The sequence below is a fragment of the Bacillus rossius genome, chromosome 1 (genome assembly GCF_032445375.1).
Source record: "Bacillus rossius redtenbacheri isolate Brsri chromosome 1, Brsri_v3, whole genome shotgun sequence".
Lineage (NCBI taxonomy): Eukaryota > Metazoa > Arthropoda > Insecta > Phasmatodea > Bacillidae > Bacillus > Bacillus rossius.
Window position 1 is genome coordinate 286513454 of NC_086330.1, and position 144179 is coordinate 286657632.

Consider the following 144179-nt stretch of genomic DNA (forward strand, 5'->3'; position numbering starts at 1 on the left):
AATACGGAGCGACTTACTCCTGCATTAAGCTGTCTTCCGGTCTGAAGTCCGACGATGATGTATCTTGGTTTTTCCGTAGCGAAGCTGGACTTTACTATCCAATTGATACGCTGACTATGAGGCAAGCCAGGATAAGTTTCCAGGCTCCAGGATCGGAATGGCACATCGAAGTTCTTGCCATTTTCTATGTTCTTCAACATCTTGACCCGCTCAACGGTGCTCACTTGGATGTGGGGCAGCATCCACTCGATAGACTGAAGTGTTAGCGAAACATCTTGAGGGTTTTCAGCAGCGGCGACAATTGCATTAATGTGCGTGTTGGCTAGAAGCAGTACGAGCTCTTGTTTCGAATTAATAATTATATGCTTGTAGTCCTCAGCGAATCCGAGAAGCATGGACAGAGGAACACAAACTTCGAACTTCCCTTCGGCATAAACCGGAAGCTTATATTCATCCTCGAGAGCCCAACCGGCCATCTTTGCAGCAGACAGTTCATTTGGCGTGAGCGAAAGGTAATTTTTCATAGCAGATGTTATGCCTACATCTCTCGTCTGGTCTACCTCGACACCATTGAGTACATAAGTAATGCGCTCGATTAGGTGAAGAATACCATTGCAGGATATTGATGTCGTTGTCGGGTGCGTACCATCCGCTTTTGTAAGCGTGCCTCTTATACGTAGAAATGACTGCGAAGGTAAAGTACAAATATCTTGGTGCTGTACAGCAATGCGGTACTCGTGCAATTCCATTTTCGTAATGCTGTCATCAAAAATGACCGGATCTTCCACGTTGAGGATTTCGTCTTCCATATTTATTCGGCTCTTGTCCAATACTGAGAAGATACTTTATGTTGTCAGGTGTTAATGCACCGATGTCTGGTAGAGAACTGTTCTTATTCACGACAATACGATTTCTTTTATAACTGTTCGGTGTTACGAACTTTATGCCCATCGCTTCAAGTGCAGACGTAATGTAATTTCTTCGTCTTGAAAATTCAGCAATAGTCCTCGCTGGTCAACGATTCGGACGACGACTTCGTGTGCGCACTTCACGACGACTGGAACGTAAATGATACTTTGCGGTACTTCTACCAGTTTATATCCTGGCGGGACCATCGGCGAAAACTCGTGCAGCATGTTGCTTAGTCTTCCGTTGAGATACGTTCCACTTGCCAAATTACAGTTTATTCTTATGACATTCACAGGCAAAATGTTTACTGCGCGCGTAGATTCGTACGTTCTTCCTGTACCATACACCTTTGATTCGAATCCGAGCATCGTACCTATGGTCCCAGGTTTCGTAAAGTCGACATTTTCACTGCATGTTAGAATGCTTTTTTGAGTGTTTGGATTTCCACGCAGTTGAAAGTCTACATCCTGTGGTAACATATCCCTGATGTAATTTGCAATGTCATCTATTTCGTAAGAGCCAACAGGTAACCGTATTTCATGAGCGGTCCCATCGCTTTTCAGGAAGCATATCTTGCAGTTTTCCTCGTCGATGTTCGGTATGGCATTATACGTTTGAAAATCTACGAGTCCAATACACCATTCTCCGTCTAAATCCAGAGGCGGGAAATGAACCGCCCGCAGCTCAGATGCGTGACCTGTCAAGGTAAGTGTTATCGACATGACTAATAAATTATCGTCACTGCACAACCTTTAAGTAGCAATTTTTATTGGTCAGCTAATTTTTGTTTGTTAAAAAGCGAAGACACAAGTGTCCGCAGTTTGTTTGATTTGGCCTCTGTTCCGTTTCGTAATTGTAAAACAACGTAGTGGTCCGACCCAGGTACTGTCGCAGTTCGGGCGGAGGCCGTAAATTTCCAAAACTATCGTAGTACTCGACCATGTTTCCAGTCTTTTCATAGGCCACCCAGTGCGTGCCGCGACCCGCCGACGTGTCTAAATTAATAATGGCACGTTCGTGCGTTTTTGGCTTGCTGGGCAAAGTGTCTCGCATAAACACGCCGCGGAAGTTTGGTATTTTAAGTTTGCGTGCGTACTTTATTAAATCTACGTTGGTGAGCGGTCGTTTTGGTAGGGAACTTAGGATTTTTTCATTCGTTTTTTTTTCATGCCTCGGCCGCACAAATCAAACGAATGAAAAAATCCTAAGTTCCCTACCGAAACGACCGCTCACCAACGTAGATTTAATAAAGTACGCACGCAAACTTAAAATACCAAACTTCCGCGGCGTGTTTATGCGAGACACTTTGCCCAGCAAGCCAAAAACGCACGAACGTGCCATCATTAATTTAGACACGTCGGCGGGTCGCGGCACGCACTGGGTGGCCTATGTAAAGACTGGAAACATGGTCGAGTACTACGATAGTTTTGGAAATTTACGGCCTCCGCCCGAACTGCGACAGTACCTGGGTCGGACCACTACGTTGTTTTACAATTACGAAACGGAACAGAGGCCAAATCAAACAAACTGCGGACACTTGTGTCTTCGCTTTTTAACAAACAAAAATTAGCTGACCAATAAAAATTGCTACTTAAAGGTTGTGCAGTGACGATAATTTATTAGTCATGTCGATAACACTTACCTTGACAGGTCACGCATCTGAGCTGCGGGCGGTTCATTTCCCGCCTCTGGATTTAGACGGAGAATGGTGTATCGGACTCGTAAATTTTCAAACGTATAATGCCATACCGAACATCGACGAGGAAAACTGCAAGATATGCTTCCTAAAAAGCGATGGGACCGCTCATGAAATACGGTTACCTGTTGGCTCTTACGAAATAGATGACATTGCAAATTACATCAGGGATATGTTACCACAGGATGTAGACTTTCAACTGCGTGGAAATCCAAACACTCAAAAAAGCATTCTAACATGCAGTGAAAATGTCGACTTTACGAAACCTGGGACCATAGGTACGATGCTCGGATTCGAATCAAAGGTGTATGGTACAGGAAGAACGTACGAATCTACGCGCGCAGTAAACATTTTGCCTGTGAATGTCATAAGAATAAACTGTAATTTGGCAAGTGGAACGTATCTCAACGGAAGACTAAGCAACATGCTGCACGAGTTTTCGCCGATGGTCCCGCCAGGATATAAACTGGTAGAAGTACCGCAAAGTATCATTTACGTTCCAGTCGTCGTGAAGTGCGCACACGAAGTCGTCGTCCGAATCGTTGACCAGCGAGGACGATTGGTGAATTTTCAAGACGAAGAAATTACATTACGTCTGCACTTGAAGCGATGGGCATAAAGTTCGTAACACCGAACAGTTATAAAAGAAATCGTATTGTCGTGAATAAGAACAGTTCTCTACCAGACATCGGTGCATTAACACCTGACAACATAAAGTATCTTTTCAGTATTGGACAAGTGCCGAATAAATATGGAAGACGAAATCCTCAACGTGGAAGATCCGGTCATTTTTGATGACAGCATTACGAAAATGGAATTGCACGAGTACCGCATTGCTGTACAGCACCAAGATATTTGTACTTTACCTTCGCAGTCATTTCTACGTATAAGAGGCACGCTTACAAAAGCGGATGGTACGCACCCGACAACGACATCAATATCCTGCAATGGTATTCTTCACCTAATCGAGCGCATTACTTATGTACTCAATGGTGTCGAGGTAGACCAGACGAGAGATGTAGGCATAACATCTGCTATGAAAAATTACCTTTCGCTCACGCCAAATGAACTGTCTGCTGCAAAGATGGTCGGTTGGGCTCTCGAGGATGAATATAAGCTTCCTGTTTATGCCGAAGGGAAGTTCGAAGTTTGTGTTCCTCTGTCCATGCTTCTCGGATTCGCTGAGGACTACAAGCATATAATCATTAATTCGAAACAAGAGCTCGTACTGCTTCTAGCCAACACGCACATTAATGCAATTGTCGCCGCTGCTGAAAACCCTCAAGATGTTTCGCTAACACTTCAGTCTATCGAGTGGATGCTGCCCCACATCCAAGTGAGCACCATTGAGCGGGTCAAGATGTTGAAGAACATAGAAAATGGCAAGAACTTCGATGTGCCATTCCGATCCTGGAGCCTGGAAACTTATCCTGGCTTGCCTCATAGTCAGCGTATCAATTGGATAGTAAAGTCCAGCTTCGCTACGGAAAAACCAAGATACATCATCGTCGGACTTCAGACCGGAAGACAGCTTAATGCAGGAGTAAGTCGCTCCGTATTCGATAACTGTCAAATACGTAATGTAAAAATATTTTTAAACAGCGAAAGTTATCCGTACGTTGACATGAACATGGATTTTGAAAGTGGAAGATTTCTTCTAGCATATCAAATGTATGCCAAGTTTCAGCAAGCTTACTACGGGCGGATACAGTCACCGATACTGAGTCCCGACAGTTTTAAGAACAAGGCACCGTTAATGGTGTTTGACGTTTCCAAACAGGATGATCGTATAAATTCAAACATAATCGACTGTAGGATCGAAATAACGAATAGCGGAAATATTCCGCCAAACACCTATGCTTTTTGTCTGATACTTCACGATCGGCTTGCATCGTTCAATTGTCGAGACAAACTTGTGAAAATTCTGACATAAATACCGTTTCGTTTTCTATGATAATTTAGTTACGACCGAGCATTGCTAGCGACAAGATGTACTGCAACCTGCAAGGTTTCCAGAGCCAAAACGGATTCGTGCTCAAGGAAATTGACGTCACTCACGACGGCCGGACTCGAACACGCACTTTCCGACCTCCGTATCCGTGGAAACTACTAGACGAAAAAAGTAAACGGTCGAATGAATGGCTATGTAAATATTATCATGGACTAGAGTGGGACGAAGGAAAAATTCCGTACCACCAAGTGAAAAACACTATTGAAGATTTACTACTGCAAAACGAAATAATCTACGTCGTCGGACCTGAACAGAAGAAATGGCTACGAGAACTGTGTGACGTCGGAGCAGCTGAAATTGTGGATATACAGACCGACTACGGTTGTCCTTCCCTGCGCAAGCTTAGTGCAATATACGTCGTGCAGCTACGTGACAAGTTTGAACGTGTCTGTGCCTGTACAAACTCGCAGTTAATGCAGAAATGGCACACACAGTGTTAGTAGGAGCCTGCATATATATATAAATGGCGCACCTACGTACGTGCCTTCAGTTGTCGTTCGACCTGCAAGAAGATGTTTACGTTTCATCCTGCTAACGTGTACGTGAGCGCAAGACCTAGCTTCAGCAGTGTCGAGTACAGCTACTGGGATTCTGGGTATCTACGTACATATACAGAAACCTGTGATGGAGGCGCTCAGCATTGGCGGTTTGCGCACTTTCCTGTGTCCTACGAACCGACCCAGCAGCTGGTAGATTGTTGCGAACCTGGAAACTGTGCCGTCTATCACATGAGACCACACACAATCCTTCCTGCCAGCATCGCTGAGGTAGTCGCCTCGTCTGCACGTGCAACACCAAACATGGCCGTGTTGCAACCTGTTGCGGCCTGCGATGCTTCTACGCAGACGTCCAAACGGTGTGCGTCTCGTCGTCGCAGTTCAGGCAGTGAATCTGTCCCAACTAGCACTGAGCCAAAGCCCAGGCGTAGACGTGGTCACAGACGTCACCGACCATGTCTTGTCGGAGTTGTCGACATCGCAGAAGATGACCAGCTGGAAACCTGTGTTCCTGATCCCGTGGCCTGCGAACCAGTTGGAACCGGAGTCGACGAGTCAGTTCGTGCGGCATTAAAGACTTTGCTTGTGAAAATGCTTGATTCCTTAACCTAATGTGTATTTGTGTATGTTTTATAAATAAATGTGTAAAACTTGAACTCGTGTGTTTTTTATTTCTATAATTTTTAGATACCTAATAAAAAAATTATTTTAAATACAGACATTATTTTGACTCATGTAGCATACCAGTAGACCGTGGGTATATAAGCCAGGTTCGGACGACTGGACCCGCAGTTCACCTCTGGCCGCGGTGCTGTACGGACGTGCTCTCTCCATTAAGTTTCGTGAGATTTAGTTATGTCGACCGGAATAGAAAGTTTACCGTTAGCAGCGGGGACCTCGATGGCAGCAACGATGATGGAGACGGAGATCCCGATACCATTAGCAGAGGAGACCATGGCAGCGGAGGGCTCAATGGCTGAGGTGACGACAGCTGTGAAGATCCCGATACCTGCTGCAGAGGAGACAACGATACGTGCTGTTCCACCATCAGCTGAAGTTTCACCATCTGCATTCCAGACATCAATTAATGAAGAGCATACTTCGCATCAATGCAAATATTGTGGTGCATCATTTACTAGAACTTCAAATGCGCGCAGACATGAAAGAATCAGCTGTCAGAATAATGCTCAAAGAATACTGTTTCAGTGCAATAAGTGCAAAAAACTAATTTCACGTCTTGATAGCTTACATCTACATTATAAAAAATGCTATCGAGAAAGTTAAGTGTGAGTATAATTCCACGGTGCATTCTACCACGAAAATGAAGCCAAAGGACGTAACGGACAATCGCCTGCTTCAAACAGTGTTTTCCAACACGAAGAAGAAAGATCCACGAAAGCGTAAAGCTAACGTCGGTGACATTGTGCGAATCTCCAAGCAGAAAGGTATCTTCGAGAAAGGTTTCACTGCAAACTGGAGTCCCGAACTTTTCCGTGTGACACATGTTCGTGAATCAGAGCCTAGGACCTACTACCTCGAAGATTTGGACCACAAACCTATCCATGGAGGCTTCTATGCCGAAGAGATTCAGCCTACGTTGTATCCCGATACGTACTTGGTGGAGAAGATTATAAAACGAAGAAATGGACGGTCCTACGTCAAGTGGTGGGGCTTTCCACCTCGCTTTAATTCGTGGGTGGCAGATGCAGATGTCGAGAAATCCACAAAACTTTAGTAATTTGTCTGTGTATTTTTTTGTACTTGTAGTAGTGTAGTATGAAATAAATTTTTTTTAAAAGAACTTGTGGTGTTTTTATTTTCTCAAACCTAACACTTTTTTAATATTTTTTAAATTAAAGTTGTTTTGTATCAACCAGGGATCGAACCAAGGACCTAAGTCGATCTAATCAATCAGTATATGGATTACAAATTTATTTAATGATTTCTGAACTATTTCCCGGATCTCTAGCATTAAAATTACACATTTCCAATATGGTGGTCTTGATGTCTGATAGGATGGTGGTCGTAGAGGATTTAGAGTCTCTTTACGAATGTTGAACATGGTTTATTTAAATTATTTTTTTTACATAAGATTAAACATTATTGCAACGATCGGGTATCGAACCGAGGACGGGAATCGATCGAATCAATATGTAAATTAATGAGTGATTTATTTAATGAATTTTGAAAGTTTTCCCGAATTTCTAGCTAAATAATTACGGATTTTCAAGATGGCGGCCAAATGACAAGATGGCGGGTGTCACAGTAATAAATTATAACTGCACTCTAGCGGATACGAATTAAACTAACATGTCATCGGCGCACTCTAGCCGACGATACAATGATGATGGCTTCCAGCATCGAAGACATGATGGCGGCCATGACGTTATACTAGATGATGATAAAAAGTGGTGGGAGTCAGTCTGCCAGCACCCACCACGAGGGAAGGATCGGTCGTCATTTTTATTTTTTTGCATTCGTCGGGTTCGAACCGAGGACTCCGAGCTCCGTGTCGAAAAAGTATGCTTTTTAAATATTTTTATTAAATTTTTATTATTTGAATTTTTTTTAATAAATTTTAATTTTTTTTATTAAAATCGGATAATAAAAAAGTTAAAGATGGCGACCGTAACGAAAATTGCAACGGTGACGACATAATCCAAGATGGCGGTCATGGTATCCTTATTCCTAGAAATGGCTTAACTGAGGCTTGAGTTAAGGATGCTTAAGCCAGTTTTAGGAATTTTCAGCCGCTGGGATTTTTAAGGACTAAAAACGGGAATTTTTCCCTCGAAACGAGAAATTTTTCCCTCGAAATGAGAAATTTTTAATTTGTGTAATTTTTTGAGATTTTTTGGCGGAACTTTTTTCCACAAAAATGGAAATTTTGGCGATTTTTGAGGAATTTTGGGCAAATTTTGCCCAATTTTGGCGGATTTTGGCGATTTTTGAGGATCAAATTCAAGGTCAAGGTCAAAGGTCAAGGTCACAACCATCCAAGATGGCCGCCGTGACGTCACAATCCAATATGGCGGAGCCGGCTCTCGGCTCCACCGCCTGAGGCCTGATCTCGGAACCCCTATTATATACTACTATCGAATCACAGACAAACCAGCTGAGACGACTTACAAGTCAACAACCAATGAACTTGCGTTATTTGCCCAATGTACAGGAGAATGTGCAGTCTATCCTGAAGGCCATCGAAACCGCGAATTTCGCAGGTCTCTACTTATAACTAAACGTACACTCATTGAACATTTGTAAAAAAAAATACTAGGTTAGTTTACCCTCAATTTGATGCATGACTTGTTGTAAATAGATTAAATTAAACTGTTATAATATACCATTGAAACTGGAACATTCTTTTATAAAGACCCTGAAATACAGACTTGCACACATCCGTGATATTGCACTCAATGAATAACATATTTGAGACGGGACAACAAAATACAAGGGAGGAATCGGGTTAAAGTTTTTATAGAAAACTCTTGAAAAATTAATGACGAAAAAAAAAAAAATTCCAGATGGCGGGTGAGAATCTCATTAATCTTTAAAATGGCAAATAACGCGTGGGAGACTAAAGAAATTAAAAATGTGGAATAAAATATATTTCAATGAATGTGTTTCATTTTATTGTGTAACGAGTAAAAATGTGATTTGAAAATAACAGAAGCTTGAAAATTAACCAATAAAGGAATATAATAATACATTAAAATTTGCAATTTTTACTAATGCCATATTTGAATTAATATTAACTTTAAAAGGAAAAAGTTTGATCTAGCTTCAACCAATAATTTACTTTGATAGAGTGACAGGATATGAAACAAGTTTTTTATTTACTGAAGAAATATGGAAGCGATATATGGCCTAATACTACCCATCAAAATTTTTTTTGTCAATTGAATTTGAGACGAAAGTGTAAATGTGTGTCAGGGCCTTAACAGTTGTGCGTCACTCGGCGCGCGCCGGCTATTCTTGGCTCTGAGGTTTAATTGAACCAATCTCTTTCTTCCATTCTCTCTATTCCCCGCTCTCGTAGGTCGGACTTCACCGACATACCAGAGTACTTGGGAATTTGTTGAACAAGTTTGATGAACAAATTATAAATTTAAAAAATAATATGATAAGGTATTATTTTCAAGTAATTGTTTTCTAGAAATTAGGAAATGTTTTTATAAATCAAAAATAAGAATTGAGTATCACAAATATAAACTATAGTTAAAAGAATATAAGATTTTAATCTTTAAAAAATAATGGTTTCTTCACTTTATATGAAATAATGTTCACGGTTTATAAGAATAAAACGACCTTGTTATTGTCACTCGAGATAGCACCAGGGAACACACTAGCGATAAGGGCGACACCGGCTCGTGCAAGGTACGGCTCTTCGCCTCTATGCGCTAGGTACAGAACTGGCAGCGTCTTCGTGTCTTAACGAGCCTCTATGGGACTTTATATCATTTCATGGTGTAATATTAAAAATGAAGGATTCCTGCACGTATTATCCTGCTAAATTTAGTGTACCCAATTTTTCATACGAAGAAACGCGTGTGAAAACACTCGTTTCTACCTCATTTCTTTGGAAAAAAAAAAAATACATGCTGAGTAAAAATATGAGACTACGAAACGAAACTATTATAAGACGCTGCAAAGACTCTTGAATTATATTAGTAATGACTAATAAGTAGAGATCTGTAAAATTCGCGGATTCATTTCGCGATAGGATAGAGTCCAAATACTTTTGACATTATTTTGCTTCAGTGATTGGGCCACAGTTTATCTGAAGGACTCTGGGCCAATGAAAAATCTTTAACAGAAGAATTAGCGAATCACGATCATTCTAGTCAACAGGTGTTACGAGTCGGTAACCAATCAGCAGATGTAATTTGCACGAGTGCGTAGAGGATCATGGAGTCTATCCTTTAGGGATTTTAAATCGCGAATTTTTATAGGTCTCTAGTAATGAGACACAGCTAGGTTGTAAACTGGCCCGTTACTCCCGGAACTCTGCGAGGTGGCAGACCTGAAGGCCACGCGGCCTGGCGGCAGCAGGGCAGCTCGCTGTCAGGAGGCGCGCTGCCGCGTTCGTGTGTTGGTGTGTTGGCGCGCGTGGCCTTGACGCGAGTAGCCTATATGTAGAGACCCGGAAATTTCGCGGATTCTTCTGGCCTCAGGATAGAATTCAAAGTTATAGGTGTGCTCGACCCATGTTTACTTTCCCATTAGTTGATTTCTTAGCGAGAACATTTTTATCCTTGTTATTTGGCACTACCTGATTCGCTTACTTCTCTCCTAGCTGGGCATCATTGGCTCACGGTCGTAGACGGGCGTGTCCAAACAACTGCGTGCCAATCATGAACACAGTGCGAGAGTGTGAAGGTTTGCATTCCAGCTTGCGAGTAAATGAATCCGCGAAATTTCCGGGTCTCTACCTATATGGTACTGGCTTTACACGGTTTAAAGGCTATGCGTCCCTTTTGAGGTTATAATTTTATAATTTAGTTCTTTACTGTTAAACTTTGAAACTTTTTGTGTCGTTTACCTTCAACACACACACAAACACACACACACACACACACACACATATATATATATATATATATATATATATATATATATATATATATATATATAAGTCGTATAAAATTTGCTGTCAATTTAACACTAATAACTAGAGACCTGCAAAATTTGCGGATTCATTCGGTGATAGGCTATAGTTCGAACACATATACATCTTAGATCATTTTGCTATTGGCTTAATGTTCATCTTGGCGAATCTCAACCAATTATAAACCCTCAAGCAAAGAAGGATCGAATCACAGACAAACCAGCTGAGACGACTTACAAGTCAACAACCAATGAACTTGCGTTATTTGCCCAGTGTACAGGGAAATGTGCAGTCTATCATGAAGGCCATCGAAACCGCGAATTTTGCAGGTCTCTACTAATAACGTTTTGCGGCGTATAACAAGAAAACTTAAATTGATATCAGAGCTTGAACTTTATAAGTTTAAAGATATACTTGCTACTTCATTTATTTTTTCTCAAATTTCTTTCATAAAAATTTCATCTTACCTAGCCATAAAAATCTCCACAAAATTGAGAATAAAAATAAAATATACACTGTAATTGCAATTTGACTCAGACAGAAATCTGCATAAAATATGATAAGTACAGACCCGTACAATTGGAGAGAGGCTGAACCGCAAACCATTATATAAAATACTTTCTTATTGGATCGTATGTAGTTTATATACGTCCCTAAGGACAACAAACCATTACTGACATTACAAAATTCCAATCACATGCAATCAGAACGGAACGGAAGGTAAAAGACTGCAGCAGCCAATGGACAGTAGACACCGGATTATTTTTGTACAAGTGCGTGAAACTCATCGTTTTACCAGAAAACAACCCGAATTTAGCAGGCGTCTGTTCATTACATAAATTAATTGTTTTTAATGGGTTCCGTGACTATGAGGCGCATTATTCACGAACAGTTGCCACTGCTTTTTCATTTGCAATGTGTGCTGTAGTGCATTCTACTGTAGTCAACTGTAGTCGCTGAAATCATGAACACAGTGCGACAGTGTGGAGGTTTGCATTCTAGCTTGCGACTAAATGAATGCGCAAAAATTCCGTGGCTCTATCATAATTACTAATTATAATGAATAGAGCCACGGAATTTTCGCGCATTCATTTAGTCGCAAGCTAGAATGCAAACCTCCACACTGTCGCACTGTGTTCATGATTGGACCGCAGTTATCTGGACACGCCCCTCTACGACCGTGAGCCAACGATGCCCAGCAAGGAGAGAAGTAAGCGAATCAGGTAGTGCCAAATAACAAGTATAAAATTGTTCTCGCTAAGAAATCAACCAATGGGAAAGTAAGCATGGGTCGAGCACACCTATACTTTGAATTCTATCCCGAGGCCAGAGAAATCCGCGAAATTTCCGGGACTCTAATAATTAGGAACTGAAAAAATTCGTGCTTTCAATGACCTCCAGGATGGACTCCAAGATCCCCTGTACACTCGGGCAAACATCACCTGTTCATTGGCTGCGGACTAGTGAGGCTTCTCAATTGGGTAACTTAGGATTCGACACTTTTTTGATTGAGAGTTTCTAACTGGCCGATGTTCCTCCATATTAACAGTGAACCAATAGCAGAAGAACCGGAAAGGTATAATTATTTGAATTTTGGCAAATCACGAAATGAAGCTGCTTATCATTCTGGTCTCCACATATGATCCTAAACTTTCAGTTATTAAACTCTCTGTAATATCTTATCACTGAGATAAACAGACACAGGAAGGACATCACAGTGGTCTGTAATATGTTTTAAGGTTACCAGGATGCGTAAATTTAGTACCAGCAACAAGAAGACAACATTCTGTAACCACAGTGTACAACAGTTCCGCGTATGTTGAGTAACTGTTGCATGATACATACATAGGGACCGGAAAAATTCGCGGGTTCAATGACCTCCAGGATGAACTCCATAGTTCTGCGTACACTCGGTCAAATATCACCCACTCATTGGCTGCTGTCTTGTGAGACGTCCCAACGTAGCAGCCTGTGATTCGATAAAGGTTTGGTTGGGTGTTTCTCATTGGCCCAGAGTCCTCCAAGTGAGTTGTGAGCCAATGGCAGAGGCATCACTGAGGTATAACTATTTGTATTTTAGCCTGTCGCGAAATGAATCCGCGAATTTTTCCGGTCTCTATACATACAACTTATCAGGTACCTGTCCCTTCATGTACAGTCTGTAGTTAGAAAATAACACTTTTATTGAACCAATATGATTGCTCACTAGACTGCAATACGGTATGACTGCGCCAGCGATTTATGCCTTGTGATTGGCGGCCGTCTGCAAGAGAAGTTATTTCCGTATTTAGCTTGACCGTTTGCTTCCGCACAAAATTGCTGTAACTAGTGTGCCGATAGTGGGAATGTACCTTAAACAAACCCAACCAATCATGAGACACAGGCGATGCTACGGTGTTTTACCATACAGCTTATCTGGAATTTTGTTATCACAAAAAAAATTGGTAATAATTATGGCTCGAACGCGTGACGTTTTGTCGGAGCGTGTAGAGGACTATGGTGTCTATCCTAAAGTGTGTCCCATGGCAGTCTGGAAATAGTTTGACCAAAAATTAGTGGCACTATCTATATGTATTCTGGGTACCAAAATTTGGCTCTGTCAATTAGAGTTTATTTAGATAACTGTAGCTTCTGAATAATCCCCGGATGAAAGAAGTCATGGAGACGGTGTGTGCAATATTTGTCACGTAAAAAATTGAAGTCAAAATGAGAACCACCCCTTTCCCATCTAAATAGCTCTCTCTCTCTCTCTCTCTCTCTCTCTATATATATATATATATATATATATATATATATATACACATACCTATATATATCCCTGTATATATATAACCTATCAGCGAGGAATTAGCATTAAACTCCATAACGGAATATATATATATATATATATACACCTATATATATCCCTATATATATATATATTCCGTTATGGAGTTTAATGCTAATTCCTCGCTGATAGGTTATTTATATTTATATTCGAACAACTCTCACTATATGATAGAATTTAAGCAATTATTCATACTCAGATTCTTTAAAGCTACAAATACTCTAGTATTATTAGCCTTTACAAGAGCTGAAATTTGTCTTGCTAACTAATAGCTAATAAGAGTATTCTCCTATTTAAAACAGACACCTACTCCATAAACTAATACCGCCATGGGATTATCAGCGTTTTTTCAGGATTTCTCAGTGAACTACAACTACCTTAAGCAGATATTACAAGAAAACTAACAAACCATTTAAAATTTGGTAATTTAAGAAAGAATTTTTTTCAAAACTAGTTTCCAAATTATTTTCATGTAAAAAATACGGCAGTGTAAATTCTACAGTACAAACATGTGTAATTGTAAAATTTAATGGTTTTTCTAAATAAGGAACTGTAGTTTCCAAAGTTATGTAAAACACGTTTGTTGCAACGAGTTTTTGGAAAAATACCATTGTTAACAATGGCATATGTACAAAAAAACTTTTAAATAAATCTTCTCCAATCCAGGAATCATTCAAAGAACGTTAAGTCTACATTTGTTAGTAACACGGAAAAGTGTTTGAATATGTGCATTGTTTTGTCTATAGCTGCAAAAACTATCTTGGCAGCAAAGTTAAAAAAAAGAAACATTCATTGTTAAAAATGTGTAACAATTTTTCTTAACAGTGAATTAAACAATAGCCAATTAAATTTCTGTTTATAATATTTCACTGATTGAAATAATTATTTAAGGTGTATAAAGTTGCTGGAAAACGAGGGCTATAATGAATGAAACAAGTTTCAACAGAAATACAGGATAGGAGAGCATGCAAGGTCCACATCGGTTCTGATAACTAAGATTTCAAGTTTCATCCTTCTCATGAGTGTTTCAAGTACAGAGGGATTTCCGCTAGAACGGAACAGGATTGACTAGGTTACCTGGTGGTTCTGCGTATCAGTAGGAGTTAATTTTTAATCATGCCACTCGTGCTGGCATAACGTCCTCTATAATTCTTACCTCAGAGCTAAGCGAATTATTTTTTAAGAGTTCGTTCTCCATCGAATAATAAAATCGTAGCTCACTAAAATATATGTCTAAAGAATTAAGCGTGTATAAGAGTACAAGGCTTAAGTTAAGCCAGAGAATAGTTAGTCCATTGGCTGTTTGAAAAAAAAAGTTTATTTTAAAGAAATTTTCCGTACACTTTTATTTTATAAGAGAATGAGAAATCATTGTTTCTTTATAACCTAGACAGTCTTTGTTTACAGCAGTTTTAATGGGGGTATGTATATTTATTTCACTCAGGGGCTTGACGGACTTGATGGACGGCGATGTTCACTTGTTGATGAGGACCTCGTAGGTGTCGAAGGGTATTTCTTGCCCTCCGAAGGAAATGTAGCACACTCGGTGGCTCGGCTGGATCTGGGGAAAAATATATAGTAACATTTTAGTTCAATGAATGGTTACTTGTCATATGATCAGTTACAGTTCAATATAACCAGATATGCTCAGTTATAGACTTACATATCCTGGCAAGCAAAGGTCACTACCAACTCATAAAACCACTCATTAAAACTTACCATTGTCATTATATAAAATCATTAAAAATGTTGAGTTAAATCGTTAATTGATAGAAGCATAATAATTTAGAATACTACCTACTTAAGGACTTTTTTTGTAAAACAATGTTTTGGTTTATGTATATTTTTATGATAAATCAAAATAATTTATTCAGATTAAATTACATAACAAAGTATAAAAATTTGAAAACATTAAAAACATTATTGTTATATCGTTTCAAATTAATTAAAACTTTTATTAAGTATTGAAATACATATCATTTTCGGAGAAATATGTAATTAAGTCATAAGTATACTATAAAAAATTTAATTAAAATTTAACACTTCTTATGGTTAGGGGCAGGCATTATTCGCTGAAAAATCTGAATGCCTGTTAGACAGCAACAAGTTATAGTCGTACCAGCGGTTTGTTCCTTGTGATTGGCGGCCGTCTGAGAGAGCAGTCTGCCGCACTGAATTACTATGATTGGTGTTTTAACAATCGGACATGTAGCTAAAGAAAATTACCCAGTCACGAAACACAACGATGTTACAGTGATTTAACTTGCTATTCTCGCGAAATATGTATGCCCCTACTTATGGAGCTATTCAGTCGAGTTAGCCTGTAGTTAATTTTATCATTTAATTTAAATTAATGTTAAAACGAATATGCGGTGGATTAAAAAATAAAAAAACATTATTTTGAGGGACATAAATAATTTTTACCGGTCAACCTTGAAAGCTGATAGCTTTATTATTAATTAATAATACCGTTTAGTTTAGTGTATCTTTTATCAGCTTTTCTATAAATTAGTATTTTTCAAAATGTTCACTATCTTTATATTTTGATTTAATTTTTTTATTTCTTTAAGTAATTAATTATATTTTCCTGTCAATAAGTAATAGATAGTGACCGGAAAAATTCGCGGATTCATTTCACGGTATGATAGAATACAAATAACTGTACCTTTATATTGCTTCTCTGATTGGCTCACAGTTTATTTGAAGGACTTTGAGCCAATGAAAAACCTTCAACCAAATAAGTATCGAATCGCAAGCGTCCCAGTTGACAGGAGTCAGTAGCCAATGAGCATGTGGCATTTGCCTGAGTGTGTAGGGGATTGTGGAGTCTACCCTAGAGGTCATCCAAAGAGCGAATTTTTCCAGTCTCTAGTAATAGAAAATGCTATCAACACCTTGATTTCGGCACATGCAAAATAAGACGATTATATGAAATAATAAATAACCTTGTATACAATGTACAAACCATTTAAAACCCAAATTAATTATAGAAAATGTTAAACATCCCAGTTTTAAATTGAAATAATAGTTTCATGTTATCATATATATATATAGTCTAGAAATACAGCATTACTCTTCTCTAATGAAACTATATACCAGGAAAACTCGCATTATTATTTGGCTCCAGGTTAGGCTCCACCAACGTGTGTATAACCATGTAAAAGTCACATGTTCATTGGCTGCTGCAACATTTCATCTTCTCTTAGGCTCGATGTATCAAGTGATAACCCGCGGGCCAATCAGGAGGTTTATACAATTGTCGACACATATGCGTTATAGACTTTCGTCAAATAAAAACTCAAATTTTAAAGTTACTTACTAAAAACTCATTATAAAGGACAAAAAATTTGCGATTTCAATGACCTGTAGGATAGACTCATGTTCCTCTACACACTCGGTCAAAATACATTTGCTCAATGACTACTGACTAATCATCTGTTAACTGGGATGCCTGTGATTCATTTATGGAAGGTTTTTCATTGGCCTAGAGTCATTCAGATAAACTGTTACCCAATCACTGAAGCAACAAAAAGGTAAACGTATTTGGATTATACCCTGCCGCGAAATGAATCCGCAAATGTTTCAGGCTTTTACTCATTACGAAGGTACAAAACTGGATTTTAATAGAAAAATGTCAACTTAACAGCCTTAATTATTACCCTCAGGCTTGTGTAGATGATTGTGAAGAGGAGAGAAAACACTCTGTCGCTGTTTCAACACGAGTGTCATTTACTCACTTAAGGGGCAGGTATTTTTCGCATATATAAAATACACTTACACTACAAAACCGTTTTTTAAAGCTTTTTAACTGGGGTGGCCAGGCGTACCGAGGGTCTGGAGGGTGGGATATGCCCCACGTGTAAGAGGGTCTGGGGTGTAATATACCCCCACATGTAAGGGGGTCTGTGGGGTATGGTATGCATACACATGTAAGGGGGTCTGGGGGGTATGGCATGCCTTCACATGTAAGGGGGTCTGGGGGGTATGGTATGCCCCCCTAGTGTAAGGTGGTCTGGTTGGTATGATATGCTCCACGTGTAAGGGTGGTCCGGGGATCCTTCTCTGGAATATATATATTAAAATTTAATTAAATTGTTAGGTTTTAAAGCTTTTTTAGACTTTTTTCACCACCAATCACAACATAATTTCTAACTTTCTATATTTACCTTAAATAATTATTATTAACTACTTCAATTAATAAAATATTCAATATACATTTTATTTGTTGTGTTAAATAAGACTTACTTAATAATGAGTAAAGGAAATGCCGCACTTGCAAAATTTTATTTTGCAATTGTTTGTAAATTATTGATATTTTTACTTCGAAATGGGTTGGCTAAATACTGGGCCGGTAACTGCCACCTCTTGCCACCCCCGAATTACGTCTGACCGCTCATTGGACTCTAATAAGTAGAGACCTGTAAAATTCGCGATTTCAAATCCCTAAAGGATAGACTCCATGATCCTCTATGCACTCGTGCAAATTACATCTGCTGATTGGTTCCTGACTCGTAACGCCTGTTGACTGGAATGATCGTGATTCGCTTATTCTTCTGTTAAATATTTTTCATTGGCCCAGAGTCATTCAGATAAACTGTGGCACAATCACTTAAGCAAAATAATGTCAAAAGTATTTGGACTCTATCCTATTGCGAAATGAATGCGCGAATTTTACAGGTCTCTAGCAATAAGGTATGCCCGCGCCAGCTTTTTTTTACCCAAGCTATTTATTGTGATTTTTATTCCGCACAAAATTGTTGTGATTCGTGTGACGACAGTGAACATGTGCCTGAAAGAATTTCAACCAACTACAAAAACACGGACGGTGATACAACTTTTTAAAACAGTCTCTATTCTTTTTAAATGTCCTTACTCATTGCTCGATGTTGGCTACTCATAAATCATTTATATGTTAACTTAAAGTTTCATATATTTTTATCTTTCGCAAATGAAACGTCAAAACTATTTCATACAACCGCTTCACAATAAGTACCAATGCTGTAAGCTCGTGTGGGAGATTATCTGAGTTTGATCGCAGCCATATTAAATGCAATATTGAAATGATTGTTTTATGCCTTAAGTCATGACTTTATAAGCGCAATTTGGTATTTAAACAAGCACATACATTAAACCTAATTACGTTAAAAAAACCTTTGCTTTTATTTCATGTGTAGCTGTGCCAGCAACTTTATTCGCGTGGATAGAATAATAAAAATTTATTTGAATAGAAAATATGGAGAGTATTGTTATTGGTATGTAAACAAATTATGAAATGCGTTTAATAAATCTTCACTGTCAACTACAATTTTGGTGTTACTTGCAAGAGAAAGCACGAAGTATTTAATGGAAACACTAACTCGAAAACATGCTACGTTACTTACGTATAGTTGTCAGTGGCTGAAAAAGCTTTTAATGTCTTCTTTATACACTTTGGAAAACGTCAATTTGTGTAATTAATTGTTACTGAAAAATAAAAAATAATGGAAAATTGTAATATTTTTATCTGAAATTGGTAGTTTTTTGGTATTCAGACTTTTCTCTTTGTTCTAATGCTTCACGCAAAATAATTTTGGGTGCTATTTTATCAACAAATCTTTGAAACCGTTTGAAATATCACAATAACATGAAGACTAAAGTAATCCTGGTGTTACTAGCTAAAACATATTGCAATTCAATTCAATATTATCAGCAGTTTTTGAGTTTAATCATTGCGTTCAGACATACCGACAAAAATTTTTAAACGTGAGATTTCCGGTTTCTAAAAGGAAAAATATCTAACAAGTAATTATTTAAAACTACAGACAGACACTTCAATTTTATCAGTTATGACTGGGCTGATGGAAAATAAGCTATGCTATATAAATGAATATTATAAGGCTGACAAAAAGATTTCCGCGTAACAGTTATATATCTTAAAATACACGGGAAATAATTGTCGATTTAGACATCGCCAATATTTATTTCTTAGTTGTGACATGCCTAACGGTGTTGACTGCACAATCCTTTCCAAAAGATTCTAAACAATTATCTTATCAATAACACAAGAGATTTAAATTACTTCAGGTTTTTATTCCCGAAAAGAAGTTTATAAGCAGAGACAGGAAAGATTTGCGGTTTTATTTCACAATAGGCTGAAATTTCAAATATTTTACTTTTGCTATTCTTCTGTTACTGGCTCATGGTTAATCAGCAGGACTCTGGGCCAATGGTAGACACTCAGCAAAATAAATCTCGAATAACAGGGAAGTTAATCTTGACAACTCTCCAGTTTTCTCAAGTGTGTAGGGCACTGTGGAGTCTATCCTAGAAGTCACTGAAACCGCGATTTATTTTCCGTTCCCTCCTTATTAGATCTAAGCCGACAATATATTTCGTATTCATGCAAAAAATATTTTTCTGTGTACGCTGCCTATACATTATGCCCTTTTCACATTAAGCACAGCAAATCTAGCTATGCGTCACTTTGTTAACTGATAAGATAGCTTGAAGCCAGAGTCATTTCGGGTCTTTGCCCTATCTTATTTGCAGATGATGGGCTCTATCGCTTCTTGGAACCTGTTCCCGTGACTAGCGATGAGAAATTATCGGTTCTTGCCGTCAATTCTTAGATTTATTCTAATCTGCGGCGCATGACTGATCTGTTCATGGTAGGAAGACAGGTTCAAACAACTTGTGGGAATGTTTTTAGAATTTGGAGATACTGTTTCACAAAGAAAATGTATAGCCTACTTTGTCTCTACCAGGCCAAACTACGCACACACTTTAAGTGTAAACGTGAGGTTACGAAATACATTGTGAAATGTGTCCAGTGATTCCACGACTTTCGCTTATATGTATGTGTAATGTTTGTAACCACTTGTAAATCTGCTGTATTTCATGTTTTCTTTTAATTTTTAATGTTATAAACTTTGGAATTTTAATGTTCGTTACTAGTGCAAATTTATGTATTTTATTTTCTAAGCTATTAGTTTAGATTAGTTTTAATATTATAAGTTTATAAAGTATAATTTCTGTGTGATTGTTCAGTACTATGGTTAAGTGTAAGAGAAGGCTAAAGGCCTTAACTTAGCTATTAAATAAATAAATAAGGATAAATTAGTGCATTAGATGACCTTCATTATAGACTAAAACGTTTTCAGAGTACTAAAAAAAAAAAAAAAAAAAAAAAGCCACAGGTTGATTGGCTGCTGACTTTTGAGACGTCTCAACTGAGTAGCCTATGATTCGAAATTTCTGTTCTTAAATATTTGTCATTGGTAGATACCTGTAAAATTCACGATTTCAAATCCCTAAAGGATAGACTCTATGATCCTCTATGCACTCGTGAAAATTACATCTGCTGATTGGTTACCGACTCGTAACGCCTGTTGACTGGAATGATCGTGATTCGCTAATTCTTCTGTTAAATATTTTTCATTGACTTAGAGTCCTTCATAAACTGTGGCCCAATCACTGAAGCAAAATAATGTCAAAAGTATTTGGACTCTATCCTATCGCGAAATGAATCCGCGAATTTTACAGGTCTCTAGTCATTGGCATTTAGTCTGCCAGGTAAACTGAGAGCCAATAGCATAAGCAGCACTGACTATGGTAAAAAATATACGTATTTGGATATTAAGCAATTACAAATTTTATCTGAAAATTTGTCTGTCTACACAGCATAAGCACTTACGGTAAAGCATACTGCCTACAGCGGATACCAGTATTCAAAAAAATATTAAAATTAAAGAGTGGTAAGAACTGGAAAAATACGTGAGCCTGGGTTGACTGTGATTCAATACTTATTTTGATAGGGGTTTCCAATTGGCTCAGAGTGCTTACTATGGGCCAATCATAGAAACAGGTAAAGATAAAACTGTTTGAATTCTTGCCAATCGCGAAACGAATCCACGAATTTTTCCGGTTTCTAGAGGTTGGCAATATCGTGGATTCGGCGACCTACAGCATAGATTCTACTTTTTGTACGTGCTCTGATAAATGTCCTATTGCTTACTGTTTAATAATTCGTGAGATACTTTAGTTGGATATTTATTTTGTTGAGGGTATTTCATTGTATCAAGTAACTTCATGTGAATGTGGATGCAGGGTTTGAATTCTAGCCTACCCTTAAGTAAAACAGCGAATTTTTCCTAAATAAAGCAATACCGGGAATTTGTTGAGGCCGGGAAAATTCGCGGGTTTATTAAGCTGTAGGATGGACTCCAATGACATCTTTATACTTCAGATGATGTAACATGTTCTTTGGCTTCTGAATGTGTGAGAGTCCTCAGTTGATTGCCCGTGGCTCGGTTATTCGTCTGTGGCAGGTTTTCTACTGGCTCAAAGGTCTCACCATGAACTGTGAACTGTTAAAAATGTTCGCCTTCTATTTACGAAAAACACTGGTTGCAAATTATCCAGGGATCTTCGTAAATGTACTGATATCTTCGGGAAGTTACGGACATCAAGTTCAATTACTGGGAACGTGAAGTAAAAAAAAATTCTAACTATATTAAAAAATTATTCAAGTTATGGTTATTTCTATAGTAAGAAAAAATTTATTTTGTCCATGTGTGTGTCCACCTATGTTTAGAACGAAGTATACAACTCGACATACGGCGTAGTTTCTACGAAGATGCAGTTATTTGAAATTACGAAGAGCTCTTCGTTTATTTGATTTAAAATATTCGTTGAAAAGTCCGTTTATTTACTGTAATTTATAACAGTGTAGGCGCAAGATGAAGATATAGTAAAAAGTTACAAATGTTACAATTTAATCTGTGGCAAAAATTAATCAGCGATTTTTTTTCACGGGCTTTTGGAATTTTTACTATAATTTCCAAATTTCCCAAATTATTTGCTTGTATTTTAGGCAGCCAAACAAGCAAATATATAATATATTGTTATTTAGAGATAATTACCTTGTGTAGGTCTAAAATATAGGGCTCCTTTTTGATAATATTAGCCGAATTTCAGAAATTTATACTCAGTTATCTTTTAGCCAGGATAAAGAAAAATTCGTATCAGTAAATAAGCGATTAAACTGTTACTTTCAAATAGGGAAAGTTCACGGAGTTGTGGAATCATTTTGAATTACAAGGGGAAAAACATTTACGAGGTTGTTTTCAAAAGCTAGCGAACATAATGAGAACGAGCGACAAGATTTTCCTGAAATGATACGTATGTACGTCAGGATGTGTACTATCTCGTGAGTTCCTCGGAAGTTTGAAACGAAACATATGCTAAGAGTTTTTTTATAAGTTGAGCGTCTTGCATAGTCTTCACGATCTCGTATGTCTTCTTTATAAGCCTGTATCATCTCATAAACATGCTTTAGTAACTTTAATTTTTCTGTGTACTTTTAATTCCTTCAACATATTTGACTATAATTACTTTGGCCAATATTTGAAATTATTTATGCACAGAAACCATTTTACTGTACTTAACCAAAGGTTCCCTTTGGACACCATTTGGCAATAAATTGTTTGTAATACCACAAGAAAGGTATTTTAAATTTCTACAACACATTGCTATAGTTTTTTTGCATACATGAAATAAGATTTTTTGAGATAATACTGAGTATTTCTTACAAAAATTGGTGCATAATTAAAAATTTCAATTGATGTTACATACAAGCATTATTTTTTTTAAACAATGAAAAAGATAATCAAATATTCAAGAATTTGACTTAATTTTGTAGTATTATATATGCTTTTTTTTAATGCCCAGTTAATACTGGAAAGCTATTCACGGAAGGGTTTAACTATTGGAGGTGCTGGGACCACACAAAGCATAAATACCTGAGTAAGAATCCGAACCCAGTATTACTGCGAAAACCATTTTGTAATGATAAAGTAGTTTTCATGTTAATGTAAAAATTCATAAATATCTGTGATCTTACATGAATATTTCTGTTCCATTTAAGTAGTATAGGAATGGGGCTACTGGGACAGGATTCAGGTTGTGGTGCCTGTGGTGCCGTCCGCCATATTGGATTGTGACGTCACGGCGGCCATTTTTGACTCAAAATTCCTCAAAATTCCTCAAAAATGACTCAAAATGACTCAAAATTTCCCGTTTTAAGAAAAAGTTTCCCGTTTTCGAGGGAAAAATTCCCGTTTCGAGGGAAAATTTCCCGTTTTATTCCTTAAAAATCCCAGCGGCTGAAAATTCCTAAAACTGGCTTAAGCATCCTTAACTCAAGCCAACGTTAAGCCATTTATAGGATTATGACGTCACCGTTGCAATTTCCGTTACGCCCGCCATCTTTAACTTTTTTTATTTATTATCCGATTTTAATGAAAAACAATTTAAAATTTATAAAAAAATTAAATTAACAAAATTTTAATATATTTTTTATAAAAAATATACTTTTTAGACACGGAGTTCGGAGTCCTCGGTTCGAACCCGACGAGGTCAAAAATAAAACTAAAAATGGCGACAGGCTCCTTTCACCACGGAAGTCACCTACAGACTATCCTACCACCACCAATAACAAGATCAACTAGTATGATGTCATGTCCATTATCTTGTCTTCGTCTGCTGGTAGCCATCATCATCTTGTTATCGTCGGCGAGAGTGCGCTGGCTCCATGTTAGTTTAATTCTTATCCGCTAGAGTGCAGTAATCATTTATTATTGCTGTGTCACCCGCCATCTTTTCATTTGGCCGCCATCTTGAAATCATGTAATAATGTAGCTAGAAAAGCGGGAAAAAATCCAAAATTCATTAAATAAATTTGTAATCCATATAATGATTGATTGGATCGACTAAGGTCCTTGGTTCGATCCCTGGCCGATACAAAACAACTTTAATTTAAAAAATACTAAAAAAGTGTTAGGTTTGAGATAATAAAAACACCACAACTTCTTTTAAAAAAAAATTTTATTACATAAAATCAATACACTTCTACAATTACAAAAAAAAAACACTGACAAATTACCAAAGGCTTTTAGATTCCACGATTCATACAGTCTTCTTATTGTACGGACTAAGCCTTTTACATGACTTTAAATGTCTATCCGATCCGTTCATCACCACAGCTAGAGACGGACTGAAGTTCATAGCACTTATATAGTCTCATTAGCCGGTAAACACATGAGTCAAATCAATAACCATGTTCATTATACGTCTCGGAGCATTTTTTATAATGACGATGTAAGCTATCGAGACGTGAAATTAGTTTATTGCACTTATTGCACTGAAATTGTATTCTTTGAACATTATTAGAACAACCGCTTCTTTCATGTCTGCGAGCATTTGAGGTGATAGTAAATGATGTACCACAGTATTTGCACTGATGTGAAGTACGCTCTTCATTAATTGAAGTATTCAATGCTGATGAAACTTCAGATGATGGTGGAACAGCACATATCGAAGTCTCCTCCAGTGTTGTCAGAGGCGTTGCCAACGGGATCTGCACCATCATCGTCGGCGCCGACGTCATGGTTCCCGTAGTCGATGGTACATCCTCCATCGAGTACGACGTTAAAGTCGGTAAATATGCCATCGAAGTCTCAAGAACAGCCAATTACACGTCTTATGCACCAGAAGAAACAAACTAGGTGATCCGTACACCGTCGACGGCAGTAACAAACTGAGCGTCCTGCTGTCTAGGACTCGTTTATATACATTAACCGGTTTGAATAATACGCTAGTCAAATCAAGATCAATTTACTAAAATACTAGAGGCAAAACAACATTAAAAAATAGAAGCACCATAAAAAAAAGGAAGCACATTTGGAAGCAACGTCAACGAAAAGGCAGCACATTTGGAAGCACCGACAACGAAAAGGCAGCACATTTGGAAGCACCGACTACGAAAAGGCAGCACATTTGGCAGCACCGACAACGAAAAGGCAGCACATTTGGAAGCACCGACTACGAAAAGGCAGCACATTTGGAAGCACCGACAACGAAAAGGAAGCACATTTGGAAGCACCGTCAACGAAAAGGCAGCACATTTGGAAGCACCGACAACGAAAAGGCAGCACATTTGGAAGCACCGACTACGAAAAGGCAGCACATTTGGAAGCACCGACAACGAAAAGGCAGCACATTTGGAAGCACCGACTACGAAAAGGCAGCACATTTGGAAGCACCGACAACGAAAAGGAAGCACATTTGGAAGCACCGTCAACGAAAAGGCAGCACATTTGGAAGCACCAACAACGAAAAGGAAGCACATTTGGAAGCACCGTCAACGAAAAGGCAACACTTTTGGAAGCACCGACAACGAAAAGGCAGCACATTTGGAAGCACCATCATCGAAAAGGCGGCACATTTGGAAGCTGTATCAACAAAAAAAAAATTTAAAAAAAGGCAAAAAGGAAGCAGAAGTTACGAGATCTAAGTCTTAGTTAGAAATCAGAATACAAGAAATAAAAACATTAAATTCTTATAATTTAAATTATCTATTTTATTGCTTTACATTATACAAATGCAAGTAAAACAAGCCACTATTGTATGTAGCCAGCATTCCTCAGTTCCTTGAGTATGAAGGATATTTCTTTGATGCACGAATATTTTCCTGCACAAAGCGAACCATGTAGAAGTCTTAGCCGGTCAACCAATATGTTTGGATCTTTCCATGATGTGTAATCATTCTCTTCTACCACCATCTTCCCTGCACCTTTATAATAAATATTATGATCTCTGGTGTCTTCCGTTTTACCACCAACCTCAGGGTAACTTTCATGTTTGAGACGGTGATCATCAGAAGCTTGATCAGATTTATTTAATATATCACGTCGTCTCCACCGTTTCGGTCTCAGGACACCGCCACATTCTTCGATCTTGGCAGCTTTAGGTGCTTCATCATAGTCTATGTCTTTGTCAACAGCCTCAGAGTCACTGTAACAATCACCGTAGAAGGAATCGTATTCACCCAATTTACCGTAATAATTCGATGTTGATGATGTTGAAGTGTCTTCATCGTCTTCATGCTTCCTTTTTAGGAGTCCATCATTTTTACAAAGTAGGAAAGATCTACTTGAATTCGGCTGGAATATATTCTCACTTTTCACGTTAAGGTTTCTTCCATTGTCTTCATTCTTCCGTAAATCATCAACCTCCTTCAATTTAAGTTCTTTGTCGAGATCGGAAGAGCCAAGTAAATTATTGTCATAATGCAGATCACTCTTCCTTAGGCTAGTAGATTCTTAGTTGTCCTCTAGCTTGTACGCAGGCTTGGCGCTACAAGTTCTGCCATGTCTTTTTAGGCTCTCTCTCCGCGTAAACGACTTGCTACATCGAACACAACTTATCATATTGCGCAGTGGATTTTTAACACAGTCATTCTTCTCGTGTTGTTTTTTATTCTTTCTCAAGATAAACTCTTTACTGCAAAACTTACACATATGTTCTTTCGATACAGCGTCAGATCCCAAATCGGAATTCATATTAGTTACTGAGACTAATGCCAGATACCAATTGAGTGTTTTAAATTAGATCCAATACTTAAATAGAATTTTTTTCATATATTTTATCAGCGAGAATTAATATATCTCATACAAAAGTACTTTATGCATGTAGTTCTGCTTTTCAACAACAGATGTCACCACATGTTGCTTGCAGGTAAATAATATTTAGTTCTTTTATGCGGGATGCGGGATGCTCACTAACGATCGCAAAAGAAGGATGGCTTCGCTAGACTCCAAGGAAAAGGAAGTTCGTCTTGCATGTTGGTGCTCCACAGATGTCTCATGGCGTAATATTAATTTGACTGAGTAACGATATTTGTTTAATCCACCTGATAAAAATATTGCAAGTTTTGATTTAGTAGCAGAAATTATCGAATTAAATGTAACTCCAAATAAAATGACATGTCTCATTAGACCAAAAAAAAATCCATGCAGAGAGTGGTTTCTCAGAATAGTCAGAAACACTTGAAGAAACCACAGGAATGATTGCAAGAACACGGGAAAAACCATCAAAATATTAACAAGAATAATCAGGAGCACACGGAGAAAACCATCATAATATTGGCAAGAATAATAAGGAGCACACGGAGAAAACCATCATAATATTGAACAGATTAATCAGAAGTACTCGGAGAAAACCCCAACATGTTTTCTTTGATGTCATAAAATTACAGGAAAAAATATTTGAAAATAAAAATAAATTAATAAAAAAATTTAAAAAAAATTAAAAAAAATGCATAAACAATTTCTGGCTTGTACAAGAACTCTATCTTTGCTCAACAATGATAAGTTTACAAGCTAGCAGAAATTGTTTATGCATTTTTTTTTAATTTTTTTTAATTTTTTTATTAATTTATTTTTATTTTCAAATATTTTTTCCTGTAATTTTATGACATCAAAGAAAACATGTGGTGGTTTTCTCCGAGTACTTCTGATTAATCTGTTCAATATTATGATGGTTTTCTCCGTGTGCTCCTTATTATTCTTGCCAATATTATGATGGTTTTCTCCGTGTGCTCCTGATTATTCTTGTTAATATTTTGATGGTTTTTCCCGTGTTCTTGCAATCATTCCTGTGGTTTCTTCAAGTGTTTCTGACTATTCTGAGAAACCACTCTCTGCATGGATTTTTTTTTGGTCTAATGAGACATGTCATTTTATTTGGAGTTACATTTAATTCGATAATTTCTGCTACTAAATCAAAACTTGCAATATTTTTATCAGGTGGATTAAACAAATATCGTTACTCAGTCAAATTAATATTACGCCATGAGACATCTGTGGAGCACCAACATGCAAGACGAACTTCCTTTTCCTTGGAGTCTAGCGAAGCCATCCTTCTTTTGCGATCGTTAGTGAGCATCCCGCATCCCGCATAAAAGAACTAAATATTATTTACCTGCAAGCAACATGTGGTGACATCTGTTGTTGAAAAGCAGAACTACATGCATAAAGTACTTTTGTATGAGATATATTAATTCTCGCTGATAAAATATATGAAAAAAATTCTATTTAAGTATTGGATCTAATTTAAAACACTCAATTGGTATCTGGCATTAGTCTCAGTAACTAATATGAATTCCGATTTGGGATCTGACGCTGTATCGAAAGAACATATGTGTAAGTTTTGCAGTAAAGAGTTTATCTTGAGAAAGAATAAAAAACAACACGAGAAGAATGACTGTGTTAAAAATCCACTGCGCAATATGATAAGTTGTGTTCGATGTAGCAAGTCGTTTACGCGGAGAGAGAGCCTAAAAAGACATGGCAGAACTTGTAGCGCCAAGCCTGCGTACAAGCTAGAGGACAACTAAGAATCTACTAGCCTAAGGAAGAGTGATCTGCATTATGACAATAATTTACTTGGCTCTTCCGATCTCGACAAAGAACTTAAATTGAAGGAGGTTGATGATTTACGGAAGAATGAAGACAATGGAAGAAACCTTAACGTGAAAAGTGAGAATATATTCCAGCCGAATTCAAGTAGATCTTTCCTACTTTGTAAAAATGATGGACTCCTAAAAAGGAAGCATGAAGACGATGAAGACACTTCAACATCATCAACATCGAATTATTACGGTAAATTGGGTGAATACGATTCCTTCTACGGTGATTGTTACAGTGACTCTGAGGCTGTTGACAAAGACATAGACTATGATGAAGCACCTAAAGCTGCCAAGATCGAAGAATGTGGCGGTGTCCTGAGACCGAAACGGTGGAGACGAAGTGATATATTAAATAAATCTGATCAAGCTTCTGATGATCACCGTCTCAAACATGAAAGTTACCCTGAGGTTGGTGGTAAAACGGAAGACACCAGAGATCATAATATTTATTATAAAGGTGCAGGGAAGATGGTGGTAGAAGAGAATGATTACACATCATGGAAAGATCCAAACATATTGGTTGACCGGCTAAGACTTCTACATGGTTCGCTTTGTGCAGGAAAATATTCGTGCATCAAAGAAATATCCTTCATACTCAAGGAACTGAGGAATGCTGGCTACATACAATAGTGGCTTGTTTTACTTGCATTTGTATAATGTAAAGCAATAAAATAGATAATTTAAATTATAAGAATTTAATGTTTTTATTTCTTGTATTCTGATTTCTAACTAAGACTTAGATCTCGTAACTTCTGCTTCCTTTTTGCCTTTTTTTAAATTTTTTTTTTGTTGATACAGCTTCCAAATGTGCCGCCTTTTCGATGATGGTGCTTCCAAATGTGCTGCCTTTTCGTTGTCGGTGCTTCCAAAAGTGTTGCCTTTTCGTTGACGGTGCTTCCTTTTCGTTGTCGGTGTTACCAAATGTGCTGCCTTTTCGTAGTCGGTGCTTCCAAATGTGCTGCCTTTTCGTTGTTGGTGCTTCCAAATGTGCTGCCTTTTCGTTGACGGTGCTTCCAAATGTGCTTCCTTTTCGTTGTCGGTGCTTCCAAATGTGCTGCCTTTTCGTAGTCGGTGCTTCCAAATGTGCTGCCTTTTCGTTGTCGGTGCTTCCAAATGTGCTGCCTTTTCGTAGTCGGTGCTTCCAAATGTGCTGCCTTTTCGTTGTCGGTGCTTCCAAATGTGCTGCCTTTTCGTTGACGGTGCTTCCAAATGTGCTTCCTTTTCGTTGTCGGTGCTTCCAAATGTGCTGCCTTTTCGTAGTCGGTACTTCCAAATGTGCTGCCTTTTCGTTGTCGGTGCTGCCAAATGTGCTGCCTTTTCGTAGTCGGTGCTTCCAAATGTGCTGTCTTTTCGTTGTCGGTGCTTCCAAATGTGCTGCCATTTCGTTGACGTTGCTTCCAAATGTGCTTCCTTTTTTTTGATGGTGCTTCTATTTTTTAATGTTGTTTTGCCTCTAGTATTTTAGTAAATTGATCTTGATTTGACTACCGTATTATTCAAACCGGTTAATGTATATAAACGAGTCCTAGACAGCAGGACGCTCAGTTTGTTACTGCCGTCGACGGTGTACGGATCACCTAGTTTGTTTCTTCTGGTGCATAAGACGTGTAATTGGCTGTTCTTGAGACTTCGATGGCATATTTACCGACTTTAACGTCGTACTCGATGGAGGATGTACCATCGACTACGGGAACCATGACGTCGGCGCCGTCGATGATGGTGCAGATCCCGTTGGCAACGCCTCTGACAACACTGGAGGAGACTTCGATATGTGCTGTTCCACCATCATCTGAAGTTTCATCAGCATTGAATACTTCAATTAATGAAGAGCGTACTTCACATCAGTGCAAATACTGTGGTACATCATTTACTATCACCTCAAATGCTCGCAGACATGAAAGAAGCGGTTGTTCTAATAATGTTCAAAGAATACAATTTCAGTGCAATAAGTGCAATAAACTAATTTCACGTCTTGATAGCTTACATCGTCATTATAAAAAATGCTCCGAGACGTATAATGAACATGGTTATTGATTTGACTCATGTGTTGTACCGGCTAATGAGACTATATAAGTGCTATGAACTTCAGTCCGTCTCTGGCTGTGGTGATGAACGGATCGGATAGACATTTAAAGTCATGTAAAAGGCTTAGTCCGTACAATAAGAAGACTGTATGAATCGTGGAATCTAAAAGCCTTTGGTAATTTGTCAGTGTTTTTTTTTGTAATTGTAGTAGTGTATTGATTTTATGTAATAAAATTTTTTTTAAAAGAACTTGTGGTGTTTTTATTATCTCAAACCTAACACTTTTTTAGTATTTTTTAAATTAAAGTTGTTTTGTATCGGCCAGGGATCGAACCAAGGACCTTAGTCGATCCAATCAATCATTATATGGATTACAAATTTATTTAATGAATTTTGGATTTTTTCCCGCTTTTCTAGCTACATTATTACATGATTTCAAGATGGCGGCCAAATGACAAGATGGCGGGTGACACATCAATAATAAATGATTACTGCACTCTAGCGGATAAGAATTAAACTAACATGGAGCCAGCGCACTCTCGCTGACGATAACAAGATGATGATGGCTACCAGCAGACCAAGACAAGATGGCGGAATGACATCATACTAGTTGACCTTGTTATTGGTGGTGGTAGGATAGTCTGTAGGTGACTTCCGTGGTAAAAGGAGCCTGACGCCATTTTTAGTTTTATTTTTGACCTCGTCGGGTTCGAACCGAGGACTCCGAACTCCGTGTCTAAAAAGTATATTTTTTATAAAAAATATATTAAAATTTTGTTAATTTAATTTTTTATAAATTTTAAATTGTTTTTCATTAAAATCGGATAATAAATAAAAAAGTTAAAGATGGCGGGCGTAACGGAAATTGCAACGGTGACGTCATAATCCTATAAATGGCTTAACGTTGGCTTGAGTTAAGGATGCTTAAGCCAGTTTTAGGAATTTTCAGCCGCTGGGATTTTTAAGGAATAAAACGGAACATTTTCCCTCGAAACGGGAATTTTTCCCTCGAAAACGGGAAATGTTTTCTTAAAACGGGAAATTTTGAGTCATTTTGAGTCATTTTTGAGGAATTTTGAGGAATTTTGAGTCAAAAATGGCCGCCGTGACGTCACAATCCAAGATGGCGGTCGGCACTACAGGAACCACAACCTGAATCCTGTCCCAGTAGCCCCATTCCTATACTACTCATTTACAAAAAAATTACAGTGTGCCACAGAGTTCTGTATTAAAGTAGGTCTACAGTGGGATTTTAGGAATGACAGTAATAATTTGTCGTGCATACGAGTGTCATGTTTTATAATTGTTATCAACGTGCCGGGAACGATAAAGCTGTTAAATTAAGAAATAATTTTTATTTTATTTTATATTTTTAAGTTAAGAATTATGAATTTGACAAATCAGGGTGTAGTAGAATATGAAGTTGTAAAATGCCGTTTGCTTGGCGAAAACACGTTATTTTGCTGTATGTATGAAAGGTGTAGGAAAAGAGTAATTATTTGCAACATGTCAAGAAAACATCTAATTCTGAAAAGTTCACGAAATATTGAAAACGGTTTATTCGGAATATTATTTTTTGGGTTTATTCTGGGAAGTGATTATTCTGATATGAATCTGGTATATTTTGTTCTGTTTTTGATTGTATTACACTGGTTTATGGTACATTACTTAGTTTGGAATAGACGTTATTAGCATTAGCTGTAATAGTATTTATGTATATTAAAGTTAAATATTTAATTTATTCTGATTCTTGTACAAATTATAAATTACACACATATATGTTGAATTTTAAAGATTCAATCGTAGCAATATGCCGGTTGTTTTAAATACGTAGTCCATTTCAACACGTCCAAATCGAAGTTATATAAAAATAAATAAACTGGCAAAGATTTCTTGTCAAACACTTACCTCGGAAATGCAGACAATATTTACATACAAAAACAAAACAGCAATTTTAACATAGTAGGATTCTCGTCCATTTTCATTGGCTGGAATTAACGACTATGTACTAGTTTTGGCATACAAAACACATCTGCTAGTCAGTCGGATACAATAAATTTTACCTTATCATAAAACATGCCTGTAACTAAATTTTCAAAAAAACACATAATATCCTTATCTGAGCTTTTTTAAACCTAAAAGAAGCCATGAATATCGCAAACAATGCCCACGTTAACCGTAACAGATACGGGGTGGGAGTTAAAAGATGTGTTACGTCTCTCAAGACAGCGATGCGCCCGTAGAACATCGGGAACCGTTTATCTCCGGGAAGGTTGTAAACGGGCGAGAACACGGACAAGTCACGGCAGCTAAATAAACAGGGAGGGGCTGATAGCGAGAGTAAGAGCAGAATGTTGAAGCTCTGTTTCCTCGGAAGGTCAGGGGTAGGCAGAGAACGTGCCAGGCGCTATAACTTGTTCCTGATCTCCTGAAACACGTTATCAGAGTTTTACGGGCGAGGCTAGAGTCGACGCTAAACAAGGCGATAAAGGAGGTTAAAAAGAGCCAAGTAAAATACACAGAACTGGAAATTCTATTAGAAGGGACTTTTTTATTCTTCTTTTCGCTAAAAGGTTTTGAGATTAGTTGAGTGTTGAAACACTGTAACATATTTTGTGTTAAATGAATTATTGAGTTTCTTTCAGGCACACTGTCGGCACGCGAATCACAACAATTTATATTTGCGTAAACAAACGTGTCCTGAATGGTACGGCCAAATAAGGCGATGGCTTCTTTCTCAGAGAACTACAAGGAAGAAACCGCTGGCGTAGTCTAATGATCTGTCAGATATTTTAGCGGAAAATTCTAGCCGGTTACTTTTTTTTTTCCTTCCTCTGATCACATGGGTGTAGAACACAAACATTTCCTCTACGACACGTAAAACATTTACTGATTCTACATTTACAGTTCCAAACAAAGTAAAAAATAAATAAAAAATGGGGAAATGTAGTTATAACTTGTGTGTCTGTATGCACTTGTTACAGGTAAAACACTCGTGCACATGGTCCTTCTCGTGGGAACACAATGCTGCGCCTCGAACGAAAAAATAAACCTAATCAAATTTTGAAACTTAACTTATGAAATTAAGATAGACAAGAAGAAATATAAACAAAAGACGCAACCTTGGACTCAATAGTTTTTAAGGGCCTTCAAATCCACATTTATTAAACCAATAATTATATTATGTCAATAATATGGCAAAGATAATTACAGCAAGTCTGTATTAATATCCGACAGTAAATAAAGAATCATCAATACAATAGCCGTTTCCAGGAGATAAATAAAGCAGCATAAAAAATTCCAATGACCATTGCCATTGAGATGTTCGGAAAAATGTCGAAAAATATGTTCAAAAAAATTAAATTAAAAATAACTGAAAAGAATTTAAGAAAATAGCTTCGAGTGCAAATGGATCCCACTGGAATATCCACGTCCCAAATTTCCCGTCTCTAGGCCTCACCGCCTCCTCGCTACGCAGACTACACCCAAGCAGACAAACATACAAACTCTCCATTTTTGTATGTAGACTTAAACATATTCCTATATATTTATATTTTATATGAGTATAGATTGACAATGTGGTAAAATTGTTAAGTACTGATTATTTAAACTTCAACGATTCGACAAAGGTAAAAATTTATTGAAGCACTATTAACAGGGGCAGGCATTTTTCACAAAAAAAAAAAATCTGAACGCTTATTAGACTGCAACAAGATATACCCGGTTTCTTCCTTGTGATTGGTGGCCGTCTGCGAGAGAAGTCGTTGCCTTATTGGACCGAGCCACTCAGGACATTTTTGCTTCCGCACTGACTTCCTGGGATTGGTGTAACAATCGACATGTAAGTACTTGAAAGAAACTCACCCAACCACGGAATACAGACGATGATACAGTGTTTTAAGTTTCAGCTAGCGTAGGTTTTTTTTGTCGCGAAATATGTATGGCCCTAACTATTACTTAAGATTTGAAGTATTTTATTGAATGACGTATGACATCTTTACGAAAGAATTTTATTATGATTAAAGATACAATTGTTTTGATTAGTGAATATTTATCGTGGAAAAAAATTGAGCATTTATTATAATTTTCACACTTTGACCGATTTCGGAACATCTCAGTCCTTATTGGTGCTAATTGATAACCAAGTCTCGGTCTAAACCTAACTCGTACAATATTAAAAAAAAAAAACACGTACTGCAATGAAGAAAGTCTGTGATTCATCTTACGTAATGAAACATATTTTCGCCAACCATATTAGTTAGCACCACAATTATTTCGCGGATTCATTGCACTCCAGAGTAGACTCAACTTACCTATACATAAATAACCATTTTAGAGTGCTCGTTGGTCCATAACTAGGTCACAGCCTTTGACAGGTTACAAGTGACTTTTTGGGTAACCACTCTTTCCTTGTTTATAACTGGCTCAGGGTCATCAACGGCGTATCAAGAGGACTATGTGTGTACCACAGTAGGATATGGTTTCATTGACAAATTTCTTTGTAAAAAGTCGAATAGAAGGGAGAAAAATACATTAGCATTGAGGGAAGGGAGGCAGTGTAGTGAGTATTTGGGGAGAAAGAAGTTGATGTTTAGTGTAAAGAAAAAAAAATACATATATTGGGATGAAGGAAGGTGAGTGTTTAAGGAAAATGAGGGTAAGTCTTTGGAGAGAAGAAAGTTGGATTTTTGGAAAGAAGGATGGCGAATGCGGAGGATGTTGGATGTTAAGAGAGAAAGAAGGTGGTTGTTTGGAGGTTTGGGGATGAAGATGGTGAATGTTCAAAGGTAAGAGTTAAGCGTCCCGAGGGAGGGAGAGGGAGCCAGCACTCACCTTGCCGGGCGTGAGGGTCCCGCTGTGCAGCACGCGGCCCACGTACAGAGTCTCGCCCGAGGAGGTGTGTCCGCCGACCACGGCCCCATAGGGCACGCTGCCGTAGGCGCCCTGCTCCCAGGCCACGTGCGGGTGGCAGTACACCTGCGCACACGCCGCGCGCGTCACACCTCACAGTGCGCACCTCTGCAGCTGCTGTGTTGTTTGCATTGTGCACTCTGCGCTGTGGAAGTGACTTTGCTTTACGTCGCAACCATCACCATAACGTTTACAAGCAACATTTCTGCAATTTTTTGTGTCACGACATGTCATATCCTAACCATTTCTTACTCCATGTCTTGAACACTGAAAATACTGAAATAACTTTCCAATATTGTAATTGAGATTGTTTGTATGTATATGTGTGTATACGTTTATGTTCATATGTGTATGCATATCTGTATATGTGTATGTTTAAATGTTTATTGTATGTATATATTTTTGAATTTGTGGATTTTTATGTATGTACGTGCATTTATACATGTAATTATATATTTATCGTTGTAAGTACGTTGTCATGTTTAAATGGTAACAAATACTTTAATGCGAAAGTATTTAAAATACTTTTAAAGAAAATATTGCTAACATATGTAATTAAAAAAATGGTAATATGTTTTCTAACTCAAGAAATTTATCATTTGTCATCCATGTCATATGTCTACTCAATTCAAGCCATATGCATAGAATATCAGTGGCTGCGTGCGATATCATTGACTGACCGTGCAATGAGCTCATTAAAATTCAATACAGAGGATATGGGTTGGAATGATGGTTTATCAAACCGTTCACTACTACAAAATTTAAATTGTTCCAAAGTAACACTGTGAGATAGACCACTTCCAGTGGCTTAAATTTTAATTTCATTTTTTTTTACTGCTTAATACGTAATTATTAATCTAAATCTAAATTTATATATATATAAAATGTTTTGTTAATACGTAAATACACAGTTTTCTCAATCACCACCAACCCCAATCAACTTCCCGTTGGGGTGGTAAACACCCCTTGGTCTCCAGGTAGTAGTAAGGGAGTTTGGTCGCGGTGTTTGGTTGTGGGTGGCGAAAATGTTAAAACATATATTTCTGTCCTTTTCTAACGCATGAGGACTTCTGAAAAGATCTCAAAATTTCTTGAATGGTCTAGAAAGTTCCAAAATGTGTAAAACGGTTAAAATTGATCTGGAATGTTCTATAAAGTTCTAGAAATATTTGGAACGATCTAGAAAATTCTAGAATGAGTGCAAACTATTATAATCGATATAGAATGTTTGAGAAAGTTCTACGAATTTCTGGCTTCATCTATAGTACTATGTAAATGTATGTTCTAAAACTGGCGATGGCGCGTGGTTTCGGTATCGGTGTCCGCCATCTTGGATTGTGACGTCACGGCGGCCATATTGGACTCAGAATTCCTCCAAATGTCTCAAAAATGACTCAAAATGACTCAAAAAATCCCATTTTAAGAAAAAATTTCCCGTTTTCGAGGGAAAAATTCCCGTTTCGAGGGAACATTTCCCGTTTTAGTCCTCAAAAATTCCAGCAGTTAGAAATGTCCATATGTAGCATCCATGTCTACAGCCTCCGATAAGCCTCTGACGTCATCATGGATAATGTCGTCACCATTGCAGTTTCTGTTACGCCCGCCATCTATAACTTTTTATTTATTATCCAATTTTAATGAAAATAATTTTAAAAATCATAAAAAATTCAATAATCGAATTAAATAATAAAAAACTTAAAAACTACTGTTGCACTTATCGTTAAGGTCACCATCTTAAAATTTAGACGCTATCTTGGAAATCCGTATTTTTTATTTAAGAAAATCGGGAAAAATTCCAAAATTCATCAAAAAATTAACTTAACAGAATTCTGATTAATTATATTGATTCCCGTCCTTGGTTTGAAACCGGTCAGGGCAAAAAATAAAAAAAATACATCAGATCCTTCCTCCACAGAAGCCACCTACAGACTGACCTACCACCACCAATAACAAGGTATTAACCATCAGCTGGTATGACGTCATTTCCACCATCTTGTCTTCGTCCACTGGAAGCCGCCAACTTGTTTTTTACTGCTAGAGTGTGCTGGCGACATGTTAGTATAATGTTCAGTTCACCATAACTTTAACCTTGTCTATTTACATTGAAATTTTACCTTGACCTTGAACTTTGACCTTGACCTTTGACCTTGACCTTGATATTTAACCTTGACCATGAACTTTGACCTTGAAATTTGACCTTGACCTTGCTCTTTGACTTTGATCTTGACGTCCATCATGGATCCGTCATTGTATGTTCAGTACATGCTACCAGGAGCTACCACATGCTAGCGGTCATTGCCACCATCATGTTTTCGTCTGCTGGAGGACACCATCTTGTGTGTACTCGTCTTACCATCATGCTAGATTTATTATAACCTGCTACAGTGCAGTAATCATTTATTATTACTGAGGTGCCCGCCATCTTGAAATTTGGCCGCCATCTTGAAATCACGTAATTATTTAGCTAGAAATTCGGGGAAAATTCCAAAAGTCTCCGAAAGAATCAATTATTAATTTTCAAATTGAATCGATGGATTCCTGTCCACGGTTCGATTCCTGAACAGCGACAGTTGTAACTAATTATTAAATAAATTTTAGATTCTGTTTTCCATTAACTTTCGCGGAGTTTATTAATCATTCTCTCTACGAAAAATAACTCAAGTCAATATACCTGACCATAGAATTAATACAGTGCCGATTCACCTATTATGAAAGTCTAATTTTTCAATAATCTGAATAACCTATAAGTCGTTCATGTACAAAGCCACACATATAGATCAATTGTCTTCAGTCCATGAGACCGAGTCATGACATTATCAGACGTATAGGCTAGTCATTTCAGGACCGCATGAACTTCGTCGTTATCTAATTATATTCTATTAATCCATCGTGACATTTTTTATACATACTAAAGGACCAAGTGTCCTTGAAAAAATATTTTAGTAACACCAAGAGGTTTTAAATTAGTAAATATTCAACCACTACATTTTGTACTACGCGCAATCAACAAAAGGGAAGCACTGACAACGAAAAAACAGCACCGCCAACGAAAAGGCAGCTCATTTGGAAGCACCGACTACTAAAAGACAGCACCGCCAACGAAAAGGCAGCACATTTGGAAGCACCGACAACTAAAAGACAGCACCGCCAACGAAAAGGCAGCACATTTGAAAGCACCGTCAACAAAAAGTAAGCACAGTCAACGAAAAGGCAACACATTTAGAAGCACCGACATCGAAAAGGCAGCACACAAGGAAGCACCGACAACGAAAAGACAGAACCGTCATCGTAAAGGCAGCACATATGGAAGCACCGACAACGAAAAGGCAGCACATTTGGAAGCACCGACAACGAAAAGGCAGCACATTTGGTAGCACCGACAACAAAAAGACAGCACCGCCAAAGAAAAGGCAGCACATTTGGAAGCACCGACAACGAAAAGGCAGCACATTTGGAAGCACCGACAACGAAAAGGCAGCACCGTCAACGAAAAGACAGCACATTTGGAAGCACCGCCAACGAAAAGGCAGCACATTTGGAAGCACCGACAACGAAAAGACAGCACATTTGGAAGCACTGCCAACGAAAAGGCAGCACATTTGGAAGCACCGTCAACGACGAGGCAGCAACGCCAACGAAAAGGCAGCACATTTGGAAGCACCGACAACGAAAAGGCAGCACCGCCAAAGAAAAGTCAACACATTTGGAAGCACTGTCAACAAAAAGGAAGCACCGTCAAGAAAAGGCAGCAGATTTGGAAGCACCGTCATCGAAAAGGCAGCACATTTGGAAGCACGGACAACGAAAAGGCAGCACATTTGGAAGCACCGACAACGAAAAGGCAGCACACAAGGAAGCACCGACAACGAAAAAGGCAGCACCGTTTACGAAAAGACAGCACATTTTTAAGCACCGCCAATGAAAAGGCAAATCATTTGGAAGCACCGCCAACGAAAAGACAGCTCATTTGGAAGCACCGTCAACGAAAAGGCTGCACATTTGGAAGCACCGACAACGAAAAGGCAGCACTTTTTGGAAGCACCGCCAATAAAAAGGGAGCACATTTGGAAGCACCGACAACGAAAAGACAGCACATTTGGAAGCACCGACAATGAAAAGGCAGCACCGCCAACGAAAAGGCAGCACATTGGAAGCACCGACAACTAAATTGCAGCACCGCCAACGAAAAGGCAGCACATTTGAAAGCACCGTCAACAAAAAGGAAGCACTGTCAATGAAAAGGCAGCAGATTTGGAAGCACCGTCATCGAAAAGGCAGCACATTTGGAAGCACGGACAACGAAAATGCAGCACATTTGGAAGCACCGAGAACAAAAAGGCTGCACACAAGGAAGCACCGACAACGAAAAGGCAGCACCGCCAAAGAAAAGTCAACACATTTGGAAGCACCGACAACGAAAAGGCAGCACCATCAACGAAATGGCAGCACATTTGGAAGCACCGACAACGAAAAGGCAGCACCGTCAACGAAAAGACATACATTTGGAAGCACCGCCAACGAAAAGGTAGCTCATTTGGAAGCACCGCCAACGAAAAAGGCTGCACATTTGGAAGCACCGACAACGAAAAGGCAGCTCATTCGGAAGCACCGTTAACGAAAAAGGCAGCTCATTTGGAAGCACAGTCATCGAAAACGCATCACATTTGGAAGCACCGCCAACGAAAAGGCAGAACCATCAACGAAAAGGCCGCACCATCAACGAAAAAGAAGCACATTTGGAAGCACAAGTTACGAGAACTTTGTGTTAGTTAGAAATCCTAATACAAGAATTAAAAACATTAAATTTTTATAATTGTAATAATTTATTTCGTTACATTATACAAATGCAAGTAAAACAAGCCATTATTGTATGTAGCCAGCTTTCCTCAGTTCTTTGAGTATGAAGGATATTTCTTTGATGCACGAATAGTTTCCTGCACAAAGCGAGTCATGTAGAAGTCTTACCCGGTCAACCAATATGTTTGGATCTTTCCATGATGTGTAATGTCTCTTCTACTACCATCTTACTTCTTTGTTTATTATAAATATTATTTTCTCTGGTGTCTTCCGTTTTAACACCATCCTCAGGGTAACTTTCATTATCGAGACAATGTTCATCACAAGCTTGATCCGATTTATTTAATATATCACGATGTTTCCATCGTTTCGGTCTCGGGACACCACCACAGTCTTCGATCTTGCCTGTTTTAGTTGCTTCATCACAGTCTATGCCTTTGTCAACAGCCTCAGAGTCGCTGTAACAATCACCGTAGAAGGCATCATCTTCACCCAGATTACCGTAAGAATTATATGTCGATGATGTCGATGCGTCTTCATCGTCTTCATGCTTCCTTTTTAGGAGTCCATCATTTTTACAAAGTAGGAAAAATCTACTTGAATTCGGCTGGAATGTATTCTCACTTTTCACGTTAAAGATTCTTCCATTGTCTTCATTCTTCCATAAATCATCATCGTCCTTCAATTTAAGTTCTTTGTGGAGATCGGAAGAGACGCGAACATAATCTCTCCCAAGACAAGGAAAATTATTGTCGTAATGCAGATCACTCTTCCTTAGTCTAGTAGAGCCATCGTTGTCCTCTAGCTTGTACGCAGGCTTGACGTTACAAGTTCTGTCATGTCTTTTTAAGCTCTCTCCGCGTAAACGACTTTCTACATCGAACACAACTTATCATATTACGTAGTGGATTTTTATCACAGTCATTCTTCTCGTGTTGTCTTCCATTTTTTCTCAAGATAAATTCCTTGCTGCAAAACTTACACCTGTGTCCTCTCGATACAGCAACAGACACCGATTCTGGATTCATATTAGTTACTGAGACTATTGTCAGATGCAAACTGAATTAATTAAATTAGATACATTACTTAAATATAATTTGTAATATTTCATCAGCGAGAATTAAGTTACCTCATACAAAAGAAATTGTTACATGTGGTCTCGATTATTAGCATGAGATGTCGCCACGTGTTGTGTTGAGTCATAATTTATTAAGTTATTTTATGTGGTATGCGGGAAGCACACTAACGATCGCAAAACAAGGATGGCTTCGCTAGACATGAAGGAGAATGAAGTTCGTCTTGCATGTTAGTGCTCCACGGATGTCTCATGACATATTATTTGACTGAGTAATGGATGCTTAATTTTTATTTCCACCTGGTGAAAAAAAAAATTCTCAAATTAAATGTAACTCTAAATAACACGTCAAGGCTCATTAGGTAAAAAATCCATCATGCAGAGAGCGGTTTCTCAGAATAGACAGAAGCACTTGAAGAAACCACAGGAATAATCAGGAGTACACGGAGAAAACCATCATAATATTTACAAAAATAATAGGGAGCACACGGAGAAAACGTAATGACAAGAATAATCGGGAGCACACGGAGAAAACCATACACATATTGAAAAGAATATTCATGACCAAACATAATAACAAGAATAATCGGGAGCACACGGAGAAAACCACCACACGTTTTCTTTGATATAAAATTACAGGGAAAAAATATTTAATAAATAACAAATAAATAAAAAAAATTAAAATGAAAAAAATTACAAAAATACATAATATTCTGGCTTGTACTAGAACACTATCTTTGTTACACAATGAGAAGTTCACAAGCTAGCAGAATCTGTTTATGTATTTATGTAATATCATTTATTTAATTTTTTTTTATTTATTTGTTATTTATTAAATATTTTTCCCCTGTAATTTTATGATATCAAAGAAAACGTGTGGTGGTTTTCACCGTGTGCTCCCGATTATTCTTGTTATTATGTTTGGTCATGAATATTCTTTTCAATATGTGTATGGTTTTCTCCGTGTGCTCCCGATTATTCTTGTCATTACGTTTTCTCCGTGTGCTCCCTATTATTTTTGTCAATATTATGATGGTTTTCTCCGTGTACTCCTGATTATTCCTGTGGTTTCTTCAAATGCTTCTGTCTATTCTGAGAAACCACTCTCTGCATGATGGATTTTTTACCTAATGAGCCTTCACGTGTTATTTAGATTTACATTTAATTCGAGAATTTTTTTTTTCATCAGGTGGAAATAAAAAATTAAGCATCCATTACTCAGTCCAATAATATGTCATGAGACATCCGTGGAGCACTAACACTCAAGACGAACTTCATTCTCCTTGATGTCTAGCGAAGCCATCCTTGTTTTTCGATCGTTAGTGTGCTTCCCGCATACCACAAAACAACTTAATAAATTATGACTCAACACAACACGTGGCGACATCTCATGCTAATAATCGAGACCACACATAACAATTTCTTTTGTATGAGGTAACATAATTCTCGCTGATGAAATATTACAAATTATATTTAAGTAATGTATCTAATTTAATTAATTCAGTTTGCATCTGACAATAGTCTCAGTAACTAATATGAATCCTGATTCGGTGTCTTTTGCTGTATCGAGAGGACACAGGTGTAAGTTTTGCAGCAAAGAATTTATCTTGAGAAAAAATGGAAGACAACACGAGAAGAATGACTGTGATAAAAATCCACTACGTAATATGATAAGTTGTGTTCGATGTAGAAAGTCGTTTACGCGGAGAGAGCTTAAAAAGACATGACAGAACTTGTAACGTCAAGCCTGCGTACAAGCTAGAGGACAACGATGGCTCTACTAGACTAAGGAAGAGTGATCTGCATTACGACAATAATTTTCCTTGTCTTGGGAGAGATTATGTTCGCGGCTCTTCCGATCTCCACAAAGAACTTAAATTGAAGGACGATGATGATTTATGGAAGAATGAAGACAATGGAAGAATCTTTAAAGTGAAAAGTGAGAATACATTCCAGCCGAATTCAAGTAGATTTTTCCTACTTTGTAAAAATGATGGACTCCTAAAAAGGAAGCATTAAGACGATGAAGACGCATCGACATCATCGACATATAATTCTTACGGTAATCTGGGTGAAGATGATGCCTTCTACGGTGATTGGTACAGCGACTCTGAGGCTGTTGACAAAGGCATAGACTGTGATGAAGCAACTAAAACAGGCAAGATCGAAGACTGTGGTGGTGTCCTGAGACCGAAACGATGGAAACATCGTGATATATTAAATAAATCGGATCAAGCTTGTGATGATCATTGTCTCGATAATGAAAGTTACCCTGAGGATGGTGTTAAAACGGAAGACACCAGAGAAAATAATATTTATAATAAACAAACAAGTAAGATGGTAGTAGAAGAGACATAACACATCATGGAAAGATCCAAACATATTGGTTGACCGGCTAAGACTTCTACATGACTCGCTTTGTGCAGGAAACTATTCGTGCATCAAAGAAATATCCTTCATACTCAAAGAACTGAGGAAAGCTGGCTACATACAATAATGGCTTGTTTTACTTGCATTTGTATAGTGTAACGAAATAAATTATTACAATTATAAAAATTTAATGATTTTAATTCTTGTATTAGGATTTCTAACTAACACAAAGTTCTCGTAACTTGTGCTTCCAAATGTGCTTCTTTTTCGTTGATGGTGCGGCCTTTTCGTTGATGGTTCTGCCTTTTCGTTGGCGGTGCTTCCAAATGTGATGCGTTTTCGATGACTGTGCTTCCAAATGAGCTGCCTTTTTCGTTGACGATGCTTCCTTTTTGTTGACGGTGCTTCCAAATGTGCTGACTTTTCTTTGGCGGTGCTGCCTTTTCGTTGTCGGTGCTTCCAAATGTGCTGCCTTTTCGTTGGCGGTGTTGCCTTTTCGTTGACGGTGCTTCCAAATGTGCTGCCTTTTCGTTGGCGGTGCTTCCAAATGTGCTGTCTTTTCGTTGTCGGTGCTTCCAAATGTGCTGCCTTTTTGTTGGCGGTGCTTCCAAAATGTGCTGCCTTTTCGTTGACGGTGCTTCTAAATGTGCAGCCTTTTCGTTGACGGTGCTTCCAAATGAGCTGTCTTTTCGTTGGCAGTGCTTTCAAATGAGCTGCCTTTTCGTTGGCGGTGCTGCCTTTTCGTTGTCGGTGCTTCCAAATGTGCTGCCTTTTCGTTGTCGGTGCTTCCAAATGTGCTGCCTTTTCTTTGGCGGTGCTGCCTTTTCGTTGTCGGTGCTACCAAATGTGCTGCCTTTTCGTTGTCGGTGCTTCCAAATGTGCTGCCTTTTCTTTGTCGGTGCTACCAAATGTGCTGCCTTTTCGTTGTGGTGCTTCCAAATGTGCTGCCTTTACGATGACGGTGCTGTCTTTTCGTTGTCGGTGCTTCCTTGTGTGCTGTCTTTTCGATGTCGGTGCTTCCAAATGTGCTGTTTTTTCGTTGACTGTGCTTCCTTTTTGTTGACGGTCCTTCCAAATGAGCTGCCTTTTAGTTGGCGGTGCTGTCTTTTAGTTGTCGGTGCTTCTAAATGTGCTGCCTTTTCGTTGGCGGTGCTGTCTTTTAGTTGTCGGTGCTTCCAAATGAGCTGCTTTTTCGTTGGCGGTGCCACCTTTTCGTTGGTTGTGCTTCCCTTTTGTTGATTGCGCGTAGTACAAAATGTAGTGATTGAATATTTACTAATTTAAAACCTCTTGGTGTTACTAGAATATTTTTTCAAGGACATTTGGTCCTTTAGTATGTATAAAAAATTTCACGATTGATTAATAGAATATAATTAGATATCGACGAAGTTCATGCGGTCCTGAAATGATTAGCCTATACGTCTGATAATGTCATGACTCGGTCTTATGGCCTGAAGACAATTGATCCATACGTGTGGCTTTGTACATGAACGACTTATAGGTTATTCAGATTATTGAAAATTAGACTTTCATAATAGGCTAATCGGCACTGTATTAATTCGTTGGTCAGGTATATTGACTTGAGTTGTTTTTCGTAGAGCGAATGATTAATAAACTCCGCGAAAGGTACTGGAAAACAGAATCTAAAATTTATTTAATAATTAGTTACAACTGTCGCTGTTCAGGAATCGAACCGTGGACAGGAATCCATCGATTCAATTTGAAAATTAATAATTGATTCTTTCGGAGACTTTTGGAATTTTCCCCGAATTTCTAGCTAAATAATTACATGATTTCAAGATGGCGGCCAAATTTCAAGATGGCGGGCTCTTCAGTAATAATAAATGATTACTGCACTGTAGCAGGTTATAATAAAACTAGCATGATGGTAAGACGAGTACACACAAGATGGTGTCCTCCAGCAGACGAAAACATGATGGTGGCAATGACCGCTAGCATGTGGTAGCTCCTGGTAGCATGTACTGAACATACAATGACGGATCCATGATGGACGTCAAGATCAAAGTAAAAGAGCAAGGTCAAATTTCAAGGCCAAGGTCAAAGTTTAAGGTCAAAGTTCAAGGTCAAGTTCAAGGTCAAGGTTAAGGCCAAAGTTCAAGGTCAAAGTTTACGGACAAGGTCAAAGTTCAAGGTCAAGGTCAAATGTCAAGGTCAATGTCAAAGTTGAATGTCAAGGTCAAAGTTCAATGTAAATAGACAAAGTTAAATTTATGGTGAACTGAACATTATACATAATAACATGTCGCCAGCACACTCTAGCAGTAAAAAACAAGATGGCGGCCTCCAGCGGACGAAGACAAGATTGCGGACATGACGTCATACCAGCTGATGGTTAATACCTTGTTATTGGTGGTGGTAGGTCAGTCTGTAGGTGGTTTCTGTGGAGAAAGGATCTGATGTTTTTTTTATTTTTTGCCCTGACCAGTTTCGAACCAAGGACGGGAATCGATATAATTAATCAGAATTATATTAAGTTAATTTTGTGATGAATTTTGGAATTTTTCCCCAATTTTTTAACATAAAAAATACGGATTTATAAGATGGTGTCTAAATTTCAAGATGGCTACCATAACGATATGTGCAACAGTGGTATTTAAGTTTTTTATTATTTAATTCAATTATTCAATTTTTTTATGATTTTTAAAATTATTTTCATTAAAATCGGATAATAAATAAAAAGTTAATGATGGCGGGCGTAACGGAAACTGCAACGGTGACGACATTATTAATGATGACGTCAGAGGCTTATCGGAGGCTGTAGACATGGATGCTTAAGCCTACATATGGACATTTCTAACTGCTGGAATTTTTGAGGACTAAAACGGGAAATTTTCCCTCGAAACGGGAATTTTTCCCTCGAAAACGGGAAATTTTTTCTTAAAACGGGAATTTTTGAGTCATTTTGAGTCCAAGATGGCCGCCGTGACGTCACAATCCAAGATCGCGGACACAGTACCACACACCACGCGCCAGCGCCTGTTTCAGAACATACATTTACATACTACTATCTATAAAGTTTCAAAATGTCCAAAATTGTTATTATCGAGTTAGAATGTTCGAGAACTTTATAGAAATTTCCCGAATGATCTGGAAAGTTCTAAAACGAGTGCAATTTAATATGATCTATTTAGAATGATCGATAAAGTTGTACAAATTTTCGGAATGATCTGGAAAGTTCCAAAATGAGTGCAATTAATTAGATCGATGTAGAATGTTCGAGAAAGTTCTAGAAAATTATAAAATGAGTGCAATTTATTATAAGCGATTTCAAATGTTCTAGAAAGTTCTAAATATTTCTAGAATGATCTAGAAACTTCTAAATTACTTTTAAACGCTTACATTTCCCGGTGAAGTTGGCTTACAGCATGACTATTAACAAAGCACAGGGCCAAACATTCCAGTACTGTGGAGTTGACTTAAGGAAACCATGCTTTGCACACGGCCAACTATACGTCGCACGCTCACGAGTAGGATCACCTCGAAGTTTGTTTATTTACAGTCCGAACAACAAAACTATAAATGTAGTGTATAAGCAAGTGTTGTAAAATAAATTGAAAACAAAAATAATACTAAAATAAAAATGTAAATGCATAATATATGTCAATATATAATGTAACATTTAATATGTATATGAATAATATACCTAATATGTAAATAAAACATGAATTTTTCATTTACTAAACTTTTTCTTAAAATTATTTTAATTCGTTAATTAGTTTACTCTATTAGATATACTGTATATACACCGCATGTTTAATGGCCGAATAAGTCTCTCAATATAAAAAATAGAAATCTATAATATCTATGTTAAAAAATGTATCCTTATATATTTTTTATACCATTAAACATGCGATGTATCTTAATACGAGCAACGCCGTGTTTCGCTGATAATATTTAAATAAAAATAATTCCCTCCATTTGCTTTCTGTGAGGCAGTGGAAAAACAGTTTTACAAATTTTTTGTATCCCTATAAATATACTTTTCATAATAATAAGGAAGCGTCACTTTAACCATGGGCGTCACAACAGAGGGAGACGGGGGGGGGGGGGGGGGGACACGTCGCCCCCAATAATAAAAGTCTTCAATTTCGTCGCCTCCAATAAAATATTGAAACTAAACCCTGAAGTCGACCCAGAAGCCTTAGAATTAGAAATTAAATTATTTTTGAAGAATTACAGTAATTTCCTGCCTCAGTGATGCTGCTACAGCATTCAAAGAGCTGGTGCCAGAAATCCAGAATGTTTGGTTAAGCTGTTGTTGGTGTCCCCGGCTTCTAGTTGCGAAGCAGAGAGAAGCTTCAGTGCTCTTAGGCGCCTCAAACGTTATCTGAGGACTACTATGTCACAACCTAGGCTAAATCAAGTTGCACTTTGCTATGTCCATAAAGAACTGCTTGATAAAGTTGATGTCAGGAAAGTGGCTCAGCTGTTTGTGTCAAGAAAGGACTACAGAAAATCGTTGTTTGTAAGTGTGTGAGATGAAAATGTTTTCCTACACTAGAAAACATGTAGAATACAGTAGGTACTTGCCCATATCTAGAACGAGGACTCATTTTTATTCCTTAAAATTACCTTATGTGCGAGACTGTCTATAAAAAGTTTTTTTTTTATTTCTGTATGCTATTGTTATTAGTAAAGGTTTACAGATGCATGGCTTAAACGATAGTGTTTAATAAAATGAAGCCAATGTTTGATAATTTTTTATCTGCTCCAGTTCGGTGAATATTTCACTCAGATCTTTGACAGACTTCGAATATATATATTTTTAAGGAAAAATATTGAATAGGAGAGATACTATAATAATAGTCAATAAAATCACTTTATTACTTATGTTTGTGTACATGTGCGAAATATTCTTAATACTGCTGCGGCATTTAAGTGTAACATTCAGGTTTCTCCTGATGTTTAAATTAATGATTTTGTGTGGATATAGCACCAGCAGATATGTTAACTGTGTTTTTACAAATTTATTCTCTAAAAATGTTTTTTATAAAAAATAAATTATATATTGCAACCAACTATAATTAGAATATTTAGGAAAGAAAAATGCCTAAAAACCACCTTTTTGCACCTTTAAACCCCAAACTTTCCCGGAGGAGGACCCCGGACCCCCCTTTTATTTCCAGGGGATGGATATTCCTCAACAACTAAATCAATTGAAGTCCCCCCCCCCCCCCCCCCCAAAATATATTTTTGCGACGCCCATGCTTTAACACATATTAAATTTTTCAGTTAAATTTTCTTGATACACCAAAAAGTTAGCTTAGTATACATCATTTCATACTACCATCTGCGCAGATGAGACTATTCAGATTATGATTTTGGTTAAGAGGATAGTATTTAAAATTATTTTGCATCTATAATTTTAAGTTTTTTTGTGGCGTTTTAAGTACTAAAAGTTATATAATAAAGGGAAACATTCCTAAATCGTTACTATTTCAATAAGTGCCAAATTAAATTATTTTGGGAACCTTTAGGCCAATTTATATTTCAATAACAGCTTGAATCGAGAGCATGAATATAGATGTTACGCAATTTTGAATTTATCGTTAGTTCGTAGGATTTGTCAAAAAACTATCTATATTTAGGATATTATTCATAAATAAATCACATTTGGTTTTCCCAATACCTTAAAAATCTCAGGTTTCTAGGCTATTGAGAAGACTAAAAATTTTGGTAAACTTACGAATGATAAACTTAAAATAAGAGTATTGATAAATGCCACACACAAACGTTTAGTTAAAAAAAACTGTATAAAACAAGACTAAATTCTCTTTTATCAAGCTAGTACTGAAATATAAACTAGAATTAAGGTGTTTCGTACCAAATAAAATAAAAATTACATCAAAAACATTTTATACAATTTACTTAATTATAATGTAAATTTATTCAAAACATCAAAGATTAAAAACAAATTTAAATACTTTTAATATTTATAACAAGTCTTCCTTGAGAGAGACGACTTATCTTCATAAATATCAGACTTGAGTAGAGGTTCTATTTTTATGTAGGATTCTACAACATAAATATTTATGCATCATAATCTTTCTGCGTTGGATCAGCACTAACATATTTTGTTAAATACGCACGCACATAATTACGTGGCTTCAGAGGAACGTTCTTGTTACCTAATGCAAACAGTGAATAATGTTTGTATCAGCATTAGTGGGGTTGGAAAATAAGAAATGAACGCGAAGCGTAAATCCTCTTAAGTTTTGCAGGACGTGTTGAAATACAGGTCATTAATCATTGCTGATGATACATGGTTCCGCGAGGCTCTCTCCTGCACGTCTGAGAGATATATTTTATTTAATGTGTGTAAAGATGTGCTCACAATTAAAAAAAAATAACAAGCTAGTGAATAGCAAGCCACGCACACGACTGTACACACCACCTATGCGAAATTCGTTTAAAGTTGAGTGCTAGTCCGTATATTTTAGCCAATAAAGCTGCGCGATAAATTTATCATATCCTGGCAGTGTTAGTAAGTACGTATTTTATGTATGAATCTTTCTTGACTGTTAACTAGCAGCTCGTAAACCATTTTTTAAAAACACATAAATTATGGTAGTTAGTGATAGGAGTTTAAGTTATCTATACTTTAATAATTAAAAAAATTAAATATTTTTATTTTTAGTAAATTTATGTAACTGAATTATTTTTTATTTATTAATTAATTTCAATATATTTTTTATTTTGCGAGTCATCTAAATTAATAAACATTTTTTTAAGTAGGCATTACCTGAAATAGTAATATTTTGACAGTTTCTTTCCACCAACAGTCTTTATCTCCCATAAAATAACACCCTTCACGGTTTTAATTGGCTGTTGTGCCAAAAGTCGGCAAAATAAGTAATTTTTTTTCATTTCCCAGGTATTCATGACCTCTCTCTCTCTCTCAAAAAAAAAACCCTCCGTGCTGTGTGTGATTGGAAATCAGTAGGTTCAAAAAATGGCGGTAGAACTTATATGTTACTGTTACTTTGCCAGTTGTGAATATACCAATGATTCATTCTATAGCTTTATGTAATAACATAGATAACAAGCCAAATTCAAACGACATATAATACATTACTGAGTAGATTACTATGCATTGAGACAGCTGAGAAACACTAAGATGAAGACGAACTTCATTCTACTTGAGGTCTAGTGAAGCCCTCCTTCTCTTGCAAACATGAGAGAGCATCCCGCATCCCAAATAAAAAATAAATAATATTTACCTCTACACAACACGTGGCACCATCTGTTGGCAGGAATAGGAAATATTTGCAATAAGTGTCTTGTTTCAGATAAATAAACTCCCACTGACAAATTATTAATAATTCTGTTTAAATAATTGTTCCAATAAAAAACGCTCAGTTTGCATCTGGTATTTGTCTCAGAAGCTAAGATGGATCCTGGTTCGTTGCCTGTAGCTGTATAGGAAATACACAGATGTAAGTTCGGTAGCAAGGAATTTTTCTTGAGAACGAATTTCATACAAAACGAGAAGAATGACTGTGTTAAAAACCCGCTACGCAAAATGATAAGTTGTGTTTGGTGTAGCTAGATATAGGCTTAAAGAGACACAGCCGAACTTTTAAAGACAAGACCACTTACAGGAAGAATGAAGAAAATTGAAGTCTCATTAACATTAAAAGTGAAAATACATTCAAGAAAAATCCAGGAAGATCCTCCGTACTTTGTAAAAATGACGGACTCTTAAAAAGGAAGTTTGAAGACGATGAAGAAGCTTCGGCGTCATTGTTTTCGAATTCTTGCAACAATCCTCGTGAATACACTGACTTCTCCGATGATGGTGACAGTGACTTTGAAGCTGGTGACAAGGCCAAACACTGTGATTTAGCACCTCAAGCTGGCAAGATCGAATACTGTGATGAAGCCTTGAGACCGAAGTCCATGGAAATGGCATGATAAAATAAATTATTCCGTTTCTGGCTTACAATCATAGCCGGGACGAATGAGAATTAAAAAAATAAAAAAAAACTTTCCAGGCAGATGACGATAGCAGAAGAGATGATTATGAAAGTCATGGGAAGATCATAACATATTCTCAATCGTCTGAGACTACTGATGGCATCGATTCGTGAAGGAAACTACACGTATCTCAACACAGTAGCATTCATACTCAAAGAACTGCGGAAAGCTGGCTACATACAATTATGTCTTGTTTTACCTACATGCGTATAAAATTTAATATATATATATATATACATGCGTATAAAATTTAATATATATATATATATATATATATATATACACATACTGGATTCAAATATGTTTGTTTTATTTCTCAAAATCTGATTTTCAACTAAAACTGAGTTCTCGTAAAACAGCTTCCGTTTTTAGAATGTTCTTCCAAATGTGCTTCTTTTTGTCGAATATGCTTCTAAATGTGCTAACTTTTTTCAATGTGCTTCCCTTTTGTGAATGTGCTTTCTTTTTGACGAATATGCATCGACAAGACTGTAGTAAGGCCATGGCTTGGCTTCTTGGTTCGAAGACACTTGGTCTATATGTCTGACATTTAATTTTAAAAAAATTGGTTGTCTGTAAAGTCGGTTTACGGACGATAGTTTAACGTGACAACGTCATAACAAAACATTGATGAAATGATTGATCCAGAAGAAAAGGAAATATATTCGGCCTGAGACTGAGCCGTAATAGGTTTTTGCAACCAAACCATTTAGGCATTAAAAATATTATATTCTTTGAGGAAGATTTTTTTTTTTAATTTTTCTATCTTTTGTATGATAAAATCTACCTCTGCATAATTTTATGAATAAAATTGAATAATTTTTATTGAATTATCACTATTTTGTATGGATACAAAGGAGTGAAATGAAATGTACAATTTAATTGATAAATTTACTTTTATTTGCATTCATTATTCAAATATATTTATTACTTTTGAAATGTTACGTGTGCCGTATTTATTTTTACAAGTTAAAAAAAAAATTTCGCACCTGCCGGAATTCCAACCGACAACCTTACGATCAGAAAACAGCGCCGCTGACTGCTCAGCCACGAGACCATATTTGATAATTGATAGTTTCAGGTTCGTTTGTAAAAGTTTTGTTCACGGTAGGGGAATAATATTATTTCGTTTTAAGAACTCGATTTTATAACAAATACGCATCCCAAATACACCAAACTTATTTATAATGTGTTACAACATTTTTTAAAACATTGTGAAAAAGATCCCGGTTGTAATTTGAATTATTATGTGTAACTGTACAACACCATTGTTTGTTCAAAACGTATTTGAATATTCAACATTACTTTTAAATAACCGTACCGATTGTGCTGAAAATCGGTGGACGATCGTTAAATTACATAATATTAATAATTCAAACGACGAAAATATGATTGAAAAGTCAAATCGATGGTCGTTCCAATCGAGTGGAAGAGAGATGCCACGCATGCGTACAATGAGCAAACAGGAACATCCGTAGTGGGACATCCGTAGTGGGACACTTTTTCGTGCGTGCAGCCGGCGTTCATCGATTTATTAGACGTTGTCACGTCAAAATATTCGGCCAGTATTGACGAGAAATACCTTGGTTCAAAGACGCTTGACCTGTATGAATATTTGTTGTTCCTTTTTTACTTTGGGGTACAAAATAAATTAAATTTTGGTCATAAAAATTTATTTATTACTTTTTTAAAAAAATACTTCAGTCACCTTCAAAGTACTCTCCATTAGATGCGATGGACTTGTCAAGTCTTTTTCCCCCCACTATTTGACGTACTTCTGGAACTCTTCAAATTTGATATCCTCCAGTGCCATTAGCGAATCTGTATTTACCTTCTCCACATCTTAAAAACTCTTCCCTTTTATATAATTACTCATTCTTGGGAAAAGGAAAATGTACACGAGGATAGGACTGGTGAATACAGAGGGTGGGGAACGACAGACCACCCCTGAGAGGCCAAATAGCGGTTCACACGTACCTATGGCTTTGTGTGCGGGGGCGTTGTCGTGATGAAGTAACCAGTCACCTGATCGCCAAAGTTCCTGACGTTTCCTTCACACATCCTCTAGCAGACGTCTAAAAACTTCAAAATAAATCGCTGGTTAACAGTCTGGCCAGGTGAAAACATTTTCCGGTGTACGATTCCACGTACATTAAAAAAATGTCAATGATCATCGTCTTAGAATTCGACCTCACTTGTCTTGCATTTTGTGGTCTGGGGTAGTTTGGAGTCTTCCAATGGCTTGATGCTTGCTTGGTTTCTGGGTCATACCCATAACACCAACTCTCATTACCTGTAACGACTTTGGTCAAAACGTTTGTATCACTTTCAATATCTTTTTTCAAGTCCTGGCTCAAATTCAATCGAATGTTTTCTTGATCCTGAGTAGTATAGGATAGGGGCTCCTGGCACACGGGTTCTGGGTGTGGTGCCGGTGCCGGTGTCCGCCATATTGGATTGTGACGTCACGGCGGCCATCTTGGATGGTTGTGACCTTGACCTTTGACCTTGACCTTGAATTTGATCCTCAAAATGTGTCAAAATCCGCCAAAATTGGGCAAAATTTGCCCAAAATTCCTCAAACATCGCCAAAATTTCAATTTCTGTGAAAAAAAATTCCGCCAAAAAATCTCAAAAAATTCCACAATTCAAAAATTCCCGTTTTCGAGAGAAAAATTCCCGTTTCGAGGGAAAATTTCCCGTTTTTAGTCCTTAAAAATCCCAGCGGCTAGAAATGTCCATATGTAGGCTTAAGCATCCATGTCTACAGCCTACGATAAGCCTCTGACGTCATCATGGATTATGACGTCACCGTTGCAATTTCCGTTACGGCCGCCATCTTTAACTTTTTTATTTATTATCCGATTTTAATGAAATTTTTTTTTAAAATTATAAAAATATTCATTTAATAAAATTTCAATAATTTTTTTTTAAAAATCATACATTAACGACACGGAGCTCGGAGTCCTCGGTTCAAACCCGACGAGTGCAAAAAAAATAAAAATGGCGACCAATCCTTCCCCCCGCGGTGGCTGTAGGCATACTGACTCCCACCACTTTTTTTCAAAGCATATATATCGTCAGGTAGTATGACGTCATGTCTGCCATCTTGTCCTCGTCTGCTGGAAGCCATCATCAGTGTATCGTCGGCGAGAGTGCGCTGACGCCATGTTAGTTTAATTCTTATCCGCTAGAGTGCAGTAATCATTTATTATTGCTGTGACACCCGACATCTTGTCATTTGGCCGCCATCTTGAAAATCCGTAATTATTTAGCTAGAAATTCGGGAAAAATTCCAAAATTCATTAAATAAATTTGTAATCTATATACTGATTGATTAGGTCGACTAAGGTCCTTGGTACGATCTAGGACGATGCAAAAAAAAGGAAATATAACATCAATTCAACATAATAGTAACAGGTTCGAAAATAAAAACACTGCAAGTTCTTTTACAAACATAATATTTATTACATAATTTCTATTTTACTACAGGATCACCTGCGAAGGTTAGCAATCTTACAAACATTTAGGTCCGCATAGGCGTGAAATGACTAATTCTTAGCTCCAATCGGTTTATACAAGACAGAGTCCAGCCAGATCCTTTACAGACATAGTCCTCCTCTTCTTGACAGAGTTTCTGGATACCTTGTTTAACAGTTTGCTTGATATCGTTAGAACTGTAAATTACTGCAGCCGATGTCTTGAATGCACACTTCTTCACTTTGTCATCGAACGGATAAGGCTTTCCATATATACAGTCCAACCACAAGTTATATTTCAAAGGTCCGTTTGTTGCTACGTCATCAGTAAGCTGATTGATTATGTCCTGTCTGATATCATCAAGAAAATTACAAATGTCCTTTGACTCACTTAACGTACTTGGATAATAGTAGTCTTTCAATGTTCCACGAAATGCAGACTGCGCCAAGTAGAAGCCATTATCGTTCACTTGTAATGCTCCGATCACAGTCTTATGTTTATTTTCATGTTCAGATGCCACAGCAATCGGTTGCTGCACATCAGTTTTTTTACTTGTACGCTCACGAGTCACCAATCTAAACTCAGGAGTCGTAATTGCTGCAGGTAGTTCAGCAGTAGGCGCACTGACTTCACCTTTACAGTTTATCGAATGTTGGCGCAAATTATCAATTCGAGTAAACCATTTATGACACTCGTCACAGCGAAACTTCATGCGAGAAGGATTCTTCGTACATTTACTCCTCTCATGTCTCCGTACATCATGTGCAAATGCAAACGTCATGTCGCAGTAGCCACAAGGATGCCTAGTTGAAGACAAACCCGAACCAGATGTCGCTGTTACTGCAACTGAATCATTTCCAGGCATACTCTTATGCACATCAATGCATCGTTGTTGTATAGAAACCTTTACTTTCTGCCGCACTGCAGGTCCTTTACATGTCTCCAAGTGATGCTTCAAATTAGCATTTCTTGTAAATTGCTTGCGACACTTAATACAACCAAACATTTTACGATAAGGGTTCTTGGCACATTCTCTCTTCTCGTGTCGACGAGCATTGCTGATGTTTGAGAAAATCTTGTCACAGTAACGACATCGATGTTCGTTAGTTGACGATTCGCCATCCATTGAAGTCTCCATCGAGGGCGAAACAGCGTTCGTCGAGGTTTCCTGTACAGTCAGCACTACCGACATTAAAGTCTCTTCTGCTGGTGGTATCACATCTGTTGAAATCCCCTCCAATGTTGACGTCATCGTTACCAACGGGATCTGCTCCTTCTCCGTCGTAGCTGTCGATAAGGTTCCCGTAGCCGATGGTACAACCTCCGAGTTCAACGTTAAAGACGGTAAAGATGCCATCGAGTTCGCAAGAACAGGTAATTACGCGATTTATGCACCAGATTAAACAATCTAGGTGATCCTTACACCGCCGTCGTCAGAAACAAACTGAGCGTCCTGCTGTCTAGGACGCGCTTATATACATGCACCGGATGGAATAATACGCTAGTCAAATCAAGAACAATTTATTATAATACTAGAGTCAAAACAATATTAAAAAAAAAAAAGCACCATCAAAAAAAAAGGAAGCACACTTGGAAGCACCGACAACGAAAAGGCAGCACATTTGGAAGCACCGACAACGAAAAAGGCAGCACCATCATCGAAAAGACCGCACATTTGTCATTGGCTCCAATATTCATTGGCTCCAATATTCATTGGTTCCATCAGTCTATTGATTCTATCAGTCTAGTGACTCCAACAGTCATTGACACCAACGGCCTTTTTCTTCATCAGATCCAATGATATTTGGCTAGAATGCTACGAGTCTAAGAGACCATGAGACTACAATTCTACGAGTGTACAAGACTCCTCCAACTACCTTCAAGTGTATAAAGCTCCAAATGCTCCAACAGCTCCAACACGCAATGTACGCGCAATACATGCAATTTACACGCAATAAATGTAATGATTACACAGTACACACACACAGGAAACGGAACGTACACACAGTACACACAGGAAACGGAACGTACACACAGTACACACAGGAAATGGAACGTACACACTGTACACACACAGGGAACGGAACGTACACACAGTACACACAGGAAACGGAACGTACACACAGTACACACACAGGAAACGGAACGTACACACAGTACACACAGGAAACGGAACGTACACACAGTACACACAGGAAATGGAACGTACACACAGTACACACACAGGGAACGGAACGTACACACAGTACACACAGGAAACGGAACGTACACACAGTACACACAGGGAACGGAACGTACACACAGTACACACAGGAAACGGAACGTACACACAGTACACACAGGAAACGGAACGTACACACAGTACACACAGGAAACGGAACGAACACGTAATATTCACGCAATTGACACACAGTACACGCAGAGTACACGCAATTTACGCAAAGTACACCCAATGTACGCAATGTACGCAATATATATGTAATGTACACACAATGACTACGCTTTGTTCGCGCAGGACAAGCATTTAATGAAAACGAAGCACGTTTGGACGGAAATTCTATAAAACGAAAGCTCATTTAACGAAAAGGAGGCGCATTCTCTCGTTCATTCAACTTGGTAGGATACGATCTTCAATGATAAGTTAGGATATAATCTCTCCAACAGTCTATGAATCCAACAGTTTATATTTCCATTAGCCATCGACTCCAACAGTCATTGACTCCAACAGTCATTGGCTCCAACAGTCATTGCCTCCAACAGACATTGTCTCCAACGGCCTTTTGGTTTATCAGCTCCAATGATATTTGGTTAGAATGCTACGACTCTAAGAGACTATGAGACTACAATTCTACGAGTGTACAAGACTCCTCCAACTACCTTCAAGCGTACAAAGCTCCAACTACTTCAGCAGCATTATGTTATAATAGTACATGGCTACTTGACTACGAAGCTACAAGTCTACATGGCTCCAATTGCGGCATCTGTCTTCGTCTGAATTTTCTCTTTGACTCCAACTCTGCCCGCCAGCATCTCTTCGATCTGCACCTCGATTATGTTATAATAGTACAAGGCTACTTGACTACGAAGCTACAAGTCTACATGGCTCCAATTACGGTATCTGTCTTCGGCTGAATTTTCTCTTTGGCTCCAACTGCTACAGCAGCATTATGTTATAATAGTACAAGGCTACTTGACTACGAAGCTACACATCTACAAGGCTCCAATTATCACATCTGTCTTCGTCAGCATTTTCTCTTTTGCTCCCACTGCTCCAACAGCATTATGTTATATGATTCCATGGATACTTTGTTACATAGCTACAGGTCTACGAGGTTCCAATGCATCATGTTTACGAAGCTTCCAGAACACAGGGTTACGAGACTGCGAGGCTACAGGACTACGAAGCTTCCAGGACACGAGGCTACATGGCTACGAGACTACATGACTCTAACTGATTACAATAGCACCACTCAGTGGTGAGAGTTAGGTTATCTCATGCAAAAGTACTTTATGCATGTAGTTCTGCTTTTCAACAACAGATGTCGCCACATGTTGCTTGCAGGTAAATAATATTTAGTTCTTTTATGCGGGATGCGGGATGCTCACTAACGATCGCAAAAGAAGGATGGCTTCGCTAGACTCCAAGGAAAAGGAAGTTCGTCTTACATGTTGGTGCTCCACAGATGTCTCATGGCGTAATATTAATTTGACTGAGTAATGATATTTGTCAATTCCACCTGATAAAAATATTGCAAGTTTTGATTTAGTAGCAGAAATTATCGAATTAAATGTAACTCCAATTAAAATGACATGTCTCAATAGACAAAAAAAAATCCATGCAGAGAGTGGTTCCTCAGAATAGTCAGAAACACTTGAAGAAACCACAGGAGTGATTGCAAGAACACGGGAAAAACCATCAAATTATTGACATTAATAATCAGGAGCACACGGAGAAAACCATCATATTATTGGCAAGAATAATCAGGAGCACACGGAGAAAACCATCATAATATTGGCAAGAATAATCAGGAGCACACGGAGAAAACCATCATAATATTGACCAGATTAATCAGAAGTACTCGGAGAAAACCACCACATGTTTTCCTTGATATCATAAAATTACAGGGAAAAATATATTTAAAAAAAAATAAAAATAAATTAATAAAAAAATAAAAAAAATAAAAAAAATGCATAAACAGTTTCTGCTAGCTTGTAAACTTATCATTGTTGAGCAAAGATAGAGTTCTTGTACAAGCCAGAAATTTATGCATTTTTTTATTTTTTTTTATTTTTTTATTAATTTATTTTTATTTTTTTTTAAATATTTTTTTCCCTGTAATTTTATGATATCAAGGAAAACATGTGGTGGTTTTCTCCGAGTACTTCTGATTAATCTGGTCAATATTATGATGGTTTTCTCCGTGTGCTCCTGATTATTCTTGCCAATATTATGATGGTTTTCTCCGTGTGCTCCTGATTATTCTTGCCAATAATATGATGGTTTTCTCCGTGTGCTCCTGATTATTAATGTCAATAATTTGATGGTTTTTCCCGTGTTCTTGCAATCACTCCTGTGGTTTCTTCAAGTGTTTCTGACTATTCTGAGGAACCACTCTCTGCATGGATTTTTTTTTGTCTATTGAGACATGTCATTTTAATTGGAGTTACATTTAATTCGATAATTTCTGCTACTAAATCAAAACTTGCAATATTTTTATCAGGTGGAATTGACAAATATCATTACTCAGTCAAATTAATATTACGCCATGAGACATCTGTGGAGCACCAACATGTAAGACGAACTTCCTTTTCCTTGGAGTCTAGCGAAGCCATCCTTCTTTTGCGATCGTTAGTGAGCATCCCGCATCCCGCATAAAAGAACTAAATATTATTTACCTGCAAGCAACATGTGGCGACATCTGTTGTTGAAAAGCAGAACTACATGCATAAAGTACTTTTGCATGAGATAACCTAACTCTCACCACTGAGTGGTGCTATTGTAATCAGTTAGAGTCATGTAGTCTCGTAGCCATGTAGCCTCGTGTCCTGGAAGCTTCGTAGTCCTGTAGCCTCGCAGTCTCGTAACCCTGTGTTCTGGAAGCTTCGTAAACATGATGCATTGGAACCTCGTAGACCTGTAGCTATGTAACAAAGTATCCATGGAATCATATAACATAATGCTGTTGGAGCAGTGGGAGCAAAAGAGAAAATGCTGACGAAGACAGATGTGATAATTGGAGCCTTGTAGATGTGTAGCTTCGTAGTCAAGTAGCCTTGTACTATTATAACATAATGCTGCTGAAGTAGTTGGAGCTTTGTACGCTTGAAGGTAGTTGGAGGAGTCTTGTACACTCGTAGAATTGTAGTCTCATAGTCTCTTAGAGTCGTAGCATTCTAACCAAATATCATTGGAGCTGATGAACCAAAAGGCCGTTGGAGACAATGTCTGTTGGAGGCAATGACTGTTGGAGCCAATGACTGTTGGAGTCAATGACTGTTGGAGTCGATGGCTAATGGAAATATAAACTGTTGGATTCATAGACTGTTGGAGAGATTATATCCTAACTTATCATTGAAGATCGTATCCTACCAAGTTGAATGAACGAGAGAATGCGCCTCCTTTTCGTTAAATGAGCTTTCGTTTTATAGAATTTCCGTCCAAACGTGCTTCGTTTTCATTAAATGCTTGTCCTGCGCGAACGAAGCGTAGTCATTGTGTGTACATTACATATATATTGCGTACATTGCGTACATTGGGTGTACTTTGCGTAAATTGCGTGTACTCTGCGTGTATTGTGTGTCAATTGCGTGAATATTACGTGTTCGTTCCGTTTCCTGTGTGTACTGTGTGTACGTTCCGTTTCCTGTGTGTACTGTGTGTACGTTCCGTTTCCTGTGTGTACTGTGTGTACGTTCCGTTCCCTGTGTGTACTGTGTGTACGTTCCGTTTCCTGTGTGTACTGTGTGTACGTTCCGTTCCCTGTGTGTGTACTGTGTGTACGTTCCATTTCCTGTGTGTACTGTGTGTACGTTCCGTTCCCTGTGTGTACTGTGTGTACGTTCCGTTTCCTGTGTGTGTACTGTGTGTACGTTCCGTTTCCTGTGTGTACTGTGTGTACGTTCCGTTCCCTGTGTGTGTACAGTGTGTACGTTCCATTTCCTGTGTGTACTGTGTGTACGTTCCGTTTCCTGTGTGTACTGTGTGTACGTTCCGTTTCCTGTGTGTGTGTACTGTGTAATCATTACATTTATTGCGTGTAAATTGCATGTATTGCGCGTACATTGCGTGTTGGAGCTGTTGGAGCATTTGGAGCTTTATACACTTGAAGGTAGTTGGAGGAGTCTTGTACACTCGTAGAATTGTAGTCTCATGGTCTCTTAGACTCGTAGCATTCTAGCCAAATATCATTGGATCTGATGAAGAAAAAGGCCGTTGGTGTCAATGACTGTTGGAGTCACTAGACTGATAGAATCAATAGACTGATGGAACCAATGAATATTGGAGCCAATGAATATTGGAGCCAATGACAAATGTGCGGTCTTTTCGATGATGGTGCTGCCTTTTTCGTTGTCGGTGCTTCCAAATGTGCTGCCTTTTCGTTGTCGGTGCTTCCAAGTGTGCTTCCTTTTTTTTTTGATGGTGCTTCTATTTTTTTAATGTTGTTTTGACTCTAGTATTATAATAAATTGTTCTTGATTTGACTAGCGTATTATTCCATCCGGTGCATGTATATAAGCGCGTCCTAGACAGCAGGACGCTCAGTTTGTTTCTGACGACGGCGGTGTAAGGATCACCTAGATTGTTTAATCTGGTGCATAAATCGCGTAATTACCTGTTCTTGCGAACTCGATGGCATCTTTACCGTCTTTAACGTTGAACTCGGAGGTTGTACCATCGACTACGGGAACCTTATCGTCAGCTACGACGGAGAAGGAGCAGATCCCGTTGGTAACGATGACGTCAACATTGGAGGGGATTTCAACAGATGTGATACCACCAGCAGAAGAGACTTTAATGTCGGTAGTGCTGACTGTACAGGAAACCTCGACGAACGCTGTTTCGCCCTCGATGGAGACTTCAATGGATGGCGAATCGTCAACTAACGAACATCGATGTCGTTACTGTGACAAGATTTTCTCAAACATCAGCAATGCTCGTCGACACGAGAAGAGAGAATGTGCCAAGAACCCTTATCGTAAAATGTTTGGTTGTATTAAGTGTCGCAAGCAATTTACAAGAAATGCTAATTTGAAGCATCACTTGGAGACATGTAAAGGACCTGCAGTGCGGCAGAAAGTAAAGGTTTCTATACAACAACGATGCATTGATGTGCATAAGAGTATGCCTGGAAATGATTCAGTTGCAGTAACAGCGACATCTGGTTCGGGTTTGTCTTCAACTAGGCATCCTTGTGGCTACTGAGACATGACGTTTGCATTTGCACATGATGTACGGAGACATGAGAGGAGTAAATGTACGAAGAATCCTTCTCGCATGAAGTTTCGCTGTGACGAGTGTCATAAATGGTTTACTCGAATTGATAATTTGCGCCAACATTCGATAAACTGTAAAGGTGAAGTCAGTGCGCCTACTGCTGAACTACCTGCAGCAATTACGACTCCTGAGTTTAGATTGGTGACTCGTGAGCGTACAAGTAAAAAAACTGATGTGCAGCAACCGATTGCTGTGGCATCTGAACATGAAAATAAACATAAGACTGTGATCGGAGCATTACAAGTGAACGATAATGGCTTCTACTTGGCGCAGTCTGCATTTCGTGGAACATTGAAAGACTACTATTATCCAAGTACGTTAAGTGAGTCAAAGGACATTTGTAATTTTCTTGATGATATCAGACAGGACATAATCAATCAGCTTACTGATGACGTAGCAACAAACGGACCTTTGAAATATAACTTGTGGTTGGACTGTATATATGGAAAGCCTTATCCGTTCGATGACAAAGTGAAGAAGTGTGCATTCAAGACATCGGCTGCAGTAATTTACAGTTCTAACGATATCAAGCAAACTGTTAAACAAGGTATCCAGAAACTCTGTCAAGAAGAGGAGGACTATGTCTGTAAAGGATCTGGCTGGACTCTGTCTTGTATAAACCGATTGGAGCTAAGAATTAGTCATTTCACGCCTATGCGGACCTAAATGTTTGTAAGATTGCTAACCTTCGCAGGTGATCCTGTAGTAAAATAGAAATTATGTAATAAATATTATGTTTGTAAAAGAACTTGCAGTGTTTTTATTTTCGAACCTGTTACTATTATGTTAAATTGATGTTATATTTCCTTTTTTTTGCATCGTCCTAGATCGTACCAAGGACCTTAGTCGACCTAATCAATCAGTATATAGATTACAAATTTATTTAATGAATTTTGGAATTTTTCCCGAATTTCTAGATAAATAATTACGGATTTTCAAGATGGCGGCCAAATGACAAGATGTCGGGTGTCACAGCAATAATAAATGATTACTGCACTCTGGCGGATAAGAATTAAACTAACATGGCGTCAGCGCACTCTCGCCGACGATACACTGATGATGGCTTCCAGCAGACGAGGACAAGATGGCAGACATGACGTCATACTACCTGACGATATATATGCTTTGAAAAAAAGTGGTGGGAGTCAGTATGCCTACAGCCACCGCGGGGGGAAGGATCGGTCGCCATTTTTATTTTTTTTGCACTCGTCGGGTTTGAACCGAGGACTCCGAGCTCCGTGTCGTTAATGTATGATTTTTAAAAAAAATTTATTGAAATTTTATTAAATGAATATTTTTATAATTTTAAAAAAAAATTTCATTAAAATCGGATAATAAATAAAAAAGTTAAAGATGGCGGCCGTAACGGAAATTGCAACGGTGACGTCATAATCCATGATGACGTCAGAGGCTTATCGTAGGCTGTAGACATGGATGCTTAAGCCTACATATGGACATTTCTAGCCGCTGGGATTTTTAAGGACTAAAAACGGGAAATTTTCCCTCGAAACGGGAATTTTTCTCTCGAAAACGGGAATTTTTGAATTGTGGAATTTTTTGAGATTTTTTGGCGGAATTTTTTTTCACAGAAATTGAAATTTTGGCGATTTTTGAGGAATTTTGGGCAAATTTTGCCCAATTTTGGCGGATTTTGACACATTTTGAGGATCAAATTCAAGGTCAAGGTCAAAGGTCAAGGTCACAACCATCCAAGATGGCCGCCGTGACGTCACAATCCAATATGGCGGACACCGGCACCGGCACCACACCCAGAACCCGTGTGCCAGGAGCCCCTATCCTATACTACTATCCTGTTTGAGAAGGTGAGGGACAAATTTAGTGGCAACACATCTCATTTGCAAATCCTCAGTCGAAATCCGCTGGCACAAACTACACTCACTCCTGTCTCTTCTGAAATTTCATCGATCATGAAACTATGATTCTCGCTGTTTTTTAGCGGATAGTTTCAATGTTTTCATCGTTTCAAGATGTTTAAGGGCGCCCAAACTGAGCATGGTTTTCAACATTCATCTCGCCACGTTTAAAGTGGCCAAACCACTCGAAAACTTGTGCGTGGTTCATAGCATCCTTCTTGAAAGCATGTCGTGCATTTTGTAAGATTCTGTTGCAAATTTTTGAAGCAGGAAACCAAATTTCATACACACTCATTGTTATTTTTATTCTGCCATAGCGATTTCGCAGACGGCACACGAGAACAGTTTAAAAAAAAACTGCAATCAAACATTAACCTACGAACTGATGCCATCTGGGCAGGTTTTTAGTGAAGGTATCTACTAACCCCATCTAGCGGGAGAACTCTCTACTACATCTACGAATGGCAGAGCACTCTCAGTTCATTATTTTGGGTCACCCATCGTATTCGTAACGGTTTATTTTTTGTGGCATATGGCCTGGGTTCGACTCTGGTATATGCACTAAAAATATTTTCTGTGGTGCAAATGTTACTATGGTAGGCTAGTGTTCTTCTCTCGTTCCATTTTTCGAACTTTGAAGCGACTCCAACATGTATTTGACATGTACTGGGTTATGATTACAACCATGTTTTTACGTATTGGCATTATGGCCGGGAAGCGACGGCCTGTGTGCCTCGATCGAGCACTAGTCGCTATGGCTCCCAGATGCTTCTGCAAGCTTGCGAATCCCTCCCCATGCGCGAGGTCAAAGTATTTAAGGCAACGAGGCGCCTGCCTCTAGCCTTGAATTTTTTAAAACCTGTAGTTAACATGCTCGAAATTAGGTATATTATTACTTTTAATTACACATGTATTGGAAGTTATTTTCTACGTAAGGCAAACATAAAATATAAATTTGGCAGGGGGGTATCGAACACGTGGCCCTTACCACATGAGTCACTGGCACTTGGTGTGTGCTAACTCATTTCTCATCTGTCCTGCTGTTCCATGTAATATTGAGGTTTTTAGTTGTTGAATCCTTAATCTTAGACTGTTTAATATAATACATTTAATTAACTCTGTACTGCCTGGTATCAAGCCGCAGACAGAAATATTTTGTATCAACCAGTAAATTAAAAACTTTTTTGATAACTTTTGGAATTTTCCGCAAATTTATAGGTAAATATTTACAAATTTAAAAAAAATGGGGGACGCCACAGAAAAAAACAATTACTATAATTCTAGCATATAAAAATTAAACCAATATAATAGCAGCTGAAAACAAAATTTAGGATTCAAGATGGCTGCTATGTCATAATACTGCCTGACGTAATATATTCCCGAAGACTTCTGTTTACAACTGCCACAATTTTACTCTCAAAAATCTATGAACGTGTAGTCTATATCTTAATTAAGTTAAAATTAAACTAGTTAACAACGAATAATTTTTATAACCTATAATATCTTGTACCCGAAATGGCAAACTTAGGTTTAATTTTTTCACCTTCAAGCATTATAAGAAAGCATTTGGGTGTATGATAGCTAAGGAACGAAAAATTCGAGTTTTCAATTACCTCTAATGTAGATTCCACAATGCTCTGTACACTCGGGCAATGTGACCTGTTCATTGGCTGCCAACTGGGTAGCCTGTAATTCTGTAATTCATTAGTAAACGATTTCTCATTGGCCAAAATTATTCCTTTTAAAGTGTGTGCTAATAGCACAAGTAGCTTAAATGTATAGTTATTTCAAAGTTATCCTATCACCAAATGATTACGTGATTTCTTCCGGTAACTAATAAAAACCAATAAAAATTACTAGATTTTATAAAAAAACAATAAATGAATTTTAATAGCAGAAAATGTTGACGCTACATATATTTCATGTAAAAATCCCGATAGCCTGATCAATTGAGCTAGCCAGTGTCAAGTTTGAACAAGCTGAGACTTGTCAGTTGTAGAGGGATTGTAAATTTTGAAGTGAAACGTTTTTGCTGAGGGGACTACAATTTTGGATTGTTACGAAAATTCCGATCGCATGAAGGGAATAGTTAGGTACGTGGTGGGGGAACCGGTAGAGCAGGAGAGTGCGTCAGTGGCGACGCCATTCTAACGCATGCACTAGAGGTCGAATTGGGAAGATGGCAAAAGAAGGGAGGTGATAGGTACGTAGAGTAGCATGCTATATGCTAGTTATAACGGCCGGAAAAGGAGATGGCAGGTGAGAGGTAGAAATGACGCAGTAGTGATGCTACGGAATTTCCGTAACGCTGCTTGTGTTAATCTAATCCTCAGTTTTCATAACTGCTAACGATTGACGGTACCTTGTTTCTTTAGTTTTAGTCAATGAGTATAAATTTGGTTTATTCATGTGGAAAAGAGTTATTGATTTGAGCAATTAATTTATTTAGAGGTATAATTGATTTTTATGGGAATATTATGATTTAAAATGTAAAAACGATGTATAGGCTTGATAGGTTAGCTATATAAGAGTAATATATTGTTTGGTTTGTGAAAACTGTGATTTGAAATGTCAAAAGGGTTTATAGACTTGTGATATAGACATTATAAGTGTAATTTATATTATATTGGAGTATTTTTTTTTAAATTTTGGATTATACTCGCATCCTTACAATTCTCAATTATTATCACTTGTTCAATCGAAAAGAACTAATAATTTATCTCTATCTTTACTTAACTAGCTGCATGACCTATGATTCTCTGCTTACCCATAGCGATCGGTGGAAAGGTTTTGAAGTTGATGCGCTGCAGCGCCATCTGGCGGCGAGTTACAAAAAAAAAAGATTAGCATTAAAACCTTCTCCATGAAAAAAAAAACACTTTGGCATTGGCCAAACGGTGTCCGAGTTTGTCATCGTCATAATACCAACATCCAATTGTATATATATTTATAGATAGGCAAGAAGTTTCCCGCGTGTCGCGCGCGGACTCCATGCACACGCGTGCAGTAGGGCGCGACGCCGGCGGGCACGCACCTCGTAGTCGAACTTGCTGTGCTCCTGGCCGCCCCACGCCACGAACATGCCCCCGTGGCCGGGCACCACCTTGCCCGGGATCATGTCCCCCTCGTGGAAGGCGCGCCCCACGAAGATGTCCCCGCCGTCCTGGTCCTTGCCCGCCCACACGGCGCCCGGGGGCACCCCGCCGTGGCCCGACGGCACCCACATGGCCCTGCGACACCGCAGCACACCGTCCTCGACACCCTTCGCGAGGACACACCGTGGCATCGTCATCTTTCAGCTGCGTGTCGGTTGTTATGACACCAATCACCAGAGACCCAGAAAATTTGCGGGTTCAATGACTTCCAGGATGGACTGCAACATCCTCTACACACTCGGGCAAATGCCGACTGTTCATTGGCTGCTGACTTGTGAGTCGTCTCGACTGGGTGGCAGGTGATTCGACACTTCTGTGAGTGAGGGTCTCTAATTGGCCCTCAGTCCTCCAGATTAACAGTGAACCAATGACAGAAGCAGCACTAAGGTATAATTATTTGAATTTTAGCATAACACGAAATGAACCCGCGAATTTTCCGGGTCTCTACCAATCACAGTAATTCAGTGCGGCAGCAAACGCTCGGTCGAGTAAGGCAACGACATCTCTCACAGACGGCCGCCAATCACAAAGGAAAAAAAAAAAAAAAAAAAAAAAAACGCTGGGGCGGGTATATAACTTGTTGCAGTCTAATACGCGTTCAAAATTTTTTTCGTGACTAATGCCTCCCCCTATAGACATTCGCAATTGCAGTTTTGCACTGTTCGGCATGGGGAAAAAAAACATCCAAGAACGCAAATTAAGAAATAAAATTGGAAACATAAACCCCACAGAGAACAAGCCTAAATCAGCTACGTCAAACGGTTAAACCCAACAACATACCTAAACACTGACCGGGAAAAACTCGCGGGTTCATTTCGTGACGTGCTGAAATTAAAATAATTATACTTTAGCGCTGATTCTGCTATTGGCTCACTGTTAATGCAGCACTTCAAATTAGAAAAAAACAATTTGACGTTAATATTTTTTATATTTCGATAGAGACTGAAAAAAAAATTCGCGTTTTCAATGACCTCCACGACAGGCTCCAATGTCCTATGCACACTAGGGTTAAAGTACCCTGCTCATCAGTTGTTCAATTGAGATTTATTCCTTTCTTTATGATGGTTTCCAAGTAGCTTACAGTTTTTCACATAAATTGTGGGCCAATCATGGAAGTAGTTTAAATATAATACTTTTTAATTCTAGCCAAATACGGAACAGATCCGCGAATTTTTCCGGTCTCTATGTATCGTGATGGCAGTTTAAAAAGTGACGTGTAACGAAAATAACATAGAATTTGAAACACTGGAATACCCGAGTTGCGCATATAGTGAGAATGAATTCGAGCGAAAAACTTCCGTTGCAGGGTTTCTCACGTGTCCCAACAAAGCCTATCCACATTTTTACACTGTTAAATAATTATTTCATCTGGAATAATTAATATCTTGTTGTAGTATGTGCTTCCTCATTGATTGAGAAAAGTGCAGCATGGAATTTTAACGCCTTTCAGAGATTTTGAGAAAATTCATGTTCCAAATAAGGAAGAAGTGTTTTTAAGTATAGCAAAAAGTTTAATGCTTCGAAGATAAATTTTTCTGAATCATTATATTAAAGAGATCAATGTGGAACCTATCTTTTTGTAATATGTACTTTAAAATTAAGCTATAAGGCCTCGTTTTTCCCATACATGTCTTTTTAAGTGGCAGCGTTTTCTGTACTACTCGATCTGTATACGCAGTGATTTATCACGAAAGAATCTGATCGCACACTAGACTGAAATACGGTATATCTGCGCCAGCAATTTCTGTTTTGTGATTGACGGCCGTAAGCAAGAGAAGCCATTACCTTATTTAGCCGGGCCGATTAGGAAGCGTTTGTTTCCGCACACAATCGCTGTGATTCGAGTGCCGACATTGGGCGTTTACCTGAAAGGAACTCAACCAATCACGAAACACAGATTATGCTACATTGTTTTGACATATACCTAGTCTAGATATAGTTTAACCATAAATATGTGACCTTATCTATCCATCCATTATGAATTTTGTCAGCTCTAGAACTAGACATTTTTCCGATGGCTTAGTAATAGTTGTATGGGACGCGTACAATTATCTTCGAGCTGTTAGAAAACTATGAAAAAAAAGTGACATTTTCTTTCAGTACTGGCCAGATATGTGTAAACATCTAACCTCGGTATAGTGAAATTATATAATGCTCAGAAGTTTTCATGCCATCGATTGACAAGTATGTAAGATATCAGTAAAAAATTCATACATGAAAATTAATGCTAGAGTCGAAAAAAAAAAAACTAATTGACTCGCGACAAAAGTAGAATAAAGAAATATGTTTAAATGCAACCTTGTAAATCTTTGTAATATACACAAAACAGCATCGTTGGCAACAATAGCGGAGCTAAAACACTTCAACACGCAATAATTATAAATAATTAATTAATCATGAAACACAAAAAACCATAAACACGCACATACCCCCAATAGCTAGGGTTATAGACAAGCACACAGATAAACATATATATATATATAAATACACACACACCTATGAATCCCGTAGGCCTCTCATATTTTAGAGATTTCTGAGACAACCTTGCAGATGCAGCACCGTGGTTACGCATTTCAGTTCATTTGACGACTTCCGTTCCATTCACGAAATTACTACTATAAATGGCCATATACTGAGTTCTAAGATGTTTACACATAAAAAAAGTAAAACTGCTTCCTCGATCAAGCCTGCTATTAAGGGCCTGGTCATAAAAAATTTCCATCATCCACATTGTTCTGCAACACCATGATCAAAACTTATCTTTGGAGACCGGAAAATTCCGCGGATTTGTCTAGTCTCTGGGTAGAATTCAAAGGTGTGCTCAATACATTCTTGCTTTCCCATTGGTTTAGTTCTTAGCGTGGATAATTTTATCCTTGTTAATCGGCACTCTCTGATTCGCTTACTTATCTCCAAGCTAGGCATCATTGGCTCGCGGTCGTAGAGGGGCGTATCTAAATAACAGCGGTCCAATAATTAACACGGTGCGAGAGTGAAGGCTGCATTCTAACTTGTGACTTAATGCATACGCAAAATTCCTTATCTCTACTAATCTGTACTATAACGTAAAATATGGAAAACCAGAATTTTTTCAGGAAGCTGTGTCCCAATGACATCTACATGACTATGCAAACCCTATAACATACCATAAACACACCGAGGAGTCACGCTGCAAACGCCCTATTTGTGGAGCCACGATAATTCCGCGGGTTCATCTGGCTGCAAAGTAGACTTGAAACACATATACATATGCTTCACGATGATTGGACTACAGTGCTCTGGTCGACCCTGAGCCAGTTATATACAAGGAGAAGATGTGGCTACCCAATGACGTGTAAATGATGTTAGCGACCAAAAAAAGAAGTCTAAAAAAGTTTTATTGTGTATAGGCAAGTTGAGTCTAGCCTGGAGTGAAATGAATCCGCGAAATAACCGTGGTTCCAAATGCATGGTACCTTCGACCCAGATAATTGATGTCCCTATATTGAAAGTTACTAATATCATTACATCTATTTCAAGGCGTAACTTAAGACTGGAAATATTCAAAGAATGAATTCATGTTAGACTAAGATATAAATACCTATATCTATGTGCTGTTATACTATTGGACCACAGTTTACCTCCTGAAATCGCGGCCAATGAGAAACATTAAAACCAAGAAGAGTCGAATCGCAGGCTGCCCAGCTGAGACGTCAGAAGTGTCAGCAGCGAATAAACAAGATTACGTTTGCCTGAGCGCTCAGAATACTCGCAGTCTATGCTGGAGTTCATTGAACCCGCAAATATTTCCAGTCTCTGCTTAAACGTAGGGCAGGTTATTGTGTAAAAAGAAAAATGTGAGCGAATCTTTCATTACTCGCCAGTAATGTGTAACATCTTACCTCGGAAACGAGCAAATTCTAATGTTGCAAATACACTTATAATACGAAAATCGGATCCAAAATTTAACGCAGAATTCTTCAAAATAACACCGAACATGATAATTATACGAAAATTCTGTTTAAATTACATTTCTGGACGCGAATCATATGTAGTTTCCGCACCCGCCTCTAGAATTCGCTGTCGGGCACTTACGTCGACTATAGAATAATTTTATAAGAAGACCGAAATTTTAAACTGTGTAGCGAAACGGTTCTGTTAAAAGTGTAAAAGACTTGAACAAAACATGAAATCTCGGTTTTGAGGTCGATTTCAACATGGAATTTTGTTTAAATACTGATCATTCTTTTAAAATTCGTCAAACAGCTGATACTATAAAGTTTTTCATTGGCTTTGTGAACATTGGATCCCGCCATCTGCTATGATGGCAGCTTCGTGGTTAAACATTTCCGTTCACTAAATTACTTCTACCAAATACCATTTACCGGGAGCTAAATATATACACATTAAAAGTGCCGTGTACGGAGCACTAAGATGTTACACATCAAAAATCAGAAGGCTCGTTATGCTGCAATAAGTTACGCCAGCGCCATGGTTTTCTGCCTTGTGATCTGCCGTCTGCGGCCATCCAGAATGCGTTTGCTGCCACACCGAAGATCTGAGATTAGTGCTCTGCTCAGACTGTTTGCTTAGTCAGACAACACTGCGACACAGTGTGCCGCAAACTGTATTATCATAGCTACTGCGGACCTCGTGGTCCGGATGCCAGAACCCAGCATCGAACCGCGGGCCCGCGAAGAGTTCCAGGCTGCGGAGTGCCGCCCACTACCTCTTGTTGTGAAATAGAGTTTATGTGTAGATTTCTGTGAAAACGATGATTAGTGTGCCGATAGCGGGCGAGTTGCTCACATAAACTCGACCAATCACGGATCATGGGCGATGTTAGTGTTTTAACACACAAGTATCGAAATAATGTTGTGAAGTTAATATATATATATTAATATATTAATATAATATATATTAATATATAAATAAAATATATTAATATATTAATATAATATATTAATATAATATATTAATATATTAATATATATATACACACATACACACGTTCCTACGCACATGGATGGATAATGTATAGGGGCTGGAAAAATTTAGCGTTTTTTTATTACCTCTAGGATTTACTCCACAACCCTTTGTATACGCGGGTAAAAGTCATCTGTTCACTGGCTGCCGACTTGTGAGAAGTCTTAACTTAGTACTCTGTGATTCGGTAATCATTTAGTTGAGTTTTCCCAATGGCCAAGATTATTCTCCATAACCTTTGTGCTAATAGCTGAAGACAGAGATATAAACATTTGAATTATATCCCCTCGCGAAATAATTTCATCAAATTTTCCGATATCTAGTAATTATAGATACGGAAATTTCAGGTAATCATTTAGTTGCAAGTTAGAATGTAAACCTTCACACTCTCGCACTGTGTTCGTGATTGGACCACAGTTATTTGGACACGCCTCTCTACGACCGCGAGCCAACGATGCTAAGCTAGGAGAGAAGTACGCGGATCAGGTAGTGCCAATTAACAAGGCTAGAGTTGTTCATGCTGAGAAATAAACCAATGGGAAAGCAAACATTGGTTATGCACACCTATGACTTCGAAATTTACCCTGAGGTCAGTCAGATAAACCCGTTACTTAATAATTAGGGGCATGCATATTTCACGAATATAGATTCCGAGAATAGCTTAAAGTAAATCACTGTAGCATTGGGTGTGTTTCGAGAGTTTCTTTCAGCTACATGTCGATTGTTGAAACACCAATCACAGTGTTCAGTGCGGCAGCAAACGCATCCTGAGTGGCTCGGTCAAGTAAGTCAACGACTTCTCTCGCAGACGGCCAACACTTACAAGGAAGAAACTGCTGGTGCGAGTATAACTTGTCGCAGTCTAATAGGCGTTCAGGTTGTTTTCGCGAAAAATGCCTGCCCCTGCTGATAATGTTTAAACACAACTCACGTTATTAACCGCTGGATATATCCGCACACGGGTGGATGCTAGGCGCCTTCGCCGTGCAGGGCTGCGTTCTGGAAACCTTTTATCTCCGCCTCCCCGACAACGAAGCGGCCGCAGATAAGGAGGACGGGCTCGTGACGCGCCGGCAGCAAACACACTCCACTCCTCGGCGGAACAGCGGACCAACTCAACTTGCACTTGGGTTTTGAACTATCACTGACGGGTGGGCGGCCCCCTTCCAGAGCGACAATCCGAAGATGATTTGAGTTGGTGACTAGGTGTGTGAAAAAAATAGTTTAAAAAATTGGTTGTCTGTAAAGTCGGTTTACGGACGACAGTTTAACATGACAACGTCATAGCAAAACATTAATTAAATTATTGATCCAGAAGAAAAGGAAATATCATATTCGGCCTGAGACTGAGCCGTAATAGCTTTTTGCAGCCAAACCATGTAGGCATTAAAAATATTATATTCTGCGAGGAAGCATTTTTTTTTTAAATTTTTCTATCTTTTGTATGATAAAATCTACCTCTGCATACTTTTATGAATAAAATTTAATCATTTTTATTGAATTATCACTATTTTGTATGGATACAAAGAAGGAGTCAAATGAAATGTACAATTTAATTAATAAATTTACTTTTATTTGCATTCATTAATTTAAATATATTCATTACTTTTGAAATGTTGCGTGCGCCGTATTTATTTTCACAAGTACAAAAAAAATTCGCAGCTGCCGGGATTCTAACCGACAACCTTTGATTAGGATGTCAGCCATGATAACCGCACGGTCACGAGGCCATATTAAAATAATTGTTTCAGATGTTATAAATTAATAATATTCCACGCACGATATCTGTTTGAATTTCTTTTAACTAGCATATTCTCTGTTGGACTCGAAATATTTACACGCTCGTGGACTCATAATTATAATACGGTGTGTGATTTAGTTGATCAAATAATAACTCATGGCAAATAATTACCAACGTCAAACTAAAGCGTGAAAAGTATACCAGCAATAAATATTTAGTTACACAGCTAAAACAATACTCATACAACACTGTTTAAATATACTTACTGATTTACACTAGTAATTAAAATAATACGTACTTGTAAGAACGCCATTTCCTTGCGAATATACTCCCGTGGCGCGGTGCACAACAATAACCTCGAACCCCGCTATGTTGTCGTCTGCCCCTAGCCGTGTGTGGCGACATGCGCAGGCGAGATCCAACCGGCGCGACCCGCCTATCCCTTCAGCATGGCGGGGTGACACCTGAGCAGTACGCCGCCACGTGTCGGCCGAGTTCTCTGTACCGTCCGCAACATACCAGAGAGATGCCACGCATGCGTAAACACATCCGTAATCTCGCTGGGGTGGCTGTGAATAACCAATAGCAGTCCGCGGACCAATGGCCGGCCTGTGGAGTCGTTATTACGGCTATCGGGGTGAAAGGTAGCCTGAATGTAGCTCGGCGCGTGGCAGGAAGCAGCTTCGTCGGCGAAGGCACCGCAGGGGAGCTCGATGTGCCATAGTAGCGAAGTGTAGACGAACTGCGGGCTGGAACTTGCGGAGATGTGGACTGCTGCGCGCGCAACGGAACTGAAATGCATCGGAACTCTGAAGGAAGACATCAGGGACCTTCAGCTGGGGCTACTGTAGGTCTGGCAGTAGTAGCCTCGAGCGGCGCGACCTTCAACAGTCTCGGGGATTTTGGGGGGCGATGTTGGTTCCCTCCCCCCACCCTGGCTTGAAAGGTACACTGCTGTTAACCTGAAGAAGGAAGATAAAGATGGCGCAACGTCAGGCTGCCTTTCGCTCCGTGCGCCCGCAGTTCGAGCCGGTTTACTGGCTCGTCTGCCCACTTCTGTTTTAACTGTGGCTGCCTGGTCAGCTGGGCTGGGCTGACGAGTGAAGTCGCCCGCCCCTGGTTTATAATAACCCAGGAGTTCCCAACTTTAAATGCGGGCCGCAAGGCCCAAGCACCCAACTCCAGCATGGTTGATTGTTCAGCCCCTCCAACTCTTCTTACCTGGACCCTTCTTCCCTCTTGTCCAGTAGTTACCTGCTTGCATAATGCATGATAATTGATCCCCGCATGACCCGGCCCAGGGTTTTCCCTGTGTCTATGCAGGTTTTACCTGGGTCACATTAGCTAGCTTTAAGCTAGGCGACCAATGAAGCGTCAGTTATGGCGCCAATCGCAGCCATGGCTGGCCAGTAAACCCCAATAAGCACACGATGCACGCGCCCTTGTCCTGCATGGTTAAAAACCCGCATGGTAGAGTGTATAGGCTTCGGCCTGAGACACACTTAGGTCCTCCCCTAACCTGGACCCTCCCATACACACTTAGAATTAACTTAGGCTAGGAAAAAAAATCATCCGTAGTGGGACATCCGTAGTGGGACATCCGTAGTGGGACATCCGTAGTTGGACAATTTTTCGTGCGTGCAGCCAGCGTTCATCGATTTATTAGACGTTGTCAAGTCAAAAAATAAAATAAAAAACACTGTTGCATAGTCTGGGTATCGTACGGAACCGAAAAGTTCATGGACATGGATTGACAAATAAGCCAAATCAGCTCATAATAAATAGTCGCTTAATGAAGCAGAACAACCGCAGCTATTGCTAGCTGCAGCCGCGCTGTCACCACGGCTATTACTGTCCCCTAGGCCAATGCCATACCAGAGCATCATCGAACGTCAGAGCCCGCCAGTAGTACCAGTGATTTGGACGTTTGCCATTTATATTATGACAAAGAGAAGAAGAAAGTGCGGCCATTTCTTACTACAGTTAATGAGCGGTCAGATTTTTTCTCAAATAATGTCATATAAGTTTTTTTTTCAGTGATTTTGCCTATTTATTCCAGCTATTTCTTCTACGAATGAATTATGAGTCAATAAGCTGAGAGGAGGTTATTATATAACACGTCTATAGCAAGTAGGGCCTCATATAACGTCACTGCTATCTCTTTTTACGTTATGAGCGCCTGATACAAAAGTCTCTCGGAGCGCTGGCTTTGTTGCATTACGGGTAATAGGGAGGGGGGGGGGGAAGTTCGTGGAGGTACAGATGTGGGTATATATATGCAGGCCAAACGTCCTACGAGCTAGGCTCAGGCCCATCGAGAAAAACTAAGAGACTGGGAGCAATATTTTGTCGTGCCCCCTTTGGATTGTAGAACTTACAACTTTTTTTATATTCTATCATTTTGAATTATGACATGAAGTCTGCCATATTGAAACTCCGTAATTAATTTAAAACAAATGGTGAATATGTGAAATTAATAAAAAAATTATTTATTAAAATTTTAATAAGAATGCACTTCATGTACGTTGGAATTCTTTGGTTTTAACCCACTCATGACAAAAAATTGGCGAAAGCTCCTTCCTCCATGGAGGCTACCAGCAGATTGACCTCCCACCACTAATGCCAAGGAATAATTATGCCAGCTAGTACGACATAATTATGACCATCTTCGATCCGCCATTTTGTTTTCGTCTGATAGAGTTCCCTGCTGCCAAATTAGTTTATTTTTTTCCTTTTAGAGTGCAGTAGTGTAAATCAAAAGAAAATCATAGCATCCGCCAACATTTCGGCCATCTTGGTCAACATATTAAAAATATGTAATTATTAACCCAGAAAATCGGAAAAAAATTCGAAAAGTCATTTTAAAAACCACCAATTAATAAATTGATTCGATGAATTTATGTCCTTGATTAGATTCTTGGCCGTTACAAAAATAGTAATTTTGCCTTAAAATATTTATTTAGAAGACTTCAATTTAACATTTTACGAAGAAAATCAAAGTTCCAGAAATAAAACAATGCATTTTTACAAACATTATTTATTGCATAAATTTTACACTAGTACAGGAACAAACAAGAAAATTATTCAAGTTTTTGTCAATTTTAAATTCCTTCAGTATTCCTTGAATATGAAGCGAGTCCTTTGCATGTGTTGACATATTTTTTCAAGGCTGTTCGACATGACAGTTGATCACCACATACCTATAGCACACAACTGAGCATTCTCAGGACAGCGATATATTTAATGATGCCTTGCACTGAACATGTGTAAAAACATCTTGTCACAGAAGGTACATTTTGGTCTTATTGAATGTGAAACCAGTCCTTAACAATTCTTGATGTGTCTTTCTAAGTTTCCATAGTGTATAAACTGGCTACAATACCTGTTGGACTGATATTTAAGACATTTAGAGTTATTATTACAATAGTGTTTTACATTCTCGTGAATCTTCAAGATTGTGAAAGTTACTGCTTTGTCGACTCTGGTTCCAGCTTGTTCGCTGGCTTGTGCTATTACTCTATCCTTGTTCAACAAATAAGAAGTTCACAAGCTGGCAGAAGCTGTTAATGTAATTTTTTGTAATTTTTTGGTTATTAATTTTTTATTAATATTATACTTTTATTTTTCTGGTATCAAAGGAAAAAAGTGACGGTTTTCTCCGTGTGCTCCCTATTATTCTTGTCGATATTTTGATGGTTTTATTCGTGTGTTCCTGATTATTCCCGTGGTTTCTTGAAGTGCTTCTGTCTATTCTGTGAAACCACTCTCTGCATGAAGGATTTTTTACCTAATGAGAAATGCCATTTTATCCAGAGTTGCAATTAAATTGTGAATTTCTGCTACTAAATCAGCACTTGCAATATTTTTACCAGGTGGAATTCAAAAAATAAACACCCATTACTCAGTCAAATAATAAGCTCTGAGACATCTGAGAAACACTAACAGGAAGGACGAACTTTCTTCTTCTTGGTGTCCATCGAAGAACTAAATATTTACTTTCAAGCAACACGTGGCATCATCTGTTGACAAGAATTGGGACTACTTACAACAAGTTTCTTTGAATGAGATAAATTACTTCTCGCAGCTGAATGGAGTCCAAGACAGTTAGAGCCAAGTAGTCTCGTAGCCACATATCCTTGTGTTCTGGAATCTTCGTAGTCCTGTAGCCTCACAGTCTCGTAACCTTGTAGACTCGTAGTCACGCAGTCTCGTAACCTCATGGTTCGTAGTCATGTAGTCATGATGCCTTGGATCCACGTATATTTGTAGCTTCGTAGTCAATTACTCAAGTAGACAGGCAGGCCTATAGTCTAGTATCTTCGTGGCCTCCTAGTTTTGTAGTCAAATAGTGATAGGTCTAGGTCTAATACTATTTGGATTCAAATACTTTTGACGTCATTGATTGTTGGAGTCAAAAACAGTTTGAACAAATGACTGTTGGAGGCATTGTATCCTAACATTAAATTAACGAACGCAACCTACTGAGTTGAATGTTCGTGAAAATATGTCTTTTCGTTAGATGTGCTTCTTTTTTGTTGAATGTGTTTCCAAGTTTGCTTCCTTTTTGAAATTGTGATTCCGATTGTGCTTCGTTTTCATTAAATACTTGAACTGCGTTAACGTTGTGTAGTCATTGCGTGTACATTGCGTAGGTTGCGTGTACATTGCGTGTATTGCGCGTCAATTGTGTGAACATTGCGTGTACGTTCCGTTTACTGTGTGTAGGTGTGTATTCTTTCCGTTTCCTGTGTGTATAGTGTATTCTTTCCGTTTCCTGTGTGTACTGTGTGTTGATTTCCTTTCCTGTGTGATTATGTGTTCATTGCGTGTATTGCGCGTACGTTGCGCGTATTGCGCGTATTTTGCGTATCAATTGCGTGAACATTGTGTGTTGGAGCGAATGGAGCTTTGGAGCTTTGGAGCTCTTGGAGCACTTGAAGCTGATGGGCAATTGGAGCATTGGAGCCAAATGTAGATGGATCTGATGGCGAGAATCGTAGCTCTTGGAGCCTAGCGTATGGTTCTCGTAACACAGCTTCCCTTTTTATTGTGCTTCCAAATGTGCGTCCTTCTCGTTAAATGTGCTTCCTTTTGTTGATTGTGCTTCCAAATGTGCTTCCTTTTCAATGATTGTGCTTTCAAATGTGCTTCCTTTCGTTGATTGTGCTTCCGTTTGTGCTTCCTTTTTGATGATTGTGCTTCCGATTGTACTTCCTTTTTTATTGTGTTTCCGATTGTGCTTCCTTTTGTAGATTTTTCTTCCGATTGTGTTTCCTTTTTTATGATTTGCTTCGAAATATGCTTCCTTTTTGTTGATTGTGCTTCCTAAGATGCTTCCTTTTTGTTGATTTTGCTTTCTATTGTGCTACTTTTTCTATGATTGTACTTCCTCTTTGTCGAATGTGCTTCCGATTTTGCTTCCTTTATCGTGGATTGTGCATAGTAAAATCTGTAGTGACTGAATATTTACTAGTTCCAAACCTCTAGTTCTCGACAAAATATTTTTCAATGTCTCTTGGTCCTTTAGTATGTAGGCTATAAAACATGTTACGATGGTCTAATTGACTGTAATAAGCTAACGACGAGGACATAAGGTTCGGATATATCTGGACTATACGTCTGACATTGTTAATGACCCCGGCCTCGTGGTCCGAAGATACTTAGTCTAGGGCAAGTGTACCGAATATGAGACCCTTTTTTAAAAATATTTATATTTTGTTATTAAAACCACTATTGGTAGATTTATTTATCTTAGATGATATATTATGTAATGCACTTTTACTTCAAAACAGGACTGAGCACTTGTATTAAAACAGAAAGTAATTAAAATACGAAATTTAAAAAAATGCGAAATTTTATGAAAACAAAAACTTGTTCATAATATAATACATCCTCTAAATTATGTTCCAAATTCCATATTTGATATTATTTAGTCACTTTTTGCACTTATGTTTGTTACACATAGGACACACAAAACATGGATCAGCTCCGCAATCTTCATGAGCCCACCCATAGCACTTGAGGCACTGCCGCCATTTCTCGCCATGTTTGTCCAGTGAGAAAAGGCAGCCGCATAACAAGCACTCTACATCATCATCACTTTCAGATCCATCGCTTTCATTTGTACTGTCATGCAGCGAAATATTTCTTCACTCTAGTCCTCAGAATCTACAGAGATGAATGATTTGGTAGTTATCCGTAATTTGTCCGTGTTGCGAGATCTGCTTTGTGTAGGTCTAGCTTCGTTTTCTTTCTGTTTCACAAGAACCAATTTCTTACTAGCTTCAGCCTTTTTCTTTCTTGCGACATTTTCATCCAAGCTTGTTTTATATGGCGATGATGTGATAACATTAGCACTGCCACATCTACTGGATGTTTCTTTTGATGGAAAATTTGGTAGTGTTGAAATATCCACAGGTCTGATAAAGGGCCTAACTGCACTGCTGCAACATGGCTGATCGGTCTGCATCGAAGTTTCTCTTGGGCGGCTTTGGTCTTCTCTACAAATGGCTGTATGTGAATTCTCTTGAGCTCCATTTTCTTCTCTAGTTTCTTGGCCATTTAATGATTCAGAGAAAGCACCAAATTCATAATCACGAAATATGTTTCGGTTAAATGGAAACAGGCCTGTTTTATTAAAAGAATTAACAGATATTTCCATTGTTGCTGCTATTTGGTATGCAGCATTGAAAAGTTTAGCCACTGTAAAGTTTGTTACAACATGATAAGGGTTTTGGCACAGCCAGTCTTCTACTTCTTGAGCATAATGTCTTGAGAGGGAACATAAAACCTACGTCCAACGGCTGCATCTTATAAGATGAGTGTGGAGGTAAGCAGATGATCGAAACGTGGCTTTCCCTGGCCTTCTCAAGAAGAGAAATAGTCCTGGTATGAGAATTATGTCCATCGCAAACTAGCAGGACTAGATCTTCCTTGGATTGTTTCACAAATTTTAGGAAATGGTCGAACCACATCGTGAAAATGTCTGTCTGTATCCATCCTGATGGATGATACGCTGATATTGAACCTGTTGGAGCACCACACATTAATTCATCCTTCATGTTTTTTCTCGGCCAGACAATTAAAGGTGGAACAAATGATCCCACTGCATTAATGCAAGCTACAACTGTAATTAAACAACCTCTCTCTGCTGATGTCAAGCACCCGACATTCCTTTTACCCTTCAAGGTGAAAACTTTTCTGTGCTTGTGATGTACAACAGTTATTCCTGTTTCGTCTACATCGTAAAGATGGTGTGGCTGGTCATCAAATATAAATATAAATCGAAAAATTTCGAAGCACTGTCAGGATTGAAAACTTTCACTCTTGTAAACGATGTTCCCCGAGGACTGCGGACAGATGGCTGTGGGTGACGCTTTAAAAACCCTTTTAACCACTTCCTGCCAGCAGTTATTTTGTCTTCTGAAAAAAGGATGTTTAATGCCATTCCTTAATGCTAACTGAAATGCTAAGCGCTTGATGTCTTTTCTCCTCAGTCCATAAAACCGGGAATCCATATCAACACAGTAATGCTCTAATTCCGATTCCAACTCATCTGTCAAAACTGGTCGTCTACCCTAATGAACGTTTACTAAAGGGTCAGGTGACTTATTTTTATCTTTTACGTACCGTTCAAGAGTTCCTTTTGAAACGAAAAAATATTTTGTGGCCCGCTTGTAGCCCATTTCACCTGCTCTCACACTTCGAACAGCAGCAATAATCATTTCTGGGTCCCATTTCTTGCGTTTTGGCAGGGTCATCTATGACAAAATAATTGTAATGATTACTACTCAGCAGGGCCTACATATCTAACTATGTTCTATTGCAAAATTTTAAGAGATTTTTTATAAAATTAAACTTATTAGTTACTGTTCTTACAGCGATAGTATTATTTTAAATCTAAGTCACCTAATATGAGACCCTTACTCCTAATATGAGAACCTATCTCAAATTAGGACACGTAAGTGGTTCATATTAGTCACCTTATAATGGCCGCTACAAAACACATCAACAAGGCTGAAATTTTAAACTGCCATAGTTCCTTATCTATACACATGGAAGCTTACTTCACTGCTCATAAGAGAGTATGAATGGATAATTAATATAAACGTACCACTATGTTGATAATAAAGCTGCAATATGCCACTCACGAAAACTCAAAATGAAGAATATCATATAAACTGTTATTCTGGATCTCGCACGCGTCAGATAAAAGTCTCACTCTATCCGTGGTCGGGAAATGGAGGCTGCTGGTAGTTCCAAGAGCGGCTGATAGGTAGCAGCTCTTACTTGTCCAGATAACCAAGGGTCTCATATTAAGGCCAGGTCTCATATTTGGGTCACCTACCCAATATGTATGGCTTTGTACATGAAAGGTTTAGAGGTTATTCTAAGTATCGATAAACTAGACTTACGTGTTTGGCTTATCAACGTTGTATTTAATTAGTTGGACAGGTATATTGTCTTGAGTTGTTTTTCGTAGAGAGAATGATTAGTAAACTCCGCGATAGGTAATGTAAATAGAATATATCAAATTTATTTAATATTTAGTTATACTTTTCACTGGTCAAGATTCAAACCGAGAACAGGAATCCAAAGATTCAGTATGTAAATTAATGAGTAATTTTTTCGGTGAATTTTATAATTTTTCCCAAATTTCTAAGTTAATAAATACAAATTTCCAAGATGGCGGTCATATCGGTTCCCTGGAGGCTGGTAGTAGAGGAATTTAAGCATCTTTTATTCTTACCATCTTATTTATTGAAATTTATATTTTTTACATAAAATATTTTTTTTGCATCGCCCTGAGATCGAACCGAGGACAGGAATCGATCTAATCAGTCATGCATTTAATGAGTGAATTTTTTGGTAAATTTTTTGATTTTTTCCCGAATCTCTAGCTAAATAGTTACACAATTCCAAGATGGCACCCAAATTTCAATATGGCGGGCACCTCGATAATATTAAATGATTGCTGCACTCTAGCGGGTAAAACTTAAACAAATATGATGGTAATGCACTCTATCAGACAAGTACACACACAAGATGGCATCCACCACCAGATGAAAACAAGATGGTGGCAATGTCCTCTAGCAGGTGATGTATGTTAATTATCGTTCCTGGTAGCGAGTACTGAACTCAAAATGGCGGATCTAAGATGGTCGACAAGGTCAAAGTTCAAGGTCAAGGTCTAGGTCAAAGTTCATATTCACGGTCTAAGTTCAAGGTCAATATCTATGTCAAAGTTCAATGTCAAGGTCTAAGTTCAAGGTCAAGGTCTAAGTTAAATGCTAACAGTCGAAGTCAAAGGTATGGTAAACAAAAATTACACTAACATGACATCAGCGCACTCTGGCAGACGAAAACAAGATGGTGACCTCCAGCGGACGAAGACAAGATGGTGGACATGAAGTCGTACCAGCTGACGATATATACCTTGGTATTGGTGGTGGGAGGTCAGGCTTGAGATGTCTTCCGTGGAGGAACGATCTGTCGTTTTTATTTTTTGCTCTTACCGGTTTCGAACTAAGGACGGGAATTGATCTAATGAATCAGTTTTTTTATAAGTTATTTTTTGATGAATTTTGAATTTGTTTATTGAAATCTGTTAGTAAATATTTTCAAGATATCATCCTTCCCAATGATTGATACAGTGGTGACGTAAGTCAAATATTTTGGTGTGTAATAATACGTTTTTATTACTTTTTACTGTGAATTTTTTAAATATATTAATGAATTACTGGTTTACTCTCGTCGGGAATCGAATTGAGGACAGAAATAGTTTAAGTAACTAAACATTTGTAAAATACTTTTAGGATTTTTTTTTGTATTTTCTATCATTAAAATTATACATTTTCAAGATGAGGCCGTAACGAAACATGCAACTTTTATAGAATCCAATATGTTGGCCGTAACGAAAAATTTGAACATAGACAACATACTCAACCAAGATGGCGGGTGTATGGAGTCATGCAACTTTTACTTAATCCAAGATGGCGACCGTAACGATATGTGCAATGGTGGTTTTTAAGTTATTTGTTATTAAATTTTAACTAATTTTTTATTAATTTTAGTATTTTTGTTTTTACAATCGGAAAATATTTACTGATTTTCAAGATGGTGGACGTGACGTCATACTAGATGACGATATATACCTTGACCTAAGTGGTGGGAGGTCAGTCTGCCGGTGGCTCCCATGGAGGAAGGACCTGTCGTAATTTTTTTAATTTATGACCTCACCAGGTTCAAACCGAGGACTTCGAGTTCCATGACGTAAGTGTACATTTTTTATAATTTTTTTATTACATTTTTATTATTAAATTCGATTGATAATTTTTTTTAATGAAAATAATTTTTTTTCCCGATTTTCTAACAAAAAAATTACGGATTTTCAAGATGGCGGCCATAACGAAAATTGCAAAATTTGATTTTTAATTTTTTTAAATTTGTTTAAATTGATTTTAAATAATTTTAGAGATTTTCTCATTAAAATCGGATAATAAACTAAAAAATTCAAGATGGCGGCCGAAACGGAAGTTGAAACGGTAACTTCATAATCCAAGATGGCGGTCATGGCATCCTAATTCCTAGAAACGGCTTATCGGAAGCTGTAGACATGGATGCTTAAGGCGTTTTTAGGAATTTTTGTTCTTTCTAAGGCAAAAAGTATTTTGAGGTATTTCGAAATCCTAATTTTCGAATTGTCGAATTTTTTGGGAAATGTTGACGGGAATTGTTTCCAAAAAACTGGAAAATTTGGCGAAAAGTAAATTTGGGCAAATTTTGACCACTTTGGACCTATTTGGGTAAATTTTGATGGTCAAAGGTAAAGTTCAAAGGTCAAGGTCAAGGTAATCCAAGAGGGCCCCCGAGACGTCTCAGTTTGGTTGGTCATTGTCCAGCTCCACGATCCACCGCCTGGAACCTTGTCCCACTACTACTAACATTAGTGTAAATATCGAGGAAATAAATTCGAAAACTGAACTAATATTTTGGCTGTAATGTTTTCATTTAGATACTTTAAATACTCTCCTTAAATCCTATTAATACTGAAAGTTATTTTTAGAAACTTGTTCTTTTCTTTCTTACACACAAACTCTCTCTCTCTCTCTTTCTCTCTCTCTCTCTCTCTCTCTCTCTCTCTCAGAAGTTTTACCCCTTACTTACGAGTCGATATTTTTAATTGCCTAAGAAGTTTCACTTCTATCACGTGTATTGAGTTACACGTTATATTTTAATTTCAGCAATATTGTCAATATGATCCTTACTAGAAGTATATCCTATGACCCTATTTGATTTTAAAGAGCGTTATAAATTGCTTCACACTAACAAAAGAAATACTTATTTATAAAAGGTTTTACCATGCCTCAAAAATTTTCAGGTGATCAGAGAGGTAAAATATGAATCACTGCAAACTTTAAAACAACTAGAGATAAATATTTTCTAGGCTTTATGTGACATACCTACTACAAATTTCATTACAGATCTTACTGCATACTTTTACGAGAGGTTTATTCAAAATGTCCTAATGTGCCCTTAAAAATCAAAAGTATGTGATTATCTTCAGTATTTTTTAAAAATAATACAGCTATTTTTTCTCTGATATTTCGCGAGCATTTCCTGCCTAGAAATGTAAAAAAATTGAATTTTGTAATTTTTATTTCATTTTTATATTTAAGTAGGCGTAAAAGGAGACCCTAATTTTTTCCAAATTTTTTAATTTATATTTAATATATTTTTTAATGATGGGACTTTTAAGTCCTGGCAGGCATTTATCAAATGTCCAGCTCAACGAACAACAAAAAGGGCGCTCCAGACTGGTGCAGCGCTGCCGTATTAGTGCTGCAACCTCTCGGCTGTCAATCGAACTTCTTCGACAACTGGCAGAGCGGAGCTATACAGGGACCCAGAGGTCCCGACAGGCAGCATGTGGTTTCAAACATGCACACACTATTTCTATGGGGCTTCAAACATTGTGGGACTTACAAGTACCGCCAGGCAGGAAAGGGATAATATTAGGAGAACATATGTAATGATCTCTAACATTTGTATGTACTGTAAAACAAAATAACTTGAAAAAAGTTACCATATGGTCCTGAATGTAAAAAAATAAATTTCTTTCATGATGCTGTGTATATAGGGCCAAGTTAAGTAAGCATATTTTATAATGAAGGAATGTCCTCCACTCTCAGATATCTTGAACATGAAATTATTTTTAGTTAATTTTGAAAATAACTATGACATTAATTGAACTATCACACTAAGTTAAAAAAAAAAACAATAAATTAATGTAAATTAATTAATTTTATTATTATCTTTAAATTATTTTGTTTCATTTTGATTGTTCACATTTAACTATGCCTAATCTTAGTTCCAATTCGAGCCTGTAAATAAGAATTTTAGGGACGACAGTAGTTTATGAAAGAGTGCAAGTTGAGAAAATTTTTGTGTTGCTCGGCTAAGAAATGTTCAAACTGTGGGTAGAGTTGGTAAAAACGACGATTAAGTTTCTTTGAGATAAATCCTTTTCGGCCGTCGCACCAAGTTACACAATGTCAAAACTGATAATGATTTATTCTTAAAACTCGCGATAAACCGAGATAACAGATTAAGATACCGCAAGTCATACAAGAACACGAAAAGCCTGAAAGTCGTAGCATAAGGATTTTCGTCACGTGTAGGGCTTGAGGCTATATAGAAAAAAAAAACATACTTTAACAAAATATTCCTTTGGAAACCAGCTGTCAAGAAAAAGTTTGTAATATTATTAGAAAGATGCTGTAAATTTTAACTAAATGTTAACCTACAACTATTGACTACGAATAATTCTGCTTGTAAGAAATACTTTTTCCAGATAATACTGAGTATTTATTACGAAAATTGGCGCATAATTATATATTTTAATTGATGTATCATTCAAGCATACTTTTTTAAACCATGGGAAAGATAATAAATTTTTAAACAATCTAACTTATTTTGTTGTATCAAGTCTCTGAATGCGAGCAGTTAATATTGGATAGCTATTCAGGGAATGGCTTGCAAATAACTTTTGGAGGTACTGGGACAACACAAAGCATAAATGTCCGAGTAAGAATCGGAACTCAGTATTACCACTAAATATAAATGAGACTTACAGAAGTCGCCAGCCATAATTTTTTTTTGCACTTTACAACGCTAGTAAGACTGCCCGACACGAGATGGCATTGTGATCGCCTCGTCAAGCTGGTAGCGCCGTTGTGCGGTGGGCGGGGCAAGTAATCATCCTACTAATATTATATACGCGAAAGTTTGTAAGTATGGATGGATGGATGTTTGTTACTCTTTCACGTAAAAACTACTGAATGGATTTGAATGAAATTTGGCCTACAGCTAGCTTATAACCTGGATTAACACATAGACCCCATATTAATATGAAATTCCATCCCTACGAAAATGAAAAAGTGATAATTTCATTTTATAACCACAAAAAATCATAGGTCATACACATACAAATAGTGAGTGAGTGAGTGTCATTTCTCTATATCTGACACACGATCATACACATAGTAAGGTCTGGCAAATTAATATTTTTCTCCTTGGTGAGACCAGTCCGCTTACTGGAGCTCGCAGCGGCTAGCAAAAAAAAAAAAAAAAAAAAAAAAAGGCGCTAATAAAAGTTTTGTTCTTAACTTCGTCAATAGATAGAGTTACCTTGAATTTTAAACGCACCATCGTTTGATGCGTTTATCATGTCTTTAATTTTCGTTTGTTTGTGCCGTATGCGTTCCTATACCATTCATCCGATTGCGATGAAATTTTGGTGATTTGTTATGCGCATTCCCATGAAGGTTACTGAGACGGTATAACTATTTTTCAATAGTTGGAGCACGAATAGTGTCAAAAAATGTGTTTATTTCATTTTATATAGCGGCACTTCGTCTGTTTTTGTTGTATAAGTGCGCACGCATGACATTATTTAAATATAAAAGAGAGACAGAGATAGAGTGATATATATATATATATGAGTCGGAGAGATAAGTTGAGATAGAGCGAGGTATAGAGAATGAAATGGGTTAGATAAAGAGAAAAATATATAGATGTATAGAGCTATATAGATATATAGAAGATATAGCGATAGTGGGAAGTATATATGTAGATATAAAGAGATAAATAGAGATAGAGAGATACATAGATATATATAGATGTAGATAGAGATAAATATATATTTAAAGAGATGGATAGATGATTTGAATATGCGTAACTACTTCAAACATATTCCAAAACAAAACTGAATGAGGCATTGCAATGCAGGCCGAGCATTATCTAGATAATGGAATCTTTTCAATATTAGTAATCTCTTATTTTTCAACTTTTTAATATATTTCTTTATAAAGTCTAAATTACATACAGACCAGGTAAATAACTATAAACTGGCAAAACAACGTCTGTCGGGATCTGAAAGTGATATAAATTAATTTTCACACTTGACATTCAAATTAAGAAGACAATTACTAACTACACCCTGTGTTAAGCTCGGGCAACGCCGGGTATTGCAGCTAGTTTATTCATAATTCCATCGTTTTTTTAATTTTTTGTTAATATCTTTTTCTGGTTTATTTAATGGCCTTGGAAGAAAACAGACAACGGAAAAAGCAAACCGCTTCCTCTTTGGGATATCTGAGGTCGTGTCAATAGCAAGAATTTTGATGCTTTCAACTTTTTCGATTTATTTTATACTTAAATGGGAACACATAAATAAGTAATGTTTTTAGTGTCATGTTATTTTGGCTGTGCTGGATTTTTAATACAAGATTGATCTAACTGAACTGAACTTTAAACTGGGCAATAGAAACTTGGATGGTTGAAGACTTCTTTAGATTTCATCATAACATAAAACGACCAGAATTTTCTACATAAAATTCCAATGAAATATTAAAATGGCTCATTGAAGTAAATAATTGTTTTATATTTAAAAATTATAATTCTACCGATAATAGCTTGAGTTAAACATCTACAGATTTTGTGATCTGGTTACCTGTAATTCGAAAGAATATATGTTGCTATAGCAGACCGATATCAAAAAACATTTAAAAGTAACTTTTCTTACAATATTATTTTTCTGTAAAGGGTCTAGTAATGAATAAGGCTGCCTGACCGGAAACTTATTTACTTTAAAGCTTCCTTATTTAGGAATTTTTTGTCAGGTATTAGACGTTACAGTCAAGCAAAAAATCGTTTGTATTTTGTTTAACTTGCCTGTGGTTACATTAGAATGAAACAAAACGAGGATGGTAAAACGTTATTAGTAGTGTAGCTTGGCCGGTCTGGCTATTGGGTGTGGAGCCGGAGCCGATGTCTACCATATTGGATAGTGACGTCACGGCGGTCATATTGGATGACCTTTACCTTTGATATTGACGTTTGACCTTTGGTCTTAACCTTGACCCCGGCCGCTATCTTGAATTCGCCACTTTGTTTTCCGTCATCTTGGATTACGCCACTTTGAAATCGAGCGCCTCACTCACTTATATTGCACTTCTCGTTATGCACACCATCTTGGATGTGTATGACATCATCGTTGCACTTTTCATTACGGTCGTCAGTTTGAATTCTGACACAATGTCCGCCATCTTGGATCTGGCATCACAGTCACTTTATTCGATTCTGACATCATGGACTCCATCTTGCGATCGTCTGCTGGAGGACGCCATATTGTATTCTGCCATCTAGCTTTTTATGTTCTGCTGGAGGCCGCCATCTTGGATTACCCCATCTTTGATTCTAATATTTTTTTTCCTAGAGAACAGCTGCATCGCTTTGTCCCATGCACATAAGGTCGATGTTTCATTACTGACCAATGCTGTTGTGGCCCTTATCAACATATAAAATAAAAATTTGTATACAATATACGTTGGAAACACTGCGATTCAAACCATCACAGCTCTGACCTCTGGGTTCGAAAACACATGCCTTTAATCGCACGGCAATTGAAACAATTAACAGACTGAGAATTATAAAGGCATATGTATTAAAAAAAAAAAAGAAAATATTCGATCTTGTAATTTTTTTGAATTCAAAGGAATAGTATCATATAGAACTAGTGTCACGTCACCTGCTAGAGGGCGCCACCGCCATCTTATTTTCAGTACTTACTAGCAGGTGCACTAGAGTCACATAGTACACACGCCATCTGCCAGAGTGCACTGCCACGATGTTAGTTTAATTTTTATCTGCTAGAAAGCAGTAATTATTTATTTTCAGGGCGTCCGCCATCTTGTCGGCTGTATTGGCCACCATCTTCAAAATCTGCCGTACATCAACTTTAATATATATTATATTATTCTGAAAAACAAACAATGTGAATAATTATGTTTAAAATCATTTTTGTCTCCAATATTTACAACAGCAAGACTGGAATTATAATAAAAATCACGTACTTTAAAAGAAACTAAGCCAAGCGATTGATATCTAAAGAATAAAGCATCTGAGGTAAACAAATGTTAAAATGCCTAAAAAAATTACATTAAAATGAATGTAAGACATTACAACTATCCTCAAACATTTAGATTGCGTGTACAACGCCTCAAACTGCAATAGTTTACCCACAAAATCTCTAACAACTTTAAATGAACCCCTTGAGTCTTTGGGTGAAAACTGGCCAGACACTCGCCTTACAGCTCGTAGGGTGTCCTGTCCCAGGCTCTCTCGTCGAGTCATCTCTTCCACCAGCACACCTGCAGACTAACACTCCTGCTCCAACAGCACTTGAGCCGGACTTCATTGGCGCGCTTCCAAACAGGAACGAGTTGTTCCGATGACTGCGACATAGCGACACGAAGAACAGGCCACAGCCCCCTTCGTCCATGTCCAGCATGTCCACTCGTCACAAACCATGGGGCTTGAAAAAAACCGTTCTGTTGCACATCCTCAACACTCGTACGCAAAGTCAATAATAGTTTCCTCGGGGTTAGAAGTCACTCGTCGGGAAAAAATTCATTGTCGGGTAAATCATTACACTGCCATTACATGGCGGCCAAAAACCAACCACCGCAGTCACACACATAAGCCACGAGCATTTCCATCAGAGTTTCTGCTCCTTTTATCGTACTCGCTCATAGAGCAAAGAGTGACACATCAACGGAGGGAATTTTCAGACCTCGGGTGCTACTGTCCACCTTTTACATGTCCCAAAACAGTAGAGTGACTTTACACATAAAACTCGCCCGACGAGTCCCCAACTCGGTCCACGAGTTGACGCATCAAATCGCTGACGATTACCTTCTCCGCAGCACTGCACTCCGGGTCCCTCCTCGACGCCTGGGCCAACTCCGATTTCCAAAGTAACGTGTAAGTTGATCTTACCAGTCCCAGAGACCAAGTCCTCTTTCGATGCTCGAAGTGTGCTCAGGCATAGTGATGTTCCTGGTGATCTGGCTGGGCGGCAGGATGACGATCGTGGAGGTATGCTTCGTGCTTCTTCTTCCCGCACTCTCTGTGCTCAGTGCTCAAATCGGGGGTATAATATATATACTCCTCAGGCGCGTTTTCCCTTCTTCCTCGAATAGCCCAGATGGTCCGAGTTCCTGCTACTTTGGCGGAGACGAAAGGAGGGGTGGTAGTCATGTGAACAGTCACGTAGTACCCCCACCACTCTACTGCTTCAGCCGTGGCGCGCGCAACTAGCGGCGATAACTTGCCTGGACGACTGGCCACCCGCAGCACACTGTTGTTCGACGGGACTAGAACCATTCAGGTGTACAAAGACCAAACCAGAAAAAAAAAAAAAACATTTGTGGGCAGTGACTAGCAACCATAACATCAGTTTGCTTGAAAAAATTATGAAAACGTGACTTGGAATTTTTATCACAAATTTTATACAAATTTTATTTCAGGTTAGGTACCTAATGCTGGTAATGAAAATGTGTCGAAATATTTGAAATTTTGTGCAGTTGACAAAAATAAACAACACTCTATGAAAAAACTTCTTAGATGTATAAAGAAAAATTTTAAGTGTGTTTTTTTTCTTTTTGTGATGTTTATTTGACTAGGCAGTGTTGCTTTACTGATACAACTTTTTACAGTGAAATTTCTGAATTCCCATACGTTTGGAACCACAGTCAATTACTATTACCGATTTTTTTCTGATTATCGAACATAAATCCTGTTTCAAAGAAACTTTCAAAGTAAAATTATATTGTATAGTACATTCATATTTAAAATATATTTTAATAAGTTGCTCTGTGACATAAATAATACATTGAACGTTACAGGTTTAAAAATGTCTGTGATATAACGTTTCAATGTGGCTTGACCTGCCGGTAATTTTCAATCAACGTTCGAATGCTGACGTCTTGCTCTGTATCGGATTATAGAACTAGTCACACCGAAGAAATTCTGATAAAAGGACGTCGACTATATATGTAATGTAGGAAATAATCATTTGTATACATAATGTCACTACAATTTTCAATTCTGAAATATTATAATTGTTGCAATTCTAGAAAAATAAATAATGACACAATGCCAGACAACATAAAAATAATATTGGAAAACATTTAATTTACTATCGGAATTAAAATTTTATATCATTCAACACAAAACAATTTATAAACTTATGATTTATTTTTTCTTGTGATCTTAAAGTAAATAGAGGATAAAACAGGAAATGTCCTTCCCTTTCTCATGAAAGTGTGTGGTACAATGACATCTAGAACAACCTAGGATACTTAATTTTCGGCACACCACTTAAGTGACTAAGTTGAAAAATGGTTATTCGCAGAAACGTGCCCATTATTAGGATATAAAGCGAAATCTATTTCAGATATAATACACGATTTAACTGGAAATTATAGAAACTATATTTATTGTCTATATGAAATTATTAACTGTAGTGAGACGTGAAAGAATGGTAAGCAAAATGTTGCTGCTAGAAATAAAATTTTCCGTTGTAAAAATGCAGTGTTAAAATATGGTGTATCCAACTCACAGAAAGTATTGCAAATAATCTATAGAATTATAAGTTTTATTAATGGAGAATTTAAAAATATTTTAAATTAAATTTGATTGTACTACTATCACAATTTTTGGCTCTAAGCTAATATGATTTAACGTCGTTGAGGTTAATTTTTAGTATCTCCTTACATCGTTTTAGGTATATTTCAAAGAAATACTATCTATTGTAGCCGTTACCATGGTGCAACTTTCGAAAAATGTTTATATAGTTTTTCATTTTATGGTTCATAGACTCCAAAACCATCGTCAAATAAAATGTTATATATATATATATATATATATATATATATATATTTGTGTGTGTGTGTGTGTGTGTGTGTGTGTATGTATCCCCTTTTTTGGACACGATAACTGTTGCAATTTTTCACAAACACTTCCAAACTGAAACATAGTATTTAGTGGTGGAAAATCTAGGGCGAGTTCGTTTGACCAAAGGACTAAAAATGGGGAAGGTTTTTAAAAAAAGAAAAATTACTTTAACTGCCATAACATGGAAGTTATCACATCCGTTTGAACGTATTATAACTCGTAGGAGTAATACCAATCTTTTGTCTGAATAGGGTTTTTGATACGACCGAACATAACTGCAAGCGGTAGAATAAGAAAGGTTGGAGGACAAAAAAAAAAAATAATAACTCCCTTCGTAGGCACAACATCGAATTTGCTCAGATATTTTGTAAATATTATAATTTTTATCTAACAATTTTGTATGAAACAATTTTTTATTAGACGAACCACAGCTGCAAGGGGTTGAAAAAATGACGGGTAAAATTAACAATTCATATCTCCCTTGGTAGGTACACTATAAAATTCGTTCAAATTTTTAAAAAATCTTATAATTTTTATCAAAATCTTTTGTCTGAAATTTTTTTTGATAAAACGAACCATTGCTGTAGGGGGTTGAAAAAATAAAGCGCATAAATAAAAATAATATCTTCCGTACCATGTACACTATTTAATCCGTTCTGTTTTATTGTAAAACCTTAAATTTTTATCTAAAACTTTTGTTCAAAACAATTTTGTATACGACGAACCATTACTGCAAGGGGTGGAGAAATAAAGGGTTTTAGGACAAAAACATCATAACTCCCTTCGTATGTGCACCATCAAATTCGTTAAATTTGTTTGTAGATCTTATAATATCTATCAAAAACTTTTGTCTGAAACAATTTTTTGATTAGACAAAGAATTGCTGCAAGGGGTTGAAAGAAAGGGGTAAAGTATACAAAATAAAAAAATTCCTTAGTAGGTACACTATCGAATTCGCTTAGATTGTTTGCAAATTTATAATTTTTATCTGAAACTTCTATCGGAAACAATTTTTGATAAGATTAACCATTGTTGCAAGCGTTTGAAATATTAAAGCCATAGAATTAAAAATATACGTTCATAATCTCTATACCGTGAACATGATTAAATTCGTTCTGTTTTATTGTAAAATGTAAAATTATTATCTTAAACAACTTTTTATACGATTAATCATTACTGCAAGGGTAGAAAAAACAAGGGTTGGCGTACAAAAAAATCTAAACCCCTTCGCAGGTACATATCATATTCGTTCAGATTTTTTTTGCAAATCTTATAATTTTTATCTAAAACTTTTGTCTGAAACAATTTTTGAATAGACGAACCATTGCTGCAAGTGGTTGATAAATTGAGGGTTAGAATTTAATGAAATCCATAACACCTTTAGTAGGTGCACTAACAAATCCGTTCAAATTGTTAGAAAATCTTATAACTTTTATCTAAAACTTTTGTCTTAAACAATGTTTGATAATAAAAACCAACTGCAAGGTGTTGAAACATCCTGGGTTTGAAATAAGAATACAACTTTCCTACCATGTACTCTATTGAATTAATGAAAACTTTCATCTGAAGTAGTTTTATATAACAAATAATATATAACAAGGAGCCAAATGAGATCATTTTTCCAATAGATATAACTTAAAATCCATTATAATTTGTTGTAAACTTTTAAACTATATCTGAATATTTTGGCTCAAACCATTTTTGATGAAACAAACTAGTTCTACCATAAAACAGAGATTGAAATTTAAAAATATATATAATGAACTTTCTTAGTATCAAATATCAGAATATATTAATAAGCATCTTATTATTACCTTAAACCTTTGTCCAAAAATATTTTTACCCGACCATGCATTAGTGCAAGGGATCAAAAATAGTTTTTGATGAAAAAAATAATTCCATAACTGCTTCAGTAAGCATAATATGAAATTCGTTAAGAAATACAATGCTGGGTGCATTCAGTTAAAAAAAAAAATCAAAATATTTTCGCTGCGTTGAATATGACATGTTAAATCGATCTTTATTGAATCCTGACGAACATATAGATTATGTACTGTTTCGATTTATGATGATGTGTGGGGAACTGCTGGGTTTGTAGATGATAGCCCAATTAAGTTTTATTACAGTTTTGTTGATTACTAATATTTACATCACTAATAAATAATCTTATTTAAAAATGCCTAATTACCTATTTCTCGCACTTAAAAATGTTCATCCCCAAGTCACCCAGTGTCTGTCAAGTTCCACAGTCCGCACTCCTCACTGGGCCGCACTCCTCGCCGAACTCAGGGAACTAACGCGGCACACTCCGCGGAACTCTGTCGCCAAACTCTCACTGCACGCGCGGCACTATCGCCGCCCCAAGAACTGCCGCAGAGGCCGGCGTCCCAGCTCAAGCAGTCTCTGGCGCCCTTCTAGAACCGACGAGTGCAGCTGGGGCCAGTCGCGTCATTCCGCGCCGACCCGACGCCCGAAGCGTCGGGAATAGCGTCGCTCCTCACGCCACGGCACGCGGAATCCTAAAGGTCGCTCAGCGATAGATAACGACGCCAAAGCAGGACGATGTGCGAGGAGCGAAGGGGGGAGGGGATAGCGGCGACCCTTGTAATCCGGGCAGGCACGCGTGGCATGTCTTACGTCAATGGATGGCGCGTGACGTCAGAGGCCGTGTGGGGCCGCCAGCCGGTACCGAAGCTGGTATCGCGGTCTGGTCTCTCGCATTCCTAAAAGTGCATTAAGTTCTTAAAAGATTCCAGGAGTTCATAAAATATTCCAAAACATTTCCAGAAAAACAATTAGTTGCTTTGAAATCGATCTACCTACAGCTGTATGCTGTCCTAAAAGGGATTATTTTTCCTGCCTTTTGCAGATAAGTTTATAAAAAAAAACTTCTAAATATGTTTTACATAACACTAATAAAGATTTAATTAAATCCTAACGGTTTTTGATATTGTTCCTACTAAGGAATTAATGCAATCTGTTGATCTTCACAACTATATTTATTTCAAAGCCTTAGCAATTCGTTAGTTGTTTAAAAAACATTTCAACTAAAGTTATAGATGATATTGATCAGGTTCCAAATAAATCTGAACAGATATAATGCGCCTTCTAACAGAGTTATAGATTTTCTTCTCTTGTTTAACTTTTATTTTGGCATCTTTTGAGCTTAAGGGATTGTTTAGTTTTCATAAAAAACTTTCTCTTTTTCTTTCCCCATCCATGGTCACATTTTGCCCACTAACGAACTCTACTGATATTTTCTATCTTTTTATTTTATGTTTAAGTGGGAAGTAATTGGTTCAAATAGTAATAATAAATATTATTCTCCTTTGCGTAAAAACACACTTATTTTATTTCATTTCCCTTCTCGCGTGTTGTTTAGACAGAGAAAGAGCGATATTCTGAGGTGATTCCCTTGCCCACCGCACAACGGCGCCACCAGCTTGACGAGGTGATAACAATGCCATCTCGTGTCGGGCGGTCCTACTAGCTTCAAAAGTGCAAACATTTTTGGTTATGGCTTGGCAACTTCTATAAATATTATTTATATTTAATAGTATCACCGCGAATGCTATTTTGTAATGATACAGTTGTTTTCATGTAAATGTACAAATATACAAATATATGTAATTTTACATTAATGTTCTGTTCCATGCACACAAAATATTTACAGTGTGCGTTTAAAATCTACTTCATCGCGTTTAGTTACTCGAAGATCTGAGATTGCTAAAGCTTTAATTACACACAATATTTAATTATGTTAACCATCGTTTGAGAGTCTTTATAAATTGTTGTGCTGCAAGTACCCGTAGTTATACTGAAATAAATACTTTATTCTTAAACCAGAACACACTTTAATAAATATATCCGATCTCGTGACTTTTTTGGCCTAGAATTAGGAATTTCGTTGAACGAACTTCCGTGATGCGTGCAAACACATATGCGTGATTTCCCAAGGGAACGATGAAAATTATCGGGACGAGCAATTGCAAATATTTTATAATACCAAATAAAAAAAGTAAGAACTAAATTTGACAAAAATTCAATTAGTAGTTTTTTTTTGCTTGGTGCTGGGACGAATTGACAGGCAGAAAATAATTTTTGAAAACATGATGTTTCTGTAACAATTCTTATTACAAAATTTATACTACTTCTTTAAAAATATATTCAATGTACAAATAAAATTCCTTCAAACCTTTATTATTAGTAAAGGCAGATACCAGTAAGTAACCACGTTTTTATTTCAACACAGTTGAAGATCCAAACAATTGTTGCTTTCACCTTCTTCTGCGATTGGACCACAACTTTTTTGTCGAGGACTCTGAACCAATGAAAAACCCTTACTAACCATGCGATTGAAAGGTGTCTCAGAGAAGCCATTGGTAAAGTGGTATTTTTCCGTGTATGTAGAGAATTGTAGATTATGTTATAGAGGTCAGTGAAACTTTGATAGGTATTCATACGCCCACCTATAAGTATATATAGCTAATAATACGTACCTATGTACTTATAGTAATAAATAGTGTAATTTTTCGAAGTAGAGTGTGTGGAATTACTGTACTTAATCAAAAGTCTGTAATTTGATTGCTTTGAAATGTATACTAAAGAGGAATATGGATAAACAAACCTAAACTGACTATATACAACGTCTAAATAGAAATATGTAAACTAAATACATTCGCATAAACGTACAAGAAATTATTTATATTAATACGACATTTGTATATCATTTAAGAAAGTGAATATTGTCAACTGGATATATAATATTTGATGTTCCCGGACCTAATACTAATTTACACAGTCTACGTTCTTTAATTAATTGTAATGCATATGTATGAAGAAGAGGATATACTTTGCATGAAGTTTGTGAAGAAATTAGCTTAAATAGTTTATATTTTGATTGTTAATATATTTTTTTGAAAAAATAATCATAAATAACTAATATTTATTTTTAACGTTGTGTTCGTATGTTTGCTGTTTTGTCCAGGTAAGTTGTCTGTCTGCATTTACTGTTATTGTTGAAACTGTCACGTTGTTGTTAGCCCACTGTGTTCGCCTGTGCTGTTATTTATTCATGACTAAATTTATTAAATAAAAATTGCTAACTAAAGTTTGACTTAATAGTGAATTTATGTAATTTTTGTGGACGTCATGTTTCTATATGGCCTTATAAATTATGTGTGAGTTAAAAAAATAATAATTTTTAAACACATTTATAAAGTATCTGTCTTATCACAATCAAAAAATTATTTACAGACAAACTAACACAGCCGTACTTGAGGTATTACACAATACTAAATAAACTTCAAATTTGACATGAGTTTAAATTAAACATCTCAAAAATTAATACAAGCAGTGTTATTAAGTTATGTCATTATATTCACTTCAGAATAAGTATTTCGTATTCTTTGAAGGGCAGTTCTTCGCCGTAGTAGGGGATGTAGCAGGACTCGTGGCTCGGGTGGACCTGAAACACGCATAAACAATTATTTAAAATACGTATTAATATAGTTACATAGCCTACATGTATTTTAAGGAATAGTAATAAGAACCGAAAGCTGCTATCTGTGTTTATACATTTTAAAGTCATAAATTAATATACATTGCTTAGTTATTAGGATTGAGCTTTGCTAAAACAGTGAATATTTGAATTAAATGCCTAAAGTTAAAATTGACATAGTGCTATAAATAGCTTCTCCTGTGAAAACATCGGCGTTTAGAATCGAAATGACAATAATACCTTAAATAGACTCTATGATTAAGAATTCGCAAATTTCATAATGTGTGATATATTCTTTAAAGAAGATAATATTTCCAGTATTAATCATTTGCATATTGCTAAAGCATAGAAACTGTTTAAATCAAATTTTTTGTTATAAAGTAATTATTGATAAGTTATTACTGTACAAACATTGCAAATTGTGATTGTGTTATAATTTTTGTGACTCAATGTTACCCCTGAATTATTTCAATGAACTCAATTTACGACAGAGACAAGTTTTGAGATGGATGTAGAAATTGATTCAATTAGCCTAATATTATCTAGGCGTTTAGGGTTCCATACTGTATGTATTATTTGCAACAAACCTGTTGTTCAGCTCCGATTTAAGGGTTATACTAGCCTTGAGTAGCACTTTAGACTGTTTGACGCACTTTTTTTCCGGAATGAACCTGTAGCCAAAGTGTGTAGTTTGAACTCACATGTTCACCGTACACTTCACCCTTTTTGCCACATTTGCAAAGCCAGGCACGTGTTTATCGTAGTTTACTCTTTTTGTTCGACAAATTGATTCAAAGCCACAAAACCGGAGTTTATTTTATGCATATGAAATTTAACTCCTATTGTCATACTATAAAAAATACTTCTACATTAAGAATGAAATAAGCAGAAGTGTGAAGACAAACTTTTAACCCATTCCTCTAATTCGTATAAAAACAGATAATTAAGTGCACCGAGAGACGCGCACAGACTGTACTGACTCTCGAAGTACATTCATTTTACCCGTAAAAACATATTCCTACATCCTTAACATAACATATTTTATTTAGAGCCGGAACTACAATAGCCTGTCGCGTCCGTCTATTCATTCGTCAAAACATTTTCCCAAATATGTGCAGCCAAGAAGCACAGCTTGAAAGACTAAATATCAGAAAAAAATACTTATTAAAGAGAGGATAGTAAATATTTACATTGCCTTTCATTAAAATTATAAGTATCTACATGAAAATATAATGTACTTAACATCGTAATATCTGTAATAAAAACCAATTTCAAACCATGTTTTCTTGGTCAGAGATTTATGTTGAAGTCGTTTGCAATTTGTGTCGTGTTCCTCGTAAAGTGCTAGTGAATCCACGGAAAAATTCAGAGTAATGAATGAATTTTTTGGACGGGAGTTTTAAAATCGCAATGTCACCAGGAAAAATGTAAATAGCGAATAGTTGAATGAACCAAAACAAACTCCACAGGCTTGTATTATCGTAACAACTGAATCGCGCAACAAACCAAATAAATTATTCCATTCGTGTGTCCATCAAAACAATGATTTTGCCAAGTTTTTTTACGGACAGACGGATGGAATCAGTCTGTGCCATCTGATTGGCTGCAAGTCACGTGACGGAGAGAGGCAACGGGCAATTGCTAGAGCCACGATTATTCCGCGGATTCATTTCACTCCAGGCTAGACTTAGCTTGCCTTGGTATAGTCAAGCTTTTATAGAGTGCACATTGGTAGATAACAAGGTCATAAGCTTTGGCGGGTTCAAAGTGAGTAACGAGTTATTCTCTTTTTTTCAACGTGAAACAGACGCACTATATATCTATAAGTAATGACCAGAAAAATCCACGAATTCATTTCGTGATATGCCAAAATTCAAATAATAATATGGCGTCCAAACGAATGACGCACTGTCATTGGGTAACAAAGTAAAATTGAAGCACTTATAGTTAGGTACTGGATATAATTGTTTTAAATTAAATATACCATTATTCAATATCAGTCACTAAAGTATATGAGTTAGTAGCACATATGTGATTATTATTTGTAGGTAGCCTTATTTTCCATCCTAAGAAAATTTCGTTGCATGGTGCGCGCGCATCTAACAAATCACTGTCATCAATTGTTTTTTTTTAAAACGATTATAAATAAGTATAACTTCAATAAAAATTTTAAAGTTCAATTGAAATTTTTTCATTACATTAAAAAACTGTGTATAACATTTTTTTGTTTGCTGTCTGGGTATGTAGGGACACCTGTATTTCGCGAATACATTTCGTGTCTAGGTACATCGCAAAACACCGTAGTTTTTTTTTCCTTGTAGTTATTGGCTGTGGTCGGCGAGAGGTGTTTTCCCGCACTTGACGGGGCCAATGGGAATGTGAATACCGTACTGCTGCACGCACACGATTCGCCATTACTCCAAGAAGAAGCTACAGTGTTGACACGAAATGTATTCGCGAAACACAGGTGTCCCTGGGTACAAGTGGCAACACGGTCGGCGCTAGCAGCACGAGCCGTGCGCAGGGAGAGGCGGACCACTCGCCTTGCCCGGGGTGAGGGTGCCGTCGTGCATCACCCGGCCGGCGTACAGCTTCTCGCCGTCCTGCGTCATGCCCACGGCGATGGCGCCCTCGGGGATGTCGCCGTTGGTCGTGAACTCCCAGGCCACGCTCGCGTCGCACAGCACCTGCGCACACACACTCCGTAGCCTCCGTAGCCTCCGTAGCGCCGCGAGCCGGACTGGAAGCGCTCACACACAATTCACCGGGATAGGTCGCGGACTCTTTTTCGCCGATACGCTAAAACTTGAAATAACAACAACCACCAGAGGCGCAACAACTAAATATCCAAAGGGGGGGGGGGGGTTAATATACCGTTTTATAAAGAATCATCGATCCCCCCTATTGAAGCGGGTGGTCCGGGGGTCCTCCCCCGGGAAAATTTGTATTTCAAGGTGGAAAATGGTGCTATTTAAGCAGTTTTACTATCTAAAAATTGATTACACAGCACTTTATTTGCCCCCGTTTGCCCCCACTTCAAGGTTTCAGAGGGGGGCAAAATTTGTTTGCCCCCCCCCCCCCCCCTGTTGTTGCGCCCCTGACAACCACCTTTGTTCTTCTTCTGCTATTGGTTCGCTGTCAATGTGCAGGAATATCGGCCAAATAGAAACTCTCAATTGCAAGACGCCTCGCAAGTCTTCAGCCAATGAACAGGCAACGTTCACCCGAGTGTACGGAGGATCTTGGAGTCCATCGTGGAGGTCATTGAACCAGTCCCCACACATAAACATGTGCTTCACGTCGATGACTCCTCCTTGACGACCCTGAACCAGTTACAAACAAATGAGGATAATTGGTTACCCAATCACCAGTAGCCCACCATAAAGTGTAAAAATATTCTTACGTAAATGGAACAGAAATATAAAGATATTCGTAAAATTGTACATTTACATGAAAAAAAAAACTGTATCATTACAAAATAGTGTTCGTAGTGTTGTCACAATACTTACAACAATTGAAGTTGTTTGTAAACCGTTACCTGAATAGCTTTCCACTGTCAACTGCGCAAATTGACAAGCATTATAAAACTAAATTAAGTCCAATTATTGAATATTCGACTATGATTTCCATAGTTAAAAAAATGTTTTGATGAAACATGAATTAAAATATAAAATTATGCGCTAATATTCGTAAGAAATACTCAGTATTATCTCGAGAAACGTATTTCTTATATGTAATAATTACAATAGTTGTATAAAGTTACAATATCAATCTATTATTATAACAAATAGTTTCTTGGCAACTGGTTTCCTAAGGAATCTTTTGTAAAAGTACAGAAATTTTTTATCTGTGTAGCAAGTAACGTTTTAATAAATAATTAGTAGCAGACTACTTCACAAAAAAAAATTCTGAACGTAATAAGGTATGCCTGCGCCAGCGGTTTCTTCCTTGCAATTGGCTGCCGTCTGCAATATAGTTATTGCCTTGTATGTCCTAAGCGTTTAGAGTGGTATGGAATAACATTCCAGTTAAATGAAGTTAGAATTTAAAAAAAAATATTAAACTTATTTCTGATGTCGAATCAACATAAGTTGAAGTAAACAGTAGGACTAAGTAAATTAAAAATAATATCTACATTTTAACAAAAATTTAATCGACTTTCCTAGGTACGTTGTGGCATGAAACAAAATTTTATCACTCCACTTTGTTATTTCAGTTCTGGTGTGTTTGCCTTCCTCGACTATCCCATGTGGTCGTATGCCCCTGCAGAGCACAGAAAAACAAAAAAAAAAAAAATGAACAATGGAAAGAAAAAACTCAGAAAAAAGTTCAGATTATCTGTTGTCAGAAATAAAATTGGTTAAATCACCCTAGGAGGATAAAAAACCTACCTTTGTGTGACAACCTGATGGAAATATACGCGTAAAAACTGTATAATCACTTGTGTCAAGAACATTGAAGTGAAATAAATGTAAACTAAAAAAAAAAAATTCGCAGTTTTATTTCGCAACAGGTTAAAATTTAAAATATAATGATTTTGCTTTTTTCCCACGGATTATATGCAGAACTCTGGGTCAGTGGGAGACACTCATTCAAAGTTGTCTTGAATTAAAAACAACCCAGTCCAGACATCTCTCAAGCCACTAACAAATGAATAAGGGTTATTTGCCCAAGCGCGTAGAGGACTGTCGAGTCTACCCCAGAGGTTACAGAAAACGGGAATATTTTCCGGTATCTACAAATAAAATATGGACTGGAAAAATTCTCTGGTTCAATGACCTACAGTATGTACTCCAAAGCCAATGCACGCTCGGGCGAGATGTCTCAACTGGGTAACATGTGATGCGACACTTTTTTTCATTGTTAGTTTTCTATAAGTGACAATTATTCCTCCAGTTTAACAGTGCACCAGTAGCAGAAGAAGTATATAATCAAATGAATCCGTGGTTGTTCCCGGTGTCTACCAACGCAACTCTGCTGAACCTTTGAATATATATACTGTATAAAAGTCGCGAGTGGATAGGATTTACTCTACGTTTTTCAGAAGCGTATGATGAGCAGCTTGGGAACTTCACCGCTGCAGTGCGCTGCCGTAACGCCCTGTATCGTCTTAGTTGTTATTTACACGTTAGAGCGCAGCACTGTCGCCCGCTGTCATTCCCCGCACCCCCCAACCCTCATTCACTGCAGCTCAAGGTCGTTCAACGGGAGGGGGAAAGGGTGTTTGAAGAGTTCGACACTTGTCCGCTAGGGACCACCACAAGTCGATACCCTAGAGATGGTGGCGATTGCGGCGGTAATTTAACCAACTACCTCAAAACCGTATTAGAAATTTTAACCTTGGCTGGCGACTTCTATACAGTATATATATTCAAAGGCTGAACTGTGCTCCCGACAGAGCACTCGGACCATGGCACTCGCCTCGTAGGTGTTGACGTGCACCTCCTCGCCGCCCCAGCTCACGAAGGCCAGGCCCTTGCTGGGCACGATCTTGGCGGGGATGAGGTCACCGTTGTGGAAGGCGCGGCCCAGGTAGATGGTGGAGCCGTCCTTGTCCTGGCCGGCGCGCACGGCCTGGTCCGGCACCGAGCCGTAGCTGCCGTCCCTCCAGCAGTACCCTGCAGCGATACCGTCACCCTCCTGCCAGCCCTACTCGTAGCTGACATTCCTGCAGTACCCTGCAGCGACACCGTCATCCTCCTGCCAGCCCTACTCGCAGCTGACATTCCTGCAGTACCTTGCAGCGACACCGTTACCTACCTGCCAGCTCTACTCGCAGCTGACATTCCTGCAGTACCTTGCAGCGACACCGTTACCTACCTGCCAGCTCTACTCGCAGCTGACATTCCTGCAGTACCCTGCAGCGACAACGTCACCATCCTGCCAGCTCTACTTGCAGCTGACATTCCTGCAATACCCTGCAGCGACACCGTCACCCTCCTGCCAGCCCTACTCGCAGCTGACATTCCTTTAGTACCCTGCAGCGACACCGTCACCTTCCTGCCAGCCCTACTCGCAGCTGACATTCCTGCAGTACCCTGCAGCGACACCGTCACCCTCCTGCCAGCCCTACTCGCAGCTGACATTCCTGCAGTACCCTGCAGCGACACTGTCACCCTCCTGCCAGCCCTACTCGCAGCTGACATTCCTGCAGTACCCTGCAGCAACATCGTCACCCTCCTGCCAGCCCTAACTCGCAGCTGACATACCTGCAGTAACCTGCAGCGACACCGTCACCCTCCTGCCAGCCCTACTCGCAGCTGACATTCCTGCAGTACCCTGCAGCGACACCGTCACCCTCCTGCCAGCTGTACTCGCAGCTGACATTCCTGCAGTACCCTGCAGTGACACCGTCACCCTCCTGCCAGCCCTACTTGCAGCTCACATTCCTGCAGTACCCTGCAGCGACACCGTCACCCTCCTGCCAGCCCTACTCGTAGCTGACATTCCTGCAGTACCCTGCAGCGACACCGTCATCCTCCTGCCAGCCCTACTCGCAGCTGACATTCCTGCAGTACCTTGCAACGACACCGTTACCTACCTGCCAGCTGTACTCGCAGCTGACATTCCTGCAGTACCCTGCAGCGACAACGTCACCATCCTGCCAGCTCTACTTGCAGCTGACATTCCTGCAATACCCTGCAGCGACACCGTCACCCTCCTGCCAGCCCTACTCGCAGCTGACATTCCTGTAGTACCCTGCAGCGACACCGTCACCTTCCTGCCAGCCCTACTCGCAGCTGACATTCCTGCAGTACCCTGCAGCGACACCGTCACCCTCCTGCCAGCCCTACTCGCAGCTGACATTCCTGCAGTACCCTGCAGCGACACCGTCACCCTCCTGCCAGCCCTACTCGCAGCTGACATTCCTGTAGTACCCTGCAGCGACACCGTCACCCTCCTGCCAGCCCTACTCGCAGCTGACATTCCTGCAGTACCCTGCAGCGACACTGTCACCCTCCTGCCAGCCCTACTCGCTGCTGACATTCCGGAAGTACCCTGCAGCGACACCGTCACCCTCCTGCCAGCCCTACTCGCAGCTGACATTACTGCAGTACCCTGCAGCAACACAGTCACCCTCCTGCCAGCCCAACTCGCAGCTGACATTCCTGCAGTACCCTGCAGCAACACCGTCACCCTCCTGCCAGCCCAATTCGCAGCTGACATACCTGCAGTAACCTGCAGCGACACCGTCACTCTCCTGCCAGCCCTACTCGCAGCTGACATTCCTGAAGTACCCTGCAGCGACCCCGTCACCCTCCTGCCAGCCCTACTCGCAGCTGACATTCCTGCAGTACCCTGCAGCGTCACCGTCACCCTCCTGCCAACCCTACTCGCAGCTGACATTCCTGAAGTACCCTGCAGCGACACCGTCAACCTCCTGCCAGCCCAACTCGCAGCTGACATACCAGCAGTACCCTGCAGCGACACCGTCACCCTCCTGCCAGCCCAACTCGCAGCTGACATACCTGCAGTACCCTGCAGCGAAACCGTCACCCTCCTGCCATCCCAATTCGCAGCTGACATTCATGCAGTACCCTGCAGCGACACCGTCACCTTCCTGCCAGCTCTACTCGCAGCTGACATTCCTGCAGTACCCTGCAGCGACACCGTCACTCTTCTGCCAGCCCTACCCGCAGCTGTCATTCCTGCAGTACCCTGCAGCGACACCGTCACCCTCTTGCCAGCCCTACTCGCAGCTGACATTCCTGCAGTTCCATGCAGTGACACCGTCACCCCTCCTGCCAGCTCTACTCGCTGCTGACATTCCTGCAGTACCCTGCAGCGACACCGTCACCCTCCTGCCAGCCCATCTCGCAGCTGACATACCTGCAGTACCCTGCAGCGACACCGTCACCCTCCTGCCATCCCAATCCGCAGCTGACATTCCTGCAGTACCCTTCAGCAACACCGTCACCCTCCTGCCATCCCAATTCGCAACTGACATTTCTGCAGTACCCTGCAGCGACATCGTCACCTTCCTGCCAGCTCTACTCGCAGCTGACATTCCTGCAGTACCCTGCAGCGACACCGTCACCCTTCTGCCAGCCCTACTCGCAGCTGACATTCCTGTAGTACCCTGCAGCGACACCGTCACCCTCCTGCCAGCTCTACTCGTAGCTGACATTCCTGCAGTACCCTGCAGCGACACCGTCACCCTCCTGCCAGCCCTACTCGCAGCTGACATTCCTGCAGTACCCTGCAGCGACACCGTCACCTTCCTGCCAGCTCTACTCGCAGCTGACATTCCTGCAGTACCCTGCAGCGACACCGTCACCTTCCTGCCAGCTCTACTCGCAGCTGACATTCCTGCAGTACCCTGCAGCGACACCGTCACCTTCCTGCCAGCTCTACTCGCAGCTGACATTCCTGCAGTACCCTGCAGCGACACCGTCACCCTCCTGCCAGCTCTACTCGTAGCTGACATTCCTGCAGTACCCTGCAGCGACACCGTCACCCTTCTGCCAGCCCTACTCGCAGCTGACATTCCTGTAGTACCCTGCAGCGACACCGTCACCCTCCTGCCAGCTCTACTCGTAGCTGACATTCCTGTAGTACCCTGCAGCGACACCGTCACCTTCCTGCCAGCCCTACTCGCAGCTGACATTCCTGCAGTACCCTGCAGCGACACCGTCACCCTCCTGCAAGCCCAACTCGCAGCTTACATTCCTGCAGTACCCTGCAGCGACATCGTCACCCTCCTGCCAGCCCTACTCGCAGCTGACATTCCTGCAGTACCCTGCAGCGACACCGTCACACTCCTGCCAGCCCACTTCGCAGCTGACATTCCTGCAGTACCCTGCAGCGACACCGTCACCTTCCTGCCAGCTCTACTCGCAGCTGACATTCCTGCAGTACCCTGCAGTGACACCGTCACCCTCCTGCCAGCCTAAGTCGCAGCTGACATTCCTGCAGTACCCTGCAGTGACACCGTCACCTTCCTGCCAGTCCTACTCGCAGCTGACATTCCTGCAGTGCCCTGCAGCGACACCGTCACCCTCCTGCCAGCCCTACTCGCAGCTGACATTCCTGCAGTACCCTGCAGCGACACCGTCACCCTCCTGCCAGCCCTACTCGCAGCTGACATTCCTGCAGTACCCTGCAGCGACACTGTCACCCTCCTTCCAGCCCTACTCGCAGCTGACATTCCTGCAGTACCCTGCAGCGACACCGTCACCCTCCTGCCAGCCCACTTCGCAGCTGACATTCCTGCAGTACCCTGCAGCGACACCGTCACCCTCCTGCCAGCTCGACTCGCAGCTGAGATTCCTGCAGTACCCTGCAGCGACACCGTCACCCTCCTGCCAGCCCTACTCGCAGCTGACATTCCTGCAGTACCCTGCAGCGACACCGTCACCCTCCTGCCAGCCCTACTCGTAGCTGACATTCCTGCAGTACCCTGCAGCGACACCGTCACCCTCCTGCCAGCCCTACTCGCAGCTGACATTCCTGCAGTACCCTGAAGCGACACCGTCACCCTCCTGCCAGCTCTACTCGCAGCTGACATTCCTGCAGTACCCTGCAGCGACACCGTCACCCTCCTGCCAGCTCTACTCGCAGCTGACATTCCTGCAGTACCCTGCAGCGACACCGTCACCCTCCTGCCAGCCCTCCTCGCAGCTGACATTCCTGCAGTACCCTGCAGCGACACCGTCACCCTCCTGCCAGCCCTACTCGTAGCTGACATTCCTGCAGTACCCTGCAGCGACACCGTCACCCTCCTGCCAGCCCTACTCGCAGCTGACATTCCTGCAGTACCCTGCAGCGACACCGTCACCCTCCTGCCAGCTCTACTCGTAGCTGACATTCCTGCAGTACCCTGCAGCGACACCGTCACCCTCCTGCCAGCCCTACTCGCAGCTGACATTCCTGCAGTACCCTGCAGCGACACCGTCACCCTCCTGCCAGCCCACTTCGCAGCTGACATTCCTGCAGTACCCTGCAGCGACACCGTCACCCTCCTGCCAACTCGACTCGCAGCTGACATTCCTGCAGTACCCTGCAGCGACACCGTCACCCTCCTGCCAGCCCTACTCGCAGCTGACATTCCTGCAGTACCCTGCAGCGACACCGTCACCCTCCTGCCAGCCCTACTCGTAGCTGACATTCCTGCAGTACCCTGCAGCGACACCGTCACCCTCCTGCCAGCCCTACTCGCAGCTGACATTCCTGCAGTACCCTGCAGCGACACCGTCACCCTCCTGCCAGCCCTACTCGCAGCTGACATTCCTGCAGTACCCTGCAGCGACACCGTCACCCTCCTGCCAGCCTAACTCGCAGCTGACATTCCTGCAGTACCCTGCAGTGACACCGTCACCCTCCTGCCAGCCCTACTCGCAGCTGACATTCCTGCAGTACCCTGCAGCGACACCGTCACCCTCCTGCCAGCCCTACTCGCAGCTGACATTCCTGCAGTACCCTGCAGCGACCCCGTCACCCTCCTGCCAGCCCTACTAGCAGCTGACATTCCTGCAGTACCCTGCAGCGACACCGTCACCCTTCTGCCAGCCTAATTCGCAGCTGACATTCCTGCAGTACCCTGCAGTGACACCGTCACCCTCCTGCCAGCCCTACTCGCAGCTGACATTCCTGCAGTACCCTGCAGCGACACCGTCACCCTCCTGCCAGCCCTACTTGCAGCTGACATTCCTGCAGTACCCTGCAGCGACACCGTCACCCTCCTGCCAGCTCTACTCGCAGCTGACATTCCTGCAGTAACCTGCAGCGACACTGTCACCTTCCTGCCAGCTCTACTCGCAGCTGACATTCCTGCAGTACCCTGCAGCGACACCGTCACCCTCCTGCCAGCTCTACTCGCAGCTGACATTCCTGCAGTACCCTGCAGCGACACCGTCACCCCTCCTGCCAGCCCTACTTGCAGCTGACATTCCTGCAGTACCCTGCAGCGACACCGTCACCCTCCTGCCAGCCCTATTCGCAGCTGACATTCCTGCAGTACCCTGCAGCGACACCGTCACCCTCCTGCCAGCCCTATTCGCAGCTGACATTCCTGCAGTACCCTGCAGCGACACCGTCACCCTCCTGCCAGCCCTATTCGCAGCTGACATTCCTGCAGTACCCTGCAGCGACACCGTCACCCTCCTGCCAGCCCTATTCGCAGCTGACATTCCTGCAGTACCCTGCAGACACCGTCACCCCTCCTCCCAGCTCTACTTGCAGCTGACATTCCTGCAGTACCCTGCATCGACACCGTCACCCTCCTGCCAGCCCTACTCGCAGCTGACATTCCTGCAGTACCCTGCAGCGACACCGTCACCCTTCTGCCAGCCTAACTCGCAGCTGACATTCCTGCAGTACCCTGCAGTGACACCGTCACCCTCCTGCCAGCCCTACTCGCAGCTGACATTCCTGCAGTACCCTGCAGCGACACCGTCACCCTCCTGCCAGCCCTACTCGCAGCTGACATTCCTGCAGTACCCTGCAGACACAGTCACCCCTCCGCCCAGCTCTACTTGCAGCTGACATTCCTGCAGTACCCTGCAGCGACACCGTCACCCCGCCTGCCTGCCCTACTCGCAGCTGACATTCCTGCAGTACCCTGCAGCGACACCGTCACCCTCCTGCCAGCCCTACTCGCAGCTGACATTCCTGCAGTACCCTGCAGCGACACCGTCACCCTCCTGCCAGCCCTACTCGCAGCTGACATTCCTGCAGTACCCTGCAGCGACACCGTCACCCTCCTGCCAGCCCTACTCGCAGCTGACATTCCTGCAGTACCCTGCAGCGACACCGTCACCCTCCTGCCAGCTCTACTCGCAGCTGACATTCCTGCAGTACCCTGCAGCGACACCGTCACCTTCCTGCCAGCTCTACTCGCAGCTGACATTCCTGCAGTACCCTGCAGCGACACCGTCACCCTCCTGCCAGCTCTACTCGCAGCTGACTTTCCTGCAGTACCCTGCAGCGACACCGTCACCCCTCCTGCCAGCCCTACTCGCAGCTGACATTCCTGCAGTACCCTGCAGCGACACCGTCACCCTCCTGCCAGCCCTATTCGCAGCTGACATTCCTGCAGTACCCTGCAGCGACACCGTCACCCTCCTGCCAGCCCTATTCGCAGCTGACATTCCTGCAGTACCCTGCAGACACCGTCACCCCTCCTCCCAGCTCTACTTGCAGCTGACATTCCTGCAGTACCCTGCATCGACACCGTCACCCTCCTGCCAGCCCTACTCGCAGCTGACATTCCTGCAGTACCCTGCAGCGACACCGTCACCCACCTGCCAGCCCTACTCGCAGCTGACATTCCTGCAGTACCCTGCAGACACCGTCACCCCTCCTGCCAGCTCTACCTCGAAGAGAGCAAACACTGACTCCTCGCAGCTGACATTCACGCAGTAACACGCAAAAACAGAACGAGAGCTTCTAAACTAAGGATGATCACCACCGTAACCTTCGTTATCGTCTTTTAAAATCAACTATTGCTTCTACTTAGCAATCTTGGTCACTCCAGTACTCAGGCAAGATCCTCTTAGTACAGCGTCCTTCTTTAGCAAGTAAACTTTAAGGAATTTAAATTTCATCATCTGTAGGAGCACATCACTGATTTAATCTGCTAACGTAAAGATGTCCCTACAACACTGTCACAGCCTTTTGATAGAAGGTACTCCTATATGTATATATGAGCTCATATCTATGAGCGTGTAATCTATTTATTCTTGCAAACTATTTTTTTTTCCTTCTAGCAGTATCCTTCAAGGAAAACACGCTAGCATCTGTAATAAATATGATACAAATAGTTTTTAAACACAGACTCAAAAATCATTATAATTGTATACCTTTAAATCCCGTGTGTTCAATGGACATATTTGACTGTCACGCGCAATGGATTAAAAAATAAGTAGAAGAGAGTCGGAAATTATGCTTTTAAGGAACACACCCACGAAATAGGGCTCACATGCTATATGAAAGAAAAAATAAACCAACTACTAAACTCATGTGAAAAATGGCACTCACTAATATAGAATTACACCTTAAAACAGATAAAATAACTAATTTATTTAGTAGTGATGAAAAGAATAGCTGTTTGGCCGGATACCGGATACCGGATATCCGGCCAAACTTAAAGCCGGATAGCCGGATATTCGGCCGAACATTGCCGATTGGCGCATCGTAACGAGCGGGCGGATTCGGGCGCATTCGGGTCTTTTCGTTCATGAAAGAAGTTAGGAAATGTTTTATTGACTTGTTGAAGTGATTGCAAACACGATCATTTGAGGTTATTAATAAACGCACTATTGTAGTTTGAGGTTCTTATAAAAGTATTTTTTAATATAATTCTAAACAGATTTAGCGACGAAAAATGTTATCGGTAAGGAAAGATCACCTTTATGGGGATATTTTGATATAAAGATTGACGATAAAAAGTTGGCTGTTTGTTTGTTATGCAGTGTTAAAATTTCTCATGGTGGTGAAAGGAAATAAAAGCAGGCACCAATGTACCAAACAAAATAAGCTTATCTATTTTTTGTTTTTAATTAATTTATGGCAGGCACACTAAATGAAAGAATTGTATTACAGAATATTTTCTTAATATTATTGTTGTAAATTTTATATGATTTTATATAAAAAATTGTTTTAGAATAAAATTGTGAATCACCCAGACAATACGATAACAACAAAATCATTTATTCCGAGTTTTCGATTTTTAATTAACTGCATAAGGCACGTTTGTAGCAGAATTTTGTTGATGGTATCCTATTTTTTCTCGGTACTTCTGCCATAGAAATCATACAGGAACAAAACCTCCAGATGACTTCCGTGCACTGAATAAAGATACAGCCGCTGTCGTGCCTACTTTAGCCATCCCGGGGACAAGTTCGTCTTCAGTATCGGCAAAACAGCAATTGGCTATGACAGAATCGTCCGAAAATAAATTGCTTTGGGACGTAAATTGCGTAAAAGCCAAGAAGTACCCTTATTTAATAGTAGAAATTATTGCACTAGACAACGAGTCATTAGCCATAGTATTAAGAACCGGATTCACCAGACTCCCAGAACTAGCTTTTCCCCGCTATACATTGCCAATAACCCTGCAGCAGCGTGTACAACGAAATACAATTTTCTGAAGCTGGCTGTGTATGAAGACAAGCGAAACCATTTGTTGCCTCTTAATGCAGAGAAATTGGTATTCATACACCGTAATTTGCCCTTAGTGCAGTACAGGTACTAATTATTTTGTTGTAAATTAAAATATGGTAATTATATTGGCTATCGCATTAAATAAAGTACTTAAATTTTATATTTCGTAATTTTTTAAATCCGGTATCCGGGTGGATACACGCTTATTAGCCGGTATCTGGCCTATCCTGATATCCGTTTCATCACTAGTACTTTGTCAAGTCAGGACTTTCAAAGCTATACTTTCCTAACTGGCGACTTTTTAAGTTACGTGTTTCTTTGTTATGGCTATTTTAATTAACGTTTTTATAAGTTATGCATTTTCTATGTAGTATTTTATGCGTTATTTTAAATATAGCCCTTTTTGTCTAGGTTATAATTATCCAAATTTAATATAGTGGCACGTGTATGTTGCATTTTGGTCGAGAATTCTCGGATATGATATCTAAAAGTTGTGACTTTCTTTTTAACGTGACAAAACATGTGAAAGCATTTTTATTGGAGATAAACAATATTATACGTCAAATTGTTTGGATGTACAGAGAACATTTGGCAAGAAGTCATGCCATTTTTTGGAAGCAGACTTATAAATTACGCAGCTTACAAAAACGTCACAAGTATGATGAAGTTGTCAAGGTATGAGTCTGTACTATACAAATATGATAAGTTTCTGTAAATTACCTGTGAGTTAAATATTTATAAATGCGTCATTTAATCTATCGTATCAATAGGTCAATTTTACCCGTATTAACGATTATTATATCTAGTTTCATTTAGCAGTTACATTGGGTAGTAAAGTAGATTGAAACATATATACCTACATCTGCACTGGATTACAGCGCTCTCAACACGCCTTTTGTCAACCCTGAGACAGTTATAATGACGGAAAGAAGTGGTTACGTAATCCAAAGTTTCACCAAAGAATGTGACCTTGTTAACAACTAACGAGCCCCCTACAAATGCTACATTTTAAACTATAGGCAAAATTTGTGTAGCCTGAAGGGAAATGAATCAGCGAAAAAATCCTCGCTAGAGCCAGCCATTGCCATATTTGAACAGGCAGAGATAGTGTTCTTTTACTTTGAATGTTTTTAATTGTTGGGCCGACATTTGAGACGTGTACCTGGAAGAAACTCAAACGTTCAGGAAACACAGATGAAGTTACATTGTTGCAGCCTCTAAATATTTTCACAAATAATACGTGTCCCATGTGCAGGTCTTCAACTATTGCATTAAGTAATAGGCCCAAGATTATTTTGCTCTTTTAAGAGCTTTTAATAGATCATTGGCCGTTAACGAGGCGAATTACACGTATTTGGTTAACCACTTCTCTTTTCTTCTCCTTGCTTATAACTGTATCTGAATCGTTTAAGTGAAGCTTGTATGTATATACACACACATACAGGATGAGTTTTAGTTCGCCTGACAAACTTCGGCTGCAGGTTCATCATGACAAAAGTTGAAAACATCATTACTACTTATGGTCTTAGTAGCATTCCAAGGCTGGTATACGTCGTTAAAGTTGGAGCTTAACAATAATTGTTTTTAAATAGTAGAGAAAGTACTTAAGATGGAGCACCGAGCGTCTGGATTATGAAGCTACAACCCACAGCGATTTTTGTCACTGTCACAAACTTATTTCATTGAAATAATTGTGGGCAGTACCTTCATTTTTCACATACTTTTGTGACATGTTAATATTCTCAATTTTTTCAATGAATTAATTCGGTGAAAGCGACAAAATTTATGTTGGTGGTAGAACTTAATTCAGTTGAACATAATCCCGATGCTTAATGTTCATCTTAAGTACTTTTCCCTTACTTAAAATAAAAATGTTTTTTAGTTCCTTTAGTCAAAGCCTTGGGAAGCGCTTTAGGCAGGTATAGGCCTACGTCTGTGAAGTTGGAGCTAAACAACGATTTTATTGTATAGAATAGAGAAAGTTTATTAATAGTACTCTAAGCATCTGTATTATGTTTAATTGAATGAAGTTCTACATCCAACCGAGAATTTTGTCACTGTTGCAAAATTATTTCTTTGGAACACCCTTATTTTCCACATATTACTTCAATTAAATTATTTGGCCACAGCGACAAAATACGCGGTGGTTTTAGAACTTCATTCAGTTAAGCATAATGCAGATGCTCAAAACTCATTAAATATTTTCTGTACTTATATATTTATAGTAAAATTATTGTTTTGTTTCTACGTCAAAGACGTATACCGGGTTAGGGAATAACTTTAAAAAGTGAATCGTACGATGTTTTTAACATATTTTGTCGTGATGAACCTGTCAGTCGAATTCAGACTCACCTTGTTTATAAATATAAATGTTCTTTAAGTCTAATTTTATACCAAATTAATTTAAAAAAACTCCCGTGGGTATAATTTTTAGTTACATGAATGTTTAGCTTTTTTTTCTCTCTCTCAAATTTCTGCACTTTAAATATTTCTTTGCACATCCCTCCATCGTTGTCAACGATCATGTACTCACCGGGCATGTCTTCAGCAGTGTGAAGTCCGGAGCTGCCGCAGATTGTCGCAAGGTGCGCTGGCGGCGCTGACGCGTGTTATATAACCTTACAGGCGCCTTACGCCCGCGCGGACCTGGTAGGGGGAGCGGGCGGGAGCTGATAGCGAGCCGCTCTCCCCGCAAGACTGCTAATCCCCTGGTGCAGCGCCTGCGGGGAAGACGGTGCCAAGTCACAGCGCTCCGGAGCAGAGCAGCCCAGCCCCAATCTGAAAACATCATATACATTAGTGTAGGCTACTTAAAGAACATACAATTATAAGGGACCGGAAAAGTTTTAGGTTTTGTTTACCTCCATAAGATACACCACGGTTCTGTACATACTTGCGCAAATATCCCTTGCTCATTGGCTGCTGATTCTAACGTTGTCTTCTCTATGTAGGTTTCCTATGATTCGATAATTCTTTGTCCCATGGTCTCTCATCGGTCAATAGCCTTCTAGATCAGGGTTTGCCAACCAGTGGTACGCGTACCACTAGTGGTAAGTGGAAACGATGCACGTGGTACGCATTCAAATGCTGTCAAGTTAAGTTCCATTGACTCTTATATTGAATGTTTGATAATAAACAAACAGCAAAAAGTTTCCCCTTAAATTTGCTTTTTTCATGAATATTTAGTCTTATAATTAGGGACTGGAAATATTCGCAGTTTCAGTGATCCAATTTCCTCTACATCCTTCAACAAATATCCCTGATCATTGTTTACTGACTTGAGAGTTGTCTAGACTGGGTTGCATTTTGTTATATTTTCTTAACTTAAAGTTTATAATTTATAATTACAACTTAGAATGTAAGATGTGTTATGACTTTGTTTGATGGAGGTTTTTAGTTATTTTATATCAAGCATTAAACTAATGGTGGTTACATAGATGTTCGTTATATTGTATGGGTTATGTATTATAATAAAGGAGGAGGAGCAACAGTGAGTAGATAAGCTACATGTACAGTCGCGAATACCTGAGGTGGAGCTGATATTGGAAAGAGTGGTAAGAGGAAGTCCTGGCCAGGGTCCGAGGCTCGGCGCCAACCAGCGTCCCGACGCCCTCGGCACCGGGCGTCCACGTGGCTCGATGCCACTCCTCGTGGGCGTCCACGTGGCTCGATGCCACTCCTCGTGGGCGTCCACGTGGCTCGATGCCGCTCCTCATGGGCTCCGCGTGGCTCGATGCCGCATCTCGTGGGCTCCACGTGGCTCGATGCCACTCCTCGTGGGCGTCCACGTGGCTCGATGCCACTCCTCGTGGGCTCCACGTGGCTCGAAGCTGCTCCTCGTGGGCTCCACGTGGCTCGATGCCACTCCTCGTGGGCGTCCACGTGGCTCGATGCCACTCCTCGTGGCGTCCAGGCACGTCACCTGAAACCTTGACGAGAGTGCACGGTCGGCAGTGTGTCTGTCCTTGTTTGAGGACTGTCGCCGGCTGCTCTCGCGACACAGTCTACTGCGTTGCGCCTATTGTTCCGACGGACTCCTTGCAGGTGTTTTGCTTCTCGTGTTGATGATTGTGGCATAAGCCCCTCATAAAATTTCGTTTGGATTCTGCTTGGACTGAGGGTCTCCCATTGGCCCACTCCTCCAGATAAAACCGAGATCCAATTGCAGAAGAAACGCAAAAGTATAATATTTGAATTTTAGCCTATTGCAAAATGAATGCACGAATTTTTTCGTGCTGTACTTATAAAACGACGACAAAGGTCTAAAAGCCAGCTTGACTAATCATGATCAACCCAGAGAGAAGGTCAAGTGTGGTAGCAGCCAATGAAGACTTTATTATGGACGTTTTTGTAGAACATGTCCTTGACAGGAAATACTGGATAGAAAAATTTTGAATATGGAATAACTTGATTTCAGAAATTCTACAGAAATCACAAATTTAGAGCTATTGTGAGTCATGCATAGCACAAGTTATAATCTCACCAGGAGTTCCGATAATGTTAATCGCCGATTTGCATATTAGTTTCACCATGAAATGGACAGAAGTGTGCCATAACACAATGTCAGTTGAAAATGTGAGAATTATACATATTGGTATAGAAAAGCATTTTTCGCAAGAAAATATCCAACCACTCATAAGACTGCAAGAAGCTATGGGCCGTTTCTTCCCTGTAATTGAGGGTATTTTGCAAGAGAAGCCATTAGCTTATTCCACTGGGCCATTCAAGTCGCTCTTGCTACCGCACATATTTGCTGTGGTTGTGTGTCGTCTGTGGGCTTGTACCTGAAAGAAACATAACCAATCACGAAATACAGACGATGTCTTGACTCAAATTAGTCTGAAAATATTTTAGCTTAAAATACCTTCCTCTACATATGTCCGTGTATGCGCGTGTATGTTGTGTATATGTCTGAATGAAGTTTTCAATGTAAGTCTTGGAAGAAAACGTGCGCCTCCTTTTAACCCAAATTCTGTAGATGAAACCCTTTGACAAACAAAGTACTTCTCGGCTTCTGAGTTGAGGACACATTTTTATAAATCATGAATTGTCCGACGTTTCGGCATGCCTTTTTTCAGCTATCATCAAGAGCAGTTAACAACTGGTGTTATGGTTTAGTATTTATAAACGGTCAAATCGCAGCTGAGTAGTGTTTGGTCCCTGAGGTCATCCCTGATTGGCAGACGGTCGTCCCTGATTGGCGGATGGACTGAAAAATCAGAAATCATCTGCTTTATAGGTACCACGAACTAGAATTTTGATGATTGTTTTATGAAGACTCTTATTGATTATTGTAACATAAGGAATTCCAGATATTAATTAATTTGTGGCCATCTGCAATGTCGAAATTGTTACAAAGTTTCTGATTTCTGTGGCTTTTCTGATAATTCTGTAGTTGTAGCTGGCAAAATTTATTTGGTTGAAGTGAATTGCATGTCCTGATTCATTACAGTTCTGAGCTACATCTGAATGGCGTCTGTTGTATTTTATGTCTCCCAGGAGTTTCTAAAGTTCCCTTCTCCTGCAATTAGATTTATTTAGGACAAACTGTTAGAATGATATCTACTCGCCCTAAAAAAATTAGCAGACACATAATAATATAATACAATATACACCATTCTGCTATAGGTCAGTACTACAATTAAAAAGGACACGCTATCCAATTAGACCGAGCCAAATACATCATAAATATACCAACTAAACCACAGAATTATTAGAGAAACTATAAGAATCAGACAACATCCCAACAACATGAACAGAGATTATAGCTACAAATTAAGTAATATATGGCCAGTGATGTGTAACATTTAACCTCGTTAACGAGAAAATTCATGTGTTTCCATGTTGCTAATACACTTATAGTACGAAAATTCGACAAGGAATTTAATGTATAATTATTTAAATTAATGCCGAGCGTGATAAATATATACAAATTGTGTTTCAACAACATTTCTGCACGCGAATCGCACGAAGTTTCTGCATTCACCGCTAGAAATCGCTGCCGGAGCAGCTATGTCAACTACTGAATAATTCGATTTCCACATCAAAATTTAATATTTAATAAAAAAAACTGTTAAAATAAAAGGAAAAGTAACTAGTAAAAATCATAAATCCAGGATTTTGCCCCAATTTTCGATTATGAATTTTATTAAAACATTGTTCATCTTGTCAAAATGCATTAAACAGTTTGTGTTATTAAGTTTACTTTTGTCTTTGTGAATCATAGTTCGCGCTATCCGCCACAGATAGCTGCACCGTGGTTGTTGCACATTTCCGGTCCTTGACTTCCGTCGAATTCACGAAATTACTTACACCAAATTCCGTATACTGACAGCTGAGATGTTACACATCAAATATAGGATGCATGTTAATTTTCTAAGAAATACAGAGGTAATATCAGAAATGGGGTTTCTTCTAACTTCATTTACTGTGTGACTCTTTGTTTTCTTATCAATCTAAATGGCTTGCCGTGAAACCCCCGTAATCATGAGAAAGTTGAAATAAATCTAATTAATCAAGCTGTCAAGATAGCGAAGAAAAAGTTAATTTATCTCATAGCTTGGCTGAAACCGAAAGAGTTGCGAAATAATACACTGACGCTAAACTGAGAAAAATAGTGCAGGAAACAACTGAACAGTTATAATAAAACAAGTAAAGATGAAAACTTACAGAGGAAATGTTTTGCGCCAGGGTAGTCAGCATTCTACTGCAACTACGTTTTACTTGTATGTTTTGCAATACTATTTTACGAGCTATGAAAATTCTGTATTTCTATTTTCATTGTTGGCTGAATATATAGTTAAATAAAATATTTTCGCTGATGTAAGTTCTCCAGAAGAGATACGCTGCTGCGTGTGTGTTCCTGTGTGTAGGTGTGTACTTGAAATTCGAGTTTCGAGTCGTGTCGTTATTGTAATTTTCGACTCGAGCTCGTTGCTTTTAAAAAATTCTAAATTCGAGCGAGCGTGTACCTTGTTCTGTAACTTTAGATAATTACGAATTTTTTTCATTTTTTCGGAATAAAAGTCTTACTACCCAAGAATCCTTTACTTTATAACATAATATAATTTCCCGTATAAACATTAATCCATTAGAATCCCATTTTACGTACCCGGTATATAGGGAATTAGTTTCAGTCTTACTGATAAAATTCAGACTTGAACATTTATATAATTATCAATAAAGCTTATTTTAATAAGAAAATATTAATATATAAAAGAAAATATTAATGAGATATATGATACTTAATCGTCCTTGTCACCTCTTGCGTGGGAGAAAATACTTGCCTTGGTGTTGCATAACCCATCGATGAATCACCACCTTCGTTTAATTTCTTCAAAAATCTGGTCAAAGTCATCCGTTTGATGCCGAATTCTTTTGCGGCGGTATTCACGCTTTTTCCCCCTCATCGTTGACCACCTTTGCAGCATCATTTAAGTTTTGAGTCTTTCTTTTATAAGTCCGCATCCTAAAAATAAATAAAAAGCATATATTACTTTAGTTCTAAGTCGTGGGGTTAGTTGAGCAACTATATCTCAACTAAACCCAATCCGAAATTTTAAAACAAAAGTGAGGTTATGAAAAACCGGTTAGAATTATACCCAAAATATTTATACACATCAAAAGTACAATAAATTTATGGAAGTTAAACACTTACCTGATTAAAATCGGATAACATTTAACTTTTACAGACGAAATATTCCGCTTTATAATTATTTTACTTTTTGGTTACAAAATAAACAATGCGCGCGTGTACTTCACTCGATCAACTAGTCGCCACTGGCAGTCTCGCGATGAGTTCCCCTCCCGCGACCCCTTCTTTTCTCTATTTGGTGCCTTCGCGTGCGGTGAATAGTTTTCGAGATATTTCGATTGCCCCTATGCTCAACTAGACCGCCCTACCCTACGAATTGAGGCGATTAACGTATTTTATTTTACTTGTATCGTTATGTCCCCTTTAGTTCTAATGCCTTACTTTCCCGCTTAAAAAATAATTTACCATAGTTTATGTTACAACAGTGCTGCATTTAATAGCAAAACATCAGAAAAGTTAGACTGAACAATAAAATTTTGAAAGTGAATAATGTAAAGTTTGACTATTATACGTTATTTCATGTGGTCATTGCAGCTTCATTTGTCATTGTGAACAACCTACTTATTTGTGCCACGTGCCACAGTAAATCACACGACCGTGAACCAAAGATTTAGTGAGGCAAATGCTAAAATTAAATTCAGTTTTATATACCTCCCCTTTAAACTCTAATATTTTGAATGAAATAAGTTGTAAATGCCGTTTTTACGTAAATAAACAGTAGATTACTAGACCTTATAGCAACGTACCAAATTCCTGTAAATATGGCGTCATCGTGCATGTTAGGCGATGCTAATTTTACTACATTTGAATAATATTTTGGAAAAAGCAGTTGGCAGCAGTAAATTTTCAAATATTGTAAATTTTACCGGATACGTTCATTAAGGTTTTCAATTCCTTAACGTAAACAATCGTTTTGAAAGAAGTTGAAAAAAGTAAATGAAGTAGATCAGTGTTGTGCACACAACAGTTCGGTGAAAAGACCAATTGTGGAACAAGTTCAAATTGTTTTTAATCAAAACAATTAAGTGATTGCTTTGTTCAAAACCGCACTGGGCCACATGCCATATGATAATCACAAAATTATAATCGGAGCCGATAAGACACCTGCGAGAGTACATGGAAGACCCATTGATTTGTGGATCAAATACAAAAATCACAACATGTCTGATGATATTTTGCATAAGATGCGTACTCGAACATAAAATCCATATTTGAAACTGAGCGAGGAAATTCACAACGAGGCATTGATATTAATTGAGGACATTGACTTGATGATATCGAAAAAGGTATTAGGCCTACCTCAATTAGACATGACATCGCCTAATCGTGCGATGCAAGACACATTTAGTTAAGAGTTGAAACGTGAAAAACAATATGATTGCAATGCACTAAGAGAATCAGATCGAAAGGAAGTTCCGCTGTTAAATCTGCAACAAAAATATGCGTACGACACTCTCATGAAATTTGTTAACGATGCAACTGGAGAGATTTTCCTTTTGGATGCTCCCGATGGAACTGGAAAAACTTTTTTAATCGCATGGATTTTGGCAATGATTCGCTCTCAAAATAAAGTTGCACTTGCACTTGCTTCATCAGGAATCACAGCTACGTTATTGGAAGCTGGTCCAACAGCTCATTCAGTAATCAAGTTGCCATTAAATATACAAATAATTGAAATTCCAACGTGCAGCCTTTCGAAGAACTGTGGATCACCAAAGTTTTTCAGCAATGCAAATTGATCATTTGGGTTGAATGTACGATGGTGTATAAACGTTTTTGGAGACATTAGACCGAACGATGCATGATCTACGAAAAAATCAAAACCAGTTTGGTGGTGCAATGATTCTTTTGGCAGATGATTTTCGCCAAACATTGCCATTAATTCCACGCTCTTCGCCAGCTGACGAACTTAATGCAATTTTGAAGAACTCAATTTTGTCTAAACACACCAAACACTCAAATTAAATTTGAACATGCGTGTCGAGTTGCAGAACAACCAATCTGGAGATGTATTTTAAAAATCATTTATTGGACATTGGCAAAATCCCCATTGACATTTCGACTGCCTGCATTGTATTCCGCGCCAATTTTTGCTAACTCACCGAATCAAAAACCTAACTCTACTAAAAGGTATTTCCAAACATTGCTCAAAATTTAAAAAAAAATCATGATTGGTTGTGCTATATTAGCTGCAAAAAAAAATGATGTCGATGAATTTAATTTCAATATTCAAAGTGAAATTTCTGGAGAATTTATGACGTAACTTACAAATCGATGGATTCCGTTACTTGCCAAAATTATGTCAACTATCCAACCGAATTTTATAACTCGCTGGAATTGCCTAGATTGTCGCCTCACAATTTTCAATTGAAAGTAGGATTGGTAATCATAATGTTGAGAAATATCAACTAACCACGTCTTTGTAATGGCACCCGACTTGCGGTGAAAAAATTGATGAACAACATTATCGAAGCCACAATTATTAAAGAAAAGTACAAAGTAGAAGATGTTTTGATACCACGAATTCCAATTATTCCGACCGACATGCCATTCTACTTTAAACTCTTGCAGTTTCCGGTGCGACTTGCATTCGCAACGACTATAAACAAATAGGGCAATCTTTTAATGTTTGCGGTATTAACATTAAAAACAATTCTTCTCGCTTGGTCATTTGTATGTCACCTGTTCCCGTATCGGAAAACTGTCAGCTTTGTTTGTTTATGCGTCTGACAAAAAAAATGTCGTGTATCATAAATCATTGGAGTAAACTAAATGGTGAAGTCACAGCAAACCAATCGTTACAAAGTATGTCCATATTTGTATTGTTTACTTGCAATTCTGACTTAATACATTTGTGGTTTATATTTTGAAACAAAACCGCATGGTTCCAAGACGATCACATTCCAGGCACACCACACATTTCCAGAATTTCAGCGGTAAACTGCCGATAGAATTCATCTCGCACTTAACATTTACAAATTAGCGTACTTCTGAATATACTCATCCTCAAATTGAATATCCATGGCCACAATCGTTAATATAGCTATACAATGCCCACTCAGAACAACTTTTTTCCTTCTCATTTTTACTTTGTTTACACATTATCGAGAGCTTTTCATAAATTCACAAAAATACCACCAAAACTTTGAAACCCTTCTTCCTCCTCAATTGGAAGAGGGGTTGCGTCCCCGACTCACTCTGGGCGCGAAGGGAAAAAATAAATATTAAAACCAGGCATAAAAAGCTAAACAATATAAATTCCCCACACCACTGCCCAGGGGTCAGGCCAAAAAATTTAAAGGATATATTAGCAGAGTAACCATTAAACAAACAAGAGGCAAGACTTTGGACATATGTTATTAAAAAATAGAAATTTGCAAAAATAATTTTTACTATACATAACCATACAAGCTTAGTTACAAAAGCTGACGTTAATAATGACAGCATCTTATCCCCATTTGCGATACTAACAATAACCTTTAAAAAATCGTAAAAATATAAATACTGATAACAACAAGTATAAACATATATAAGGGCGTGAGGCGTGGCCACTATAAAATATCAAAATTTACTGACTGCCCTAATACCAAAAATCAAACAAGACAATCAATACAAATATATAAAAAATTCTACAAAAATAATACTGAAGTACAAACAAATTATTTAAATAAAGTTCTTAAACTCTCAATCAACGGTTTAGTCTTTCTTCAGATGTTCGTTGCTAAAGACTTGCCAAAAAAACAAAGTTAATATCCTAGGCGTGCGCTGGCTTCCTGACCTTCCTCACCAACTCCAGAGTCTAATGCCACGCCGGGCCATAGGTACGAATTCACAAAGGCGTGAACGATGACCAAAAAAAAATTATCTTATTTTTTTTTTAAGGGAAATGTAGCAAAAACTCTTCACGTAACATAACTATGTTACCACCGAAGTTTTTATCATATACTTCAAACAAAGTCTTACTTCTTTATTAACTTGCCAATGATTTCATAAAAACGTAGAATGGCCGCACCAACCAACATCAGGATGCGCATGTAGTCCAATACCGATCACATACTTTTAATAATACTGCACAAGCTGATATATTAGCTAAATGCAACTTTAAGTATGCCAATTCCGAAGACAAACTCTCAAAAACAAATTGCAAAATGTTCGTTTCTTCCAAACTTATACTTTTATTACAACTACAGGCAAACGGGCGACCTTATTAAAAAATCCCACACTGGAACAACGTGTGAAACAAATGGGCCTCTTCACCAAACAGGCTAATAAAAGTTCCGTCCAAATAAAATTTAGTATGGGAAAATACACAGTTCACTAGGTTTGCCAAAAACCAGTGCAGCACCACGAGGGTAAAAATCAAAATCGCGGCCTCTCTTTACCTTGATTTCTTCTGTACCACAGGGCAATCCATTTGCCCTGTCACCCATCGTGGAGCCTCCAACCCAATACTCTTCGTCGCCCGTTGCCGTCCGGCATACCAGTCCGCGCCGTCACATGGCTCTGTCCTCGACGGTCGCTCGGCACACTCTCACCCGGCCCCAGCTGATTTTTTCTCCCCGGCAAGCCGAATGTCTGACGTCATCAGCCAACCGCCGGGCGCTCGCCAAGTGGTATTTACGTGAAACACAATCGATGTTCTTAAACTCATAATCGATAGCTACCAAACGGCGTATAACTAATTAACAGAAACAAATATAATTAAAAGAATTTACAGATAAATTAACATTAATTAAAAAAGGCGTAAAAATACGTGAAATAAAAACCATATAAAACTAGAGACCAGCAACAAAAATAAATTACAAGTAAAAATGTGGCCCTGCCGGCCACAACCTCCGCCTTGAACAAAAAAAAATTTAAACAGCAATCTTAAAAAACTAAAACGTCAAAAAAAAACCTTGGACTTGGAGACAAAGTATTCTCAAAAACTTCTAATCCAACAAACCAGCCCAAACTCAAACAAACAAACCTGCAACAAGGAAAACTTGCCTCCAAAGCCTCAGTCAAAATTTCAACGCTCAAAAAAAAAAAAAAAACAAGAGAAGGATTTTCCAACAAGTAACGGAAAAGACAAACTAAACTCACAAACCGAACAAACGGGATCTAAGTAAGCCAAAACAAAACAAACAAGCTCCAAAGTCAAGACCGAAACGTATTAGACAAAACCTTCTCTCTCAAAATAATCAATAACTAAAGGTAGCAAACTAAAGCAAAGAACTATAAAAACAATAACCTCACAGGAAAAAAATCAAAACCATCACTGGAAATCTAAAAGACCACTAAAATTCCTGGTGCTGATCCTGCTCCCGCAGCTTGCAAATTAGCGTAAACCTGTTCTTTGGGAAGTTTATAAATCCAAGAAACTGCCATTATTAAAAAAATCAAAAAAGTCAGCAAAATCGCAAAAGTCCAAAGTCTCTGCCTAGCAGAGTGGCGCAGGTTGAAACCCTTCTTCCTCCTCAATTGGAAGAGGGGTTGCGTCCCCGACTCACTCTGGGCGCGAAGGGAAAAAATAAATATTAAAACCAGGCATAAAAAGCTAAACAATATAAATTCCCCACACCACTGCCCAGGGGTCAGGCCAAAAAATTTAAAGGATATATTAGCAGAGTAACCATTAAACAAACAAGAGGCAAGACTTTGGACATATGTTATTAAAAAATAGAAATTTGCAAAAATAATTTTTACTATACATAACCATACAAGCTTAGTTACAAAAGCTGACGTTAATAATGACAGCATCTTATCCCCATTTGCGATACTAACAATAACCTTTAAAAAATCGTAAAAATATAAATACTGATAACAACAAGTATAAACATATATAAGGGCGTGAGGCGTGGCCACTATAAAATATCAAAATTTACTGACTGCCCTAATACCAAAAATCAAACAAGACAATCAATACAAATATATAAAAAATTCTACAAAAATAATACTGAAGTACAAACAAATTATTTAAATAAAGTTCTTAAACTCTCAATCAACGGTTTAGTCTTTCTTCAGATGTTCGTTGCTAAAGACTTGCCAAAAAAACAAAGTTAATATCCTAGGCGTGCGCTGGCTTCCTGACCTTCCTCACCAACTCCAGAGTCTAATGCCACGCCGGGCCATAGGTACGAATTCACAAAGGCGTGAACGATGACCAAAAAAAAATTATCTTATTTTTTTTTTAAGGGAAATGTAGCAAAAACTCTTCACGTAACATAACTATGTTACCACCGAAGTTTTTATCATATACTTCAAACAAAGTCTTACTTCTTTATTAACTTGCCAATGATTTCATAAAAACGTAGAATGGCCGCACCAACCAACATCAGGATGCGCATGTAGTCCAATACCGATCACATACTTTTAATAATACTGCACAAGCTGATATATTAGCTAAATGCAACTTTAAGTATGCCAATTCCGAAGACAAACTCTCAAAAACAAATTGCAAAATGTTCGTTTCTTCCAAACTTATACTTTTATTACAACTACAGGCAAACGGGCGACCTTATTAAAAAATCCCACACTGGAACAACGTGTGAAACAAATGGGCCTCTTCACCAAACAGGCTAATAAAAGTTCCGTCCAAATAAAATTTAGTATGGGAAAATACACAGTTCACTAGGTTTGCCAAAAACCAGTGCAGCACCACGAGGGTAAAAATCAAAATCGCGGCCTCTCTTTACCTTGATTTCTTCTGTACCACAGGGCAATCCATTTGCCCTGTCACCCATCGTGGAGCCTCCAACCCAATACTCTTCGTCGCCCGTTGCCGTCCGGCATACCAGTCCGCGCCGTCACATGGCTCTGTCCTCGACGGTCGCTCGGCACACTCTCACCCGGCCCCAGCTGATTTTTTCTCCCCGGCAAGCCGAATGTCTGACGTCATCAGCCAACCGCCGGGCGCTCGCCAAGTGGTATTTACGTGAAACACAATCGATGTTCTTAAACTCATAATCGATAGCTACCAAACGGCGTATAACTAATTAACAGAAACAAATATAATTAAAAGAATTTACAGATAAATTAACATTAATTAAAAAAGGCGTAAAAATACGTGAAATAAAAACCATATAAAACTAGAGACCAGCAACAAAAATAAATTACAAGTAAAAATGTGGCCCTGCCGGCCACAACTTTTTTCGAAATTTAGATAGGACAACGTTCGTCTGGTCAGCTTGTGTGTGATATACAACACTTCAGTGAAGGCAGTATTTTATTTTGGTCAATGCAAGCTGAGCTGTTACAACACCTGTTATTTCAACTGTGTGATAAGCCGCGTCACCTACGGCAACTCCGGTGGGCCTATATGTCAGCGTGTTAGTGCCGATAGTGATGTGTTTTCAAATACACGGTGCTATGAGGGGCTCATGTCAAAGTGCGGGCCACCTGCAAGGAGTCTGTCGCAACAACAGGTCGCAAGGGCAGCCCGGGACAATCCCCAGACCAGGGCAGCGAGCCACGAAACTGCCAGACACTCCCCTCGAGGTCCACGACGACAGGAGCAAGGGCGAGGCAGGGGCTTCCGTCCTTGCCGCCGTCGCCCAGGTCGCTGGGCGGTCGCCGAGCAGCCGTCCTGGCCGGGTCGTGTCGCTCTGACGCCTCACATCTGACGCCTCGGCTCTTGACGCCTCGGCTCTTGACGTCTCGGCTCTGACACCTTGGCTCTTGACACCTCGGCTCTGACACCTCGGCTCTTGACGCTTCATCTCTGACGCCTCCGCTCTGACGCCTCAGCTCTGACGCCTCCGCTCTGACGCCTCAGCTCTGACGCCTCGGCTCCGCTGCAGGTATTCACGACAGTACAGTAGGACATTAACTTAACGGGGTTCGTGGCTGTTTCTATAGTACTTTATAAGTGATCATCCAGCTTCCCCCGCAACTAGAAAACGTCAAATATGTAAAGTTAAATTTATAATATAACGTAACGTAAATGAGTGATATTTATTCATCATAAAAATTACTAAAACCGCTTTGATTAACAATCATAACACGTCATAATTTATCATTAGAGACCCGCAAATTTCGCGGATTCAACTCGCCTCAGGTGTGCTCAACCCATGTCTGCTCCCTTATTGGTTGTTTTCTAAGAGACAACAATTTTATCCTTGTTAAATGACACTGCCTGATTCGTTTACTTCTCTCCTAGCTGGGCATCGCTGGCTCACGGTCGTAGATGGGCGTGTCCAAATAACTTCGTTCCAGAGTGTGATATTGCATTCTAACTTGCTACTCAATGAATGCGCGAAATTTCTGTATCTCTATTTATAAGCATAAATAATAAATCATAGATCAATATTTAAAAAAAGCATAACGTTTTACAATTATATATATATATATATTTTTTTTTTTTTCAGAATTCACTCTTTTTCTCCGTTCCAAATGAAAATTTTCCTGTATCACTCACTGGCTCTAGGCTAAACTCTTTCGTTTATACGAAATTTGTGATTACACCATTGTTAATCTTCCACAAGCAAGAAGTAGCGACAGGAAAAATTCATTATTTATTTGACTTATAGGTTAGTCTCCGCAGTCCTCTAAATACTTGAGCAAGTATCACTTGCTTATTGGCTGCTGTCTTGGGAATTATTGATCAGGCTGGGTTGCCTATGGTTCGAAACTTCTTTGGCTGTGGATCTCCCATTGGCCCAGAGTCCTCGAGATAAACCGTGAGCCAATAGCAAAACGGTCGCCAAGGTATAATTGTTTGAATTTTAGCCTATTTCGAAATGAATTCTCGAATTTTTTCCTGTCTCTGTCAAGAAGATCTCGAGTCAATGGTTACAATCTTGAGTGGTTAACACGTGACTGGGTAACCGCCTCCTCTCCTTGTTTATGACTGGTTCTGGGCCATCAGTGTGAAGCAGATGTATATGTGTTTGAAGTCTACCTTGCTGCGACCCAGGCGTCGCCGCTCGAGGGCTTGACGAAGGCTGGGCGCGCACAGAAGCATACAAGATGCGACGCGACACGGCGCGACACGGCGCGACACGGCGCGACACGGCGCGACACCGCATGGTGGCTCGCGGCAGCTTAACACAGTACCTTCGTTACTGTTTTTCTTCCCACATTATTGATATCTAAAGACCCGTGAGTTTCGCGGATTCAATGACCTCCAGCATAGACTCCAATATCCTCTACACACTCGGGCAAATGCCAACTGTTCATTGGCTGTTGACTTGTGAGTCGTCTCAACTGGGTGGCCTGTGATTCGACATTTCTATGAGTGAGGGTCTCTAATTTGCCCTCAGTCCTCCAGATTAACAGAGAACCAATGACAGAAGCAGCACTAAGGTATAATTATTTGAATTTTAGCATAACACGAAATGAATCCGCGAAATTCACGGGTCTCTATTGATATCAAATTGTTGATGTGATACTCATTTAAAGATGGACTATATAAAATATGTCTTTCCTTCACATAATATATAAAATCCATCTGCATCAGCTTACTATTGAGGAAAATTCAATTTATCTACTTACAAGTGAATATGAACTCAAATTAAATTAACATTGAGAAACGGTCTTTCACTAGTAGGCTATAAACACACTTTGGCATGACTTTGTTGACAACATTATTGAAGTTACATTTATTTAGGCGTGTTATAAAAAAATTATATGAGTGAAGTTTTACGATGAGCGCGCAGCCCGCAAATAAAATAGGCAGGATAAAATAAATGCTACATAAGGAAAAAAATATATAAATGTGCTTTTAAATAATATATTTTAGTGATTGATATTGAATACTGGCCCACATAATTGAAAACCTTTAATTTATTGTAAATATAAATGAAAAAATTGTGTTTATTAACTTTTCAAGTGTATTTACAAGTGTATTGATATAAGTGAGGTTATGCTTATGTATGTATAATTATTTGCATAATAAATCATATATAATTACATTACCTATTATTTAATAAATAACTAAAATTTATATAATACAATAAACTTTCTGTATCTGTATTGACTTTCAATATTAATTAAAATATCTTAGTTTTTTTACTAAATTAAGTAATTAATGTTAGACACGTGTTTATATTAATATTTAATACAGATAATTTTTATTTGAATAATTTTTGTTCCAATAGGTAGGTATAAAAGTAGTTGAGAGTGTTGAATAAAAGAGAAGTATAACTTGTAAGGCGCGTATACTCGCGCACGCGCAGACCAGCCTGCTCGCAGTCGACTCGCGTCCAGCCGGGTCGGATCCCGAGTGCACTGCCGGTGTATAAGTACTCGGAGGGCAGCTGCTATCAGGCAGAATGTGGCGGCGCGCGGCTGGGAACGGCAAACAGTCGTCACCCGCCGGCGGCGTGTTCGCCTCGCCTCGCCGGGCGGGATAAATATTGACGCGAGCGCTAGCTGTTCGAGGCGGTCACGCCTCGGATGACAAACAACAGCTCCGAGTCGCGTCATGTCCGGGTTTCTGGCCGACGCGCCGTTCCGCTCTCCACCCGCGGCAGCTCCGTCCTCGAGGTCAATTACGGATAAAGACGATGTTTACCTGGTTGCTCTGGTGCAATATCGTCTCTACAGACCCTGCCACACTGTCCAATCGCTCCGAACACCTTCCTGTAAAGCTGCAGCTGTTTGAACGCAGTGTTAGCCATGCTTGTTCGACAAGTTAGATGACTTTTAGTTCCCATCAAATATTTTGTATTTAGTACTATCCCCTCCCCCCTCCCAAAAAAAAAATTGGTTGTCTGTAAAGTCGGTTTACGGACGATAGTTTAACGTGACAACGTCATAACAAAACATTAATGAAATGATTGCATACTTTTATGAATAAAATTTGATAATTTTAATTGAATTATCACTATTTTGTATGGATACAAAGGAGTGAAATGAAATCTACAATTTAATTGATAAATTTAATTTTATTTGCACTCATTAATTCAAATATGTTTATTACTTTAACGAAGAGATTATTTTAACTATAACTTTTATACAAAGAGGAGTGAAATGAAATCTACAAATTAATTGATAAATTTACTTTTATTTGCACTCATTAATTCAAATATGTTTATTACTTTAACGAAGAGATTGTTTTAACTTTAACGTTAAACATGTTTGCTATTTAAATTCTTCCAATCTGTGTTATTCTGTTCAGGATAGGACATTGATAGGAAAAGTAGGAAACGAATGGGAGTGTTTCAAGTTTAATGTGCCTCGAAAAAGTCAAATCGATGGTTGTTCCAATCGAGTGGAAGAGAGATAGATGCGGCGCAAGCTTATAATGAGCGTAACGGGACAAAGCGTAACGGGATAATGTGCGTAACGGGACGATGAGTCATCCTTTTTCGTGCGTGCAGCTGGCGTTCATCGATTTATTAGACGTTGTTACGCCAAAAAGTAACGAAATCAATCAGAATTGTGCACAGTGGGAACGGAAATAGCGTAGTTTCGGTTTCAACTAATATTTGATTTGGTGAATGATACTTGGGAGATTAAAGGGGTCATGAAGGTATGTAAGAAATTTATGTGTCTATAACTTTGAAAGAATGCAGAATATTCATTTTCCTAAGCAACAAGTAATGGTATTTAAGATGAAACATGTTTAAAAGGTTAAGAATGCTAACATATCATAACAAGTATAATATTTCATCCAGCACTATCATGCATTATTTTATATTAAAGTACTAGCTCAGTCCAGTAATATACTTTACTAGGCAAGGAGTAATGGTATTTAAAACAACACATGTTTTTATTTAATTTTTTTTATAAATTTTACAAATAAAAATTGTGTTGATGTTCTAACAAAATTTTTGACGTATATTTAATTTTTTGTTTGCTATAAGTGATAGTCAAAACAAAAATGTCTTCTACAAATAAATTATTTTCTTGCCGTATTACTAGAGAACGGAAATGTGACGTGCTAAAAATCAAATAATTGTACCTTTGTGCTTCTTCTACTATTGTTTCACTACTTATCTGAACAAATATTGTTAAATAAGAAACTCTTAATCAAAGAAGTGTTTAATCACAAGCTACCCAGTTGAGACGCCTCACATTTCCGCAGCCAATGAACAAGTGACGTTCGCCCGAGTGTGCAGAGTATCTTGGAGTCTATCCTGGAGGTCACTGAACCCAGTCACTAGGAATTACTCAGAAGAAAAATTAAACCTACCAATGAAATATTTGGCTTATGGCTAATTACAGTATATTTATATTAGAAAAATTAAACCTACCAATGAAATATTTGGCTTATGGCTATTTACAGTAAATTTATATTATAGTAATTCAAATAAAGTATTGATAATATAATATAAATAAAAAGGGAATAAAATAATTGAAGAAAATTACAGTTATATTTTGGGAAATATTATGGTTAACAAGGTAACAGATTTTATACACTGTGAGGAATTTTAAAGATAAATAATTTTAGAGTTATCGAAGAGGCATGAGGGTCTTTTAACAGTTTTCTTAGATAGATATATTTTCTAAATTATATTAGCGAAACATGGAGTAAAAACAAAAATATTATCTTCTCTAGATAGAGATATAAAAACAGTAAATGGAGTTAAACAAATTATTAGAAAATCTATAAACAGTAAAAATCAGAAATATACAAATACAAATCCAATTGTTATTCCTTATAAAATAGAATCAATTGATGTAAAATTAGATAAACTTGTCAAAGCACTGTCTGAAATATTACAAATTCTTAAGAAGAACAATATTATTATTTTTTTTAGATTTGTATATGAAACAATATTTTGCTGGCGTTTCAAATAAAAAAAAGTGCAACTGTTTAATAAGAAATAATAATTTTCGAATGGAGAGGAAATTTAAAGAAGATTTGAAAGTAAATAACAGTAAATAATAATAACAAATTTTCTCTGATGGCTAAATTATAATTAAGAGTAATTTTTTGCAATAAATTTATTTGTGAATTAATAAATCCTAGGTTAACTTTAAAACTTGGAAACAATGCACTAGATTTTATAAACTGCCCCGATAAAAAATTAAAAAAGCCTTTTGCGTCTATAACAACAAAATAGAAACGCATAATGATATTAAAAGTTACTTATTGTAATCATTCTAGCAAAGACTTTTACTGAGGAAAAGAGTTCAATCCACTAAAATATTGTGTTGAGTATATTAATGGAAAATAGTTAAATATATTTCCAAAATGATCCTTTATATTCTTTTGAATTTTACAAGATGTGGAATAAGCTAACACACACTTAAAAATACACTTGTATTGTGTTTAAAGACTTATTACAATATGTTTAATCAGGTAATAATAAGTCTAAGAAACTAACAGGATTAAAAGTTATGTAACCAAATTAAATATAAGATAAAAGTAAACTAATAAATTATTTATTATGTGCTTTTAGTTTTAATTATCTGCCTGTATATTATTTATAAATTACAAAAGTCATGAAGAATGAAAATACTGTATCTATTAACCATAACTGTTACTCTAAATCTGGGGAATCGTATAGAAATAAGAAAATAAAGTACATATTTTAAAGGAAAATCTTACCCATATACAGAAGTGTTTAGAGTTATAGCTGGGTTAGGAGATTTAAAATGTAACGAAAAAATAAAAGAAGAACTATAAATTACAAAAAATGGGAGATAGAATTGGACAAATAAAAGTCGTAAAATGTAAGAGATTGAAAGGACAAAAAAAGAGTGTTGGTTGTATTCAATATATCTACAATAAATTGCAACGGTAAAGAGAGATACATACTAAAATTCTAACTTGTTGCAGAATGTTATATAGCTTATTATTGGTGGGATAATTAAATAAAAGATAAAAATAGATAAGATTTTTAGATTAAAATCGTATTTGATGGAATAAAATGTACTAAAAAAGAAAGACAGATTAGCATTTTCTGCTTAATATTTATATATTATTTTGTAACTTGGAATTTTTCTGGTATTTATATTATTTTCTTAAATTAAATAATAATATTTCTGTTGGATAGTTGTTATTGATTACAACTATTTTTGGGATATATTTGTTGATATGTCAGTCGCGGTGTGGCGCGCGCAGGTGGACTGGTAAGCACATGCTCCTGGCTGCCACTAAGTTGTATCTGTTTTAACTTTCTTTGGAAATATTTTTAACTAAACTCAATGCCCCATTGAGCTGACATTTGTTTGGTGTGTGAAAAACCTTTTTTTGGAAGACAATAGTTTTTAAAATGTGCGGGCTTAGGCATGCGTCTCCATATGAAGCGTGGGACCCGACTTGTGTAGAAAAGGGTGAGTCCTGTACGTGTGAAACTTATAATCAAGAAAGTGACATGTTCAATTTTTCTTCTCCAAAACCTGATAAAAAAAATTCTTCGAGAAATCCAACTCTAAGAACTCTCAGGATAATACATCTTGGAAAGTTAATCTTTCCATGACGAACCCGCCAACAGTTGGCGCGTCATCACAAAAAAAAATAATAAGACACAGCAGTCACCGCTCCCGTTAGATAAGGGCTTTCAGTCCTTGTTTAATGTATTGTGTGAAAAAAATTACTTTTTAACGAACCAAGTCAAACACCTTAAACAGGAAAACACAGTGTTGCGGGCAATGTTTGAAAGTGTGTTATCTGCAGGGCGTGAGGCGCACAACTGTGACCATTTGGTGTCATAATGGCTCCACAAATACTGTCAAGGAAAAAGAAAAACATATAGTCAGATTGCTGGGAATTAGGATTCGTCTGGCAATAACAAGAAAAGTATTTTTTTTTTTTTTACCAAAAATAAAGGTAACCAGAAAGTGGCAAATGACATCATTAGAGTGCCAAATGGAAATGCTACGAGGCAGCCTTCCTCTGCAGACAAACACCTGTTCAGCACATTTCGTCACAGTCAACTGCTGACGTTGATGGCTTCGTTGAAGTGAGCAGTCACGTGAAGAAACTACCTGGGGAATCTGGGTCAGCGACTTCCAAGCGGGGTGACACCAAGAAACAAGTTCATCTCGGCTTCCGAAACAATGTGCACCAAAAAACATTATCCAAATCTAAAAGGCTCCACTTGAAATCAATTTTCGTTTCACGGTTTGTGCCAGATGTCCAAGAGAATGACGTATCATACATCAACACGGAACTTAAAGTGACAAGTTTAAAGGTGGTCAAACTAAAAACCCGTTATGATAGTTACTCTTCATACTCATTGTATTTTCAACAAAGTCTTTTCGCTTTCCGGCTGTCTAATAGCCCCTTTCTACGGACGTAGCCAAAGCGAACAATTGTTTGCGTCCAGTAACAACCCTAACAAGCAGGGTGATGACGTGGCTTCCCTCAGTTCTTATCAAAGTGTCAACCCCGAGCCATCTGGAAGACAAAATACTCCTGAAGCATCTTCTCGAGGGTCTACTAATAAGGTGGCTGAAGGCGTTGGAAATTCAGTCTACGTAATAGATAAGCAGAGTAGTGATACCTGGCATTTATATTGAAAATGTTTTAGCTTCTAATTTCTCCATTATTTGTTTGACCGAAACTTGGTTAAACGGATATTCAATAAACTCACATTATTTTAACGATAGCTATCAAATTTTCCGTAATAATCGTAATTACGATTCAACTACAATGAAACGTGGTGCAGGAGCATAAATAGCTATTGACTAATTTAGTTTCCCCAATATTTCTTGCAAAATGGATTTATATATTCCTGAAGTTGATGCTGTTTGGGTGGAAATTGGTAATGGGCATTACGAAAAATTTCTAGTTGGTAATATTTATATCACCTCATATTTCTCTGTTAAAGACTTTCGAAATTATTTTTCGTTTTTGGAAGCCAATCGTATCACATATCCTCACCCTATTATTCTTACTGGTGAGTTTAATGTGCCAAATACTGGATGGAAGTACAATCATAAACAAAATGTATGTCATTACTACAGCAAAATTAAGGAAAGTTTCTACTTGGAATAATAAACACGCTTGGCTTAGAACAAAATAAAAATACTTAAATATCAAAAAATATGCTTGAGCTAGTATTTTCAAAAATGAATGTTTTAAATGTTGAAAAAGAATACCAATCCTTTTGTCTCTTCGTCTGTCAGTTCGTCAACATCTGGAGGAAGAGCGGCTAAATCCTCTTCTATTTTATCGGAATAGAAATACTCTAGCGCTTCTTCAATTGATCGAAACTGTTGGCGACTCATTTTCGTAACTTTGCCCTGCAAAAAATACAAAAAAATATATTTTTTCCATTTTGACACCGTGAAGTATAAAATATGTGCAACGCCCAGCGTCATAAGTATTTATAGGACACTGGTATTTATATTCAAATCTACAGAAAATAAAAACCAATAAAAATTAATTACACATTTTCTTAAACAGTTACATCAATAATAAGTACATCAGTAATAAAAAAGATAAACTTACCTCCAATACATCAGCAAAAAAAATAACCTAAGAGAAGAGCGTGCACGATAAGAAAAAGGAGCGACTTCACTTCCTCACTGTCAGCACAATACTGCGAACTATATGGAACAAAGAGTGGAAAACATGATGACTAAGGTCTCTAGAACTCATGTGACTCAGCACGCTGTCTCATGTTTCCTGGTGTTTAAGATTCAAGGACAAAGATAGTGTGTCCTATAAATAGGACGCTGGGTGATAAAGGGTTAACCCTTAACCATTAATTAATAATTACCTCCCATCCTGTTCTTGACAATGTCATTCAAACTTATTCTAACAAATGAAATAACCGTAATTATAAATTTAGCTTCAGGAACTGCAGTAAAGGTGAATATTTTTCACTATAACAGGATTTATTACAATTAAATTGGGATAATTTTTACCACATGGACAATGTAAGTAAAGTTGTTGGATTATTTACAAATAATATGATAAAAGTAGTGGAAAAATATATTCCTCTCTCAACAAAACCTAAAACTAAATGCCCATATTATTTTTCAAAGCAGCTTATTTATCTTTTGAAAAGCAAAAACACAATTTTAGGCAGTATAAAAAAACAAAATATGAATATCTTTACGAGAAGTTTTTGTAATTTCGGTGACTAGCAAAAATAAAAATGAAATCAGTTAAAAACACGTGGATTGAAAATATAAATAACAAAATAAAATCCTCCCCATCTCAATTTAGGAGCTATGTTAAAATTATGAAGAGAAGTTACAAGCAGTCTCCTAAAGTCGTCGAAAATAATGTACTATTAAGCGATCCATCTGTTGTAGCCAATTCCTTTGGTAAACACTTTGCTGAAGTTTATGACCAGCTAAATGATGTGCACCTGCAACCACAAATTCATGGATATGAAACTAACTTAATGCCACCTATCATTACCATCGGCCAGGTTTTTGGGCAATTAAATGTCCAAAGTCAATTATATCAACAGGAGTAGACGGTATTCTCAACTTTATTGTAAAGGGCTGCAAGGAGATTTTAGCACCTTTTTAAAGCCACATCCTACTGATATTATAAACGCGAAAGTTTGTAAGTATGGATGGATGTTTGTTACTCTTTCACGTAAAAACTACTGAATGGATTTTAATGAAACTTTACAGTAATATAGCGTACACATCATAATAACACATAGGCTACAATTTATAAAGATATTGTGTAAATTGTCCAAAATATGACGATAAGTGTCAAGTAAGTAGGAAAAAATGTACCATCTGCGAGCTAGTCTGGCGTGCGCTGGAAAAACCGCTAGAGTTACACATATGTCATGTATTATGGAAATGTTTATCCCACTAATATTATAAATGTGAAAGTTTGGATGGATGGATGGATGTTTGTTACTCAATCATGCCAGAACGGCTGAACGGATCTGTATGAAATTTGGCCTACAGCGAACTCATAACCTGGATTAACACATAGACCACATATTAATATGAAATTCCATCCCTAAGGGAGTGAAAAAGTGAAAATTTAATTTTATAACAGAAAAAATCATAGGTCATAGACGTACAAATAGTGAGTGAGTGTCTATGTCTGCCACACGACCATACACATAGTAAGGTCTTGCAATTTCATATTTTTCTCCTTGGTGAGACCAGCCCGCTTAGTGGAGCTCGCAGCGGCTAGCAAAATAAAGGTGCTAATAACAGTTTGGTTCTTAACGTCGTCAATAATAGAGTTGCCTTGAATTTTAAACGCACCTTCGTTTGATGCGTTTGTTTTGTCTTTAATTTTCGATTGTTTGTGCCGTATGCGTTCCTATACCATTAATCCGGTTGCGATTAAATTTTGGTAAGTTGTTATGCGGATGCCCGTGAAGGTTTCTGAGACGGTATAACTATTTTGCGATAGTTGGAGCACGAATCGTTTCAAAAAAATGTGTTTATTTGATATTATATAGCGGCACTTCGTCTGTTTTTGTTGTCTAAGTGCGCACGCATGAGACAATTTATTTAAATATAAAGAGAGACAGAGATAGAGTGATATATACAGAGTGAGATTGAGAGAGACAGAGAGATAAGTTGAGATAGAGCTAGGTATGGAGAATGAAATGGGTTAGATAAAGAGATATAGATGTATAGCGTTATATAGAGATTTATTTATATAGAGAGAGATAGTGGGAGATACACATATATAGATGTAAATAGAGATAAATATATATTTAGAGATATGGATGGATGATTTGTATATGTGTAACTACTTTAAACATATTACAAAACAAAACTGAATGAGGCATTGCAATGAATGCTGAGCATTAGCTAGATAATGGAATCATTTCAATATTAGTAATCTCTTATTTTTCAGCTTTTTTCTATAGTGCTTTATAAAGTATATATTACATACAGACCAGAAGTTTTTTTTAGATATATACAGGTAAATAACTATACACTGGCAGAACGTCTGTTGGGATCTGAAAGTGACATAAATTATTTTGCACACTTGACATTCAAATTAAGAATACAATTACTAACTACATCTGATTTCGAAAAAGGTCCCTTTCACCCTGTTTTCAGCCCGGGCAACGCCGGGTACTGCAGCTAGTTTTCAATAAAAGTGTGTATTTTGGAATCCATACAAAACAATGGAAAGAAGCTGTTATAGTTCCAATATTTAACAAAGGTGATAGAAAATCAGTTCAAAATTATAGACCAATGTCACTTTTATGTGGTTTTCTAAAGTTTCGAAAAAATCATACATTTTTCTTTTTATACTGTCGACGTTTTGTAACAGATAAAACAACTATTACAAATTTATTTACAATTTTATACTGTACGTACGGCGAAATATTATCTCGTAAGCTGGTGGATGCTATTTATTTTGACTCAAGTAAAGCATTGATACATGCAATCATTCTCTAAATGTAGATAAATTAACTTGTTTTGGTTTGAAAGCTTGTTACACTAAATAGTTTCGTAGCTATTTAAATGAAATATCCTTTGCTGTTCGTATTGGAAATACTTTATTTTCTACTTTCAATGCACCATCAGGAGTGCCTCAGGGTGAAACTCTTATCACCTTATTTATTTGTGATTTTTATATATATCGTAGTTGATGTAGTCAAGCATAATAGAGCTCTTCTATAGGCTGATGATCTAAAAATATATATGTAGTACTATTAGAAAACCAAGTGTTTGCATATTGATGCAAGAAAATATAAACAATGTATTTAAATGGTGTCAAACTAATGGAATAAAACTAATTGTAAATAAGCCTAAAGTTATATCATATTCTCGGAAGACTTAAACCGAACATTTTATTATGTAATAAACAGCAAAATGATTCAGAGAACTCAATGTATGTATAATCTGGGTTGACAATTGACGATTGAAAATTTTACCGCAAGCACAAACCGAATTTTTAGTACTTATAAAATATTTAACTTATTTGGCCACCTCTCCTGATTCTGTGCTTAGTTTATTTCACTTTAGTAAGATATAGATTAGAATATGGCTCTGCCACCTGGAACTCAATAACTACAACTGATTAAAATAGACTTGTAAATATAGAAAATAAAATGTATAAATATATTTTTAACAAATATTTAGTAAATGATAATACAGAGTAATTTACCTATGACATAACCCTTAAATTTTTTACACGCATACATAACAGTTCAGGAGAAAAGTGGCAGATACCGTTTTTGTAATAAATGGCTTCATATATGTTTATCACAGCAGTGAAATACTAAACAAAATTGGACTTAAAGTTCCTACTTTCAAACATAGAACATCACAATTTTTTCGAAAATTTCGCGTAAAAAAATGAGCTGTCCAAACGTTGCACTAAAAATTGCAATCATTGTTTAAAAGATTTGGAATCGTTTCTTAAGTCAAAAATTCCAGTGAAATACATTTTGAGCTCTTAGTTTTTATGTAGCTAAGTAACTATTTCATGTAAATATTTTATTGTTATTTATTACCTAGAATCGATTTGAAATAAATAATGTCAACTTTTTACTTAGCCTACCATTAATGGTAATATAATTTTACTTTCCATATATTATAATGATTGTTGTAATCTTTAATTATTACATTTATGTATAAAGCAAAATAATTTCAATGAAAAACATTTGAGTTCCATTTACGATGCATTTAAAATAAATATTTTTTTGTAAATAGTTGACTATTATTATTACATTAATTAAAATAAAATTAAAATTTTTAATGTTAATATTTTTGTTTCCTTTGTTAAGGACTTTTTTTGTCTTGTCATGTGTTTGTTGTATTATGTTTTATGTTTGTGTTGTCGTTTTTGTCTCTGTGTACTATTTATTATGTGTTTATTATTTTTATAATATATTTTAAGTGCCTGCCTGTTAAAGGTTATGGCTGTTGGCAATACTCAATAAATAAATAAATTAAATAAATAAATAATAAAAAAATATTTTTTGAAAACATAATTATATCAGAATAATTAATTTACCGTCTTCTGGAGATTAAATGTGGTATATGTTAGTGTACACCAATAACCAAATTTCTTGTTATATTTTATTTTTACTCACGCAAACTTCTTAATCATTTTCACAAGGTGCAATATTATTACGGAACTGTTTACATTTATATTTATCTTACAATAGTTAATTTAATAAATTATATTAGAAAGTTCAATTTTTTGTGTTAATTGTTTTATGTATAATATTTATTATGTGAGTATTCAATGGAAAGTCACCAACTTTTGCAATATGTAATAACAAATATATGTTTAAAAAAGAAAACTATTCCCTGTTCATGTCAAGAAAAGTACTTTATTTTACAAAATTTAAAAATTAGGTGTAAAACACAGCCCATGACAAGTATTAGCCTACGCCAAAGTTTAACGAGCTTTAGTTATTTAAAAGTAGATAACTCTTAGGTACATATGTAATAAACAATATTAACTTTGAAGTATGGTTTGAATCCATGCCTTGAAAACTGTGAATTTTATTTCATATTTAATTCGACTAAATGGTTATTGTTATTATTAACACAAGATAAATATACACAACATATAATTAATCAAAAAATCATCACGTTAACATACACATATAACAAGAATATCGTTCCACAAAGAGATACCTGTAAATTATATTGATGAAAACATTATAAATTTGTAAATAGGTAAAAAAGTGAGATATTATTTTTATTAAAAAAAAGTAATTTAAATTTGACCAATTCGAGTGGTTTTCACCTGCCAGCCCAAAGGTTTTATGAAACTAATACGTTAAAATTACCATCAAATATTTATAACTTTCGTGAAAATTTTGTAAACTTGTAATATTTTATGAATCATAATTTTTTTTCTTTGATTTCAACCTCACGGAAAATTTCCTGTATCCTTACAACTTTAAAATTTGTAACCTTTCACCGAAAAATAAGGAAGAAACTTCAAAAGTACCTCGTAAGCAACAGATAATTTTTACTGAAAATATAATTTTAAGCCAAAAACATTCTTCTGAAATTATTAAAAACACGTAATATAAAACTATTACATATACATACCAAAAACATAACGAAAACCCTAATTTCTAACAAAAATAACCGGAATTTAACTTTAACATTTTAAAGCAAGTAATTTAATCATTAATACAAATTAATAAAATGAAATTCAATCATGAAAACTGCAATATCTTATAGGTTATCCGTAAATACATTTTAATTTAAAAAAGTATAAAAATTCTCTCTTATTTCCTTCGAATAATTTTATTTGTATTATAAACAGCTTGGTATACAATCATTAAAAATATAAACAAATATAATTTTTTTCCGAATTTTTGTGATTGTTGAAGTTCTTATATATAATGATTTAACTTTGATTGCGAATAAATTATTGATCATAACAACAACATCAATCTGGCACAATTAAATCATGATTATTTATATACAAAATAAATAAAATTTACTTTTTTCAGCTTGCACGCTACAAGGTTTATGAATTAGTGCCCAGGCTTGCATCTGACTACTTGGCTGGGGAGCATCAACAGTCGCTTGTGAGAAGTATAATACTCCTTCCAATGTGATACTAGTATCATTTCTATTTTGTTGTTATATTTATTAGTGTTAAGGAGTGGAATCCTTAATTATTTCGCTTCAGTAATGTGCTCATTATGGTCATGGTTTTAAAAATTCATAATATAACCATCGTAATTGTTTGCACGAGATTTTATTTATTGATTTGAGTTTATTTAAAAGTATACATACATTTAAAAACCAATTTATTTTCTGGGCTTTACATAAACGAAAACATGTATTTGTGAAGTTAACAGGTTTGAATTAACCGTTGGTACTATATAGCATGTCGCATAGTACTTAACTTTAGGATATAATTTATAAAGCATAAACAATTTGTTAATTTAAATGCCTTATTTTGTAATTTATTAAAAGGTTTTCTAATGATTGAATTGATAATGATTTATTATTTCTATACTACAAAGAAATAGTGAATTTACGACTTTATGATTTTAGTTCAAAACTATCATTAGTGCTATAATTTCACGTAACATTGAAATATAAATTAGTAATTAAGGTATTATAAAATACTTTATAAACATGGCTTATTGATGAAACCATTTACTTAAATCATCTACCAACATCACTAATTTATATACAAAAAATAATT

The 144179-nt window shown here is 38.2% G+C and overlaps 1 protein-coding gene across 1 annotated transcript; it reads right to left on the reverse strand.

The window, feature by feature from the left end:
• Window positions 1–14843: 14843 nt before the first annotated feature.
• On the reverse strand, window positions 14844–116259 carry LOC134527556 (uncharacterized). The gene is made up of 7 exons (XM_063360348.1): window positions 116156–116259; window positions 104941–105137; window positions 102063–102206; window positions 99401–99486; window positions 67894–68089; window positions 35693–35836; window positions 14844–15109 (listed from the first exon to the last, which is right to left on the reverse strand). The coding sequence occupies exons 1-7, from the start codon at window positions 116160–116162 to the stop codon at window positions 15023–15025; spliced, it is 861 nt and encodes a 286-aa protein (XP_063216418.1). The 5' UTR covers window positions 116163–116259; the 3' UTR covers window positions 14844–15022.
• Between the last annotated feature and the right edge of the window lie 27920 nt (window positions 116260–144179).

Excerpts from the sequence above, each read along its gene's own strand:
- LOC134527556 (XM_063360348.1), bottom strand. Across the intron at positions 35,837-67,893 it reads ACAGCAAGTTCGACTACGAG|GTGTACTGCCACCCGCACGT; the intron begins GTGCGTGCCCGC and ends GCGTGTGCGCAG. Across the intron at positions 15,110-35,692 it reads GGACCCTCACGCCCGGCAAG|ATCCAGCCGAGCCACCGAGT; the intron begins GTGAGTGCTGGC and ends ATTTTTCCCCAG.